Genomic DNA, 144179 nt, shown 5'->3' on the forward strand with positions numbered 1-144179 from the left:
ACGAAATACCTATAAACTTACACAATGGAAGATGTGCTGGAACTCTGGATTGATAAACAGGTCATATTTACAGCATCAGCACTATTGACATATGCAACGGCCACTGGAGGTCTAAGTTGAATAAAATAGCTTAATAAACACAACGCACTATGAAACAAAAGTGTACACCAAAAAAGATAGCACAGCATTTAAATGAATTGTATGCAAAAAAATTTCTTTTAAGGCATTCCACCCATTTGCCCCACATCATGCGCCCAATTACTCTCTGGGGTAATTGGGAGGTACAAATTTTAACAAAATTTTAATTGCCTCACATTGAGGCCTCAAGATTGCTGCTCTTTACGGCACCATCCTTATGATGTTTTTAAGCAGCTGTAAAAAATCAGGATCAAAATATTAACAGATGCGATTTAATGTGACTCAAACCAAAATACACATAAACTTGAAACTCGGTTTGAAATATGTCATTTTTCAACCAAATCAGTTTTTGTTTTTATCAAAATTTATCTATTATTTTTTCTGATCAACATCTACCCACCCAAAAGTTTAGTGTAATTAAATTCCATAAAAATGTACTGAAATGCAAAATATACATTTTTAAAAAGTTTTCTGCCCAATTACCTCCTCTACCCAATTCCCCCTTCTTCACTATTCTTTTTTTTTAAATTTGAGCCCCCCTTTCGATAGAGCATCAAAAAATATCTGAGAAAATTATGGAATTTTTCATGCCACTCTTACCGTTCCCGAGATATTGGCCAAAAAATAGTTCCAATTTCCGAAGATTTAAAGAGCCATATCTCGGGAACCGTAAGTCATAGAGAGATGATATTTTGCGAATTTTTGCGAGAAATAAAAGGTGCGGATAAAAAGATTTACATTTACGTGTAGGAACAATCACAGTTACCTCTACCGCTCTATCTCTCCATTCTTTTTAAGTTCGTTCTGGCAATGCTCTTGGAGCATTCTCAACTGGTAATTTATAAATTCTACTTTCATTACCCTTTCTTTCAGTCTCTTATCCAGGACTATCCACTCACGATTAAGTCCAATTTCATTAGCTAAGAGAATGTTCTGTTTCCTGCTTCATACTTTTTCACCATCTTACAGTATAATGTTACATATTCCCACCAAATCTAAATTATTTTTCTTCATATTTCGTTCCTAATTTCTAAATGAACTCTCTCTAGCTGAAACTTACATTAATACTTTACACTTATTTGATCTTTTCTTTTTTATTTATTGTACCTTTATTTATATTGTAGTTTTTACCAATAACCCTTGCCGGAAATCCTGAAGCTCAAGATTCACATGAATATGGGCATTACCATCACCATCATTGTATTTTCATCACCATCATTATAATAAGTGTATTCTGCTACCACTGGGAGATTGCTTGCTGTGAATTTAGAAGTTTCTATGTATTGAGTTCTCCTTTATTAATTTCGTTTTGGAGAGGAACCGTCTTTTTTAAAATTGCATATCAGTTGGAATTTTCTCCTTCTGCTACATCTATATTACCCCATATAATACCTTCAATCACATCACTTGTAAGACAATTTCTTTTGTAATATTGTGCTAACAAATCTCTGTTTTTCATTTCAACAGTCTCTACCATTATTCCCTTCCCCCAACTTTGCTAACGCATCTTTATTGTTTTTTCCACCCAGCTGATTCCACCTCAACCATCTTATTGCTTTCCTCTCCACTCCTCTATACATATGCGTTTAAAACTCTTTCTTGTTTTATAATTTTCTTCAGTTTCTTTTATTTCCAAATTCCCATTTCTACAGTACCACAGGAAATCACACACGAAACTTTAATGAGTCATTTCTGTAACTCTTTTATCAAATAACCAACAAAGTACGATTTTGTTTCCTAAACAGGTTTTATTATTATTATTATTATTATTATTATTATTATTATTATTATTATTATTATTATTATTATTACTTCTATTATTATTATTATTATTATTATTATTATTAGTAGTAGTAGTAGTAGTAGTAGTGTTATTAGTATTATTATTGAAAAATACCTCACTTGTTTTCTTATACTTCTTGTAGACAATCCAAGAAAGCTTGAACAAGAGTCTTGTTCAAGACAATTCAAGATTATTGGGTGAAAAAGACGTCAGCACTGACGTCATTTTTGTCTTGAATTCAATAGTTTCATTCAAGAAATTTCGTTTCGGTCCTGTTCTAAACAATCCAATTCAAGAGCATTCAATAGCCAATCAGCGCTTGAGATAAGTGAAGGAAAATACAAAACAAGTATGATAGAATGGTGAGACAGCGGCAGGTATTGAACAAATATATTTTCATTACTCTTTTCCATAATTATCTGATTTTTCCAAGTGTGCATTAATAATAAACAAAAGCTAACATCTTGTTGAAAGATACTGTTAGTATTTTTTGTTGATAATATACACGATTTATTCAGTTATAGTGCTTGCATGCCCACAACTATTGTTAAATTTTGAGGCGATGAAAAATACAAGTATTAATTTGAGAATTTAATATACAAGAATATCGGGTGTAGATTAAGAAAAAAAAAGTCCATCAAATAACAAATATATAATTGACTTTTCTTGATTTAATAAAACGTTTTGTACTGTTATTAATCTGGGATAATATCAAGTAATTGCGTACAGATTGATAATATGCTCGCAAACTGAAGTACCTTGGAAATGATTACATGTTATCTTATTGTAATGTAATTATTTTATAATGAAATCCACGCGTACATGTAGAGGTTGCTTTCATGCGTGCAGATTAATTTTACGAGGGCTTTCCCGTAAGGTACAAATGCGCATCCTGACATATGCCATATATAAGAAAGTGCAAAATAATAATAATAATAATAATAATAATAATAATAATAATAATAATAATAATAATAATAATAATAATAATAATAATAATAATAATAATAGTAATAATAATAATAATAATCGAGAATGCTATTTAACAGTGTGAGGGCAGGAGCGTAGAAGGGGTCTCACGCAAAAAATACATCTGTAGAGAGCAGGCGCGTCATTGACGGAGGTTATAGTGCAAGAAACATAAGAATAATAAATTAGAATAGTGCAACAAACCCTTGACATCGTATTCACCCATTTGAACTCAACTATAGCCCTTGTAATGATTTGATACTGGTAACATTAAACTTCTAAACATAAAATACTGATTTCCTACATTATACAATCATGTTCCGACAGTGGAAATTATTATCTCAGACAATCCTCTTTCATACGCACTCACACATTTTAACAGTAAAATTAGCTACTATTTGTTTGAACGACTATTCTTAACCAGTACCAAATATGGGATAGGTTTGTGAAGAAGGACTGATGCAGAAATTGGTCAGAAAATCCAGTAGCTGAAAAAATTATTATTATTGCTTCGTTTGTTCCTGTGTTTTCAGCCTTTTTTAAAAAAACTATCTTCGATGTCATAGCATAAATAACATAAAAAGACAATCATTGCCTCCTGATACACACAACTTTGGGAAACAGTTCTCTACATTTCTTAGGTGTGATTCTGTTATCAGTACGCCATGTGAAGAGTCAGATTTTTAAAAAAAAGCTTAGTACAGAAAATGATTTTATACTTAGCACTTTACTCTTTTAACGTAAGCTAACCTAACCCGCATTTAATGTAAAAGGGACTAAATCTATAGTGAAAATTCGATTTCGTTGCTACAAAATTAATTGACCTATTTTCTGAACGATTTAATATAATCTATGAAATTCCAAGTACCTGCAGAAAGAAATGCTAATATTATAGCTATTCATGCGCTGGTCTGAAGTAAATCAGTACGCAGTTTCGCTTCCATTTGTTTTCATAGTTTTGGTAACTTGTTTCGGGCTGCCACCTATCAACAAGTACATAAAACATGATTCAATACCTCTATGATCGTGTAAAAGTTTGTTTAAATTTCTTTCGAGACTCTTGTTCAAGTGTCTTGAACAATATTCCTTTGAACGTGTAAATTTGAGATATTGAATAGTCTTGTTCAAGCTTTCTTTGACGGTGTACAAACAACATTATAGATTTTTTTTTTCTATTTTCATCAACAAAATACGAATTTATTTTTGCTAAAGAGATTTTTTCGCTATTTTTATCCTTGTAGTAGTTTCCCCTTTATATTTTAGATCTTTATTAATAGTACTGCTTAAGCATTAAAAATTAGTCCTTTGTTCTTTTTAGTCGGCTTAGGCGTTCGTTTGTCCGGCTACTGCTCCGAGATGCCTGAACCGTTATTAACCAAATTTGAAATGGTGATTCGAGGGCGGGCACTGAGTTTCCTAAGGAGTTGCATGTCCCGATTGGACATAGCGTCATGGAATAATCACTGAAAAGCGGTATACCTATAGATTTAACATTGGAAAAACATTGGACGTGCTAATTTGTATTGTAAAAAATGGAAAAATAGAATTTTCAACATTAAAAATAGGGAAAAGCTCTTTTCATTTTGTTCTGCGAATACAATTTTTCAAACCTGTTATGCTTTTTGCTGATATGCCAAATTCAACTATTTGCATATCATGTTCGTTCACGAAAACAATTGATGCACTAAAAAAAATTCTATGAATAATTAATTAAGATTGATCGATTTGTTCCAAATTTGTAATTAATCATACCTAGTATAACCTAAAGTTGCTGTACGTAGAGAGTTTTGTACTTGGTAGATATCAGTAGCTGGAAAATTGTGGGGTTAAGAAAGATGTGTGTATTGTAACGTTGTAGAATAAACATACAACTAAAAGTGTATCTTAAATGCACGAGATAACAAGAAAAGAGGAAAAGGAAGATAATTACGGAAATATTGCATACACGGCCTGTTTGATCTGAAAAGGCACTTTGCCAAAAGATTACATATATCGAAAGGATCAAATGAATTAAATGACTAAGCGACACAATAGGGCTTCACATTACTAGGTCAGGAAGACTAGTATCATTGAAAAAAAAAGAATGAAGACTTATTCTTCCATCAAAATAAAAAAAAATAAACTTCTCATCTCAAGTAGTTACCTAATTGACTAAAGATTCTGAGTAAACATAATATTGTAATACTGTACCCGCGTCAAGAATCAAAACTCTGGACTGTAAACACCAAAACTAGGCGAGTTACTATCCTTAGAGTTGTTATCTACAGAGTTTCTACCTGTAGGATTATGTGGCAATACGAGTATAACTTTCGATATTGTCTCATTTGACTAAATACATTATTATAAATTGAAATTCTTTAATCGTCTGATTTGAGACAGTTGAACTGTCTGTTACATTATCCTACTGACATAATTATTTTCATTTTACTAGATTTATGATCACCTAATATGAAATAGTTGTGCAACAACCTTGAAACGAATCGATTGAAAAGAAGTAAAATTCAGGTACATAAATTAGTTTTGTTAGTTAAAGTTTCATAATCAAAAGAGAAAAAAAGAAAAAAAAGAGAGAGGTGAACTTGAATAATCAAAATGTAAATGATCTTAACGAGAATAATTTCACTTAGAACTAAATTAATTGTGGAGAATGTGATTTCTATTGTATTACAGAAACATGATCCAAAGAAACAAAGAACATATTGTACAGGAAGGACAGAAACCTGTCACTAATAAACGAAACTAAGGGTGGTGGGTGTATGATTGTAGTAAAAAAAGAAATACTGATACACATTTACGAATGTTCCTGACAGTAGGCTAGGCGTAATAATAATAATAATAATAATAATAATAATAATAATAATAAAATCCCGGACAATAAACTACTTTATTATACTTACATTATTTTTCTCATACACTATCCTTACAGAATTTTATAGATTATTGTGTCTGCCTAAATTCTTACTTATTAAAAGCAAATGTAATTTCATAATATTATGTGATTTAAAGGTGGATGAATAGGTTGGGGAAAAGGACTGTAACCTCTAACAGTTTTTACGGTAGGAGAAAACGGAAAATGTCTTAGAAATAAACATGTTCTTCAGTCGAATGAGATGAAAGAGACCAGGAATCAGAATAAAGTATGAGTGTATAATCAAACTGCTTCAGCTAATTCGGTCTTCATCAAAATCCCCGCCACGAAAGAAGTGAAGCCATTAGCTCCACAACATTCCTCATAGTTTCTTGCAATTGAAAGAACGTTCTTTCTTGTCTCTGTAGTCACTTGAATATACTCTTTCTTGAATAGAATTAAATCCAATTTCTTTCCCAACGTCACTAATGAAATTCAATCTGAAAAGTAATTCGTCTAGAATAAGTTTGCAGCCCTGTGAAATGAGATTGAATAGACCTTCGGCACGATTAACAGAGCCCAAGCTAAATTTTGTTCTTTCACTAAAACTCTATCATTGACTGTCCTGTTTTCGTAAGCTGTGCTGATGGTAGTAATTCAGACAGAACTTGTTCAAAATTCTGGATTTTGCAACACATTTTGTCTATATGGAATCTAAACGACTCGAACAATTTATTGAATCCACTAAAACGATTCAAAAATGCTACTACTTTTTTAACAAGGATTTAGAACGAAACGTCATTAAAAAAAAATCGTGAGTTCCAAAGTCAATGATATTTTGTAGCTCATAGCGAGAGTTTAAAGCGCAACTTTATTGACTAATAAGCTTTGAAATGAGTGTAAATGGTTTCTCTATTTTATATTTCTAGGCAACTTAAGTAATATCGATTTTTATCTTTTTCAGATTTGTGTAAATAATGCGTGTTTTATTTTGGCTTTGTTTTCAGCTGCTTGGTTTATGCTCTAATAACTTTGCTTTATTACTTTTAATTCTCGGTTATACTTGTCTCTCTTTACAAACGAACGAGTTGGAACAAAGTAAGTGAAGATTAGGAAGACAATACAAATGCACGATAATATGATATTTTTCCTTCACTGACTTGAACGTTCCTCTCATGTTGCAACATTGCCCCCAACAAGGGCGCCGATTTCTCTGTAAATTTGGGGGGCCCATTAAGATGCAGACGGCATATATATGAGGATTTTGAGACAAATAGCATTCAAATTATGCCAAATATTCACAAATACAATGAGGGGGCCCACATGAGCTTTGGGGGGGCCCGGGCCCCCAGGATCGGCGCCCTTGGTCCCCAATAATAATAATAATAATAATAATAATAATAATAATAATAATAATAATAATAATAATAATAATCCTTTTCTGGATCAAATTTTCCCCAAACTTTCACCGTAGCTTCGGCGAGATAATTCGCATTATGTTTCTTCTCTTTCGATGTAAGAAATCAACAAAGACAAATTCAAAATTTGAAAAAAACAAAATTGTTAAATTGACTTGTTTTAAAATTACTTCAACCATCTTATCATAAATAGGAGATTTCTTTTATTCCCATAGCATCCTGAACTTTGCTTTGCATTTCACTACACTGGGTATGCAAAGAAACGTATAATATAGTCAGGCGATATCTGGAGACACAGCATAGAACGGTCACATTTTCTTGAAAAAGTAACCCACAGAGAATGGTCGAAACGAGATAGGGCGAAACGACTGTCGGATAAAGCTTTCAATATAAGCATTTTCTAAATAGAATATATCAACAAATGTAGACTATGTATTTTCTGTTATTTAGAAACGTCGATAGGTATATTTTATGCGAAACATACGAAAAAATAACAAAATAAACCAGAAAGACCTTTTTACTTTCCCTCTGTGATAGAGTATGTGAATAAATCTTTTGGTATGTAGCATGTAGCTATTAGCATCTCCTAAAATATCCACATTTTTAGGTTAAGTACTAGGGCAAAATCCTATTTTTTATTTACATATCTATTAAGTATTTAGCCGACGCACATAAGTAGTCATGATAGATGGTTTTAAAGCGGCAATTATGAGCGGTCATATCCTTGAGGAATGGGGTCAGGAAACCTTCCCAGACCTTATTAACAGATTGAATGCATTTTATAATTCCTTTTAACAAATTAGTCCGATACTATTTGTTATGGTGAACAGGGGTTGATTTACTATTCAATAAAATAACCTTGAGCTTAGGGCATCAAGGGAAAGGGACACCACAGAGTTTTTTCAATAGCTGACTTTGCCATGGACCATGGACCGTATGGTGCAATACTGTTAATGGTACAGATCAACCAGAATCGGCAAAAGGGTTTCTTACATTTTATGAAATATATATATATATATATATATATATATATATATATATATATATATATATATATATATATATATATGTGTGTGTGTGTGTGTGTGTGTGTGTGTGTGCAATAGTAACAAAAAAAACCATCAGAGTACAGTCATCGGCCAAGGGTTAAAAAAAATCCTCCATATAAATAGAAGGAAGGAAATTTTGTATACAGTCTCTGAAATTTATATGTTCTTTGTAGAACGTCAGTGAAAAAAACACACACTCCGATAAAAGAAACCTCCTTGACGAAACTAAAATTAATAATAACAGTATTTTTGTATTTTTGAAATTTAACGTTCCACCATTATGTAATGAGACTAAGAGACGATAATGGTGAGATAATTGATAATGGGGAATGATGAAAGTGAGAGAAAACTGGAGAACCCCGAGAAAACCCACGCACATGATGTTTGCTCGCTACAAAACTCACTTGGCAGGAGATGGGATCGAATCTGCGTCAGAAGTGAGCACCTCACCACTGAGCAACCGCGGCCTCCAATAATAATAGAGTTAATGGGGACACGGTGGCTTAGTGGCAGAGCGCTTACCTTTGGTGGATGAAGTCCCTGATTCGATCCCCAGCCAAGTCAGTTTGTGGTAAACAACATCGTATCGTGAGTTTTTATTAGCCTAACAGGCATAAACGTGGGACTTTAAACTACAAAATTTCATTTTGATAGAGGTTAATGATATACATTAACCTTGGGATTACAACAAAATAAAAATCTTCGGCTATCCCATTCAATCGTACACTGAAAATGAAACTGTACAGGGCTGCTGGTGGTCCATTTAGCATATAGCGTGTCAACAGGCAACAACATACGTGCTAACATTCTAAATTTGTAAGTAAGGTGATTGCTGAAAACGAAAGTTTGGTTAAATCGGATCTCAGAGGCACATCGTTCTTCTTTTCTTCATACCTGTCAAGTAAGTGTTTCTTCAAGCTCGAGTCAGCTCCACCCGCCATTCCCGAGCAGCATCTCTCATGTTATTTGATATTGCCCCAGGCAGTAAGACTTTACGTTTCGATCTCAGGGGAACACCACGAAAACTGATATTTTTTGAGAAGCCTTATCGAGCCTTCTTATTCAGCCACTGCAGTGGCGCAACTGCTTGTGAAGTATTGCTTTAAATTGCTGTGTTCGTGCGAGGTATAACTGCAGTTGCTGCCACTAAAACGGTTGCCGTCACCGACCGCTCTCGCGCAACTGTCTCGAGCAACTCTCAGTGTCCGCCACTCGAGGAAAAGCATTGCTTTAAATTGTAGCCTTCGTACGGGGTCTTATGCTTCGTATCTGCTCCTGGAAATATTGCAAATTTATTTCGCAGTTCTTCGCCACCCTACGAATCTTCAGTTTACCTTATTAACAGTAGCCAGTACCTTTTGGGAAGGATTCTTTACAGGCATAGACCTACCTTCTGAAGTTCTGGCGCCTTTCTCTCGACACATGACGGCTCTCGGTTTGCCGCAGTCGGAAAGGTAAATCCATGCTTTGTCGAGCGTTACGACGTACATCCACCTTTGTTTTGCCAGATTCCGTTCGTACAGCTTCTGAGCGTTACACTTTCGTTCATTTTGTTGGGCATACGTGAGAAGATGGCCGCGAGCTTTCATGACTTTTTCCAGCTTGAGTTGATGGTGTAACGTCCGGCTCACAGTCCCCAAAGACACGTCAAGACGATTAGCCATACACCTTTGTGTTGTCGGATTTTCTTGCATTGCCATTTTGCGAAGTTTCGTCTGCATGGTGAAGGTGGCCTTGTTGCATTCCCTCTTTCTATGCAACTTCGTTGGTGATCCAAATGGTGAAGCTTCGTTGCCCTTGTACTTTTTAATAAAATTTTTATTTCACTTAAACTGATGTTGCAACCATTCTTCTTGCACTGTTTTCTAATGACAGAAACACTAAAGTGGGCGTCATAAAGAGCCGCAACATAGCCTTCCCAAAACCGGCTTTGTTTGGGCGGTATTTTGGTCACAGAACGGAAATCCACACAACACTTGGAAACAAATTTAACACAACACTCACAATAATGGTCCTGGTTTGTGCGTTATTGTCGTCCGCGCGGAAAAACAACTCCGTTCCCCGGAATCCACTGCACAATACTGCAGGACGCCACGAGCCATGTAATATGAGTCTATTCTGCCCGGGAGGGGGAAGGAACGAAATAGGCCAAACGTAGGCTGAATAACCTCTGTACATATAAAGTAATATGACAGGGAGGCTCAAAAGTGCTCCACAAATTTTAAACACGCCAATGTAGAAATAATTACTACATTGTCAGTCCTAAGCCTGAATAAAGTGTGAAGGAAAGCTGCGAAAAGTTTTTTTTAATGCGTTTACTTTCTCAATATTGTTTAAAAGTTTCATATTATCATCTTCTGAATTTCGTATGTTGATTATGATGTCCTCCTGAAGTCGGAACGTGTTAGTCTTACCGCCTGGGGCCAGATTAGATAACACCACAGATGCTGCTCGGGAATGGGGGGCGGAGCTGATTCGAGCTTGAAGAAACGCTTGACAGGTATAAGAAAAAGAAGAACGATGTCCCTCTGTGATCCGATTTAACCTAAATCTCTCTGCAAAAGATAAAGTAAATCACAATGTAGCAGAGATGATCCAGATTTATGGCTTGATTTCTCTACTGAAGATGTACCTTACGGAATTGCTTATGGAGTCAGTGGTTTGTTTGTAAAGTTCTCCTAAAATATTCTCGAATTTTGTTATAAGAAAAGGGTTCTGATTTGCGAAATACTATTGTGATTAGTAATCATGAAAAAACGCACTACTCACTGAAGGTATGCTAACATGCTTAACTCGCAGACAAAGGGTAAGGTAGGGCACTAGCAGGTCCCTAGTGGTAAACCAGTAAGGAGTTTTTGCTATCTTAAAAATGTTTGGACAAAAGGCAATGATGAGAATTACAAGAGACAATTACCGTGTTCACCATCAACAGAATTAGTTTATTGCTGTTTGTGAAATGCTCCTAAAAATTCCTCGAATTTTGTTATAGGACAAAGGTTCTGACTTGCGAAATACTATCGTAATTGGTAATCATGAAACAATTCTCTACTCATTGAGGTTGTGCTAACATACTTAAGAGATGAAGTGCAGGGTTAGAGGGCAATAGTAGGAGAAACAAATTCATGAAGAATGTGATTATAGGGAACAGTGATGGAATGAGTCACAAATTTCGTGAGCCATTACCCGGAAGTTCCAAAGACTGTCAGACTCATAATCCACCAGAACAGGTGACCCAAAGAGACTATCGTACATTAAAGAACAAAAGAAAAATTTGGATCATTGCAAAATGTGAGCTCATAATTCAGTTCGGTCCATTTTTAGCAGATCATATTTCGAAATATGGAAATTCTAACAAGGAAATCCTTCTTACCTGTTCAAATTCATCTGTGAAGAAGTAATTCATCAATTGACACTAAAGGTTTATACGTTCAGTGTTGACGAAGTAAAATCTTCTGGTTATTTTCGTTTGTCAGTTGAGTCAACACCATATCTACTACAGTACCTATCGATCAGTTAAGTATTCAACCTAGGTACTTACAAGATAGACAACCTATTGAACGCCTTTTAACTTTTCTGGAAATGAAAAGCCATATCGGTGAGAAAATAGCAAATTAAGAGGGAGAAGGAGTGCGCCACAGCGGCCGGAATATTGGTATTCAATTTAACATGGGATCTCAACTATTTTCTAGGCAAATCACGGTTTCATTTCGTTCTTTCGCAAAAATGTCTCAGTAGCGCACTAAATATGATGCATCTCATTTTAAAGGTGCAATTTGAACGCTGTGCGTGATATTTTCTTCTTATAAATACAGATAATTATAATCCAAATTCCCATAAGAAAATGATCAAAATCAGACGGAAAAGTCTTCTGTTTTTTTACAGTAAGAGCTAAAAACTCCGGACTTGGAGAATGGAGTACAATCTTTGTATTTGTGCGCTACTGTACTATTTTTTCGCTGTTTCCAAAGACATCCATTTCACAATCGATGAGAAATTATATCCTTCATAATTGAATCTACAGAAATCAAAAATCAGATTTTTTCGTGTTCACGTACTTGGCCGTATAACTGCTAGATGGCACTATAGTCATTCCTTATCCCACTTTCCTTCTCAGCGGGAGCCAGTCCTTTTGAAAATCTACTTTGAACTTCTTAACAGGGGCGGCAGGAAGGAAATCATTGTGAAGAACGGGAACTTCAAACACGAGGAATGGCAAAATTTATGACCTCTTTGGTTGATGGTTTCTGTTTCAGCAGTACAGTGTGTTTGTAGATGGTTTCTGTGAGAAGAAGTAATTTGTGTTTGTAGCGATAAGGTCACCTTTCGACAAAAATTTGTGAAGGAGAAGCCGAACCAAAGTCTTCGTTTATCTATTCCAAGAAAGAAATGAAAACTTCCTGCAGGACTAAGAATATACATGCAAGAGAAAAAATAAGATACATTATTATAATCTTTAGGATAGATTAATTCCACAAATATTCTTTGTTTATCTGTCAAAAAATGAAGAATAATATGGTATAAAGCTCTTTCATCAGCTTCCATCGTACAACATACTAGACACACACATTTATATACATACATACATGTACATATATATATAGTGGCGGATCCAGGATATGATCAAGGGAGGAGCTAAATCATAGTTTGCCTCTTTATCCAGAGTAAACAGGATTGAAGTCCATTTTATCCAGTGTATACCTGAGCGTCAAGGGGGGAGGGGGCTATAGCCTCTATAGCCACCCTTGGATCCGCGCCGGTATATGTATACTATTTACAGTGCCGGAGTTACGTGTAAGCTAAACAAGCTATAGCTTAGGGCCCCGCTCTCTTGGGGGCCCCAAAATCTAAAGAAAAACTGGATTTCTAAAATATAAGAAAATTTTAAAAAAATAAAATAAAATTTATATATACGTAGCAACAGTGCTTCCTGCTGTGTAGCCTACGTTCGTGTAATTAATAGGGCTCCTTCTACCAGTCTGCTTCCTAAATTATCTCTAGTTTCTTCATTGCTGTATGTAGGGTGCCTATGTTCATCTGGACACATAAAGGACCTCATTACCTTCAACAGCTTGGGGCCCCACTAAACCTAAATCCGACTCTGACTATTTATGCATGTTTGCTCCCTCTTTTTTCGAAGCAGTGTTTCTTTGATATTGCTTCCAATTCCGGCAGGTTTTACCAAGGGGGAAAGAGTCCTTACTCATTCCAGGCATTCAAACTAGGGACTAGACTACTTGCTTTCAACATTCTGTCCCCCATGTTTCCCGGTCTGAATCAATTGTCTAAAGCCCATAAAACATTCAAATTCATATGTAGGTGTTGCTCATCAGTGTCGACACCTAAATATTTCTCAATCAACGGTAGGGGTGTTTGGTATCCTCAATCTGTCGCCCTCTTATTAGCGGAGCGGTAGTAATATTCGGTAGTAATTCTTTAAAAGAAATGCTTTTTAATGTATGTAGTAACGCATAGGAAACTAAATTTTAATATACCCTAGTAGTATAGAAGCGTATCATACGGTACCTTACCAAAATAAACACCCTATGCCAAGGACGCAAACATTAACAATAATAAAAAAAGATAATAATAAACATTTTAAAGACATTCTTTCATTAATCAAGTCGCACTTAAAAGTTAAAAAAAATGTTTATGCGTGACTAAAAAAAAGGGATGCGCTCTCATATAGGCTTACAGTTACTTTATAAATTCTTAAAATGACGCGCTCCATTCTTTTTATTTAGTCTTGCATAAATAAAATTATTTTTAACGTTTTAGTGGGAATTTATTAACAAAAGAATGTCTTTAAAAGGTGTCTTATCATTTTTTTTAATTCGTTGGACACCTTTTCCAAATCCTAAAGTGATATGCAACCAGGGATACCAGGGCTGGTTAAAGGTTAGTATTTATTTTAGGATAAGGAAGTTGAAAATAAAAACACATTAAAATTTGCTTTTAAAATAAATAGATATATTGCAAAGTATGAAAGTAAGAATGGAATTTTGTATTGTCACCGGACTTACATCGCTCTGCAACAGTTCTTAGTTCTATGACGTCAGGAAATAAGTTCAATTTATACGAACACTTATTTAATGTTTGAAACAAACACCTGTTACATCCTTGTACACTCATGTCCAAAATGATTGTCGCATATCTATAACTGTCTTCTTGTAAAAATATCATGTAATAATGATTTTGCAGGAGACTTTTAATACTGATACTATGTGTACAATCGGGAAATATATGTGGTAAATTTCATAGGAAAATACAGTAATTATAAATACGAAGATTAGAATGAGTAAAATAAAATGTTGCTAAATGGACACGAAAGTTTTGTTTTCGTTTTATTGTTCTTATTTACTGCTCTTTTGACATGAAATTTTCCACATACATGTCTTTGCCGATTGTACGCATACTAACATTATAAGAAATACCGAGTGAATTCGTTATCAAATTATATTCCTACAATAACATATTTATAGACATGCGACAATAATTTTGGACATGAGTGACACATCTTTTAATTCTATTGTTAATGAAGTGGTCTATTTCCCCCAATAAAAACCAACATCAAGCAGGGCATGTGCTCCCTCCTGTCCTTCTAAGCCGGCCCCCAAGGCTGAATGTAACATTGCGGCTTTTTCCTGTTATAATAGAAAAAATTCAGGATGGTCAGCAACTGGTATCGAACCCAGGACCATTCGAATGTGAAGGCGAGAGAGAGGGTAAATCTGGTGGTCATATTTTGAAAAGAAAATAAGGAAATGGATTCCACTAAAAAAATGATTCACATTGTCAATACATTTCAAATCTTTGTCTGGGTTTTCTGCCTTTCAATTCCAAGTTGTTGTTTTTTTTAAACCACGAAGACCCTAAATAAATTAGAATATCGACTCTCCCGTATGTGTGTGTTTTTTTAATATTGGCATGGTTCTTCATTTTATATCAGATTCTTCCCGCACTATTCTGTTATTTACCATAGGTAGAATCCTTTGAGAAAGAGACAGGCGACAAGTGTTTTAGTTCTCTATGGTATGTTTGTGACCGTTGTAGATATTTGAGTGGCTCTCTGACACGGAGCTGACGGCTGATATCATGTTGGTCCCTCGTATTTATTTGTTTCTTCAGTTCTGTTTCTCTTTTAGCCAAAAGAAAAGAATTTCACTCTTCTGTCCCATTTACAGCCGTAACCATACCCCTCCTACGCTGTCCAACTTTGACCACATGCAGGGGAAAACGAAGGAAAAGGACGGTGCATTTGCTTTGACGGCATTTCAGCGACAATCCCATCTGTTGCCAAAATAAGGAAACACTTTGAACTGCAAGAAGAAACTCTATCTTCGATTTGTCAAGGTCACTTGAGTCCCGCCGGCTCTTAAGTGTTACAGTACTTGCGTCAAGCTTTGAGGTTAAATGTTTAAAATGTAGGACTTAATTTTATGAAAACGCTGCTAACATGTATGGCATTATAAGAGAATTCACAAACATTTTTTTTAGAAACAAACGAGTTTGCTATATATTTGCATTGTACACTAAATCTGGTAGGCCGAAGCGCTGTTCACTGCTCTTAAAAGGCAGTTAATTTCTTCTCTAAAGTACAGATGCTCTTTTTTCTTAAAGCCTGAAAGAGGCGGTGAAAAGTTCTTAAAGGTTGTATTGGAGTGTAAACGTCTTAAAATCACTCTCTCACACCAGAGGGCTATTCCATCATTAACTTTCCAACTTTTTACTTTTCACTTTTCACTTTGCAAACCGCCATTATTTTTGAAGTTACAAAGTCATTGCAAAGCTTTTTACTCATGAACAGAAAAAGAGTTTCGAGATATGAATGTAATTGAAAGGTGAGGAACAGAGTATATAAAATTCCCAAGTTACAGTGTATAGTGGGAATTTTATTTAAGCGTATGATTAGACATTTTATAAATGACAAACATGATATAGATGCTTACGCTAAAATATGTGTGTAATGAATAACTAACGTTTCTGTTGCGAAGTAGCAATTATTCACTGAGTTATTGATGTGTTTCAGTAAAGTAAATGTGTTACTATTATTTCATTTAGACTGAGTCTTTTACGTCCAGTATTTAACAAATTAGTGGTAATTGTAACTACGAAGCGCTGTGGCACCGGTGTCATAAATGTTATTTACTTTGAATCGTGTTTGTTCTTAAGCAAATATGCCTGCAAGTAGGTTATTTCGCTTTCGCTTTCATGACGCACATGTTAGTTTATTATGAACAAGTACAGAATAACTTAAAAAGGGTATGTTTACTGAATGCATTTTGTACAAGAATTTATTTATTTACACTTCCGTAGTTGGTATCGTGTCTTGCAACATTATGAGTTTAGTTGAGTCTCAGCAACAATTATTGTTGTATAATAAAATATATACAAATCAGTTAATTAAAAATAGGAATATAAAGTTACCTTAGTCTAGGTTTTGATTCATCTGCCCTATGCTATGGCCTTGGAGAGTGTTTCCCCTTGTGTATTTGCCAAGTGTGCATCAGAATAATTATACAAAATGGCCCAAAAGTAGGTATACAATCCCGTACTGATCAACTCACTGTATTTTATATAATTTCTTATTGGTAGACCTAGTTTCTTTATTATTTGTTCTTAACGTCTTTATATTTTAACTTAAGCCTGGAACAGTCAAAACAAATAAATCCATAAACTAGAAATTTATAATTCATCAATGCAGGAGTGTACGAGGGACACTACGAAAGTTTTGAGATGTGAAATAACCTACATACTTAAACTCAATTTAACACTTACATTTACTAAAAGTATTCACCATTACACTGTACACACTTTTGCATTTTCGAAAACCAGTTTTGGAAGCAGAGTGTTGCCAGTCTTTTTCTTCCAGTGTTGAAAGTTCATTCTCGTAAGCCACTACAGCTTCTTCAGGGCTGCAAAATCTTTTCCCACGCATGCGATCTTTGATCCTGGGGAACAGAAAAAATCACACGGGGCCAGGTCAGGGCTATACGGCGGATGAGTCATAGGTTTGACCTACGTAGATTCTAAAAACTGAATTGTGATTTTGGCAGTTTATGCGGACACATTGTCATGAAGCAGGATCCCACGCAATCCAGTTCTTGGACGCCGTTCCCGAAGCTTCTGAAACACTTTTGTTAGGCAAACATTGGTGTATGTTTGTTCTTCAAGTGGAACAGTTGCAACATGGCCAGATTTGGAGAAGAAAGTTGCGACCATCTTCTTCCCCCCACTTCGCGGTCGCTTCACTTTCGTGGGTGGATTTTCGTCTGGAAAGATCCGAACTCTAGACTGGCGGTTATTTTCAGGGTCAAATTGATAGATCCAAGTCTCATCACCAGTAACAATAAAAGAGATGCGTCACGAATTGCCTCCATCAAATCTTGCACGCATTTCCTCACACCATTCCACACGCATGTGCTTCTGCTGTTCAGTCAAAGTGTGAGGGACCCAACGAGATGAAACCTTCCTGAGCCGAAGATGATCATGAAGAATTTTTGTTACTGCTGGCGATCCAATGTTCACCGTAGATTAAATGTCTTTGACAGTTGTTCGAGGATTTTTTCGGATCATTTGTTCCACAGCGGCAATGTTTTCCTCTGACACAGCTGTTGTCGGACTTCCAGCTCTCTCTTCATCTTTAAGCGATGTCCGGCCTCTTCCGAATTCCAAACCACCGAAAAATTGTAGCACGGGAAAGAGCAAGGTCCCCAAATGCCCCCTGCAAACGGTCAAGGCTTTGTGTCTCGTTCAAACCACTTTTGAAATCGTAAAAGATCATTACCCGAAAATGTTCCCTTTCGAGCTCCATTCTAGACAACCGAATACTGCTCACATCAACAAACAAGTGAATGCGATACGGCCACGCCGATAAGCGAGGCAAGTTGAAACTTGCTTCGCTTCTTCGCTCTGGACACCACTACCGAACGCAATTGTTGGAATTCAAAAACTGTGCCACAACAATGTGTATTTCAAAACTTTCGTAGTGACCCTCGGACACCTACCTTTGGGTCACCCTGTTCCCTTTCGAGCTCCATTCTAGACAACCGAATACTGCTCACATCAACAAACAAGTGAAGGCGATACGGCCACGCCGATAAGCGAGGCAAGTTGAAACTTGCTTCGCTTCTTCGCTCTGGACACCACTACCGAACGCAATTGTTGGAATTCAAAAACTGTGCCACAACAATATGTATTTCAAAACTTTCGTAGTGACCCTCGGACACCTACCTTTGGGTCACCCTGTATTGTTATCTTGTTAATGTTCTCCAGTGTGCTCCAATACGAATTCTACTTGCTCACTTGTCAAACGAAAGCATTCCATAACTAACTAACTAACTAACTAACTCTATGGCCTATGGAACCCGGAGGTTCAGTGCCGCGTTCACAAAAGCTCTCCACTGACTTCTATCCTTAGCTAACTGCATCCAGTTTCTACTTTGTATTCCTATCTCTGCGAGATCCATCTTAATATTATCCTCCCATCTGCGCCTAGGTCTTCCTAATGGTCGTTTTCCTATGGGTCTTCCAGTCAAGACTTTGAAAGCGTTTCTACTTTCTTCCATTCTAGCTACATGGCCTGCCCACCTAAGCCTCCTTGACTTGACGACCCTAACAATGTTGGGTAAACCGTATAAACTATGTAGTTCCTCGTTATGAAGTTTCCGCCATTCCCCATTCTCGTTCCTCTTGGGTCCGAATATTCTTCTCAGGATCTTGTTCTCAAATACTTTCAGTCTATGTTCTTCCCTCAGAGTAAGTGACCATGTTTCGCAACCATATAGAACAACAGGCATGATTATCGTTTTATATATTTTAAGCTTCAAATTCTTCGACAGAATTCGCGACGACAAGAGATTTTGAACCGAATAGTAACACGAATTCCCTGCCTTTAGTCGACATTTAATTTCTTCGTGAAAGCATTCCATAAGCTGAAATAAATTCATTCCGTGGAAGTTGATTCTGCTTTTATACACTTTCTTAGAAATCTCATCCTCACTTCACTAATCACTTCATGAATATAATAACCACTGAATCATTTTCAAACGATGTCAATCCTTCAGGCAAAGCGAAACTTCTCTTTGCAAAATACGACACAACTTTGTAAACTCTTGCTTTGCACTTTTCATTTTTAAGATGATGATGAAACAAAAGTCAGAAATGTCTGCAAAGAATTTGCAAGTTTTCGCTTTGTACTTTGCACTTTGCACTTTTCACTTTGCAGAAATATTTTTTCGTGAAACATAAGCGTTGCTACAAATTGCAAAGCGCAAAGTGAAAAATTGTAAAGTTCATTGGTGGAATAGACCCCAGGAGGGAAGCACATTCTGTGGCATCAGCCGATCAGCGGCAATTTTGAATTATTTCCTTATTAGAAGCATTAGAATATGTAGCCGAAGATCAATCACAAAAGAGAGACGACAGATGAGAAGCTAATATAAAGGTAACCAAGAGAGTTCTGCCGCCACTTTTTCACCCATCACCTTCGAACATCGATACGCCACCTAAGACATACCTGGAAGATCAAAAATAGTCCCCATCAGCATCGACGACTTTCTGCAAACGTTCTGGAAGGCCACGGATTAAACAGCGGTAGAACTTGGTGGGCCTTAGAGCGAAGAAGGTATCAGGTGATTTTGCACCTATATTAGGGTTTTGAACTGGTGTCCTTTAAAGTGGTTGTCAAAGGAATGGAGCAGGCAATAATCGGACGGCGCAATGTCCAAGGAGTATGACGGATGCAATAGTGTTTCCCATCTAAGGCGTAGAATGGTGTCCTGAGTCATCCTAGCCACTTGGGGCTTAGCGTTGTCTTATAACAGGAGAACCCCTTTGCGATTCACCAGTGCTGGCTAAAGAGTTTTGAGTTTTTCTTGAACACGGCTCAATTGCTGACAGTATACAGTTGCATTGATGCTCTGACCAGCTAATATCAGTTTCCAATGCACGATGCCACGAGCAGTCCACCAAACACAAAGGAGGACCTTCTGGTGCATTACTGGTTTCGGCTGTTTTTGAACTGGTTCATGGAATGCTAACCAATGATGACGGCGCCGTGAAGCTTTGTAAAGAACCCACTTCTCATAACATGTCAACACCTTGTCCAGAAATGGCTTCTTCTTCGAAACACACGAGACAGCAAAGAAACACACCTGTCTGCTTGTGTTGCCTTCTGGCCTGGAGTCAAATCATATGGGACCCATCGACCCAAATTGTAGTGCTTCCCAAGTTGATGGAGGTGCTGCCGAATGGTTTCTCCACTCACACTGAATTATAGTCCTAGTTCGTCATATGTTCGGTCATTGTTCACCTTCATTGCTGCCTGAAGATCTTCATTTTGAACATGTGTTTGTTTTCCGGCACGTGGTTCGTGTTGCAGTCTTTCGCCACAGTCTTTAAACTTATTAAACCACCGCTGCACTGCCTGCGTAGTCACGACACACTCATATCTTCCGCCCCGTTGCACCGGCGTTTGATCCCAGTTTGAACTCGTACAGCATAGAGGCCCTTATGACGCTCTGTGGAGGTCCCATGTTCACTGTGTCCTTACGTAAGTCACGGTGTAACTGAACTGCCATAACTAGGTAGTATGTTGGATATACCCACACCAGCAGCTGGCTTTCTCCTTATCTCCATTCGCATTCAACTCACGGTGTGAGAGTCAGTTGAACACAAATCTCCACAAAAAGCGACATAACTTTCTTGGTTACCTTTATAATTTTGCGGATAAGATGCAGAGCTAGAATTAGCTTTTGTGTTGAATTCTGAAACGAGATTCTACAGAATTTCATTAGAGTAAGCCAAGTTCTATAAAATGAGGATGCGAAATTAAAAATATATATTGATCTGCATGTAGCATAAGTACTTACTTTATGAAATGAAATTGAAAAATATGAAACAGCCATGAATTAAATGCTACCAGATGTTGACTACAAGGCAGTTACAACTCGTAAACCTATCAGAAAGAAGGAATCCAGTGATGCACTAGGAATATGTCTGAGTGTCAGAGCTAAATTTCGTAATACCAACTTTAACATAATTATTGTCAAACTTGAAACTGATATGAAAAGAAGAGGAAGGATATAAGAAGAAATAGCACAACAATTTTATTTTCTAAATGATACGCCTATAATGTCACTTCGTCAGCTACTACCATTGAAAGGTATTCTGAGTGTTGTCAAAAGCTGATTGATGTCTACCCAGAGGATTTCAACAGTACGTAATCCCTCACCTGAGTTCATATATGTGTTATACATGTGTCATGAGTTCAGTGTTACAAAATATAAAAAAACATGTTTCTGTCATCCTGAACTTGATAAAATAATTGTAGAAGCAATATTGAGTGTCTTTTCGAATATTAGCTTTAGTTTATTTTTTTTAACATTAATTGTTATAAATTGCTCAATTAGTCTTCATTTTCTCAGTCGAAGTATACTTAAAAATTCCACCATAACAATTATGCAACAAGGCAGGCTGGATGTCTTATCTCTCTTAAATATAGGAGCAGACATGTTGCGTAAGATTATTTTCGAAGATCTGATCCTCTTTGCAATTAGAAAAAGTAAGAGAAAACTTTTTAAATATAAATAATGTGGAAATATACACAAATAAACATCTATCTATTAAAATGCTACAATAGCAATTAAAAGCGCTTTTTTTTAAGTATGTTATACCGCAGACGATAACGTCGTCTCTTCGGGAGTGATTCAGATAGACATTGGTTATGATTTAGCACATATATGGGCTATGAGGTTTAACAACAATAATAAAGTAAGTCACTTTATTCATACAAAGGTGAATTATTATTGTTGTTGTAAAACATAGATGGTACAAACTAGAAACACAGATATGAATGTGGAATATTAACATGTAGTATGGAGGACAGACAGATAGCAGATAACAGTGATCAGATGTAAGGATTGTGAATTTTAGAAAGAGATGTTTATTTAATGAGCGGAGCGAATGATGAGATGAAGTGCTTAGACGCCACAGTACACAGGGAAGAGTTAGTATTCACATATGAGCTTATCTTCTGTGTTGGGGCTACTCAACACTGATGATAGACACGGGGAAGCCCTTGTTAGGTGGAGTCACTGTGCAGACGATGGGTAGATGTGCGGATTGAATTCTGATGGATGATAAATGTCGAAGAAATGATGGTCAGGGTGCTCTGGATGCGTCCGGCTATAGATGGAGAGGAGATGTCGCAGTGGAGGATAGTAATAAGTAGGTGAGGCGAAAAGTCGACTATCAATGTGTATGGTGTCCATAAGTGTATGGTGCTGTGTTCTCCATTTCTTGTCTATGTAGCGAGAGCGAAGGTCTTCCAGATGTCGAGTGATGTGCGGGAATGTTAGTCGTTCGTATAAAAGACGTGTCGGGCTAGGTAATCTGATTTGAAATGCGAGACGCAAAGCATGGCGTTCTATAATACGTAGGCGCTCGTAGAAATCATCACTCGCACTAACCCAGGCAGTGTGACCGTGAGTGAGACATGGGCGAAGAAATGCCTTGTACGTGTTTAGAACAGTATCGGCATGCAAACCCCAGGTAGTACCGACGAGCCGCTTCAGGAGATTTAAACGATTTTGCGCTTTCTCCTTGATGGAAAGAAGGTGAGGTTTCCAAGATAACTTGGCGTCGAAGGTTACCCCCAGATATTTAGCAGTAGTGCTAGGGTGGATGGGTACACCGTCTACATTAATGTTAAGTAATGATGGATTGCGGCGTACTCGACTGCGTCTCTTGTGTTGAATGATGACGAGAGCCTGGGTCTTAGTACAATTTAATTTCAACTTCCATCTACTGCACCAGTTGGTAAAAGCATCTATGGCTTTTTGCAGAGAGATGTTGATTTGGTGCATAGTTTTGCCACAAGCCAGCAGTGCGGTATCGTCTGCAAATGTGAAGGTATAAATAGGCTCAGGCATTACAGACAAGTCACTGACGTACAAGATATATAATAGTGGCGATAAGGCTGAACCTTGCGGGACACCGGTGTAAGGAAAAATAGGGAAAGATAAACTGTCTTTGATGGAGATGTATGCAAGACGATTCGTAAGAAAGTGGTACACCATACGTATATATGCGGCAGGAAGATTGAAGAAGTGTAACTTATACACAAGACCATTATGCCACACGCGATCAAAGGCCTTTTCAAGATCGAATAAAAGTAGGCATGAGGGTGCAGTTCTATTATAATGGTTCGTAAGAATAGTGCTAAGTCGTAAGAGGTTATCAAGGAGACTATGCTCAGGACGGAAACCAGCTTGATGTTTGGGTAACAGATCATATATTAGCAAATGCCTATGAAGTCTGCGGACTACGATGCGCTCAAAGATTTTGCCGAGTGTGGACGTGAGCTGAATTGGCCTATAAGAAACTGGATCCGTTTTATCTTTGTGGGGTTTCAGAAACATTAGCACTTTAGAGACTTTCCAAGTAGGTGGATAGTAACCGGTTCTGAGGACAAAATTGTAAAACGTTGCCAAAATATGTAGCAAAATAGCAGGACCTTCTTTAATATGGCGGTAGGTTATACCATCAAACCCAGGCGCAGTGTTTTTCTTGTGACGTATCACGTCTGTAATATCCAATGGCGTTATTGGCGCCGTTAAAGGATGCTGGTCATCCATAGTATGGTCTACGTTAATTTGAAGATATTCATTATGAGGATTGGTATATCTGTCAATGCGTCTGTAAAGTGTCGACCTATCTCGAAAAGAAGTTTCTGGTGTAAAGGTGGTCTGAAGAACATGGGCAAAGGCATCCGCTTTCGTAGAGTCCGTTGTAAGGGCAGTATTCTTGTCTAGTAGAGGATACTGAGAGGTGCTGGTTTTCCCTATTAGCAAATTGAAATGTTTCCAATACTTAGTTGGATGACTTTCCTCTGCTAAAGCGTTAACTGTCTTTATCCAGTTGCGTTTTTTGTATGCTCGGATGTAATTTTGAACCATACGAAGGTACTGACGATGAAGTCGCAGTGTGACATCGTTACGGCTGTGTAGGTATTCCTTATAAGCTTTCCGAGCTAGAGATATGAGCGAGAGATATTGAGGTGGTAGTTTAGGGCGGTAAAGATTACCTGTGGTTACAGGAATGTGGTTTGCCCCGCTGTTTTGAATGCTTTGCGTCAGGCGATCTAAAGTAGTGTCAAACGAAGGAATGTTAGATAGAAGTTCAATATCTGCTAGTGTGTCATGTATATCCTGCCGGTAGTCTAGCCAATTAGCACGGTCAAAATTTGGCCGGGAACGGAGAAATTCCTGAGGTGGTTTTGATCGATTAGGAAAAATTATGTCTACCTTTATAGGATCATGGTCGCTACCAATAGAATCGAGGACACTGATATCAAGGTATGGTAATATACTAGAGGAGGCAATCACCACATCAGGAGTTGTATTAGAGGATGGACGAGTCGCTCTAGGCAGTGGACAAATTTCGCCGTTCGTGTGAGTGTTAATGAAATCGGAGAAAGAGCGTTTTTCGGGAGCACTTCTGCTATGATAGTTAATGTCAGCCATGACGATATAGGAGCGGAAATTATTATCCAGGTAAGTGAAGAACGAAGTGGGTATGCGAACATGTGGTCGGATATATATGGTTGCTACAGTGATAGGTCTGGAGTTGAAATAAATGGTGACAATATTGTGCTCCAGTAAAGATTCAGCGAATCTATGATTAATAGTTTTGCTGGGTAACTTATGTTGAGTGCCGATAGCTGTTCCGCCATTAGCTCGCTGACCCGGGGGTCCATCGTGGCGTATGAATTGATAGCCAGGAAAATAAACAGATTGTTTGGGAGTCAGGAAGGTTTCGTTCAGGAGAAAACTATGAACCTTGTGCTCATTTAATAAAGCAGTAAGTAGGTCTTTCCTGGTACAGAGTGACTGTATATTGAGGTAAAGAAACGTAATAATGAAACCCGTATCCATGATATATGACAGTTAAACTTCGGTTGTGAGAGGATAGATTCGAAAATGTACTGTCTGTCCGGAATAGGTTGCTTTGACATCTAGGTTGTAGAGTAGTTTAGTTGCATAGACAACTTGGTGGATTATGTGAGTCCGTAAGAAAGAATGTATATTCTGGAGAGCTAGACTAAAGAAGCGGATCATGTCTTCCACTGTAACTGGTTCTCTGAGAGAATTATGCGGAGGCACTGGTGTATCTGGTGTACGTAAAGGCACCACCAGTTCGGGTTTAGTGGGCTCAGGTTGAGGTTTGGCCTTACATTTATAGCTGTAAGTAGGATGCGCATCATGGCAGGTGTTGCAATTTGGTGGCGCTGCTCCATTAGGACAGTCTTTAGTCAAATGATTTTGGCCGCAGTTACCACATTTAGAAGTGTTCGGACAGTTAGGTGTCTGATGCTGGCTGTAAACCTGGCACTTTTCACAGCGAATCGGAAGAGGTGGAGGTGTGCGAGATGGTTCTACTTTATGCCGGCGTTTAAATATGTAGGGCCCATATTGTAATAAATGGTCAATAGCTTGCTGTTCGTTTGTCAGAACTCTAACTAGATAGGTCGGACCAGTATTGTTGCGTATATGAATACATTTGTGGATCTTGACGCCTTCAGCAGTAAGCTCTTCTTCCACTTCCGAGTCAGTTATCTCGGGATCGACACCCTTGATGACGACAGATAACAGCGGTGGTTTTCTTGGTGGTGGAGCTTGCATCTGACGTTTCGGTTGCAAGATAGTAATATTTGCATTCTTGCCAAAGATCTCAAAGGAAGCCTTGTTACGAACGTGGCGATGAAAATCTGGGTTCTTGGACTTGAGAATGACACCATTGTTAGTAAAACGAATCTCGGCTATCTCCAATCGTGGCACGTATTTAACAAGCTGTTGAAAAATATGCTTTGAATTTTTGAACTTTGTATCAAAGTTTGTCAGAAGGAAATTATAAATTTGATCCCGAGATGGAGTTGGTAGAGGGTCAGAGCTAGTTGAAGGTTGGAAATCCATACGCAAGTCCTGGTCATCAGCAGTGTTAACATTGGCCACTTCAGGAGCAGACCCCGAACGGGGACGCTTATCAACCGACTTATCCGAAGTATCCGATTCCCGCCTAGTGCGCCTACGTTGATCCCTAGGCTGGGGGACCACAGGTGGTAGTTTGTGCATCGGGCCAGCGGCCCTACAAAAGTGATGAATATGAGTGTAAATGTACAGATGATGCTCAGAACCAGCTAACAAGAAATGAAGTGAGATGAGATGAAAACAAAAATACAGGTTTGAACCCTCCAAAAGGCGCAGAATCCTTTTGTCCACCCTGTAAAAAGCGTATTTGCACCGATCTCAGAAATACGTATTACAATACTTCGTCATCGGTAGGTGCAATAACTACTTTAAGACAGGTTAGGCTAACCCAGAGAAGATGTTAAAAGCGCCTGAGCTCCAACCTATAACTTTGGCTTTCAAATCTTTCATTTACGGTTATGTGTGATTTCACGTTTAACAGAGACAAACGTTTTGAGTATTTGTACTTTAAATTGTCTAAATTAGTTAACTATATCTTTTTCATAAAGTTTATGATATAAAATTAATGTTCAAAGCCTTTGTATTTTAATAAGCCTTCTCTAAAATCAATGCATGTGAATTGTGCTTCCATCTTCCGAGTTCTTTTAAACTATGTTTATATGTTTGTGGTCAATCCTTTTGACAATGAGATCTCGGAAACTACAGGCTCTAGAAAGATGACGTTTTTGCTGATCGATTGGAAATTTCTCGTAGATCGTCCAGTTCTAATTGAATATTTGAAAAAGCATGGCCATTATTTCTTTATTACATTTTTTAGTTTTCACTGGAAGCGTTGAAATTAAAAAAAAACAACTAAAGCATCATATCCTATGCGTTAAACATTCCAACAACACATTGTTGTATATTGGGGTTGTATATGTCTTAGGGTTTGTTTCATGACCAAATAACAATGGAAAAGGAAGGATAACCATTTCTCGAGTCTTGAGATAAATCTTTATTTATTTATTTTTAGTATTTTGCCCAATGAACACCATATATAACTGACAATATATATAAATAATTGTATATGTAATGTATTTGCTTATTACATATTGCATGTAAGAAGAAAGAAAATACTGGTCATACATGAATTAGAAACTCCAACCGGAAGTAGGCTCAAATCTTGCAAACCTTGCGAGATATTGAGAAAAAATAATCGATAAAATCCCTTTATGATACCCCTTGCCGATTTTTTTGAAATCAAGACGTCTTTCACTTGTGTCTATAAAGGAACATGTATAGATGTAGTGAGGAATGAGAAGGAGATTTATGCTCATATGCGAATGATGCGCTGAATAGGGAGCGCAGGTTCAGCTAGTTATATATTAAAATGCTAGGTTTATATGTTTGTCTCCAAAGAAAAGTTTATACGTTTGTCTCTAATCCTTTCGACAATGAAATCTCGAAAACCACAAGTGCAAGAAACGTGCCGTTTTCACTGGTCGATTCCAAATTTTGTGTAGATTGTCCACTTCTCATTAAAATTTTCAATAACCGTGTCGTTATTATTCTAGAGGCCGTTTTGAGCCCATAAGATTGCAGGCCGATTCTACGGTGTTAGACAACCAGTAGAGAAGTTACGTATGGCCGGTTGACGGACATTGCGGGCGTGTTGCTTAAATCTGAATGGCAAAACCTATTGGATGCTAGCAACTTCAAAGGCCTCAAGAGACACAATGAGGTGTACTCGGACGGATATGGATTTATTAGAAAAAATATTTCCACTTGATATCGTGTTACTTCTACACATTTGATACAAACTCACTCCAACATCTATACATATCAGTTTGCTTCCTTTGTATCTCCTATCCATTACTTGTGTGAGTAAGGAGACATGCATAGTGGGAAGGAGATTCATGGTCATTATAGAATGATGCGCTGAGTAGACAGCGTAGGTTCAGCTAGTCTATACGTATATTAAAATGTCTATATATTAGTTCAGCTAGTATATGTTTTCTCCAGTCTTTTCGACAATGAGACCTCAAAAACAACAAGTGCTAGAAACATGCCGTTTTCACTGGTCGATTCCAAATTTTGTTTAGATTGTCCAGTTCCCATTAAAATTTTCGAAAACTGTGTCGTTATTGTTCTATTCAACATTTTATAGGCCGTTTTGAGCCCATAAGATTAACATTGTTGCAGACCGAAACCACGGTATTAGGCAACCAGTAGAGAAGTTACGTATGGCGAGGTGACGGACATTGCAGGCGCTTTACTGAAGTCTGAATGGCAACAGCTATTGCATGCTGGCAACTTCAAAGGTCTCAAGCGACGTAACGAGGCGTACTTGGACGCATATGGATATATTAGAAAAAATATTTCCACTTGATATCGTGATACTTCTATAAAATTTGCTACAAACTCACTCCAACATCTATACATAGCAATTCGCTTCCTTTGTGAGTTTATATCCTTGTGTGAGTAAGGAGACTTGCACAGTGGGAGGAGATCCATGGTCATAACAGAAGTATGCACTGAGTAGACAGCGCAAGTTCAGCTAGTACTTATTGTTATTATTATTATTATTATTATTATTATTATTATTATTATTATTATTATTATTATTATTATTATTATTATTATTATTATTATTATTATTATTATTATTATTATTTGTATTTTGAATTACATATACGCTAGACACTAGAAAGTTTTAAGTGCTCAGGGCCTCTAAAGGTCTTAGTCAGGCCCTGACGGTGATAATGATTGTGAACTATAGGCCTATAGTTTTGAAGTAAAATGGTTATAATGATAAAGTCCATGACGGAAAGTGGTCGAAAAGCTGTCTCATATCATATTTCGCATTATCAATTGAATACATTTCCATTCTTTACTGATCGAACTGGACAGGACTGTTAAAGTTACATTGAGTAAACCTCTTACAGTAGTAGTAGTAGTAGGCCCTAGTAGTAAGCAAAGTTTGTTCCCTTAACTCAATTTTGCATCCGGAATACTTTTATCTCTTGTCATAATAATAATGAAACAAGCAAAGACTATGTCATTAAAACATGTACTATATAAATATAAACTAAAATTTAAAAATAATAGGAATGTAAAAATTTTTCTTACGAGATCGAAAGAATACGACAAATCTACGAAAACTGTTCAAAGAATCTTAGTTCCTTTACTACTGAGAGAGTGTAACTTGTTCAGAACACAATAAATTTATTTCCTCTTTGTACTGCCTCTAAGATGCCACTTAACTTATAAGCATTCTTTATTTATTCATTGTGTAAAGAAAAGAAAGATATAAAATAAATCATATGATGCACGGAGAAAACCTCCTCCTGTAGATGGCATCCCTACACGTACAAAAATGAAGTTTAAAATATACAGAATTATTTGTTCGTCGTAGTGAAAATGAAGATTCAGTTTTCAACTTTCTTGGGTCAAGTATTTACGACGCGTCTGTGTTGGAAACAAAGAGGGCGGGGAATATACATCTCCTCTCCCCCTTCCTCCATGGTAAACATGAATTCCAAGTGATAATTATAAGGCCGGATAAGCCTCTGTCACGCTGAGAAATGGATATTGGGTCTTTGATGTTGGCCGCCGATTAACAGCGGTCGCGAAAAAGTAAGTGATACAAGGCCAAAGGTGATTCCCAATCCCTTCACGCTGTGATTATTGTTTATTCGACTATTCCTCCCTTCTTTCCCACCTCCTGATAATACATAATAAGTAAATATATAAGTAAAAAAGTAAATAAATAATTATAATTAAAACGTTTGATTCCACAAAATGATAATTCCTTAAGTACACTTATATAATGTACCTCCATAATTGTAAATACGACATAAGCATGCATGTGGGAAATTACAATTGTTTATATGTGATACTTTGTGCAAAATGTTAAGAATATAAGTGTAAAGAACGCATTTTTCATGCTGCTCAAGGAGTACGCAAAATTTTAAATTTTAAGACATATTGTGAATAATGTATATTTTAAGTTTCTTATTAGTTTCTAGATTTCTTAGTTTTATTTATGAAAACCTGTTTGATTACAAAAGGGAAAATTGTAAAAGTCGTTGGTTAATTGAGTAATTGAAGTTTCACTTATTCAAATAAATAAAACTATTTCAAAGCACTAATTGTGTTACCGTTTATTAATATATTTCTTCAAATATACACTCTTTGTTCTGAGTTCTATTTACCTGATTAGAACTCATGCAAAACTGTGTAAAATACTGTATGAATTTTAAAGTGTAATTTAATGAAGGTGATCATATTTTTTGCAGGGCGCAGAGGGACGTTTTCAATAATCACCAATTTCAGGCATTTAAATTTCTGTCACTTACCGACTCTGCGTAAAGGTATTTAGGCCTGTATATCTTTCCACATTAAAGTCTATATCATTGACTATAGATAATTGAAGCAATATCTTAACACTTTCGATCGTAAGCCTGAGTCAGACTCGGGTTGTATATTTATTCCAAAACGCCGGAGCCCGAGTCTAACTCGTTTTTTTTACGTAATAGCTTCACAATAAAGGAACTCAGCGATCAGTTCCCACAGATTTCCCGCTCTTTATTGCACACCATTGTTACTGCTCTTACTTCACACGCGACGGAAGTATTATTTTACTATTGTAAAAATTTTTCGATTGTTCAACAAGTACATATTTCAAACAGCAGTGTAGTAAACTACCCCTTCTTACATCACCAAATCATATATTTGTAATAAAATCAAAAATCCAAAAAATTCTTTGCAGTGCTTTTGGTGCGTCTATTATTATTTAGCAATGAGGTATAATTCTTTAAAAATGCCTAAAATACCCAGGATACTGGAATAAACAAGGTCAGATTAGCCGAGGATCGAAAGTGTTAACCACTCTTGGCAAATCTGATCTGAATTAAGTATTACCTTTGGATTTTAGAACTGCTGCGTAGCAGATTGTAATGTGCTGGGAATTGCCTCCTCTGCAACCAAAGTTAACCACCAATAATTCTGAGACTTTATTTTCCTCAGTAGGTCTGGGCACTATTTGAGAGTGTTGTAGAGCTTCTCATATGCGTGGACTCTAGGACTCTAGGACTCTAGAAGTTATACTTCACAATAAGCATTGCTTTCAATGTAGATCTATGAATGCTAAGCTCTGATTTCTCGCTTGTTCTTGTAGTGTTTAAGTGTAAGGTTCTTTCAGTCTGTAGGGAATAAATTCTACAACATTTTGTATTTCAATGCATCAAACAAAGTTCATTTGGAAATGGGAAAGCATTTCCATCTATCTAATATCAGAAATTTGGTTTCTTGAAGTTGAAATCTGAAACTTTGCCTGTATATGCAAACCAAAATAAGTTGTTTTCTTATCGAACAGAGCATTGTGATTTATTTTCAGGTTTCGGAGCTTTGATCCAAAAGGACTGATGCTCTTCTCAATGATTTCCCAACACAATGGTTGTTTCAGCGTCACTCGGCTCAGCCATTTAGATCTTGAGATTGAGCCACTTTTTCCTGTAGACATTAGACATAATTGTCTTAGATATTAGTGATAATATTAATCATGTCTGTAATGTTGACGAGATTCTCATGTTCTAGGTCAGAGGGTATCTAAATTATGGCCCACTGGCCAACAGCGGTATTTTCCTTCGGTATATTTCACGTTTTTCACCTATAAGCGTGAAACAAAACATCGAAGTACGCGTTATTGCGAACAAGAGAGACTGTGATGTGGTGGGCACTAATACTTCCGACTTCCACCAAAGCATAATGTGTTCACTATTGTCAAGGCTTATCATTTACCTACTTTGGATTCACCTTAAAATCAGAGCGTATATGAAAATTTTGTTGAGAGCATGACTGGGAATTATACCCTGTAAGGAATCCCCTGCACAACTATTACACATTGATGAAATATGAGTTTTTGGTTTGCGTATATATAACTTGTTTTATGCTCATACGGACGGACATTCTACAGTTTCTCGAATTCGAAGTAGTATCGGTTGAAATTTAGCTTTTCCACTATTTTGGACACCACTAGCTCTGTAACTATGCACTTTTCCCCACAGATCTATATGAATTTCTCTTAGTTTGATGTGAGGAATAACCTCTTTACAGTTTGTTGGTATAGTTCATTAACATCTTGTAAATATACTGTATATGAGGAGTTCATTAACATTTTGTTTTACTTTAGTGCTTTTTTGTGGCTGCGTCATCCATTTATCTTGATACGTTCTTGGAACTATTTAACTAATGAACAAAGAACGCTGAAATTTTTTCCATGCAAATATCAGCAGGGGGACATTGTTCGGCATACTCTGTCATACAACAAGATTAAGAGTGTTGCCAATAAAACGTAAAGTTATATATTTTTTTAAATAGCCTTATGTCAGATTATTATGTATTTCAAATCTACTTGCAAAACGAAAACAAAAAGCCTCACCCTTGTTACGCAGTGTTGTAAACTACACTATCACAAACATCCAAACCTTGGTGGCCTCTACAGCAGTAATAACCCAAATGAGACAAACGGAACAACGCACATCGAAAGTACTTTAGTGTATAAAACTATAATAATGAAATGGCAGATTTTGAATCAATACGAACGAAGTTACAAGGAATCAAAAATTTGATTTTTCTCAAAAGTTTTCGTTTCAAAAACTGCTTACATAAGTAGGGCTACCTCAATCAATTACATGGGTAGTTTTCAATAGACGTGAATATCGCAATGTCATTTACAGCAATTTCATATCTCAAACTGCTTTGGAGATATGGTATAAACTGTTGAAGTTTGCAAAACTGCTTAAAATGATGTAATTTCCAGAACTTATTGCAATTACATATACCGAAAAATATTATTATACTCTTATTGAACCAAGGTAAATAAAAAAATGTTTTTAAAAGTTCCAACAAATACGCCATTTTAAGCAATCGAGGAGGGGCCGAAAAATAACCAGAATTTATTAATAAAAAGCATGGTCTTTATTTATTTATTTCAATACAACTTTGTTTTTCAAATACTACTTTAATTACCCTCAAAGTACTCTCCATTAGTACTAATGCACTTGTCCAAACGTTCACTCCATTGTTCTACATTGTCCTACATTGTACATTGCAAATTCGGCCTTGATACCTGCTAGCGCTGTCGTGACATTGCGTTTTACTTAATCGACATCGGCAAAAGGCTTGCTTTGCATGCCCCTTTTCATCTAACGGAACAGAAGAAAGTTAGTGGGAGCGAAATCTAGCTAATAGGGCGCGTGGGTAAAGGCAGTCGCCTGCGTTAAGGCCAAAAACAGGCGAACGCTGAGAGCTATGTGTGCGTAGAAGCATTGTCATAATGCAGGAACCACTCGCCGAACTTCCATAACCTTTTGATACTACAAAAAGATCAAGATCGTCCACAAATTCGATTTAACTTGAAGAGCTTCTTTGGGACAATGCGAGCCAGGTGACTTCTATTGAGATGACTGTTGTTTATTTTAGGGATCGTACTCATGACTCGTCGCCTGTGATGATTTTGTTGAAAAACTCTGTATCGTCTATGGCTGCGTCCTTCATTGCACGACAAGTTCCATGCGACGATACCTTTGCTCTTCAGTGAGAAGTGTGGGCACAAACTTAGCAGCCACTCATCTCATTCCCAAAACGTCGTTCAAAATGTGATGAATGGAGCTCCAGGATAACTAGGATCTCTTCGAGTTGGTCGATTTTCTGCTTCGATCTTCCCTGATGGCATCACGGATTTTGACGATGTTGTCCTCGGTTCATACACTTGAAGGACGATCGGAACGGGGCTGATCTTCAATAGTCATTTGCCTACTTTTAAACCGAGCACTCCATCCTACACTTGCGTTTTATTGAGAGGATGTTCTTCTTGAGCTATTTGCATTTTCCACAACAGTTTTTGCTGCGTTCATGCCGAGTAAAAACAAAACATCACTGCCGGTTGTTCGTGAAAATCTACCATTTCTTCATGTAATGAGTGCACTACATAAACACACACAGAACTGCCAAGGAAACCATATGCATCATTGTCGATTGACGCCACTTGGCATACTGACTCAAAAGAGGTATTCCCACTGCGCCTTAAAGGTGTGAGCTCGTATTACAAGGACACGATGCTCAGGACTACGATTCCTGAACATTTTTTCATATCTTACGAATGGTTTGAGATACCAAATTGCTGTAAACGACATTGTGATCTTTATGTCTATTTAAAACTATCTCTGTAATTCTAAGTGATACTTATTTAAGCACTTTTTGAAATATAGTCCTTTGAAAAAGTCAATTTTCAATACCCATTAACTTTTGTTTCTGCTTGTTCGAAATACTTATATGGCGACCGTAGTATTCGATATTAAGCTACTTTGGATGTCTTTTCCCTCTTGTCTTACTTGCTTAATTATGGTCGAGTATGGACTTTTGGGTTTCGGGTAAAAGACCGATGAATTTCTAAAAAGTATCTATTGAAGCTTAACAACAACTCAAAATGTATTAGAAAAATACTACGCAAAAGTAGCTGGATACGCCAATAGGATTCGGAAGTACAAACAGTTAACTAATTTCTGCATTTTAAAATATTTTGAAATAGAGTAGTCGTGTGTAATTTTTTTTTTTTTTTTTTTTTTTTGCGGGTAAACAAAAAAGTTTTGCATTTATTCACGTCCAACTTAGTCCTGTTATCATACCAGTCCTTAATACTGCATAAGTCAATTTGAAGTTTTGCAGTCTTCAATCAATTAACTTTGGAAAAGATTTTAAGATCGTCCAAAAACAGAAAAATATTCGAATAGTGAATGTAAGACGGTAGATCAAGAAATAAGAAGAGACCAAGATTTGAAACTCCAGATAAGGTTGTGACTTTTCAAGAAACATATCTTTTGTATACGACGATTGTCTACTTACGATTGTACAAATAAGACATGAAAATAATTTTTGCTTGTATTGAGAAATTAAAAGACGTTAGTTTTTGTACTAATATATCAAGATCTACCGAATCAATGGTCTTTGAGAAATCGGTATAAATCACATTCATTTGACTCTCATCTGTCCAACCCATTTGCAATGAAGTCTGTCATGATGGCTAAGTTGGTGAATGTTAATTGGCAACATACGTAACATAAGTCACTGTATTTGATGTTATCCTGTGTTTACGTTTACTGACTTGGCTCTTTCTAGCTTAAGCCTATTGTTACAGAAGAGTATGAACAAACGGGATAGGCAAAAACGTGTTTTTAATATATAAAAACTAGAAACCGGTTTCTAATAAACCCAAAATCGATTTTTCGATTTCCTCCAAAACTGGTTCGGTTTTTCACCAAAACCAGTTTTTGACAAAAAACCAAACTTTTTTTTAAAAAATTTAACAACTGGTTTGGGTTTCTCTTAAAACCCAAATTGAGAAACTGGTTGTTGAGTTCACCATTACTTTAAACGCTTGCCCTTACGTACAATGTCATAACAACGTTACTGAAAGAAAAATCCGTTCTCTACCTACTTGTAGTGGGCAGGAGAGGAAGAAATAGGCTAGTCTCTAAGGTATATGCCTGTGATGCACGCTGTACATAAGGAAGGTGGAAGGGGTTTGTTCTTCTCTCCGGAGAAAGATTGTGTCATGTTTCAAGAGCGAGAGAAGTCCGTTGTAGCTTTACGAAGCATTATGTTTGCTTTGCAACGCTCATATAGAAAATGATTATATAGGAGAAATAATAAAATACTATACTTTCCTAATGCATTTTACAATTTCGGAATTTAATTACGCCTGATATACGTTATTTAGTCTTTTTTCCTTTGTTTCTTTTCTTCTTCTATTTTTAAAGACTTGAGAAACCAATGAATATTCTTCGACTATATTTTAAATTGATCTAAAATCTCTTGGTGAAAGTATGCATGCGAAGCTACAGCAGAATATGTAAGTATTACACTTGTAATTCAAACAATACTTATAAAATAGCGATAATAAATTTGGTTTATAAGGGTTTAGCCTCCATTTCAGCAGCGAGGTTTTTCTGAATCAGAACGTGGAATTCGAACAATATGAACTCCCCCAGGATCGAACTTCGGTTTCCGGTGGCAACGATGTGTACTTTAAGCTTATGGCTACGAGAGAGTTCAGCTATATGTAGAGAAAAATAAAATATCTTAAAAACAAAAATATCAAATTTTAGATAGAACTTCAGAAACATGAATTTCTATTGTTCTTACTGCTCTAAACATCAGAATTATCGTGGATTTGAATCAAGTTATATAGGTCCAATGTAGAGAAATTTAATTGGAGATTAGTAAATTCGATTCCCGTTAGATTTGCGAAACTTCATGTATATTTTGGAGCTTTACTTCTGGATATATGGTTAACAAACACGTCTTCGGCATGAGATACCCGATAGCGGAAGTTGTGATTCAGATACTACCTTGAACACTACATCTACGTCTTGATGATGAAAATAAGTAACCTAATGAATTACTCGTTAGCTTTAGAAGTTATCGAAATCGAACACATACTTGCATTTTAATGTACCATGAAAGTATTATCATGCCCCTATTTTACAAGTAACTAAATATTATAAATGTAAGAGAAATAAGGCTAAGCTTTTCGTGTATGTCGATTGATAGGTAGCAAATTGTTTTTACAGAATCGATTTAGAAATTCAAATAGAAGAAATAATTTGAGTAGTGTTGGCATATCAATTGTTTTTCACTCCTTGAGTAGCTTGATTTTTTCTATATGCTGAGTAAAGTATTTAAATTTTAGTTTAATAATTATATATGTAAGACGTATACTGGATATAGGCCTATGATTATGCAATGTCTTTAATATACTGAAGTACTATTCCATTAGGGAGAGACAACATTGTTCATACATGGTGGGATTGCTGTCTCATTTTTGAGCGTGTGCTGACACTGCCACAGAATATATTTTGGGTGCTTGTGAGAAGGGTATTAAGTTTAAAAATTCGTTTTGGGGAAAATTGAATTCAAAGCTTAAGCATATTGATAAGTTTTCAGATACCTCAGCATATAAGTTCATAACTTTCGTACAAGTTTGAATTTCATTCATTCCCTACACACATGTGTAGAGATTTTTTTCTCTTTGTAGTAATACTCAATTGGAAGTGACTGGAAACTTGAGTATTGTGACTTAACTCTGCACAAGCACCTAAAATATGTAGCTGGAAGTGCAGCCCTCTTAAAGCAATTTGTAAACCGGATAGACTGTATAAAACGTGCGATTTTCATGCCTTTGAACAAGGATCAACAATAGGTGTTCGACGCATGTGGAATTCAATTTCAGAAATCGTGCAGGAAATGGAGAAAGGGGTCGTTTCACAGTATGAAGATTGGAACAAGAGTATGCGAATAGCAGTAAAGGAGTAATCGGGCAAAGTGCAAGGGACAATCAACCTTGAATAATATTAATCTTCAAAAATTTAGCTGTATCGTATGTAGCCAGTAAACTTTAGCCCAGACGACCATCCAATTGAAAAAGGGTCCAGTCAATAGACAGATTTTGCAGCATCGCTCCACTGTATGGGCTTTAGAACCCGACGATCCACGACAGTATTTTTTTCACCTCGCCCAGCGTCTTGTATGGGTCACAGAACACCGTGACTGTCATCGACGATTGAAAGCGAGTATCATGGAAATAATAATCTGGATTCCGTCTACATGACGCTGATGATAGGCCATGAAAATGGCGCTTCTCCGTAAAATCATGGATTCAGCGTAATAGCTCGGGACCGTACTCATGGCTGTTACATCATAATCAAGGGTATTTTCTCTTGACAATGTTTGGGTCGCTGTATCGAAGTACGTAGATCTAAAGGCTATCACTTGTATCCTTTCATTCTCTTTTCTCTTTCTTTTCTTTCTTTCTTTCTTTCTTTCTTTAACTTTTACATGAGGATGAAAATGGAGTGTACCAATAGAACAACTGTTCCTGCCATAGATCCCGGTTGGTTACCATCTGATCCGAGAAGCATTTCACTGTTTCATTCCTGCTGAAATGATCCCAGAGAAGGCCAAAATTAAAACCAATTCCTTATTAAACACCGCTGGAGTGCTGTGAAAAAATGTATGCAAGACGAGATCCACCACTTTAGTATTTACATGATTATTGGGGCTTTCTGGAAGAACTTTGACAGACAAGACATCGGAAGTACCTACCTTAGCAGACTAGTTGAATTCATGTCATGAATATGACAGCTGTTTTCAATGTCAAAGGAGCAATAACTCTTTACAATCAGATATATCTAATTTAGTGGCATTTCAGTGTATTTGCAGTTTACCTTAGAATTTAAAGAATGCCTTAAAAGAGAAAAAACACCGGCCAAAACGTTGGAGGGACGGGAAAGGTTTCTAAGATGGCTTCGTCTACACTTCCAATTTAACTTTTTTCGAAGAACTCTCGAGGTGCTACTGTGTTGAGAGCATCAATTATAGATGCACCATTCAAGGAAAACAAATGTTAATATCTTTATGTAGATATTTCATAAGATCTCAAAGCATTGTTAAACAGTGAATTTAAAAAGATGCCATGTTCTTTTAACGTGTAGTAGAAAAGAAACAGCACTAACCGTTTTTTTCTGTTTGAAAACTGTATTTTGGAACTATTATCTCTGTGTTGATCTAACATGTTTGATTGCCCCAGCTATAACGCTCAAATTTCAAGTTCAATATTTCAACGCTCCTGAAAAGTTCAATGGTTTGTCAGGAGTTCCCCAGTGCTCAAATCTCGGACCACTTTTGTTTCTCTTAGCAGTAAATGATTTGCCGACTAGAATTAAACATGCTAACTGTCTTCTATTTGCAGACGACCTCAAAATATATATTACGGTAGATTCAATTGATGATTGCGAGAAAGTACAACAAGACTTAACTAACATTATGGAATGGTGTAATAAAAATAAATTTAAAATGAATGTAAATAAGTGTAACTTCCTACGTTTTACACGTAAGAGTAGTTATGTAGACTATACTTATTCGATTGATGGGACAAAATTAAGCTCTCCCAAGTATATCAAAGATCTTGGAATTTTCTTTGATCAAAATTTAACATTTAAGCATCATATGGAAACAGTAACGAGCGAGGCTTATAGAAACCTTGGTTTTATCATGAGTCTAGGTAAAGAGTTTCGTAATGATTTAACTTTAATGAAATTGTACTTCACTTACGTTCGGTCAAAATTAGAATATGCTACTGTTGTGTGGACACCAAATATGCAAAAATACTGTGATATGATTGAGGGAATACAGAAAAAATTCCTAAGACTTCTAATGTACAGGAAAACTGGGCTTTACCCGAAATATGAATCTCACAGAGAGTTACTGGAAAATTATCAACTACCCACTTTATACGAAAGAAGAAGATATAATGATCTAATATTTTTTATATAAATTAATACATAATAAGATTGACTCTATTGAGCGACGTTCGTTGCTTTGTTTCCAAGTCCCATCAACCAGAACAAGGATAGGAAACACATCTACGTTTTATCAAAGAAAGGCAAGAACAAATATCCTTTGGAAATCTCCTATATGGAGGATAAGCACTTTCCACAATGAGGTCGAAAAAGACTTCAATATTGATATATTTAGCATGTCGGTAAGTGTGTACAAAGAACAATTAAACAGGCATGTTTTGGAAACGGCATATAAAGAGCACATATGTTAAAGACAATATGAATGTGTATTTTTAAATTGTCTATTTTGTAATGTGTATTTCTTTTAATTATTTGTATATCTCATTGTTCTGTACTAATATGTATTTCGCTGTCAGAGACAACACAACAATTGGGCCTAGAGCCTGTTGTGTTGCGCTTGAACTAAAATAAAATAAAATAAAATTCAGAAACAACAGGCATCTACTGGCTGTATGAACGTGTACAAAGTTCATGACCTTTTAGAGAAGTCTAGGCACTAGAACAAACAGGAGTAAAAATTATCAAAAGTTAAAAAATTCTCTTTTGTAACATTTTCGTACAAATTAATGCACTGAACAAGTGTTACTACTACGTTGGTGTTCAGCAAAGTATTTTAAACGAAAAATACTCATTAAAAATAATTATTGTGTTATCGTGTAGTTTCATCATTAGGCTGCAAAGGAGTAAAGGAACGTTAAAAGAATACAGTAAAGATCTTTAGAAAACGAATTGAAGTCTTTAGAGCAATGTCCCGCGTTTATGTACCTTAGGCAAAAGGAGACTGATGGATACCATTATGGAGTGACTGATACTTTTATTCCATAATGTGAATAATTATGGAAGAATGTGAAATGAGAATGTAAAAAAAGAAACAAAAAAATCCATGAACTCACATAGCTTTAGATCGAACCAAGAATTCATACATTAGCCTAATCAAGTTGCGTAAATACCTAGGTATATAAATTCATTAACAAAGTGAAGTCTTTCCATAAAATGGTAAGAAAATGTGTTTGATACTTTGTCTATTATGTCTATTATGTGATACTTTGTCTATGTCGTTACTCTACTCCTTTTCGCTTGTAATGAAACAATTTAAGTGTATAATTTTCTTATTTTGCGCCAATCAACGCTTTTATAGTTGGCAGTGTGTAGTTGATATTGATATACCATATATTTTACAGTGTATCAATTAATAAATGTTTATTTACAAACAGGGGCGTCATTTCAGGCTTCGCTTGAGGGGGGCAAGAACACCACCGACATAAAACTTTCAGATTTTGTACTAGTATATTAGTAGACAATCGATTAAATCTTATGCATTCCTCATACTCTTGGGGGGATTTCCCCCTCCTGCCCCTCCTAAATGACGCCCCTGTTTACAAAACCAAGTTCCTGATAGGTATATTCGGTATACTTTTCAGAAATTGTTACTTGCTTTGATAAGAAGGAGAAGGATGGTATTGAGGAACTATCTTTCTTATCTGGTTCAAAACATTCTCAAATACTCATAGCGTCTTCGAAGTATATATAAAGAAGTGTTCATGCAATTGTTCGTTACATATTTAGTCTGTCCCTTGAAGATACTTCTATCCTAGAAAGATTAAAAACTACGATAAAAAGGAAGCATTATAAAGCGTAGTTGCAAAGCGAAAGAAAGCAATGTTAGTGTTCACCAGCACTCCAGGGCGTAGGCAGTAGATAATTCATTGAAGATGGGGGCCATTCCACTTAATGTCTTCATTCCACAAGACAGGATGTCGGCCATAATGACCATGGACTCCGCCCATTTCGGGGATTCATAATGAGAAGAAAATTGTCTGATTTCTATTAAGAATACAGAGCCGTTGGGCAACAATTCTTGGGCATTATCTCTCGAGAAGAGAGGAGGAGAGTTTTCTATACTTAAAAGAAGAGAAAAAACGAACAAAATGACGAAGAAAGCCATTGAGGTTAAAAAAGAAATTAAGAAGAAAAACAAAGAAAGAATATAAGCGCTAATTTATAACAAGAGACGATAGCGCATACTTTATGAAATAAACAGTAAATAGTATCTCATTTGTTTTTCATGAAGATCAATTTTATTCTCCTTATTAGCAAGATCACTTATACAGTGGGTTGGTTGATAACACTTTCAAGAACATATATAAATGGATGTATAGTCCTATATTTAGTGACTGAATATTTATACATATTCAAAATGCTATGTTAGAGTTTGGATGAACTGAACAAGATAATATTTTACAAGAGTACATTCTAGAGAATTAGAATATATCTTGCAGCATCAAAATTAAATTTTTAAAAACGTCCTTTAGGAATATTTTTCTTATTAATAGAATTGTAATAATATATTTTTACAATAATTAAAAAAAAAGTTTTTCGATATCTTGTTTCATTAGTACATACTGTGACCATAAAATCCTTCAGCATATACTAATTTACAACATAGCTATGATTAAATGTGCAATGCATTTATATCGTCACATATTTCATGAATTAACCGCGGTGTTTTTAAAGATCACGCAGCGTAACACGTGAATCGCTCATCTTCTGTATATGTCTCTCTTGCCTCGAATCTTGACACATTACGCCCGCTTTAAGCTATTTCCGGAAAGTAAGAGACCTTATTATTTTAACTCACATTCCAGTTTAAGGTGACTCTGTCGTACAACCAAATATTATTATAAATAGTAGTCAGCCATCAAATGCGTAGTATTTTGGTACAGAGATGGACATACCACTTGCATGGACCACCCAACCTTATCGCTGGAAGTAATACACCAGTGTCTCATCTGTGGTGCGAGTGGTCCCAGATTGGATTCCCGGTGAGGTCACTCGGTCGAAAAAGTGTAAAAGCTTTTTCAAGGCAATCATCCTGAGTGAGATTATCCTGAGTTTTCCTCATTCACACCATTCAAATGCCGGGATGGTACCTAACATATAGGTGTCAGGCCACTTCCTTCCTTCCCTTTCCTCGGATAGTGTGATTGCCGAGGGATACCATCTTTCATACGTGACGGGCTAACATGGTCATAGATGCCAAAAGCTCAGCAATCTAATTCCTAATCCTAATATACCATTGATTCAATGATACAAGAACTAATACACTTTGGTAATATAGTAAATAGTTAATTTTAATGAAGATAACTAGGATGTAAACAAATTGTTTCTTTTACCTGATAAAATATTCAGTGATATATCAAATAAAGCTTATGGGTAGATTTTGACCAAGAAAATTATGAAATCTTATGTCGGGATTGAAATTACCCATATCATCATAATTAATGCTATGATGAAAACACGTTCAAATTCTAACAGTAAAGAGACCTCATAGTCTTTATCTCTATAATGAATGATTTATGAAGTAACATCTAAGGAATCTTCTACAGGGACCACATTTCGACTGTAAAATGATAAGATAGAAATTGTATAAGAAATGCTAGCGTCATTACCACGTAATCCACAATGAACAAAAACAATTATACGCAATGTAGAAACTCTACGGTGGAGACTGATGAGCTGTTGGCACAATGAAACTACAACAAATATACGATTTGTCTACAAGGAAAAATCACTGTCTACTTTGAAAATAATCTTAATTATATTGGCACATTCAGATTTCTTACACCCACGCTTTAAAATATGAGTGCATAGTTACAGTGGCTACAAAATAAAGAAGCAAACAATCAAAAATAAATAAATAAATAATTAAAATAAAGGACACTAGGCTTGTAGCAATATGCGTGCTGAGAATTTTCAGTCTGGGCCGATTTTTGATCGGTTTAGTTTTAAACACTAATTCTGTAGCTCTACACATATGCAATGTAATGTGTGATACTGATGGTACTAAATAAAGATTTTCCAGAATTATTTAAGTTTAATATCCGATAATAAACAAGTTAAGTATTTTGACACTTAATGTAACCTTCAAATGTATAGATAAATACACAAAATTACGGGAAGAAAGGAAACATTTCACTTTCAACGCTTGTCATATTTTAACATATTATTTACCAAACTGCTTGCTTTTCCTATCTTTTCGTAGTTTCACTCATTGGAAATCCTTTTTACATACAGACGTATTCCTTTTAATCTAATGTTTGCAATCCAAAAGTTAATACGTCACTGTTTTCTCTTTGTACTTAGGTTCTTAGGGGGGGCCGCGGTGGCTCAGTGGTAGAGCGTTCACCTCTGGTGCTTGGGGTCCTGGGTTCAAACCCTGCTCCCGCCAAGTGAACTTTGTGGTGGACAAACACCATGTGCGTGGGTTTTCTCGGGGTTCTCCCGTTTCCTCCCACTTTCTTCATTCCACCATTTCATTCATTTCTCATCATCACCGTCTCCTTTAGCCTAACCGGCATAAACGTGGGACGTAAAACTCAAGAATTTCATTTCATTTTTTTTAGGTTCTTAGGCCATGTTGTTTAGAAAATAAAACTGCGATCACCATGGCAACGAGTAGGATGTGACGTCACACTATTTCAGTTTATATACACACCTCATAACTTGCAAATTGCTTTAGCCTACAACTTCCTCTAGGATTGACAAATAATATCATTACTAATAGTATTGCCTATGCTCAGATCAATGATACAATTTCGCTTTTTTTTTAATTGTTGTTTATGCAGTCTTCTTACCCTGGCTCTGCTTTTTACAGTAGATTTTCCACAATTATGAGATCGTATCTATTTGTTATTACTTTCAGATGATACTTACGTTCTAACATTTCATAAAACTATTGAAAATGATAGTTTTCTTGCAGAATACAAAAAAAAAAAAAAAAAAAAAAAAAACATGTGAATAATGGAGCAAGCGTCGGTGTCTATCAGCCCTAAGCAAACCCAATCTTTTATTTTTCCTCCACCAAGCCAAACAAGCAAAATTTATCGCGATCTCAAATTAAAAGACAGTTAAAATACGTTTTGTTGAATCAACCAAATATATCTGAATTACATTTGCCAATTATCTGATTTAGAATCCACATCTTCATATAATCAACTTAGACCCCTAAACATGATACAAAGATAAACTAAAACAACCCAGGGACATAATGCAAATATAATTTTACATCATACAAAGTATTTTCATGCCCGATTGTTTTATATGAACACAATCTGGGTTTCCTGCTGTTACAAATTTTACCAATGATTACTATTGCTACAGCACCTTACTCTCCGAATGGCCTATCGTGTTCATTTACTTTTTTTTTTACACGATGGAATAAACTTTCCACATATCCTATCTATATCATCCGTAACAAATTCACAAGAAAGACATGAACTTTCGAATTTTAGCTGAGCATCTAGTACTGAATAGTGAATACACTGCCATCTCGATGCAATTCCTGATAGTCTATGTTGGAGTACGCAGAGACCCAGGTTAGATTCCTGCTGGAAGCTCGTAAGATTCGGATTTCATGTAAATCTGTGTCTCATGTAGCCTCATTGCTGAACAGGACACTAAACTCCAAATCAACAAATCAAACAATTAACCCTGCCAACGTCGCTTATATTCATTTCCGTACATTTCATTCTGACTTTTCGCCATGTACTTATTCATCTTTGCGAGATTATAATCAGTTAAATAGAACATAAGCATGTTCTATACACTTCCTATACGATAGAATGAGAGATCAAATAGCGGTCAATTGTTAACTTCAAGGGTGTCCCGAAGCAGAAGATAAAATTGTATTTCAACCCTATTTATTGTTTACTTGCACTTTACCAATAACAATGATTTTAAAAAATATATATATTTTTTAAAAAACTACAAATTTACTGGTTTAAATTCATTAAATATATGGATGGAGATAAAACTCGCTTCTTTACACAATTTTACTGCATTTTCTATACAACTTCAAAGACGCATTGTATAGTTTGGCCTATTTGTGTAGTTTCATCATATATTTCTTTAATTTATCTACAGTACATACCATCCCTAAATAGTTTTTATTGCCTTGATGTATAATATACCTAATGTTTACATGAATTCACATTACTGTTTACATTACACCTTCCATGTTCATATGTATGTTAAATCGAATAATTTATTATAGCAGCTGTGCCAAATAAAGGGCCGTGATTGGATAATATTATATGAAAAATTCAAATTAGATCATAAATCAAAATACCAGGCAAATCCATGTTCCTAAAATAATAATACAGAATAATGTACTTCGTATGGTAAACAAAGAAGCATACAGTATAATCTAGAATGTTATTAAACACAGTGATATCTGAGTTTGTAATGATGACCAATAGTTTATGTACTGTACCTAGGTATATACAAGCATTGAGAATAGCTTATCTTGTTCATTATAATCTTGAAACTTAAAGATGATATGAATATAAAGATAAGTTGTTGAAATTTGAAAAAATATCTTATTCGAACATTGCATTTTTCAAACTGGAATAGGCCTAATTGTCTGAACAATTTATTCCAGTAACCCATATCAATTCAAATATTACGTAAATAATGAATATTAAAATAATTGTTCCAGTAATTTAGGCAACATTAGTTCCTACTAGCCATCTTTCAGTTCCTTCGCCTTTTGCAGATTAACTTTATCCTGAAAGGGGAAGTACTTATTGCAACTACTTAATACTCAAAATAGATTAGAGAAAACAGAAGAATGATGTCGTAACGAATGTGCTTTTCTTGCATCTGTTACTGAAAATAATCACTGTTACTGGATATTATTATTAAGAAGAAAAGGAAATTTTGTTATTCGAATGTAAATAAAACTTGCACCCCACAACTTTTCTGTGGCGTTCATAGTAAATATTGCTAGATATTAGTTAAAATTTTTCAAAAAGCCGCAAAGAGAATTTATCACGTTGATCCCACTTTGCGTAACCCTAACATGAATCCCTAAGACTTTTATATTCAAAGTTACTACAAGTCGAGTTTCGAACCCATCGTTTTGAGAACATTTTTTCCCTGTGCGGGATATGAACGCACACACACACCTGAATCAACAATTTCACGGTCTAGAAGAGCTTCTGAGCGTTTGCCTTGAACACAATCTGTCAGAGGTCTATGTTTAATAAATAGCTACTATTTGTTCTTTCTGCACTTTTTGAGTTTTGTAACCCTCATACTGTTTTATTTAATTGAGTGTTACTTACATTGTTAGTCCTATATGTCGATAAAAAGGAAAATGTTATTTTTCATTTTGTATTCTTCATTACAGAAAAACACTTTAAAAAGTAAAAAAAAAAATACATACAATAAGTTTTCATGTTTCTGTGGCTAGAGCAGATTAATTTACATCAATTTTAGGAACACCGTTACAGAGCGGATCAATTTTGAAACCCTAGGGCCCTGTAGTTGAATATACGTATTAAGAGGAAGTTGCTATGAATTCCATTTGTTTATTTTTACACAGTAAATAACAATAAAGAAAGCCAATATCAAAATTTATCCTTTTTTTTTTTTTAGCGCTTCACCTATAGCAGAGATAATAAGGTATCCAGCTAATTTGTCAAGAACTATTTCTTTGTTTTGTTAGTGATATTTCAATTTCACTATTTTTACGAAATACATATACACTAAACAGAAGATTTTTTAACACTGGTCACGTACTGAAGAAAGAACTTACTCCTTGAACAGTTGCATCCCCTCTGGTATAATACGTAGAGTTCCTCGTTATATTCTTGCTCGGACCAAGTACGCTTTGTGGTGGACAAAAACCATGTGTGTGGATTTCCCCAATGTTCTTTCGTTTCTTTCTACGTTCTTCAATCCACCATTTCGCTCATCATCATCATTACTGTTTTCCCTTAGCCTAGGAACATAACTATGGGACGTTAAACTCATACTACTACTACTACTACTACTACTACTACTACTACTACTACTACTACTAATAATAATAATAATAATAATAATAATAATAATAATAATAATAAGTATAATGAACAATTGCAGATTCTAATCTCTTTCTAATACCATAGTTTCCATTTTTTAATTATATATTTGAACAGAAATGGCGAAACGTCGGAGATTATTCTTTATGTGCCCTTCCCAATGTATGAAGTTAAAATAGAAAATTTAGAATTTCAGTTTTTAATTGACTTGTCCTTGTGATGTTTGTGATTTGATACTTTAGACCTGATAACTTAAAACATTGAAGAAAATGTTTTAGTTTTGTCACAAAGGCCGGGAAATTACTTTCCTTGCTAAGAATCAAGATATTTTTATTTTCTTTAAAATACGAAATTAATCAATATGTTATTCATCTTATTTAATATCTAAAGTGCTGACAATACTAACGTATTAATCTATAATGTCGCTCAAAAAAGAGTAATTTTCATAACAATTTTCACAAGGAAAAATCCTTTAAATAGTCAGGAGATCAACGCTAGACTTTTGACCTTTTTGATTATCCGTATCCGTTTTGATCTCAATGTCTTTCCATTTTGTGATAACGCATCATCATTTACATTATATGATGCAAGAGTTTATGAAAATTTAATTTAAATTACTCTGTAATTTAAAGAAGCGAAATACTTCAATGAATTCGATTTGATCTTATGACAATTATTGTGTCACCGTTCATTTTAACTTTTTTTTAAGAAAGGATTTTGATTCACTTCCTTCATAAGTTCAAACGTCTCAGTGCGTCATGGTAGCTAATAGCTGTCACTATCTATACTATCGTTTGCCTGCTTAATGCTAATAGACATCGCCAGCGTTCAGGCAATTGCTAATTTGAAATTATTGAGACTTTTAATTGCAACTTAAAAATTGTGTTATTTCAATTTAATTATTTCAAAATAACTTAAATAGTGATTATACTGAACTTGAATGTGCTTTGCTCTTTATTATTGGATAAGGATCGTAACCGTATTTACGTTCGAGGATTAAAATTTGTGTAACTGCTTATTGGTTGCTGGGAAAGGTCAGAATATCTTTTAATAAATAAGTTAATTGATAGATGTAAAAAAAAAAATAGAGCTTTTAATTAAACAGAATTATATACCTCTATAATCGGAAACACACTTAATTGTTTGCATACTTCCACAAAACATACAAACACCAAATTTTGCATACTTGTTCGTCATGGGATGTGAGTAATGGGAAAATTCCGATATCACGAAAAAGGCGACATTTTCCATGTAAATGAAGTGTCGAAATTTTTCGTCGTTTCGAAATGCTGGTTTTTAGAGTAGTTCCGCACGCCATAGAAACGTCATATTTTGTCAGGCAGTGAAGCTAGGAACATAGTTTATAATAGAAAAAAGAGCATTAAAATTCGTTTTCGTTTCACGGCGCAAATCGAAAAACTGTGAAATTTGTAATGGCTGTATCTAGGACTTTGAAATTTCGAGGTGATGTTTATTCTGATGCGTAGTTTGCGAATCCGCCCTTAAACTTGAAAGAACTAGTCATGTTCGGTGTAAGAAAGTGCTAGGAATGTTATAAGGGGGCGTCTAATTCTACACAACTTGTAGATATGGTGGAATGACGAAATTGCGTTCAAGTGTGTAGATTACTGCGCATGTGAGGGGAAAAATCCGACATGTTGGAAAAGTCGCCATCTTCGATTCAAAATGTCGGCTCAAAAATTTGTAACCATGAAAATTGTAAGTTGTGCTCTTGGTAGGTAAGCCAGGTTTCGCTATGTTATTAAGGACGTAGTTCAGTTTAAGTGAAGAAACAAATCATTGGAGAAGTCGCCATCTTGAATGCAAAATTGCCATATTTTTGAATTGCCTTCATTTGGACTCTTATGTGGTATATTGAGGAGAATAAAACAAACAAAACTCAACGTAGTAAGTTAGCTCCGCGGTAAAGTGTCTGCTTTCTGAGTAGCAGGTCTGGGTTCGATTCCCCGCCAAACCTTGTTTTATCTTACGTTTTTTTTCTTATCACGTTGCTTCGTTTTATCAAAATAGTTTCTGTTTTCATTGCGTGAACAAAATATTTTCGTTATTACAGACATAGAGGAAAAGAATATATTTATACACTAACTGTTGATATCGTCTCGAAACTAGGCAGTATGTTCGTGTGAAGCTTCGAGACGATACTCAACTATTTAGAAAGAAACATATGTAGCTTTAGAGATGGGGCAACACCAGTGTTTCTTTCAGAAACAATGTTCCTGAGGATCACAGTTAGTATTCCCAGGGGCACTGCTCATAGTATTCTATTTATTATTCTATTATACACGTATTATTTGGTCTCCTGCGGGGGCACTCTAAGAGCCCCAAGGAGGCAGTGTACCCCCCAAAAACATTTTGGAAAAAAACATTGAGCATCATTTGCACGATATAGTATGATAGCGGTTCAAAAGTTTGTAACCATGAAAATTGTAAGTTGTTCTGACGATAGGACAGTCATGTTTTGGTATACTCTTAAGGATGAAGGACAGTTTCAATGGAGAAACAAATCATTGGAGAAGTCGCCATCTTGAATGCAAAGTTGCCATGTTGTTGAATTGGCTTGATCTGCCTTGTTATGAGCTATGTTAAGCATAATAGAAAAAACATAAATCAACATACGAGCATGGCTCAGAGGTAACGTGTAAGGTTTCTAATTAGCAGGTCCGGGTTCTATTCCCGACTAAACGGTTTTTGTATTTTTTTTCTTATCTCTATTTCTTTGTATTAGCAAAGTACTTTCTGTTCGTATTGCGGGAACAAAATATTTTCATTATTACATACGTAGAGGCAACTTTTGAGATGGTCCCGAAACGAGGCAGTATGTTCGTGTAAATTTTTGGTGACGATACTCAAGCATTCAAAATCAAACATATGTAGCTTTGGAAATGGAACATCACCAGTGTCCCTTTCGGAAGCAATGTTCGGGGGGGAGTATTAGCCCGGGGGCACTGCTAATAACATTCTATTTGTTATTGTATTATAAACGTATTATTTTGATCTTGTCACGGGCGCTCTGAGGAGGCAGTGTCCCCCAAAAAGAGTCTGAAAGAAACATTGGCATTTTCACGATATAGTGTCCATACAAGACAGCAATACATTTTGTCTCGCAACAACAGTTTCTGCTTCAAACCGAAATGATTGCAAAATATCTCTCTCCCCTTTTATGTCCCTCGTTAAGATAGATGCGTATACCAAATCTGAAGTGAATACCACAAGTGAAAAGTATAAAATATTAATTTTAAGAAAATACACAAACACACAGGGACGTACGGAGGGGGTGAGTCCTGGGGGTCCAGACCACCCCCGAAATTCCAACTTTTGTGTAAATTTAGCCTAATTTTAGGGACAAGTTTAGGAATTTAAATACAAAATACCCTGATATTCAGTTTGGACCCCCCCGAAATAAGTTCCAGCGTATGCTACTGCACACACACACACAAAAATGGGTACCTCTTGAAAATTTTCTCGTCGGCAGCATACATAGTTATAATATATAAGATATGTGTAAACGTGCCCCTTTCGATTTAATAGTTTTAGTTGCGGGTCCGGTTGGAATGAAATGCCGTGTATAATAAAGTCGAGCTTATTTTCAATCACCTATGCTATAAAAATAAACTTTCAAAGAAAGAAAAAAGTAAGAGAAAAACTTGTTGCTAATCGAACCCAGGTCTCCTGCGCAGTAGGTTCACGTCGTTCCCCTTCACTACTCAATTTCTTACATTTTTGACTTCCTACTTACTGCTCACACAGTACTGGTACGTAGCGGACCGGCTTCTGTGGAATTATATACCTCTATAATCGGAAACACACTTAATTGTTTGCATACTTCCACAAAACATACAAACACCAAATTTTGCATACTTGTTCGTCATGGGATGTGAGTAATGGGAAAATTCCGATATCACGAAAAAGGCGACATTTTCCATGTAAATGAAGTGTCGAAATTTTTCGTCGTTTCGAAATGCTGGTTTTTAGAGTAGTTCCGCACGCCATAGAAACGTCATATTTTGTCAGGCAGTGAAGCTAGGAACATAGTTTATAATAGAAAAAAGAGCATTAAAATTCGTTTTCGTTTCACGGCGCAAATCGAAAAAATGTGAAATTTGTAATGGCTGTATCTAGGACTTTGAAATTTCGAGGTGATGTTTATTCTGATGCGTAGTTTGCGAATCCGCCCTTAAACTTGAAAGAACTAGTCATGTTCGGTGTAAGAAAGTGCTAGGAATGTTATAAGGGGGCGTCTAATTCTACACAACTTGTAGATATGGTGGAATGACGAAATTGCGTTCAAGTGTGTAGATTACTGCGCATGTGAGGGGAAAAATCCGACATGTTGGAAAAGTCGCCATCTTCGATTCAAAATGTCGGCTCAAAAATTTGTAACCATGAAAATTGTAAGTTGTGCTCTTGGTAGGTAAGCCAGGTTTCGCTATGTTATTAAGGACGTAGTTCAGTTTAAGTGAAGAAACAAATCATTGGAGAAGTCGCCATCTTGAATGCAAAATTGCCATATTTTTGAATTGCCTTCATTTGGACTCTTATGTGGTATATTGAGGAGAATAAAACAAACAAAACTCAACGTAGTAAGTTAGCTCCGCGGTAAAGTGTCTGCTTTCTGAGTAGCAGGTCTGGGTTCGATTCCCCGCCAAACCTTGTTTTATCTTACGTTTTTTTTCTTATCACGTTGCTTCGTTTTATCAAAATAGTTTCTGTTTTCATTGCGTGAACAAAATATTTTCGTTATTACAGACATAGAGGAAAAGAATATATTTATACACTAACTGTTGATATCGTCTCGAAACTAGGCAGTATGTTCGTGTGAAGCTTCGAGACGATACTCAACTATTTAGAAAGAAACATATGTAGCTTTAGAGATGGGGCAACACCAGTGTTTCTTTCAGAAACAATGTTCCTGAGGATCACAGTTAGTATTCCCAGGGGCACTGCTCATAGTATTCTATTTATTATTCTATTATACACGTATTATTTGGTCTCCTGCGGGGGCACTCTAAGAGCCCCAAGGAGGCAGTGTACCCCCCAAAAACATTTTGGAAAAAAACATTGAGCATCATTTGCACGATATAGTATGATAGCGGTTCAAAAGTTTGTAACCATGAAAATTGTAAGTTGTTCTGACTATAGGACAGTCATGTTTTGGTATACTCTTAAGGATGAAGGACAGTTTCAATGGAGAAACAAATCATTGGAGAAGTCGCCATCTTGAATGCAAAGTTGCCATGTTGTTGAATTGGCTTGATCTGCCTTGTTATGAGCTATGTTAAGCATAATAGAAAAAACATAAATCAACATACGAGCATGGCTCAGAGGTAACGTGTAAGGTTTCTAATTAGCAGGTCCGGGTTCTATTCCCGACTAAACGGTTTTTGTATTTTTTTTCTTATCTCTATTTCTTTGTATTAGCAAAGTACTTTCTGTTCGTATTGCGGGAACAAAATATTTTCATTATTACATACGTAGAGGCAACTTTTGAGATGGTCCCGAAACGAGGCAGTATGTTCGTGTAAATTTTTGGTGACGATACTCAAGCATTCAAAATCAAACACATGTAGCTTTGGAAATGGAACATCACCAGTGTCCCTTTCGGAAGCAATGTTCGGGGGGGAGTATTAGCCCGGGGGCACTGCTAATAACATTCTATTTGTTATTGTATTATAAACGTATTATTTTGATCTTGTCACGGGCGCTCTGAGGAGGCAGTGTCCCCCAAAAAGAGTCTGAAAGAAACATTGGCATTTTCACGATATAGTGTCCATACAAGACAGCAATACATTTTGTCTCGCGACAACAGTTTCTGCTTCAAACCGAAATGATTGCAAAATATCTCTCTCCCCTTTTATGTCCCTCGTTAAGATAGATGCGTATACCAAATCTGAAGTGAATACCACAAGTGAAAAGTATAAAATATTAATTTTAAGAAAATACACAAACCCACAGGGACGTACGGAGGGGGTGAGTCCTGGGGGTCCAGACCACCCCCGAAATTCCAACTTTTGTGTAAATTTAGCCTAATTTTTGGGGACAAGTTTAGGAATTTAAATATATAATACCCTGATATTCAGTTTGGACCCCCCCCCCGAAATAAGTTCCAGCGTATGCTACTGCACACACACACACAAAAATGGGTACCTCTTGAAAATTTTCTCGTCGGCAGCATACATAGTTATAATATATAAGATATGTGTAAACGTGCCCCTTTCGATTTAATAGTTTTAGTTGCGGGTCCGGTTGGAATGAAATGCCGTGTATAATAAAGTCGAGCTTATTTTCAATCACCTATGCTATAAAAATAAACTTTCAAAGAAAGAAAAAAGTAAGAGAAAAACTTGTTGCGAATCGAACCCAGGTCTCCTACGCAGTAGGTTCACGTCGTTCACCTTCACTACTCAATTTCTTACATTTTTGACTTTCTACTTACTGCTCACACAGTACTGGTACGTAGCGGACCGCCTTCTGTGGAATTATATACCTCTATAATCGGAAACACACTTAATTGTTTGCATACTTCCACAAAACATACAAACACCAAATTTTGCATACTTGTTCGTCATGGGATGTGAGTAATGGGAAAATTCCGATATCACGAAAAAGGCGACATTTTCCATGTAAATGAAGTGTCGAAATTTTTCGTCGTTTCGAAATGCTGGTTTTTAGAGTAGTTCCGCACGCCATAGAAACGTCATATTTTGTCAGGCAGTGAAGCTAGGAACATAGTTTATAATAGAAAAAAGAGCATTAAAATTCGTTTTCGTTTCACGGCGCAAATCGAAAAAATGTGAAATTTGTAATGGCTGTATCTAGGACTTTGAAATTTCGAGGTGATGTTTATTCTGATGCGTAGTTTGCGAATCCGCCCTTAAACTTGAAAGAACTAGTCATGTTCGGTGTAAGAAAGTGCTAGGAATGTTATAAGGGGGAGTCTAATTCTACACAACTTGTAGATATGGTGGAATGACGAAATTGCGTTCAAGTGTGTAGATTACTGCGCATGTGAGGGGAAAAATCCGACATGTTGGAAAAGTCGCCATCTTCGATTCAAAATGTCGGCTCAAAAATTTGTAACCATGAAAATTGTAAGTTGTGCTCTTGGTAGGTAAGCCAGGTTTCGCTATGTTATTAAGGACGTAGTTCAGTTTAAGTGAAGAAACAAATCATTGGAGAAGTCGCCATCTTGAATGCAAAATTGCCATATTTTTGAATTGCCTTCATTTGGACTCTTATGTGGTATATTGAGGAGAATAAAACAAACAAAACTCAACGTAGTAAGTTAGCTCCGCGGTAAAGTGTCTGCTTTCTGAGTAGCAGGTCTGGGTTCGATTCCCCGCCAAACCTTGTTTTATCTTACGTTTTTTTTTCTTATCACGTTGCTTCGTTTTATCAAAATAGTTTCTGTTTTCATTGCGTGAACAAAATATTTTCGTTATTACAGACATAGAGGAAAAGAATATATTTATACACTAACTGTTGATATCGTCTCGAAACTAGGCAGTATGTTCGTGTGAAGCTTCGAGACGATACTCAACTATTTAGAAAGAAACATATGTAGCTTTAGAGATGGGGCAACACCAGTGTTTCTTTCAGAAACAATGTTCCTGAGGATCACAGTTAGTATTCCCAGGGGCACTGCTCATAGTATTCTATTTATTATTCTATTATACACGTATTATTTGGTCTCCTGCGGGGGCACTCTAAGAGCCCCAAGGAGGCAGTGTACCCCCCAAAAAATTTTGGAAAAAAACATTGAGCATCATTTGCACGATATAGTATGATAGCGGTTCAAAAGTTTGTAACCATGAAAATTGTAAGTTGTTCTGACGATAGGACAGTCATGTTTTGGTATACTCTTAAGGATGAAGGACAGTTTCAATGGAGAAACAAATCATTGGAGAAGTCGCCATCTTGAATGCAAAGTTGCCATGTTGTTGAATTGGCTTGATCTGCCTTGTTATGAGCTATGTTAAGCATAATAGAAAAAACATAAATCAACATACGAGCATGGCTCAGAGGTAACGTGTAAGGTTTCTAATTAGCAGGTCCGGGTTCTATTCCCGACTAAACGGTTTTTGTATTTTTTTTCTTATCTCTATTTCTTTGTATTAGCAAAGTACTTTCTGTTCGTATTGCGGGAACAAAATATTTTCATTATTACATACGTAGAGGCAACTTTTGAGATGGTCCCGAAACGAGGCAGTATGTTCGTGTAAATTTTTGGTGACGATACTCAAGCATTCAAAATCAAACATATGTAGCTTTGGAAATGGAACATCACCAGTGTCCCTTTCGGAAGCAATGTTCGGGGGGGAGTATTAGCCCGGGGGCACTGCTAATAACATTCTATTTGTTATTGTATTATAAACGTATTATTTTGATCTTGTCACGGGCGCTCTGAGGAGGCAGTGTCCCCCAAAAAGAGTCTGAAAGAAACATTGGCATTTTCACGATATAGTGTCCATACAAGACAGCAATACATTTTGTCTCGCAACAACAGTTTCTGCTTCAAACCGAAATGATTGCAAAATATCTCTCTCCCCTTTTATGTCCCTCGTTAAGATAGATGCGTATACCAAATCTGAAGTGAATACCACAAGTGAAAAGTATAAAATATTAATTTTAAGAAAATACACAAACACACAGGGACGTACGGAGGGGGTGAGTCCTGGGGGTCCAGACCACCCCCGAAATTCCAACTTTTGTGTAAATTTAGCCTAATTTTAGGGACAAGTTTAGGAATTTAAATACAAAATACCCTGATATTCAGTTTGGACCCCCCCGAAATAAGTTCCAGCGTATGCTACTGCACACACACACACAAAAATGGGTACCTCTTGAAAATTTTCTCGTCGGCAGCATACATAGTTATAATATATAAGATATGTGTAAACGTGCCCCTTTCGATTTAATAGTTTTAGTTGCGGGTCCGGTTGGAATGAAATGCCGTGTATAATAAAGTCGAGCTTATTTTCAATCACCTATGCTATAAAAATAAACTTTCAAAGAAAGAAAAAAGTAAGAGAAAAACTTGTTGCTAATCGAACCCAGGTCTCCTGCGCAGTAGGTTCACGTCGTTCCCCTTCACTACTCAATTCCTTACATTTTTGACTTCCTACTTACTGCTCACACAGTACTGGTACGTAGCGGACCGGCTTCTGTGGAATTATATACCTCTATAATCGGAAACACACTTAATTGTTTGCATACTTCCACAAAACATACAAACACCAAATTTTGCATACTTGTTCGTCATGGGATGTGAGTAATGGGAAAATTCCGATATCACGAAAAAGGCGACATTTTCCATGTAAATGAAGTGTCGAAATTTTTCGTCGTTTCGAAATGCTGGTTTTTAGAGTAGTTCCGCACGCCATAGAAACGTCATATTTTGTCAGGCAGTGAAGCTAGGAACATAGTTTATAATAGAAAAAAGAGCATTAAAATTCGTTTTCGTTTCACGGCGCAAATCGAAAAAATGTGAAATTTGTAATGGCTGTATCTAGGACTTTGAAATTTCGAGGTGATGTTTATTCTGATGCGTAGTTTGCGAATCCGCCCTTAAACTTGAAAGAACTAGTCATGTTCGGTGTAAGAAAGTGCTAGGAATGTTATAAGGGGGCGTCTAATTCTACACAACTTGTAGATATGGTGGAATGACGAAATTGCGTTCAAGTGTGTAGATTACTGCGCATGTGAGGGGAAAAATCCGACATGTTGGAAAAGTCGCCATCTTCGATTCAAAATGTCGGCTCAAAAATTTGTAACCATGAAAATTGTAAGTTGTGCTCTTGGTAGGTAAGCCAGGTTTCGCTATGTTATTAAGGACGTAGTTCAGTTTAAGTGAAGAAACAAATCATTGGAGAAGTCGCCATCTTGAATGCAAAATTGCCATATTTTTGAATTGCCTTCATTTGGACTCTTATGTGGTATATTGAGGAGAATAAAACAAACAAAACTCAACGTAATAAGTTAGCTCCGCGGTAAAGTGTCTGCTTTCTGAGTAGCAGGTCTGGGTTCGATTCCCCGCCAAACCTTGTTTTATCTTACGTTTTTTTTTCTTATCACGTTGCTTCGTTTTATCAAAATAGTTTCTGTTTTCATTGCGTGAACAAAATATTTTCGTTATTACAGACATAGAGGAAAAGAATATATTTATACACTAACTGTCGATATCGTCTCGAAACTAGGCAGTATGTTCGTGTGAAGCTTCGAGACGATACTCAACTATTTAGAAAGAAACATATGTAGCTTTAGAGATGGGGCAACACCAGTGTTTCTTTCAGAAACAATGTTCCTGAGGATCACAGTTAGTATTCCCAGGGGCACTGCTCATAGTATTCTATTTATTATTCTATTATACACGTATTATTTGGTCTCCTGCGGGGGCACTCTAAGAGCCCCAAGGAGGCAGTGTACCCCCCAAAAACATTTTGGAAAAAAACATTGAGCATCATTTGCACGATATAGTATGATAGCGGTTCAAAAGTTTGTAACCATGAAAATTGTAAGTTGTTCTGACGATAGGACAGTCATGTTTTGGTATACTCTTAAGGATGAAGGACAGTTTCAATGGAGAAACAAATCATCGGAGAAGTCGCCATCTTGAATGCAAAGTTGCCATGTTGTTGAATTGGCTTGATCTGCCTTGTTATGAGTTATGTTAAGCATAATAGAAAAAACATAAATCAACATACGAGCATGGCTCAGAGGTAACGTGTAAGGTTTCTAATTAGCAGGTCCGGGTTCTATTCCCGACTAAACGGTTTTTGTATTTTTTTTCTTATCTCTATTTCTTTGTATTAGCAAAGTACTTTCTGTTCGTATTGCGGGAACAAAATATTTTCATTATTACATACGTAGAGGCAACTTTTGAGATGGTCCCGAAACGAGGCAGTATGTTCGTGTAAATTTTTGGTGACGATACTCAAGCATTCAAAATCAAACATATGTAGCTTTGGAAATGGAACATCACCAGTGTCCCTTTCGGAAGCAATGTTCGGGGGGGAGTATTAGCCCGGGGGCACTGCTAATAACATTCTATTTGTTATTGTATTATAAACGTATTATTTTGATCTTGTCACGGGCGCTCTGAGGAGGCAGTGTCCCCCAAAAAGAGTCTGAAAGAAACATTGGCATTTTCACGATATAGTGTCCATACAAGACAGCAATACATTTTGTCTCGCGACAACAGTTTCTGCTTCAAACCGAAATGATTGCAAAATATCTCTCTCCCCTTTTATGTCCCTCGTTAAGATAGATGCGTATACCAAATCTGAAGTGAATACCACAAGTGAAAAGTATAAAATATTAATTTTAAGAAAATACACAAACACACAGGGACGTACGGAGGGGGTGAGTCCTGGGGGTCCAGACCACCCCCGAAATTCCAACTTTTGTGTAAATTTAGCCTAATTTTAGGGACAAGTTTAGGAATTTAAATATAAAATACCCTGATATTGAGTTTGGACCCCCCCCCCCCGAAATAAGTTCCAGCGTATGCTACTGCACACACACACACAAAAATGGGCACCTCTTGAAAATTTTCTCGTCGGCAGCATACATAGTTATAATATATAAGATATGTGTAAACGTGCCCCTTTCGATTTAATAGTTTTAGTTGCGGGTCCGGTTGGAATGAAATGCCGTGTATAATAAAGTCGAGCTTATTTTCAATCACCTATGCTATAAAAATAAACTTTCAAAGAAAGAAAAAAGTAAGAGAAAAACTTGTTGCGAATCGAACCCAGGTCTCCTGCGCAGTAGGTTCACGTCGTTCCCCTTCACTACTCAATTCCTTACATTTTTGACTTCCTACTTACTGCTCACACAGTACTGGTACGTAGCGGACCGGCTTCTGTGGAATTATATACCTCTATAATCGGAAACACACTTAATTGTTTGCATACTTCCACAAAACATACAAACACCAAATTTTGCATACTTGTTCGTCATGGGATGTGAGTAATGGGAAAATTCCGATATCACGAAAAAGGCGACATTTTCCATGTAAATGAAGTGTCGAAATTTTTCGTCGTTTCGAAATGCTGGTTTTTAGAGTAGTTCCGCACGCCATAGAAACGTCATATTTTGTCAGGCAGTGAAGCTAGGAACATAGTTTATAATAGAAAAAAGAGCATTAAAATTCGTTTTCGTTTCACGGCGCAAATCGAAAAAATGTGAAATTTGTAATGGCTGTATCTAGGACTTTGAAATTTCGAGGTGATGTTTATTCTGATGCGTAGTTTGCGAATCCGCCCTTAAACATGAAAGAACTAGTCATGTTCGGTGTAAGAAAGTGCTAGGAATGTTATAAGGGGGCGTCTAATTCTACACAACTTGTAGATATGGTGGAATGACGAAATTGCGTTCAAGTGTGTAGATTACTGCGCATGTGAGGGGAAAAATCCGACATGTTGGAAAAGTCGCCATCTTCGATTCAAAATGTCGGCTCAAAAATTTGTAACCATGAAAATTGTAAGTTGTGCTCTTGGTAGGTAAGCCAGGTTTCGCTATGTTATTAAGGACGTAGTTCAGTTTAAGTGAAGAAACAAATCATTGGAGAAGTCGCCATCTTGAATGCAAAATTGCCATATTTTTGAATTGCCTTCATTTGGACTCTTATGTGGTATATTGAGGAGAATAAAACAAACAAAACCCAACGTAGTAAGTTAGCTCCGCGGTAAAGTGTCTGCTTTCTGAGTAGCAGGTCTGGGTTCGATTCCCCGCCAAACCTTGTTTTATCTTACGTTTTTTTTCTTATCACGTTGCTTCGTTTTATCAAAATAGTTTCTGTTTTCATTGCGTGAACAAAATATTTTCGTTATTACAGACATAGAGGAAAAGAATATATTTATACACTAACTGTTGATATCGTCTCGAAACTAGGCAGTATGTTCGTGTGAAGCTTCGAGACGATACTCAACTATTTAGAAAGAAACATATGTAGCTTTAGAGATGGGGCAACACCAGTGTTTCTTTCAGAAACAATGTTCCTGAGGATCACAGTTAGTATTCCCAGGGGCACTGCTCATAGTATTCTATTTATTATTCTATTATACACGTATTATTTGGTCTCCTGCGGGGGCACTCTAAGAGCCCCAAGGAGGCAGTGTACCCCCCAAAAACATTTTGGAAAAAAACATTGAGCATCATTTGCACGATATAGTATGATAGCGGTTCAAAAGTTTGTAACCATGAAAATTGTAAGTTGTTCTGACGATAGGACAGTCATGTTTTGGTATACTCTTAAGGATGAAGGACAGTTTCAATGGAGAAACAAATCATTGGAGAAGTCGCCATCTTGAATGCAAAGTTGCCATGTTGTTGAATTGGCTTGATCTGCCTTGTTATGAGCTATGTTAAGCATAATAGAAAAAACATAAATCAACATACGAGCATGGCTCAGAGGTTTCTAATTAGCAGGTCCGGGTTCTATTCCCGACTAAACGGTTTTTGTATTTTTTTTCTTATCTCTATTTCTTTGTATTAGCAAAGTACTTTCTGTTCGTATTGCGGGAACAAAATATTTTCATTATTACATACGTAGAGGCAACTTTTGAGATGGTCCCGAAACGTGGCAGTATGTTCGTGTAAATTTTTGGTGACGATACTCAAGCATTCAAAATCAAACATATGTAGCTTTGGAAATGGAACATCACCAGTGTCCCTTTCGGAAGCAATGTTCGGGGGGGAGTATTAGCCCGGGGGCACTGCTAATAACATTCTATTTGTTATTGTATTATAAACGTATTATTTTGATCTTGTCACGGGCGCTCTGAGGAGGCAGTGTCCCCCAAAAAGAGTCTGAAAGAAACATTGGCATTTTCACGATATAGTGTCCATACAAGACAGCAATACATTTTGTCTCGCGACAACAGTTTCTGCTTCAAACCGAAATGATTGCAAAATATCTCTCTCCCCTTTTATGTCCCTCGTTAAGATAGATGCGTATACCAAATCTGAAGTGAATACCACAAGTGAAAAGTATAAAATATTAATTTTAAGAAAATACACAAACACACAGGGACGTACGGAGGGGGTGAGTCCTGGGGGTCCAGACCACCCCCGAAATTCCAACTTTTGTGTAAATTTAGCCTAATTTTAGGGACAAGTTTAGGAATTTAAATATAAAATACCCTGATATTGAGTTTGGACCCCCCCCCCGAAATAAGTTCCAGCGTATGCTACTGCACACACACACACAAAAATGGGTACCTCTTGAAAATTTTCTCGTCGGCAGCATACATAGTTATAATATATAAGATATGTGTAAACGTGCCCCTTTCGATTTAATAGTTTTAGTTGCGGGTCCGGTTGGAATGAAATGCCGTGTATAATAAAGTCGAGCTTATTTTCAATCACCTATGCTATAAAAATAAACTTTCAAAGAAAGAAAAAAGTAAGAGAAAAACTTGTTGCGAATCGAACCCAGGTCTCCTGCGCAGTAGGTTCACGTCGTTCCCCTTCACTACTCAATTCCTTACATTTTTGACTTCCTACTTACTGCTCACACAGTACTGGTACGTAGCGGACCGGCTTCTGTGGAATTATATACCTCTATAATCGGAAACACACTTAATTGTTTGCATACTTCCACAAAACATACAAACACCAAATTTTGCATACTTGTTCGTCATGGGATGTGAGTAATGGGAAAATTCCGATATCACGAAAAAGGCGACATTTTCCATGTAAATGAAGTGTCGAAATTTTTCGTCGTTTCGAAATGCTGGTTTTTAGAGTAGTTCCGCACACCATAGAAACGTCATATTTTGTCAGGCAGTGAAGCTAGGAACATAGTTTATGATAGAAAAAAGAGCATTAAAATTCGTTTTCGTTTCGCGGCGCAAATCGAAAAAATGTGAAATTTGTAATGGCTGTATGTAGGACGTTGAAATTTCGAGGTGATGTTTATTCTGATGCGTAGTTTGCGAATCCGCCCTTAAACTTGAAAAAGTAGTCATGTTGGGTGTAAGAAAGTGCTAGGAATGTTATAAGGGGGCGTCTAATTCTACACAACTTGTAGATATGGTAGAATCACGAAATTGCGTTCAAGTGTGTAGAGTACAACGCATGTGTGGGGAAAAATCCGACATGTTGGAAAAGTCGTCATCTTCGATTCAAAATGGCAGCTCAAAAATTTGTAACCATGAAAATTGTAAGTTGTGCTCTTGGTAGGTAAGCCAGGTTTCGCTATGTTATTAAGGACGTAGTTCAGTTTAAGTGAAGAAACAAATCATTGGAGAAGTCGCCATCTTGAATGCAAAATTGCCATATTTTTGAATTGCCTTCATTTGGACTCTTATGTGCTATATTGAGGAGAATAAAACAAACAAAATTCAACGTAGTAAGTTAGCTCCGCGGTAAAGTGTCTGCTTTCTGAGTAGCAGGTCTGGGTTCGATTCCCCGCCGAACCTTCTTTTTTCTTATGTTTTTTTTCTTATCACGTTGGTTCGTTTTATCAAAAAAGTTTCTGTTGGCATTGCGTGAATAAAATATTTTCGTTATTACAGACACAGACGAAAAGAATATATTTATACACTAACTGTTGATATCGTCTCGAAACTAGGCAGTATGTTCGTGTGAAGCTTCGAGACGATACTCAACTATTTAGAAAGAAACATATGTAGCTTTAGAGATGGGGCAACACCAGTGTTTCTTTCAGAAACAATGTTCCTGAGGATCACAGTTAGTATTCCCAGGGGCACTGCTCATAATATTCTATTTATTATTCTATTATACACGTATTATTTGGTCTCCTGCGGGGGCACTCTAAGAGCCCCAACGAGGCAGTGTACCCCCCAAAAACATTTTGGAAATAAACATTGAGCATCATTTCCACGATATAATATACAGACGAGACAAAAGTACATTTTGTCTCGCGAGAATAGTGTGTGCTTCGAACCGGAAATATTTGCAAACACTCTCCCTTTTTATACTGGTCGTTTAGATAGATGCGTATACCAAGTTTGAAGTCTACACCACAACTGAAAAAGTATAAGATTATAACTTTTAAGGAAATACACACACACACAGACACACACACACACATACACACACACATATATATATATATATATATATATATATATATATATATATATATATAGATAGATAGATAGATAGATAGATAGATAGATACGCACCTTTTGGCAATTTTCTCGTTGGCAGCGTATATACTTATAATATACGGGATATGTGGAAAAGTGCCTTTTTCGGTTCAGTATTTTGTTTACAGAACCGGTTGGAGTGAAATGCGTTTTATAATAGACTCAACCTTATAGGCAAACAATATATGCTATGAAAATAAACTTTCAAAGAAAGAAAAAGTGAGAAAAAGATTGTTAGGAATTGAACCAAGGTCTCCTGTCCAGTAGGCTCACGTCTATCCCCTACACTACCGACTTCCTTAGATTTTCGACTTCGTTCTTAATGCTCACATAATACTGGTACGTTGCGCCCGGCATCTGTGGGGAATTATATACCTCTATAATCGGAAACACACTTAATTGTTTGCATACTTCCACAAAACATACAAACACCAAATTTTGCATACTTGTTCGTCATGGGATGTGAGTAATGGGAAAATTCCGATATCACGAAAAAGGCGACATTTTCCATGTAAATGAAGTGTCGAAATTTTTCGTCGTTTCGAAATGCTGGTTTTTAGAGTAGTTCCGCACACCATAGAAACGTCATATTTTGTCAGGCAGTGAAGCTAGGAACATAGTTTATGATAAAAAAAAGAACATTAAAATTCGTTTTCGTTTCGCGGCGCAAATCGAAAAAATGTGAAATTTGTAATGGCTGTATGTAGGACGTTGAAATTTCGAGGTGATGTTTATTCTGATGCGTAGTTTGCGAATCCGCCCTTAAACTTGAAAAAGTAGTCATGTTGGGTGTAAGAAAGTGCTAGGAATGTTATAAGGGGGCGTCTAATTCTACACAACTTGTAGATATGGTAGAATCACGAAATTGCGTTCAAGTGTGTAGAGTACAACGCATGTGTGGGGGAAAATCCGACATGTTGGAAAAGTCGTCATCTTCGATTCAAAATGGCAGCTCAAAAATTTGTAACCATGAAAATTGTAAGTTGTGCTCTTGGTAGGTAAGCCAGGTTTCGCTATGTTATTAAGGACGTAGTTCAGTTTGAGTGAAGAAACAAATCATTGGAGAAGTCGCCATCTTGAATGCAAAATTGCCATATTTTCGAATTGCCTTCATTTGGACTCTTATGTGGTATATTGAGGAGAATAAAACAAACAGAATTCAACGTAGTAAGTTAGCTCCGCGGTAAAGTGTCTGCTTTCTGAGTAGCAGGTCTGGGTTCGATTCCCCGCCGAACCTTCTTTTTTCTTATGTTTTTTTTTTCTTATCACGTTGGTTCGTTTTATCAAAAAAGTTTCTGTTGGCATTGCGTGAATAAAATATTTTCATTATTACAGACACAGACGAAAAGAATATATTTATACACTAACTGTTGATATCGTCTCGAAACTAGGCAGTATGTTCGTGTGAAGCTTCGAGACGATACTGAACTATTTAGAAACAAACATATGTAGCTTTAGAGATGGGGCAACACCAGTGTTTCTTTCAGAAACAATGTTCCTGAGGATCACAGTTAGTATTCCCAGGGGCACTGCTCATAGTATTCTATTTATTATTCTATTATACACGTATTATTTGGTCTCCTGCTGGGGCACTCTAAGAGCCCCAAGGAGGCAGTGTACCCCCCAAAAACATTTTGGAAATAAACATTGAGCATCATTTCCACGATATAATATACAGACGAGACAAAAATACATTTTGTCTCGCGAGAATAGTGTGTGCTTCGAACCGGAAATATTTGCAAACCCTCTCCATTTTTATACTGGTCGTTTAGATAGATGCGTATACCAAGTTTGAAGTCTATACCACAACTGAAAAAGTATAAGATTATAACTTTTAAGGAAATACACCCACAGACACACACACACACACACATATATATATATATATATATATATATATATATATATATATATATTATATTTATATATATTTATATATATATATATATATATATATATACGCACCCTTTGACAATTTTCTCGTTGGCAGCGTATATACTTATAATATACGGGATACGTGGAAAAGTGCCTTTTTCGGTTCAGTATTTTGTTTACAGGACCGGTTGGAGTGAAATGCGTTTTATAATAGACTCAACCTTATAGGCAAACAATATATGCTATGAAAATAAACTTTCAAAGAAAGAAAAAGTGAGAAAAAGATTGTTAGGAATTGAACCCAGGTCTCCTGTCCAGTAGCCTCACGTCTATCCCCTACACTACCGACTTCCTTAGATTTTCGACTTCGTTCTTACTGCTCACATAATACTTGTACGTTGCGGCCGGCATCTGTGGGGATATATATATCTCTATAATCGGAAACACACTTAATTGTTTGCATACTTCCACAAAACATACAAACACCAAATTTTGCATACTTGTTCGTCATGGGATATGAGTAATGGGAAAATTCCGATATCATGAAAAAGGCGACATTTTCCATGTAAATGAAGTGTCGAAATTTTTCGTCGTTTCGAAATGCTGGTTTTTAGAGTAGTTCCGCACACCATAGAAACGTCATATTTTGTCAGGCAGTGAAGCTAGGAACATAGTTTATGATAGAAAAAAGAGCATTAAAATTCGTTTTCGTTTCGCGGCGCAAATCGAAAAAATGTGAAATTTGTAATGGCTGTATGTAGGACGTTGAAATTTCGAGGTGATGTTTATTCTGATGCGTAGTTTGCGAATCCGCCCTTAAACTTGAAAAAGTAGTCATGTTGGGTGTAAGAAAGTGCTAGGAATGTTATAAGGGGGCGTCTAACTCTACACAACTTGTAGATATGGTAGAATCACGAAATTGCGTTGAAGTGTGTAGAGTACAACGCATGTGTGGGGGAAAATCCGACATGTTGGAAAAGTCGTCATCTTCGATTCAAAATGGCAGCTCAAAAATTTGTAACCATGAAAATTGTAAGTTGTGCTCTTGGTAGGTAAGCCAGGTTTCGCTATGTTATTAAGGACGTAGTTCAGTTTAAGTGAAGAAACAAATCATTGGAGAAGTCGCCATCTTGAATGCAAAATTGCCATATTTTTGAATTGCCTTCATTTGGACTCTTATGTGGTATATTGAGGAGAATAAAACAAACAGAATTCAACGTAGTAAGTTAGCTCCGCGGTAAAGTGTCTGCTTTCTGAGTAGCAGGTCTGGGTTCGATTCCCCGCCGAACCTTCTTTTTTATGTTTTTTTTCTTATCACGTTGGTTCGTTTTATCAAAAAAGTTTCTGTTGGCATTGCGTGAATAAAATATTTTCGTTATTACAGACACAGACGAAAAGAATATATTTATACACTAACTGTTGATATCGTCTCGAAACTAGGCAGTATGTTCGTGTGAAGCTTGGAGACGATACTCAACTATTTAGAAAGAAACATATGTAGCTTTAGAGATGGGGCAACACCAGTGTTTCTTTCAGAAACAATGTTCCTGAGGATCACAGTTAGTATTCCCAGGGGCACTGCTCATAGTATTCTATTTATTATTCTATTATACACGTATTATTTGGTCTCCTGCGGGGGCACTCTAAGAGCCCCAAGGAGGCAGTGTACCCCCCAAAACCATTTTGGAAATAAACATTGAGCATCATTTCCACGATATAGTATACAGACGAGACAAAAATACATTTTGTCTCGCGAGAATAGTGTGTGCTTCGAACCGGAAATATTTGCAAACACTCTCCATTTTTATACTGGTCGTTTAGATAGATGCGTATACCAAGTTTGAAGTCTATACCACAACTGAAAAAGTATAAGGTTATAACTTTTAAGGAAATACACACACACACACAGACACACACACACACACACACACACACACATATATATATATATATATATATATATATATATATATATATATATATATATATATATATATATATATATATATATATATATATATATATATATATATATATATATATATATATATATATATATATATATATATACGCACCTTTTGACAATTTTCTCGTTGGCAGCGTATATACTTATAATATACGGGATACGTTGAAAAGTGCCTTTTTCGGTTCAGTATTTTGTTTACAGGACCGGTTGGAGTGAAATGCTTTTTATAATAGACTCAACCTTATAGGCAAACAATATATGCTATGAAAATAAACTTTCAAAGAAAGAAAAAGTGAGAAAAAGATTGTTAGGAATTGAACCCAGGTCTCCTGTCCAGTAGGCTCACGTCTATCCCCTACACTACCGACTTCCTTAGATTTTCGACTTCGTTCTTACTGCTCACATAATACTGGTACGTTGCGGCCGGCATCTGTGGGGAATTACACCTCTAAAATCGGAATAGTAATCGGGTTATATATGCGTTTTTTAGTATCATTAAGGAAATGTTGTCTTGTTATTTAATTGTATTAAGAAATGAGAAAGACACCATTCTAATACACTGTTATACTACTATGCAAAAAGTGGTTTGTTTAAAATGCTATAAACAAATTTTCAAAAGCCTCCAATAATATTCATATTCTAAATTACTTACTTAATAATCGTCTTCATTGAAAATATGAGAGTAAAGATACACGAAGACTCTATGTAATTGCCCAGTGTATATAAACAATTCAAGAAGTCTTGCTGCCCAGTAAGTACATTTTTTACCAAAGGACACTATTATAATAAGATGTACTACGTTACACTGCAAAAACTAGTGTTGAATCAAATGTTATGAACTAATGTTTAAAAAGCCTTAACAAAATTCATTTGTATAAATTACCTACAAATTGTAGTCTTTATTGAAAATACAAGACGAGAGATACAGGTTGACTGCAAGAAATTGTCCAGTAATATGAAATATTTGAAAAAGTCTTGCTGCAGGTAATATGTACAACTACGCCCAAGGTTTCCATTATAGTCCACTGTACTACATTACAGTACAAAAGTAGTGTTCACTCAAATGCTACGAAAAAAATTTAAATAATTTCCGACAATATTCATATTTGTAAATTACCTAGTAAATTGTAGTCTTCATTGTAAATACAAGAATAAATATGCAGGGAGCCTGAAATATTTTCGCACTCTTATATCACAGATGTGAATTACTTTTAGTGCAGGTAATATGTACAATTAACAACAGGGACACTATTATAATACATTGTACGTACTAAATTACACTGCAAGACATAATATTTAAAAGGGTGGAAAAATTCACATTTTTAAACAGTGAGTGTTTTCGGAAAATGAAAGGTTTAATTGGTAGGCTATTGCAAGACAGTTTCCGCTGTTTATGTTTCAGAAAATAAATTCTGTTATTGTCTTTAACATATATAGATGTGCGCAAAGTGTATATAATTAGCCATGTACATGATTGCCAGAATAGAAGTAGTAATAGAGTTCTTCTTATAAATTGTGTGTTTGCTGTCCAAAGTTAAATGGAAGAAATAATACCGGTTCAATTCAAGTATGTGTTGGTAACAGGTGTGTGCTGTAAAGGGAAGTGAATTACTCAAGGAATAGTTTACTAGAACTTGACACCTTATGGCAAAGCCACGACCGGGGGTCTGGGGGCGGAGCCCCCAGCGAGCTTTAGCGAGTTACACCTCTATAAGCGGAATTGTAATCGGGCTATATATGCGTTTTTTAGTATGATTGAGGATATGATGTGTTGTTATTTAATTGTAATAAGAAATGGCAAAGACAAATTCTATTACACTGTTCTACTACAATGCAGAAAGTGGTGTTGTTTAAAATGCTATAAACAAATTTTTTGAAAGCCTCCAATAATATTCAAATTCTAAATTACCTAGTAAATAATCGTCTTCATTGAAAATGCAAGAGTAAAAACACAGGAAAACTGTATGCAATTGCCCAGTATATATAAATATTTCAAGAAGTCGTGCTGCCCAATAAGTACATTTGTTCCAAAGGACACCATTGTAATACAGTGTACTACGTTACAGCGCAAAAACTTGTGTTCAATCAAATGTTATGAACTAATGTTTAAAAGGCCTTAACAAAATTCATATTTGTAAACTACCTACAAATTGTAGTCTTCATTGAAAAAAGAAGACGAGAGATACAGGTAGACTGCAAGAAATTGTCCAGTAAACATGAAATATTTCAAAAAGTGTTGCTGCAGGTAATATGTACTACTATGCCGAACGATTCCATTATAAGGGACTTTTCTACATTACAGTGCAAAAGTAGTGTTCTCTCAAATGTTACCAACAAATGTTTAAAAAGCCTCCACCAATATTCATATTTGTAAATCACCTACAAATTGCAGTCTTCATTGAAAATACAAGAATAAATATACAGGGAGACTACAAGAATTTGTGCAGTATATGTGAAACTTTTCAAGAAGTCTTGCTGAGGTAATATGTACAACTATGGCCAAGGTTTCCATTATAACTCACTGTACTACATTATAGTATAAAAGTAGTGTTCACTCAAATGCTATGAAAAAAAATTAAACACTCTCCAACAATATTCATATTTGTAAATTACCCAGTAAATTGTAGTCTTCATTGTAAATACAAGAATAAATGTGCAGGAAGCCTCAAATATTTTCTCACTCTTATATCTCAGATATGAACTACTTTTCCTGCAGGTAATATGTACAATTAACAACAACGATACTATTATAACACACTGTACTAAATTACACTGCAAAACATAGTATTAAAAAAATGCTACGAATAAATATTTAAAACGCTGCAAAAATTCACATTTGTAAACAGTGGGTGTTATCAGAAAATGCAAGGTTTAATAGGAAGGCTATTGGAAGACAGTGTACGCTGTTTATGTTTCAGAAAATAAATTCTGTAATTGTCTCTAACATGTATAGATGTGTGCAAAGTGCACATAATAAGCCATGTACATGATTGCCAGAGTAGAAGTAGTAATAGAGTTCTTTCTAATAAATTTTGTGTTTGCTTTTCAAAGTTGCATGGAAGGAATAATACTGGCTGAATTGATGTATGTGTTGGTAACAGTTGTCTGCTGTAAAGGGAAGTGAATTCCTCAAGGAATAGTTTTCTAGAACTTGACACCTCATTGAAAAGACATGACCGGGGGTCTGGGGGCGGAGCCCCCAGCGAGCTTTAGCGAGTTTTAATCTAAGGGCTGAAAATCGGAATAACAATTAGTTGTTATTAGGATCCAGAAATACTTTAAGAAAATTACACTCTTTAAAACAATATCTGAATTTTTACGGTTAAATAACTGATAATTAGGAACGTCAGATTTTCACCGTAAATTTTCTAGACACTTGAAATTCCTAACAAGACACTAAAAATTACAGATTTTTTTCTAACAATTTTAAACAAATATACTAATAACCAAATATGGTTGCTGACTCACGAAATTCTAGTATTTTTACCTAACATTGTAAAGCCTTTAGATCACTGTGAGACATTGCTCCTATTTTTATCCTCCAGTATGTCATCATTTTTATATTGAACTTTTTATATTATATTGAACAGGAGCCATTTCTGGACAGGGTGTTGACATGTGATGAGAAGTGGATCCTGTACGAAGCTCCACGGCGCCGTTATCATTGGTTAGCATCCGATGAACCGTTTCCAAAACAGCCGAAACCAGCACTGCACCAGAAGAAGGTCCTCCTGTGTGTTTAGTGCACTGCTTGAGGCATCGTGCATCGGGAACTGCTACCAGCTGGTCAGAGCATCAATGCAACTGTGTAGTGTCAGCAGTTAAGCCGTGTTCAAAAACAACTCCAAACTCTGGAGGCAGCACTTCTGAATCGCGAACAGGTCCTCCTGTTACAGGACAATGCTAAGTCCCATGTGGCTAGGATGACCTGGGATACCATTCTACGTCTTGGATGGAAAACTCTATTGCATCCGCCATATCCCCAGGACATTACATCGTCCGATTATCACCTGTTCCATTCCTTGGATAATCACCTTAGAGGACGCCAGTTCAAATCCCTAGTAGAGGTGCAAAATGCACTTGATACCTTCTTCGCTTCACGGTCCACCAAGTTCTCCCGCTATGGAATCCATGGTCTTCGAGAACGTTGGCAGAAGGTCATCGATGCTGATGGGGAATCCATGGTACGTCTTAGGTGACATATCGATCTTCGAAGATGGTGGGTGAAAAGGCGACAGAACTTTCTTGGTTACCTTTATAGAAATGAACAAGCAAGAGGAATGCATCGGTGTCATGTGATATTACAGTCACTTGCCAGCCAGGGTTACTTTCATTGCTTGTTGCACTATGGTGTTAGCATCATAATGAATACAGACTTGATGAGAACATCAACTCTCAGCTTTGCTGTTTTACACTCTTTGGATAAGTTCTCCAGTACATCCAGTACTTCGTTGCCACTTTGTAAGCATTTCGACTCAAATATTACTCTCAAAATTTCTTCAGCAATTATCCTGATTGCGCGTACATACTGATGAATTTTCTTTCCAAATAGCATTTTACTAACACCCGCAAATACATTCTGGATTATTTCAGTTAACCCACTGTCCACTATGAGAGTACCAATGCAACCAACAAAATTCATCAAAAGGTGCATGCCTCCAAGTCTCAGCACAACGTTCTGAAATTGTACAGGATATGTTCACTGTATGTGTAGTGCCACTGTATAATTGCTGGTCACATGTGAATACAGTAATATGTTGCCCAATTTGTTTTGTTATTTTCTGAGTTTTCGTCATTGCTGTCATAATAGTGTTCGGATGAGAAGAGGTCATACCAATCAGAGGTAGATACACCGCCAAAGTGGATTGTTGTAAAGATGAACTACCTTCTCTACAACTTAAAAGTGTTGTAACCATGAAACTACGTATATCCATCAAAATTATGTAGTGGCAAATTACATACACTTAAATATATAAGTTTTTCATTCGAAATGTTCTTTAATGAATACAGTATGGCTTTATCTGTCCTAAATTGCCCTACAATTCTAAAAATGGAATAAAATTAACTCGAAATTAAATATTTTATATATTTTCAAGTTGGTTGGCGCTCTCATTTATAATGCCAGGGATCATAGGCTCGATTCCCACTCGAGCTCCTTCGTGGCTAAGCGGTTAGCATAAGCGTCTTTGGCGTGGGAGACCCGGGTTCGATTCCCGGCGGGAGCTCATGTGGTTCGGATTCCATGTTAATCAGTAGGTCTACGTCTCATATCAGTACGTCCTCGCTGCTAAACGGGACGTTAAACTCAAAATCGCTCACTCACTCGATTCCCATTCGAATAATGTAGTTTGCTTTATACTGCTGACCTCGTGATTTGGAATTAGGTTACATTAAAAACTTCTAGCTTAATTGAGAGCTTCTAAATAGATGTTGATTTAAATGAATTTCATATATGCAAATTTTCGTCAAAATTACAGACCATTTTTACATTTTAAAGTATTGTTTAACTGTAATGAAAATAAATACATAATTAGTGGATACAATTAGCGAAAGGTGAATACATTATCTATCAGGAGAAAGTTACAAGATACAAATCGGATAAAAATTGTAGGAACTGTGGTCAAGTATTTGAAACATATCGTACGGTATTCAATGATTCTTGCAATGACACAATTGATTATGTCACCACCCGAGTTCCCAAAGGGTCCAAGGTGGCATCACTCGAATTTGAAAAGCACATATGTCCGTCGTTTAGAATAAGCAAACAGAAAAACTTAATACGCTAACTTCGGGCTTAGATCTCGGCTGCCGGACTAATTCTTTCACCCTGTTATTTGTATCTCCTGGATCTTTCTATTATTGATGTGGCGTGTCTCACCAATTGCCATCCCTACCTTGTTTATGTGATTTTTGTAGACCCCCCTATTAATTTGATCTTACATTGTTAGATTAAATTCTCTCACGATGAAGAATTCTAGAGAAGAACACGACAAAAAGTAGTCAATTTTTAATATGGAGTTTAATTATTCTTTCATCGATAACAATAAAACAAACAATTTTCTACAAAATCTTACTAGAGGAGTAGTCAACATGTCTATTAGATGATGACGTAACAATTCTATAAACACATATTGGTTTCTCCAAATTTTCTAGCTTGTGAGTAATTTTTTCAAGTGTCTTATATTTTATTTTTCAAAATTTAATTAAAACAATGTGAAGTAATGGATTTATTACGTCATTATCTTATAGACATGCTGGACATGTATGCACGTATATTGGAAATGTAATATTTTGTGCAAAATGTTTACTGTTATATTAATAACTCGCTAAAGCTCGCTGGGGGCTCCGCCCCCAGACCCCCGGTCGTGGCTTTGCCATAAGGTGTCAAGTTCTAGTAAACTATTCCTTGAGTAATTCACTTCCCTTTACAGCACACACCTGTTACCAACACATACTTGAATTGAACCGGTATTATTTCTTCCATTTAACTTTGGACAGCAAACACACAATTTATAAGAAGAACTCTATTACTACTTCTATTCTGGCAATCATGTATGATCTGTCAGGAAAGTAAATGTACACCTATTTTTCGAGTCTGGCATTCCTGCGCTCCATCCGTGGAGAGTATGAGAATTAAATCAATCAAATGTTTACTGAGGGGCAAAAAGAAAAGCTTAATCTGAATAAGACATTGCAGTGGGGCACATGCTGTGAATACGAATAGTGCATTGTGTAAATAAAGGACGACACCGAAAGAGAAAGCCAGAAACGGCTGTTAAACTTACAAAAAAAGAGTAAAAATTGTCGAAGTGGGAACATAAAACACAAATACAACAAATACGCCGACAACTAAACGATCACCATGCCATGATCTTGGTGTAGTGGTTAAGGTGCTGGCTTACAAATGCAAAGGACGCAAGTTCGAATCTTAAGCGAGGATATTTTAAAAATTTTTGTTAATAATACATACAACTCATGAGAGATGGTAAAAGAGGTCGTATTTAGTTTTTCGTAGCAATTATTATTGGTAATGTTTAGTACTGATAATACTTTTTGTCTTTGCGTATTGCTTTTATTCTTTTCTTCATTTCGAAAGAGAAGAATATCCGAACAAATGCCACCAAAATTCCTCATATTTTGAATGTAAACGCCATTTGCAATTAGTGAAGAATAAAAATTGAACGTTCCGATGTAGCTGCAAAAAGTAAAAAGAAAAACATGGAAGTCGACCATACTCATGGTTATTAAAAATACAATTTCTACATACCTTACACCTCCCGACCACGTTTCTACGTTAGCAAGTAAGAGGCTTGTGTTTAGGTTAGGCTCGTCAATACGTTTTGCAAAGGGGCCCGGTTTAGCTCTGACGCACCACAGGTGCGAGAAGGGAGAAAAACACTTTTTCTCTCTCCCTCTGTGTGTCTATTTATCTATTTGTATATATATAACGCTATTTGTGAATGCCATAACCACCCTAATTTTCAGCGGATTGAGACGAAACTTGGCACAAACATTAATTGTTGAAATATCTTGATGAGTTCGTTAACCAGAATAATCAGATGAAAAGGTTCAAAATGGCGGCCCTTCAAACTCTTAAAAAGTTCCAAGGGAACCAAATTTCGTCCATAAATAGGTATTCAGAAAGTTTGAATAAATTTTCCTCTTTTACTGAAATATTTGTGTGCAGAAACTTATTGAAATATTGGACCCGATTAATCGCCTAAAGAAGGTTCACTCCCTTTCGCTATGGCCAGGCTTTTTTTTTTTTTTTTTTTGCAGGAGGGGGTTATTTTTCTATCGGAACAAGATGGTTGTTACTGATGATATGAAATTACACATTGAAAGTGAAGTAACTTGTGAAACGTGTTATTTGAAAGAATAATATAATAAATGTGCTTTCCTCTAACACAGAGAACTGTAAATCATGTATTTCGAGTTCGGGAGCCTGAATGGCGAGGAGTGTTATTTGATTTGCTTTTTAGTAACACATTGCATTGCAAATAAAGGTAGGCAACATTAGTGGTAAGTAAAATAATAATAATAATAATAATAATAATAATAATAATAATAATAATAATAATAACTAAAATAATAATAATAATAGTTGTTGTTTGTGGCAAGGTAATATCTTAATTAATTCTTCTTCAAACGTAATGATTGTAACGCCTTATCTCGCTTACAAACAAAATATTAGCACTTTATATCGAGAGAACGAGAAACTGTAGAGCGATGGGAGCAACGTTGGACAGTATGCACTCATAGTACTCAGAAAAGTAAGCGATTTCGTTGCAAAAGGAACGAAGAGTCATTGTCATGGGTAATCATGGGGCCACGGCAGAGCCCTCTGTAGGCAAAGTGTCAATAACTTATATCGAGAGGTGATACTGGGATGGGACCAACTTTGGACACCGTGGACCCATAAAGCGCATCGAAAAAAATAGGGGGGGGGGGCGCCAGCCAGCCTTACTTATTTCCACATAATAATATAAAATTATATTGCCGAAACACACGCACGAGTTAGCTACTAATATTTCATATTATTATTATTATTGTTATCGACAGCGTCTTTTCATTACGTGTGCGTGTTTGACATGAAGCCAAAGAGAAGATCCATCATTCGTAGAAAGAATAATAGTCAGTTACTTTAACTGTGAACGACAGCGAAAAATACGAAGAGTGGACTACCTGTAGCGTAAAGAAGAAATATTTTCTCTCAAATGGATAAAAAACCAAGCCGAGATTGATTCGAACTCGCATGGACGGCGCGAAAAGCCAGTGCTTTGTCCACTTTTTTTTTTTTTTTTTTTTTTTACTGACTCACCGAACGTGTTTAAGTAACTTACTTATTGCTAATTTTACTTGCTTCACTCGTTTAACTTGCTTTTTCTAATAACTTATAACGACAGGGACACGAACACGGAAACATCGAGAACAGTTAAAAATGAAAGATGCTCTCCCGCCGGGAATCGAACCCGGGACTCCATACACCAAAGGCGCACGTGCTAGCGACTAGACCAGCGGGAAGGGCACCGCTCTTTCCCTGTGTCGTTAGGGATTACGACCACTGTATTGCCAGCTATTACTTCTGTGGGTTGTATACTATGATCACATGTTTCTTCTTTGCTGGAAGAGTAAAACCTACATTATATGTAAGACATGAGGTATTTAGACCTACATGCTCTTCATATAATGTAATAAAAGGGTCATGCTGGGAATAAGAAAAAGAACATTCCTTGGACAAAACGGAAACTATTGGCATCAGAAATATTTATCTACGAGGCATGCGCAGTAGTATATTTAAGAATAGTTTCTGTTTTGTTCAGTAAACGAAGAAAGGGGTATTAAAAAGCAAATATGTCGCGTCAACAAGATCGACCAGATTTGACAGGGTCGAAAGCAGATGTATAGTAATACAACAACTTCGCTCAGTTGATACGAGCCGAGCCGGTTGATATCACTACCCGAGTTGGTCTTCTGCTTGGGCTCAAGAATTCGACCGTGCAGGTCTCAGCCTTAATTTTAAGAACTACAGTATAATTTTAAGTACTACAAGAAAAATACCTTTGACTCGACTCGACTCGAGTTCAATCCGAGTCGAGTCGAATTTTGGCTCGACTCCTGCTCATCCCTATTCGTATTTGTATTTTGTTTCCACTTCAACAATTTCTACTCTTTCTTTTTCTTCGTTTACCTATTGTTTCTGGATTTCTCTGTCGGTGTCGTTTTTTATTAACACTATGCACTATTCTTATTCCCAGCTTGTGACCCGCTTCAATGTCTTATTCAGTTTAGGCTTTTCTCCTTACATTGACTTGACATGTGATTGATTTAATTCTCACTTTCCGCGCACGACCGATGAAATTGTTTTATTATTATTATTATTATTATTATTATTATTATTATTATTATTATACTATTGAACTTGCACGGCGAAATTACTGTATAATACGATATCATTTCAGTAATTTTATTCCATTGTATGTTATTTAATTTATTAATGGGCACTAAATTGTCTCCAGATCAACGAATAAATTAACTACGGCATGCACTTTGGTGGAAATATCATTACATGAACATGTTTGGAACGAACCAATAATCTTATTGCAACGATATTTCCACCAAAGTGCATGCCGTAGTTAATTTATTCGTTGATCTGGAGACAATTTAGTGCCCATTAATAAACTAAATAACATACAATGGAGTAAAATTACAGAAATGATATCGTATTATACAGTAATTTCGCCGTGCAAGTTCAATAGTATAATAATAATAATAATAATAATAATAATAATAATAATAATAATAATAATAATAATAATAATAATAATAATAATAATAATAAAACATTTTCATCGGTCGTGCGCGGAAAGTGAGAATTAAATCAATCACATGTGAAGTCAATGTAAGGAGAAAAGCCTAAACTGAATAAGACATTGAAGCGGGTCACAAGCTGGGAATAAGAATAGTGCACGGTGTAAATAAAGGACGACACCGAAAGAGAAATCCAGAAACAGCAGGTAAAAGGAGAAGAAAAGAGTAGACATTGTTTAAGTGGAAACATAAAATACAAACACGAATAGGGATGAGCACAAGTCGAGCCAAAATTCAATTCAACTCGAGTACAATTTGAGTCGAGTCAAAGGTAATTTTCTTGAATTGAGTTCCGAGCCAAGTCGCTGTTTTCGAGGTCTAGTTTCGAGTTGAGTTGAGTTTGATAATGGCTCTCTCGCTCGTTCAGCTCGTTTTAACTCGTTTTGAAATATTGGCCTGATCAGACTGGAAAGCAAAAGCCATGAGAAATGTAAGCAGTAATGTGGAATATTTTTAGTGTTGCTCACGACAGAGGTGCGTCTCATCTCGTAATTTTAGTGCATCTCATGGGGCAATTTTAGTGTATCTCGTCTCGTCTAGATAACGAGAAGACAAGAGTTTATTATTATTATTATTATTATTATTATTATTATTATTATTATTATTATTATTATTATTATTATTATTATTATTATTATTATTATTATTATTACGAGACAGCCTGAAATGTCGTTATCACCAATATAAGTATATACTGTAGTTCTTAAAATCAAGGCTGAGATCTGCACGGTCCAATTCTTGAGCCCAAGCAGAAGACCAACTCGGGTAGTGATATCAACCGGCTCGGCTCGTATCAACTGAGCGAACAGCTCGAGTCGGCTCGGTTGGAATGAGCCGATGACCCGAGCCGGCTTAGTTGGAACAAGCCATCGACTCAGCTCAATTGAGCCGATGGCTCGAGCTTTCTCGGTTGGGATGGGTCACCTACTCGGCTCATGTGAACCGGCTAAGTTGAAACTAGTTCATCAGCACGTTTCGACTCAGCTCAACTAAGCCGATGGCTCAAATCGGCTCGGTGTGGTGAGCTGTTGGCTCGGCTCACTTCTCGATTCGGTTCGATATTGAATGAGCTGTAAGCCGAGCCGCTCGAGCCGTTGAGAAGCCCAAACCCGGTCCCAGCTGTTTTGAATATGTTTGGATGAAGCCTATAACTTTTAACAATTTTTTGCTCGAGCCCGAATACTTGCCCCTTCGGAACTCAAACCCAGAACGTGACCGATGTCCTTGCCTCCTGAAGACTTCCAGACGACCGAGATCGACAGTCAATTAGCTTTTACTATTCAGATACAAACTGTATATCTTTTAAAGATTATACATGGAGTTGATATAATAATAATAATAATAATAATAATAATAATAATAATAATAATAATAATAATAATAATAATAATAATAATAATAATAATAATAATAGTTTTAAACTTGACCTGAAATTTGGCAAAACTTACTTAAAAGTAGAGATTTCGGGGAAAGGGTTCCGTACCTTCAAGAAGCACCTCTGCAACTACCAACATTTTAAACTAGAACCTTTTATTGAAGTTTCATGTAGAAAGTATGTTTTGAGGAAAATAACTGTAATAAATATAACTGAATATCACGCGACAGTAAGGCATATAATAAACTAATTTTTAGAATATGCAGAGGTAAATATAAAAGCTTTGCTACAAAAATACCTACACAGAGCATAATTCAATGAGCTCTGAAATACAATGTAACGAAATAGCCTATGAGATTCAGTCTACAGAGCAATTGTTACTTAAAGAATGGACATACACTATTTCGAGAATCGAGACAAGACGGGAAATGTTTACGATACTTTTCGTCTCGTCTCGATTCTTATCTCCAAAGAGAGACGAAAATTTTGATTTAGCCCTGACCCGTCTCGAATGTAAAATGTTAATTCTCATGTTATTTTATTTGTTTTAGAAACGAGATGAGAAACTTCTCTTCTCGTGAGCAACATTAAACCAAACAGAAATATTCTTTCCAAATGTCACGTTTCTCCTTGTAATGGTATGACCTGAGCGATAATTTAGCTTCTAGCTTTTAATCTTCTACGAGATAATAATAATTATTATTATTACTATTATTATTCCTGAAGATTTGATAGTTCAAGTATTGAAACATCCGAGTATTCAAATATCTGAATATAGTGCAGTCGCTTGGCACAAAAATATTTCTATTCTGGATACCAGTATGAAACTAGGCACATTTATTAATTATAACATGTTGAATGAAAATCCGCCGGGACACAAAACCGATGATTACCCCGTCGGACAGAATTCAAGATGGCGTTCAAAATGGCGGCACAAACTGAAAATACTCCAATTTTGCCGTTCTTCGGGCCAGTTTATATGTTCATTGGCATGCTAAATTCAAATAACGCGTTTTTACAAATATTAAGGTAATAGATTTACAAATATAAAGAATTATGGCATATTTACATCCATTTTAATGGAAAATTAAACATGCTATTTACTGTAATAACAACGAAAAAATCGTTTTTAAAATTTTGAATGACGTGTTCAGACCTTATAAGTAAATCCAAAGGTATTATTGTAGTTAGGTGTTAACTATGTGTTTTTAAATAATTTCATGTTGTAGAACACTTATATTATCTTGCAGTTCTTGCAGATTAAACTGAAATACCAAGATGTCTAAAAAGAGAAAACTGGAATTAATTGAGTTTGATTCAGCAGTTCCACCCAATCCGGAGGTTAAATGGGAACAATGTATAATCTGTCAAGAAGAAAATGAATCCCCTCTCGTAAATGCAACGGATAGTGGACTGAAATCACTTGGTGAAGACTTAATAGAATTCTCTATCCTTGGAGCGTTGCCGAAATCTGTTCAAATTGTTCAATTACGAGATAGTGGTGGTATTGTTCAAAACCTAGTGTCAAATTCAGCAAAGTTTGATAAGTCATGTCGTACAAAATTTGACAAACAGAAACTTGAGCGTCTGAGGAAAAAGAGGCAGCAAACAATAGTCGAGTTACCTCCTGGGACATCTCAGGAAGTTAAAACAAGATTAAGTACACCAACTGTGGACATTAAAAATACGTGTTTATTTTGTGATGGAGCGGAAGAAAAGACAAGTTAGTATCTGCGCAAACACTAGAAATTGGTTCAACAATCATGTTTTCAGCAAAGGAGGTTCAAGACGACAAAATACTAATGAAATTATCTTCAATTGATTTAGTGGCACAGGAAGCGAAATATCATAAGCTTTGCTACGTGCGATTTAGGAACAAAGTTAAAAGTGAACTACGAAAAACGGGACCTAAAAGTGAAAGTGATATTAACAGATTTGTTTATGGTTCTGCGTTAGCTCAAATGGTAGAATATATTGAAGACATTTATTTGCCCAGTGATACTTCACCTGTATTTAAGTTAGCAACACATACGAGTCAGATGGAATGGAAAATGCGCAATCTAGGAATTCCAAATGCATAAGTGAATCGGTCAAAACTAAAAGAGCAGCTAATATCTTTAATTCCAGGTTTGACTGCCACTAAGTCTGGAAGAGAAGTACTGTTGTACTTTGAGGATGTAACTGGAAAGGCTATACGTGATGCCATTGCATATAATGCCATGAGTAATGGAATGTGTTTAGCGCATGCTGCTCAAATAGTTCGTAGAGATTTGTTCAATGAATATCCAAAATTTGAGGGTTTGTTTGCAAAAGATTTTACTGCCAAAGAGTCAGTGAATGAAGCTCTATTATTGTTGTTACAAATGATCCTAGAAGGACCTGCACAAGATAAACAAGGAGATACTAATAGAAAACCCCTACTATCTATTGCACAGTTAATACGTTTTAATGCTACCAAATCGAAACGAAGGCACGAAACTTGTAATACTAAACATCTTATAGAACGAGAAACATCACTACCCCTCTATATTGGTCTCAAATTGTATTCAAGTATAAGAACCAGAAATTTTATTGATCAACTCCATGCTCTTGGCTTATGTGTTTCTTATGACAGAGTTCAGTTTTGTCAACAACAAATGTTACATGTGAAAAGTGTAACAATTTAGGAGGAGTAATTCCTGAATGCTTACTTGAAAAAAATTTTTACAACAGCAGTAATTTATAATACCGATCATAATCCTTCTTCTGTGACAGTTAGGGACTCATTTCATGGCATTATCATTACCTTGATACAGCATCCAGATCGCACGGTAGCACAGAAAAGATATTTGCATATTGTAACTTCACAATGGACCAGCGAGGTAAAGAATGCGTTACCTTCTTCCTACACAACCGTATCCCCAATACGTTTTAATACAAAGTATTGTGAAATGCCCCTCTCAAGTGTTATTACACCACAAGAAATAGAAGGTTCTAATTCCACAGATATAATAACTTGGTTAGAATCAGTCAAAGGAAGCATCGAGAGCGATTTTACTTGTGACAATGACTCTCAGATGTACGTATTTCTTGGTCAGCGTTTGTATCAGAACATAGACAATCACCTACACTTCCAAAATCTAATAATGTTTTACTTCCATTGTTAAGTGAAAAGGTGCAATCCCCAACTGTGGTAGCACACTGCATGGAAGTACTTTTCAATATTTTTGATAAACTCTGTTTGAATGATGGAGTTCCGATCCTCACTGGAGACTAACCAATATATGCCCTGGCAAAACAGATTCAATGGAAATATTCTAGTAAGTATGGTGAAGACAAATTTGTAGTAATGATGGGAGGTTTGCACATTAATATGGCTGTAATGAATATGATAGGAAGTTGGCTTACAGGATCTGCGTGGACTTATTGATGATAGAGTAACATCAACTGGACGAACTGAATCGCTTCTATCGTGCTCTCACATCAAGCGCGCTCGCTATGCTCACCAAGTAACAATGGCTGCACTATATATTTTGAAAACAGGAGCATACGAAGCATATAAATATATCAATGTCTCTGAAGGAATGTCATATTTAGATTTTAACGAATGGTGTAATCTACGCAATGAAGAATCTCTGCAATTTATTTTCTGGTAATAACTATGAAACTACAGATTCTATTGCTCTCTTTCTTACAAAGTGTGAGTGAAGGAAATTTTGTACAATTAAAAAACATTTTGGAAGATATATATCGCTGGATATTTGTTTTAGATCACACAAACTATGCCCGCTGGTTGCCAGTTTTCATCAAAACACTGAAAGAACTGGAGATCCGCCATCCGTTTATATATAAAGAATTCATGAAAGGTAAATTCGTAAGTCAGAAGAGCAATCGACCATTTTCAGCAATGGCGGATGACCATTTACATGAGCAAAATAACAAACAAGTTAAAGGAATTGGTGGAGCAATAGGACTTTTTGACAAACCTGCTGCACTTTTGAAATGGATGGTTGCAGGACAGATGTTGTAAAAATGATATCTGTCTTTGAAGAACAGTTTTCAGTTTTCGATGGTGAAGAAGATGCAGGTGATGAAAATGACGTAAAGCATAAGGAAAGCAGCAAAGCTTTTGAAAAGAGATATAAGGAACAGGTCTTAGATGTTGTAGCTTCTTCTAGAAACTATGGTAACCCATTTGAAGAAAATATATTAACAACAGCAGTTAGCAAAATATGTGCAACAAAAGATGCAGGGAAGTCGGTCATGCAGGAATTTATTTTTAATATTCTACTTGATGATGATGATGATGGGTGTTCTGTCCGAGGGCAGGTAGTTGGCCCGAAGGTCCCTGGGCAAGGTGAACCCATGGTGGTCTTGCCATTGCCTTCCATGGGATGATGATGATGTTCTAAGGACGGCTCCTACAGTTTAACGAAGGATCCGAATTACTTGTGTCCCCACCGGGAATCGCACTCGGAACCCCTTGATTGCAAGGCGACGAGTGGAGCCACTCATCCACCAGGGACACTATATTCTATCTTAACACGCAATAATTCAACGCAATAATTTAGTAAATGCTCCCATATTATTTAATTTTACTCCCTTTACTTTCTATTTATCACCCTACTGCCAAAGAACTTAATTGCAATAATTATCCCCCTCCCCTCCTTTTATAGAAGCTCATATGACTTGTGTCCCGGTGGTTTTTTATTGTGTATTACCATCTAAATAACTATGCCAAATTTTATTCTGGTATCCAGAAAAGAAATATTCTTATTGAAATTTGTACCAAGCGACTGCACTAATATAATAAAACGTATGTTATCGCTGATCAATCGCCATCAAAAATTCTAAAGTAAGAAAAAAAAATTGCAACGTGCATTCGCAGAAGCACCTTGACCACTGAACCGCGATCGCTACGCGGTAAACGATCCGTCTTTAGTCTGGTTACGTTAGGTTTCTTTGTCTCCGCTTTGCAAACTTGTATGTTATATTTTTCGATTCAAAATGTCTTTCGTATTTCTTTTATGAAGTCGGCAAAGTTTATATTAATAACTTGAGTTTTTCTTAAACCACTGGTTCACAAGTTCGTTCTTTCTCCACACGAAACTACAAATATGACAGATTGAATTCTCATACTCCCCATTTCTTTCAAAGCAGTCGCCATTACCTGGTCAAAGACTTATTTCCGCCACGATTCATATTAACCAAAATAAATTCATTTTTCGGAAGCGGAACTTTCACTTTCCGGATTTCGCAAAATTATGGAATTCAGTTATACTCCGGAATTCAGAATAATTTCGGAACTCGGAAAGAATCCAGAATTTAGAAAATTCCGGAATTGAGAAAAACTCCGACTTTCGAAAAAATCCGAATTTTCCGAATTCCGGAATGTTAACGAAATCAGAAATTTCTAAATTCCGGATTCTTCCGAATTCCGAAATTATTACAAAATTGGAATTTTCCGAATTCCGGAATTTGTCCGGCTTTACTTTCGGGAGTCCGAAAACTAATAATTCCGGAACGGGCTATCCCTAGTTTATACACAACCTTTCAGAACACTAAGCTAGTAGCAGTCTACAAACAAACAAGTAATGCAAAGCATGTTGTATACTGCAATACGTCATGTATTAAAATCCGACACCATGACCCTTTTATTACATTATATGAAGAGCATGTAGGTCTAAATACCTCATGTATTACATATAATGTAGGTTTTACTCTTCCAGCAAAGAAGAAACATGTGATCATAGTATACAATCCACAGAAGTGATAGCTGGCAATACAGTGGTCGTAATCCCTAACGACACAGGAAGTGAGCGTTGCCATCGCCGCTGGTCTAGAGGCTAGCACGTGAGCCTTGTGTGTATGGAGTCTCGGGTTCGATTCTCGGCGGGAGAGCATCTATCATTTTTAACTGTTCTCGATGTTTCTGTGTTCGTGTCCCTGTCGTTATAAGTTATTAGAAAAAGCAAGTTAAACGAGTGAAGCAAGTAAAATTAGCAATAAGTAAGTTACTGAAACGCGTTCGGTGAGTCAGTTAAAAAAATAGTGGACAAAGCACTGGCTTTTCGCGCCGTCCATGCGAGTTCGAATCAATCTCGGCTTGATATTTTATCCATTTGAGAGAAAGTATTGTTTCTTTTCGCTACAGGATGGATTTTCTCTTTGGTTTCATGTCAAACATGCTCACGTAATGAAAAGACGCTGTAGATGATGATGATGATAATAATAATAATAATAATAATAATAATAATAATAATAATAATAATAATAATAATAATAATAATAATATGAAATATTAGTAGCTAACTCGTGTGTGTATTTCGATAATATAATTTTATATTATTATGTGGAAATAAGTCAGGCTGGCTGGCGCCCGCCTCCCTAATTTTTTCGATGCGCCTTATGGGTCCACGGTGTCCAACGTTGGTCCCATCCCAGTATCACCTCCTGTTTTCTCGATATAAGCTATCGACATTTTGCCTAAAGAGGGCTCTGCCGTGGCCCCATGAGTACCCATGACAATGACTCTTCGTTCATTTTGCATTGAAATCGCTTACTTTTCTGAGTACTATGAGTGCATACTGTCCAACGTTGGTCCCATTGCTCTACAGTTTCCCGTTCTCTCGATATAAATTGCTAATATTTTGTTTGTAAGGGAGATATGGCGTTACAATCATTACGTTTGAAGAAGAACTGAGGAAGATATTGCCTTGCCACAAACAACACCTATTATTATTATTATTATTATTATTATTATTATTATTATTATTATTATTATTATTATTATTATTATTATTGTTGTTGTTGTTGTTGTTGTTGTTGTTGTTGTTGTTGTTTTACTTACCACTAATGTTGCCTACCTTTATTTGCAATGCAATGTGTTACTAAAAAGCAAATCAAATAACACTCCTCGCCATTCAGGCTCCCGAACTCGAAATACATGAGTTCTCTGTGTTAGAGGAATGCACATTTATTATATTATTCTTTCAAATAACACGTTACACAAGTTACTTCAGTTTCAATGTGTAATTTCATATCATCAGTAACAATCATCTTGTTCCAATACGAAGATAACCCCCTCCTAAAAAAAAAAAAAAAAAACTGACCGTAGCGAAAGGGCGTGAACCTTCTTTAGGCGATTAATCGGGTTCAATATTTCAATAAGTTTCTGCACACAAATATTTCAGTAAAAGAGGAAAATTTATTCAAACTTTCTGAATACCTATTTATGGGCGAAATTTGGTTCCCTTCGAACTTTTTAAGAGTTTGAAGGGCCACCATTTTGAACATTTTCATCTGATTATTCTGGTTAACGAACTCACCAAGATATTTCAACAATTAATGTTTGTGCCAAGTTTCGTCTCAATCCGCTGAAAATTAGGGTGGTTATGGCATTCACAAATAGCGTTATATATATACAAATAGATAAATAGACACACAGAGGGAGAGAGAAAAAGTGTTTTTCACCCTTCTCGCACCTGTGGTGCGTCAGAGCTAAACCGGGCCCCTTTGCAAAACGTATTGACGAGCCTAACCTAAACACAAGCCTCTTACTTGCTAACGTAGAAACGTGGTCGGGAGGTGTAAGGCATGTAGAAATTGTATTTTTAGTAACCATGAGTATGGTCGACTTCCATGTTTTTCTTTTTCCTTTTTGCAGCTACTTCGGAACGTTCAATTTTTATTCTTTACTAATTGCAAATGGCGTTTACATTCAAAATATGAGGAATTTTGGTGGCATTTGTTCGGATATTCTTCTCTTTCGAAATGAAGACAAGAACAAAAGCAATACGCAAAGACAAAAAGTATTATCAGTACTAAACATTACCAATAATAATTGCTACGAAAAACTAAATACGACCTCTTTTACCTTCTCTCATGAGTTGTATGTATTATTAAGAAAAATTTTTAAAAATGTCCTTACCGAGGATTCGAACTTGTGTCCTTTGCATTTGTAAGCCAGCACCTTAACCACTACACCAAGATCATGGCATGGTGATCGTTTAGTTGTCGGCGTATTTGTTGTATTTGTGTTTTATGTTCCCACTTCGACAATTTTTACTCTTTTTTTGTAAGTTTAACAGCCGCTTCTGGCTTTCTCTTTCGGTGTCGTCCTTTATTTATACAATGCACTATTCGTATTCACAGCTTTTGCCCCTCTGCAATGTCTTATTCAGATTAAGCTTTTCTTTTTGCCCCTCAGTAAACATTTGATTGATTTAATTCTCATACTCTCCACGGATGGAGCGCAGGAATGCCAGACTCGAAAAATAGGTGTACATTTACTTTCCTGACAGATCATACATGGCTAATTATATACACTTTGCGCACATCTATATATGTTAAAGACAATAACAGAATTTATTTTCTGAAACATAAACAGCGGAAACTGTCTTGCAATAGCCTACCAATTAAACCTTTCATTTTCCGAAAACACTCACTGTTTAAAAATGTGAATTTTTCCACCCTTTTAAATATTATGTCTTGCAGTGTAATTTAGTACGTACAATGTATTATAATAGTGTCCCTGTTGTTAATTGTACATATTACCTGCACTAAAAGTAATTCACATCTGTGATATAAGAGTGCGAAAATATTTCAGGCTCCCTGCATATTTATTCTTGTATTTACAATGAAGACTACAATTTACTAGGTAATTTACAAATATGAATATTGTCGGAAATTATTTAAATTTTTTTCGTAGCATTTGAGTGAACACTACTTTTGTACTGTAATGTAGTACAGTGGACTATAATGGAAACCTTGGGCGTAGTTGTACATATTACCTGCAGCAAGACTTTTTCAAATATTTCATATTACTGGACAATTTCTTGCAGTCAACCTGTATCTCTCGTCTTGTATTTTCAATAAAGACTACAATTTGTAGGTAATTTATACAAATGAATTTTGTTAAGGCTTTTTAAACATTAGTTCATAACATTTGATTCAACACTAGTTTTTGCAGTGTAACGTAGTACATCTTATTATAATAGTGTCCTTTGGTAAAAAATGTACTTACTGGGCAGCAAGACTTCTTGAATTGTTTATATACACTGGGCAATTACATAGAGTCTTCGTGTATCTTTACTCTCATATTTTCAATGAAGACGATTATTAAGTAAGTAATTTAGAATATGAATATTATTGGAGGCTTTTGAAAATTTGTTTATAGCATTTTAAACAAACCACTTTTTGCATAGTAGTATAACAGTGTATTAGAATGGTGTCTTTCTCATTTCTTAATACAATTAAATAACAAGACAACATTTCCTTAATGATACTAAAAAACGCATATATAACCCGATTACTATTCCGATTTTAGAGGTGTAATTCCCCACAGATGCCGGCCGCAACGTACCAGTATTATGTGAGCAGTAAGAACGAAGTCGAAAATCTAAGGAAGTCGGTAGTGTAGGGGATAGACGTGAGCCTACTGGACAGGAGACCTGGGTTCAATTCCTAACAATCTTTTTCTCACTTTTTCTTTCTTTGAAAGTTTATTTTCATAGCATATATTGTTTGCCTATAAGGTTGAGTCTATTATAAAAAGCATTTCACTCCAACCGGTCCTGTAAACAAAATACTGAACCGAAAAAGGCACTTTTCAACGTATCCCGTATATTATAAGTATATACGCTGCCAACGAGAAAATTGTCAAAAGGTGCGTATATATATATATATATATATATATATATATATATATATATATATATATATATATATATATATATATATATATATATATATATATATATATATATATATATATATATATATGTGTGTGTGTGTGTGTGTGTGTGTGTGTGTCTGTGTGTGTGTGTGTATTTCCTTAAAAGTTATAATCTTATACTTTTTCAGTTGTGGTATAGACTTCAAACTTGGTATACGCATCTATCTAAACGACCAGTATAAAAATGGAGAGTGTTTGCAAATATTTCCGGTTCGAAGCACACACTATTCTCGCGAGACAAAATGTATTTTTGTCTCGTCTGTATACTATATCGTGGAAATGATGCTCAATGTTTATTTCCAAAATGGTTTTGGGGGGTACACTGCCTCCTTGGGGCTCTTAGAGTGCCCCCGCAGGAGACCAAATAATACGTGTATAATAGAATAATAAATAGAATACTATGAGCAGTGCCCCTGGGAATACTAACTGTGATCCTCAGGAACATTGTTTCTGAAAGAAACACTGGTGTTGCCCCATCTCTAAAGCTACATATGTTTCTTTCTAAATAGTTGAGTATCGTCTCCAAGCTTCACACGAACATACTGCCTAGTTTCGAGACGATATCAACAGTTAGTGTATAAATATATTCTTTTCGTCTGTGTCTGTAATAACGAAAATATTTTATTCACGCAATGCCAACAGAAACTTTTTTGATAAAACGAACCAACGTGATAAGAAAAAAAACATAAGAAAAAAGAAGGTTCGGCGGGGAATCGAACCCAGACCTGCTACTCAGAAAGCAGACACTTTACCGCGGAGCTAACTTACTACGTTGAATTCTGTTTGTTTTATTCTCCTCAATATACCACATAAGAGTCCAAATGAAGGCAATTCAAAAATATGGCAATTTTGCATTCAAGATGGCGACTTCTCCAATGATTTGTTTCTTCACTTAAACTGAACTACGTCCTTAATAACATAGCGAAACCTGGCTTACCTACCAAGAGCACAACTTACAATTTTCATGGTTACAAATTTTTGAGCTGCCATTTTGAATCGAAGATGACGACTTTTCCAACATGTCGGATTTTCCCCCACACATGCGTTGTACTCTACACACTTCAACGCAATTTCGTGATTCTACCATATCTACAAGTTGTGTAGAGTTAGACGCCCCCTTATAACATTCCTAGCACTTTCTTACACCCAACATGACTACTTTTTCAAGTTTAAGGGCGGATTCGCAAACTACGCATCAGAATAAACATCACCTCGAAATTTCAACGTCCTACATACAGCCATTACAAATTTCACATTTTTTCGATTTGCGCCGCGAAACGAAAACGAATTTTAATGCTCTTTTTTCTATCATAAACTATGTTCCTAGCTTCACTGCCTGACAAAATATGACGTTTCTATGGTGTGCGGAACTACTCTAAAAACCAGCATTTCGAAACGACGAAAAATTTCGACACTTCATTTACATGGAAAATGTCGCCTTTTTCGTGATATCGGAATTTTCCCATTACTCATATCCCATGACGAACAAGTATGCAAAATTTGGTGTTTGTATGTTTTGTGGAAGTATGCAAACAATTAAGTGTGTTTCCGATTATAGAGATATATATATCCCCACAGATGCCGGCCGCAACGTACAAGTATTATGTGAGCAGTAAGAACGAAGTCGAAAATCTAAGGAAGTCGGTAGTGTAGGGGATAGACGTGAGGCTACTGGACAGGAGACCTGGGTTCAATTCCTAACAATCTTTTTCTCACTTTTTCTTTCTTTGAAAGTTTATTTTCATAGCATATATTGTTTGCCTATAAGGTTGAGTCTATTATAAAACGCATTTCACTCCAACCGGTCCTGTAAACAAAATACTGAACCGAAAAAGGCACTTTTCCACGTATCCCGTATATTATAAGTATATACGCTGCCAACGAGAAAATTGTCAAAGGGTGCGTATATATATATATATATATATATATATATATATATATAAATATATATAAATATAAATATAAATATATATATATATATATATATATATATATATATATATATATATATATATATATATATATATATATATATATGTGTGTGTGTGTCTGTGGGTGTATTTCCTTAAAAGTTATAATCTTATACTTTTTCAGTTGTGGTATAGACTTCAAACTTGGTATACGCATCTATCTAAACGACCAGTATAAAAATGGAGAGGGTTTGCAAATATTTCCGGTTCGAAGCACACACTATTCTCGCGAGACAAAATGTATTTTTGTCTCGTCTGTATATTATATCGTGGAAATGATGCTCAATGTTTATTTCCAAAATGTTTTTGGGGGGTACACTGCCTCCTTGGGGCTCTTAGAGTGCCCCAGCAGGAGACCAAATAATACGTGTATAATAGAATAATAAATAGAATACTATGAGCAGTGCCCCTGGGAATACTAACTGTGATCCTCAGGAACATTGTTTCTGAAAGAAACACTGGTGTTGCCCCATCTCTAAAGCTACATATGTTTCTTTCTAAATAGTTCAGTATCGTCTCGAAGCTTCACACGAACATACTGCCTAGTTTCGAGACGATATCAACAGTTAGTGTATAAATATATTCTTTTCGTCTGTGTCTGTAATAACGAAAATATTTTATTCACGCAATGCCAACAGAAACTTTTTTGATAAAACGAACCAACGTGATAAGAAAAAAAACATAAGAAAAAAGAAGGTTCGGCGGGGAATCGAACCCAGACCTGCTACTCAGAAAGCAGACACTTTACCGCGGAGCTAACTTACTACGTTGAATTCTGTTTGTTTTATTCTCCTCAATATACCACATAAGAGTCCAAATGAAGGCAATTCAAAAATATGGCAATTTTGCATTCAAGATGGCGACTTCTCCAATGATTTGTTTCTTCACTCAAACTGAACTACGTCCTTAATAACATAGCGAAACCTGGCTTACCTACCAAGAGCACAACTTACAATTTTCATGGTTACAAATTTTTGAGCTGCCATTTTGAATCGAAGATGACGACTTTTCCAACATGTCGGATTTTCCCCCACACATGCGTTGTACTCTACACACTTGAACGCAATTTCGTGATTCTACCATATCTACAAGTTGTGTAGAATTAGACGCCCCCTTATAACATTCCAAGCACTTTCTTACACCCAACATGACTACTTTTTCAAGTTTAAGGGCGGATTCGCAAACTACGCATCAGAATAAACATCACCTCGAAATTTCAACGTCCTACATACAGCCATTACAAATTTCACATTTTTTCGATTTGCGCCGCGAAACGAAAACGAATTTTAATGTTCTTTTTTTATCATAAACTATGTTCCTAGCTTCACTGCCTGACAAAATATGACGTTTCTATGGTGTGCGGAACTACTCTAAAAACCAGCATTTCGAAACGACGAAAAATTTCGACACTTCATTTACATGGAAAATGTCGCCTTTTTCGTGATATCGGAATTTTCCCATTACTCACATCCCATGACGAACAAGTATGCAAAATTTGGTGTTTGTATGTTTTGTGGAAGTATGCAAACAATTAAGTGTGTTTCCGATTATAGAGGTATATAATTCCCCACAGATGCCGGCCGCAACGTACCAGTATTATGTGAGCATTAAGAACGAAGTCGAAAATCTAAGGAAGTCGGTAGTGTAGGGGATAGACGTGAGCCTACTGGACAGGAGACCTTGGTTCAATTCCTAACAATCTTTTTCTCACTTTTTCTTTCTTTGAAAGTTTATTTTCATAGCATATATTGTTTGCCTATAAGGTTGAGTCTATTATAAAACGCATTTCACTCCAACCGGTTCTGTAAACAAAATACTGAACCGAAAAAGGCACTTTTCCACATATCCCGTATATTATAAGTATATACGCTGCCAACGAGAAAATTGCCAAAAGGTGCGTATCTATCTATCTATCTATCTATCTATCTATATATATATATATATATATATATATATATATATATATATATATATATATATATATATATGTGTGTGTATGTGTGTGTGTGTGTCTGTGTGTGTGTGTATTTCCTTAAAAGTTATAATCTTATACTTTTTCAGTTGTGGTGTAGACTTCAAACTTGGTATACGCATCTATCTAAACGACCAGTATAAAAAGGGAGAGTGTTTGCAAATATTTCCGGTTCGAAGCACACACTATTCTCGCGAGACAAAATGTACTTTTGTCTCGTCTGTATATTATATCGTGGAAATGATGCTCAATGTTTATTTCCAAAATGTTTTTGGGGGGTACACTGCCTCGTTGGGGCTCTTAGAGTGCCCCCGCAGGAGACCAAATAATACGTGTATAATAGAATAATAAATAGAATATTATGAGCAGTGCCCCTGGGAATACTAACTGTGATCCTCAGGAACATTGTTTCTGAAAGAAACACTGGTGTTGCCCCATCTCTAAAGCTACATATGTTTCTTTCTAAATAGTTGAGTATCGTCTCGAAGCTTCACACGAACATACTGCCTAGTTTCGAGACGATATCAACAGTTAGTGTATAAATATATTCTTTTCGTCTGTGTCTGTAATAACGAAAATATTTTATTCACGCAATGCCAACAGAAACTTTTTTGATAAAACGAACCAACGTGATAAGAAAAAAAACATAAGAAAAAAGAAGGTTCGGCGGGGAATCGAACCCAGACCTGCTACTCAGAAAGCAGACACTTTACCGCGGAGCTAACTTACTACGTTGAATTTTGTTTCTTTTATTCTCCTCAATATAGCACATAAGAGTCCAAATGAAGGCAATTCAAAAATATGGCAATTTTGCATTCAAGATGGCGACTTCTCCAATGATTTGTTTCTTCACTTAAACTGAACTACGTCCTTAATAACATAGCGAAACCTGGCTTACCTACCAAGAGCACAACTTACAATTTTCATGGTTACAAATTTTTGAGCTGCCATTTTGAATCGAAGATGACGACTTTTCCAACATGTCGGATTTTTCCCCACACATGCGTTGTACTCTACACACTTGAACGCAATTTCGTGATTCTACCATATCTACAAGTTGTGTAGAATTAGACGCCCCCTTATAACATTCCTAGCACTTTCTTACACCCAACATGACTACTTTTTCAAGTTTAAGGGCGGATTCGCAAACTACGCATCAGAATAAACATCACCTCGAAATTTCAACGTCCTACATACAGCCATTACAAATTTCACATTTTTTCGATTTGCGCCGCGAAACGAAAACGAATTTTAATGCTCTTTTTTCTATCATAAACTATGTTCCTAGCTTCACTGCCTGACAAAATATGACGTTTCTATGGTGTGCGGAACTACTCTAAAAACCAGCATTTCGAAACGACGAAAAATTTCGACACTTCATTTACATGGAAAATGTCGCCTTTTTCGTGATATCGGAATTTTCCCATTACTCACATCCCATGACGAACAAGTATGCAAAATTTGGTGTTTGTATGTTTTGTGGAAGTATGCAAACAATTAAGTGTGTTTCCGATTATAGAGGTATATAATTCCACAGAAGCCGGTCCGCTACGTACCAGTACTGTGTGAGCAGTAAGTAGGAAGTCAAAAATGTAAGGAATTGAGTAGTGAAGGGGAACGACGTGAACCTACTGCGCAGGAGACCTGGGTTCGATTCGCAACAAGTTTTTCTCTTACTTTTTTCTTTCTTTGAAAGTTTATTTTTATAGCATAGGTGATTGAAAATAAGCTCGACTTTATTATACACGGCATTTCATTCCAACCGGACCCGCAACTAAAACTATTAAATCGAAAGGGGCACGTTTACACATATCTTATATATTATAACTATGTATGCTGCCGAAGAGAAAATTTTCAAGAGGTACCCATTTTTGTGTGTGTGTGTGCAGTAGCATACGCTGGAACTTATTTCGGGGGGGGGGGTCCAAACTCAATATCAGGGTATTTTATATTTAAATTCCTAAACTTGTCCCTAAAATTAGGCTAAATTTACACAAAAGTTGGAATTTCGGGGGTGGTCTGGACCCCCAGGACTCACCCCCTCCGTACGTCCCTGTGTGTTTGTGTATTTTCTTAAAATTAATATTTTATACTTTTCACTTGTGGTATTCACTTCAGATTTGGTATACGCATCTATCTTAACGAGGGACATAAAAGGGGAGAGAGATATTTTGCAATCATTTCGGTTTGAAGCAGAAACTGTTGTCGCGAGACAAAATGTATTGCTGTCTTGTATGGACACTATATCGTGAAAATGCCAATGTTTCTTTCAGACTCTTTTTGGGGGACACTGCCTCCTCAGAGCGCCCGTGACAAGATCAAAATAATACGTTTATAATACAATAACAAATAGAATGTTATTAGCAGTGCCCCCGGGCTAATACTCCCCCCCGAACATTGCTTCCGAAAGGGACACTGGTGATGTTCCATTTCCAAAGCTACATATGTTTGATTTTGAATGCTTGAGTATCGTCACCAAAAATTTACACGAACATACTGCCACGTTTCGGGACCATCTCAAAAGTTGCCTCTACGTATGTAATAATGAAAATATTTTGTTCCCGCAATACGAACAGAAAGTACTTTGCTAATACAAAGAAATAGAGATAAGAAAAAAAATACAAAAACCGTTTAGTCGGGAATAGAACCCGGACCTGCTAATTAGAAACCTTACACGTTACCTCTGAGCCATGCTCGTATGTTGATTTATGTTTTTTCTATTATGCTTAACATAGCTCATAACAAGGCAGATCAAGCCAATTCAACAACATGGCAACTTTGCATTCAAGATGGCGACTTCTCCAATGATTTGTTTCTCCATTGAAACTGTCCTTCATCCTTAAGAGTATACCAAAACATGACTGTCCTATCGTCAGAACAACTTACAATTTTCATGGTTACAAACTTTTGAACCGCTATCATACTATATCGTGCAAATGATGCTCAATGTTTTTTTCCAAAATGTTTTTGGGGGGTACACTGCCTCCTTGGGGCTCTTAGAGTGCCCCCGCAGGAGACCAAATAATACGTGTATAATAGAATAATAAATAGAATACTATGAGCAGTGCCCCTGGGAATACTAACTGTGATCCTCAGGAACATTGTTTCTGAAAGAAACACTGGTGTTGCCCCATCTCTAAAGCTACATATGTTTCTTTCTAAATAGTTGAGTATCGTCTCGAAGCTTCACACGAACATACTGCCTAGTTTCGAGACGATATCAACAGTTAGTGTATAAATATATTCTTTTCCTCTATGTCTGTAATAACGAAAATATTTTGTTCACGCAATGAAAACAGAAACTATTTTGATAAAACGAAGCAACGTGATAAGAAAAAAAACGTAAGATAAAACAAGGTTTGGCGGGGAATCGAACCCAGACCTGCTACTCAGAAAGCAGACACTTTACCGCGGAGCTAACTTACTACGTTGGGTTTTGTTTGTTTTATTCTCCTCAATATACCACATAAGAGTCCAAATGAAGGCAATTCAAAAATATGGCAATTTTGCATTCAAGATGGCGACTTCTCCAATGATTTGTTTCTTCACTTAAACTGAACTACGTCCTTAATAACATAGCGAAACCTGGCTTACCTACCAAGAGCACAACTTACAATTTTCATGGTTACAAATTTTTGAGCCGACATTTTGAATCGAAGATGGCGACTTTTCCAACATGTCGGATTTTTCCCCTCACATGCGCAGTAATCTACACACTTGAACGCAATTTCGTCATTCCACCATATCTACAAGTTGTGTAGAATTAGACGCCCCCTTATAACATTCCTAGCACTTTCTTACACCGAACATGACTAGTTCTTTCAAGTTTAAGGGCGGATTCGCAAACTACGCATCAGAATAAACATCACCTCGAAATTTCAAAGTCCTAGATACAGCCATTACAAATTTCACATTTTTTCGATTTGCGCCGTGAAACGAAAACGAATTTTAATGCTCTTTTTTCTATTATAAACTATGTTCCTAGCTTCACTGCCTGACAAAATATGACGTTTCTATGGCGTGCGGAACTACTCTAAAAACCAGCATTTCGAAACGACGAAAAATTTCGACACTTCATTTACATGGAAAATGTCGCCTTTTTCGTGATATCGGAATTTTCCCATTACTCACATCCCATGACGAACAAGTATGCAAAATTTGGTGTTTGTATGTTTTGTGGAAGTATGCAAACAATTAAGTGTGTTTCCGATTATAGAGGTATATAATTAATAAAACAGCTCAACCACATGTTAAGAGTGTCCAGAAATTTACAATAAATATTTGACATTTTTAATTCCCATTTGCTTCATTGTAACAATTGTGAGTTGAAATGCATCCTAAAATACCGAAAACTTTACATCTCCTTTAATTACAAATAATGAAAAGAAGTAAAAGTTTTTCACTGTACATTTCCCAGAAGTCTAACACCTACCTCGATACTAATAGCTGAGGTTGATTTTGAAAGAGTTGAGATGTCAAAACTGTTTTCAAGCTGATGTTGAGTGTCAATATAATTGAATGAAGTAGAAATATATTTGTTTGGAATCTTTTAAAGAAAGTAGCAGAGACAGATTTTCTGGCCCAAACCCTCTTCCAAAACCTTTCTTGCCTCAAATCTAACTAGATATTGTTAACATGTTCATACGGAAGCAACTTAGAACGATTAAAGCCTGATACCCGTTATTAATTAGGTTCAGAGGTCAAGGTATGATGTGAGTTTGAGGGGATTGGGGGATGATGATATAAGTTGAAGTTTAACTTGGGTAACGTTAAGAGAACCACAACTGATTCGAGAGAGGTCAACAAATAGCATGAGGTTAATGTTGAATGAGGTTTGGAGAACATACTCATTCCATTTGTCAAATCTGATTCTTATGTATTTACATTTCATTTTGTGAAAATTTGTGGGAAATACTATGTACACGGAAATTTATATAAATAGAATTCTTGCATTTAAGAATCATGTTGTATACTTTTTTCTGCTTTATCAAATACTACACTTTTCATATTCTCTATATAAAATGATCTTGAAAGAAAATTTGGCTTTATTCCCTGCTGGAACAAAACTTTGGTTCCAGTAGCTTCTTCCACGAGTGGACTGATTCCATGAAAAGGGCGGTGGTCCGGACATTAGGAGGACATCATACCAACTGAAGGTATTATATAATTTATAGATGTCGGTTGCTATATACATTTTATATTATATCTATAACTACATAATTTTAACTATAACATAAGACATAATCTTGAAATAAAGATACTTTAAAACAAAAGTGGTTTTATTGATGTTTGATTACAGAAGACGGACGAATTGCCCCGGCAACAAGTATGAACTTCAGCTTAGGCAACGTTACAAGAGCCTTGTAAAGTTATTAATAACAAAGATTCGTCAGCTACGCGAATTATTTGGTATATTATTCCGGAAAAATACCTAAGCACTTCAGGAAAATTTATTCACTTTATTTCATTAATAAATAAACTCTTTTAGAAGACAAGATAAAGGGAAGGGCGCATCGGGAATTTGCCCGGTTGCCTGACTGGCCAGTTCATCTCTGACTCTTTCGTATTTTACTGATGTCTCAGTAGTGTAAGACAAAATCATTCTGAATAAATTCTCTTTACCACTTCTATCTTCTAAATGCAATCATTACTGCCTGTGGGTAGGGAGCGATAATTTTCAGCATGAACGTATTTTATTTTAATTATTTCTGAGAAATTTTCAGACCTAATCATTTGGAAATTATTACCTCTTGGAATTGTCCTTTAATATACAAGTAATTATTGTTGAACTGCAAAAATATTTTTGAGAATATTCAATCTTTTCTGCAATATATGTCTTTAAAAACATTCATACTTCACCAATCTTAACTCAATTAGTATTTTTGAACATAAATATTTCTCGTTGTATAGAAGTTGTATAGAAGTAAAGCATAAGGATATATTTTATATTTTTATACAAGTAAAAATGAAATGAAAACTTTCAGTTTTACATCTGACGTTATGCCATGTAGACTAAAGGAGAAAGCAATGATGAGAACCAATGAAAAGGTGGAATGATGAAAGTGGGAAGAATCGGGAGAACCGAGGGAAAACCCATGTATATGCTTGAACCACCATAAAGCTCACTTAACGCAAGGTGGGACGGAACCGTGGACCCCATGCACCAAAGATGAACGATCTACCACTGAGCCACTGCGGCCCTTCTTATACAAGTAATACTAGACAATTATGATATTATAATATTAAATATTTCTTACATTTGTAGCAATTTTTATTTCATATTTATGTACATAACGGTTAATGGCACATAAAAATTTAAGTTCTAGCAAATAACTAATCTACGGTTTTTCATGTTTCAACCCAGATTGTTTTCATTTCTCATTTTCAAGGGTGATTTAATATAGTGTGATATCTTGACTGTAAGTATTTATAATACAACGACTAATATTGTCAATTGTCGTATAGGGGTCTTGTCACGAGTATCATACTTACGTAAAAAAAAAGTATAGACGCCCCTAATAAATATAGTCCTGTATTTATTACATTCATAACGAAACAATCAAGTAATAGTTTAGTAGACTGCTTAATTTATATTACTCCGTAAGATTCACATCTTATTAGATTATAACCACTTCCTTGCCAATCGGATACCAATCCAAATCTATATACTAACTCCATCTGTTGAGTAAGTTGAGAACTATCTCCTTGTTCAGACTTTTCCGTTTATAATGTTGCCAGTACCTGAAAACTAATCATACATCTCGAATAACATAATGTATTTTGAGACTTTTTTCTTTCAACGCATACTCAAATCAAAATAAGAAAAAAGAAAAGAAAGAAAAGGAGAAGAAACTCAATCTAAATTGTCTTTTAGAAGATCTATACTTCTATTCATGTCCTAGACTACAGAAAGAAAAAAATCGAGGTTTGAAAAATTTCCTGCCAGCTTAGGTATGGAAGTATCACCGAGAGCAAAGGAAACATGGACCTTCATGTCTTTTAAACATGATTGTATATTAAAGCAGAGTCTTCACAGTTCTATTCATTAGATATTAATCTGTTCAAAATTCAATTTATTATCCTATTCTTCATTAAACATAAACATTGATTGAATAGGTTGGTTTTTAGATTAATTTCTTTTTCAGTGTTGAGGCTATAAGAAGCGTGGATCTACATTTAATGTTGGATCAAAACCTCCAACCACTCAGAACAGGTTGATGGAACGGATTTTATTCAGAGATTGTCAGACGTATCATCCACCAAGGCCCGGTAACCCGGGCAGACCCATAACTCGGAGCGACCGCGTGTGACCCGAAGGGACTCAGTGTGACCTGAACAGAGTCATGACCCTGACAGACTCGGTATGACCTGAACACGTTGAAACGTCATCATATGCATGGGGAATGTATATGATGACGTGCGTCTGTGTATGTCAAAACATTGCACTAAAAGATAACTTCAAGGTTTTTAAGAGTGCAAACAAGTGAGAATCACAGAAAATGTAAACTACATGATTTTCTTATGACAGATCTCAAAGTTTAATTGAGCGAACATGTAAAACTTGTTGTTTAGAACATAAAACATGACATTGAACACAAAAATGTGTTGTTAAATCTTTTTGTATAGTCTATGTTCAAAAATCACTGTATTAATTTTTCAGTATGGGAAGACGAATAAGCATAGAATTATATTTGAAATATTCAGCACACGATACCCTGACTAAGAAATGTCACACCAGAAAACAAACAAATGAAGTTTCGAGCTCGAGTATAGTGAACATTATTAATCAATTATAAAATTCTGCAGTAATACCGCAGAGCTGATATTTTGGCCGCTTCCGAATTACCGGATGTGTATGGGCCACAGGGTCAGTCTAGGTCTTTAGATTTGTCCGGATCAGACTGGGTCTGAGAAACGAGACCTAGACCTGAATGACTTTGAGAAAAGTTATGACCCTGGTGACTCAGTGACCTATGATCCCTGACTCATTCCATCACTGGTAACCGTGTCTCTTTCTACCAAAGGTATGTATGCTAACCAACTAGACACGAGGGAATCCTCTAAACGCAAATAGACCTGTCGTCATTTTGATTTAGGTACTGATTATCATCTTTGAAACAGAAGAGTGCGCATTCTATCATTTTCCTATTTCTACTAAAACCAGTAGAATATTTGCTTTATGAACTCACTCTGGTTCATTTCTCTGTCTTATTAATTTTGTTTACTACTGTGCATTGTTAGTCAGATCAGATTGCATTTTTTCGTAGATTATACAGCATTTTATGAAGAGCAGTCTGTGCATAAACTCATGTACAAACCTTTAAGTCCATATGAAATTATTACGTGATTGTAAACAAAGATATTATGAAATCATTTTACCATACTTCTCATTAGTAGAGGATTTCTATTCAGAAAAGCTAAGCATGCTTTCGAAAAGAAGTTTCTTCTTCTTCTTTCTCTCTTGAAAAAATAGGAGAAAATACAAATTGATACTATATTTGTGTTTGACGTTTAGAGTTTATTGTTTTTTCTTTAAAATCGAAACATCAATTGAAATGATTCCATACTGAAAGGATTGTAATAAAACTGTGTGTTTGAATTTTTGCATCTAGCTTCGGAATTGAAAAACATTAATCCTGGAGTAGAAACTCTTGACATCACACTCTAGAACAACGAAAACTACTGTTTCTTTCAAGAGTGTACACTGATGAAACCTTAATAAAGTTAATAATTAACTAGTCTTAGATAAATGTATTTGTACAGAATTACAGGAAAATATGTTCAGGTTTTTAAAAGCAATTTAACACTTCTTAAATTACAATCTTAAAAGAGGTTTGTAAGGGTCTAAGTTTTTAATTTTTTTTTTAAATACCACCGGTGCAATCGTAGAACTATACACTGATAGAAGAAAACTTGTTATGAGTGATGTCCATGAGACATGCCTGAACCTAACCAGACAGGAACAATGCATCACAAAGGTGAGAGCAACGAATAAATAAATTTAAAACAGGGGCCTCCTTCAAAGAATTGTGAATGTGTGTGTGTAAGAGAAATGACAGCTATCTCCCCTTCCTTTCCTTCATCTCCTTTTAACCGCATCACTGTCAAAACAGTAATTTCCATAGCAATGACTATGTTATTTCTTTTACGCCGAGGGCTCATTGGCTTTATGCTATACAGCGGATTAACTTAGAGGTTTTTTTTTTTTTTTTTTAACTACTTACTGATTTAATGGTGTGAAACATAGCAACCTTTGACACTGAATCCGTCTGTTTGTTACCCTGCTATTTCTTTTTGTCTTTGTCTTTGTCTTTTTTATGTTACATTGTATCCAGGATTAGTTTCTGTTGTGCCTCCCCCTTCAAGCAAATGCAAAGTAAATCAAGTCTTCTTTTTCTATCGTGGGTTTCGCAGTTGGAATTGGATGGATGAATATGAAAGGTTCTTACAAGCTGATATAAATCTGACAAGAAATTTTCAAACCTAATTTTCAAAGTTATACCACACTCAGTCCATTCCTTCCTTCCAATATTGAATACGAAATTTATACAGTATTTTTTTTTTAAAAAAAAGAAAAGAATAAAGAAACATTGTAACATTCGACAGGTAATCAGGGTCGAATTAATTTAATCAGTCATTTGAGGTAATTCATACAACTAACAACGAATTCAGTGGTTTAGATCAGGCTTCGATTCTTAACGTAAGCTCATGTGGTTGGGATTCCACGTTACGCTCATGTATCAATCGTTTTGGAATTGGAAAAAAGATGTTAAATGACAATGAATACATACAAACCTACATCAGATCGAACGGTATCTGAAATTTGAATTTAATATTTCCCATTATTTCCTTCTTTGTGATAATGATACGAATTTAATGTCGAACTCGATCAATAAAAATAATCGTTTAATGTATTAACAAACAGATTTTAGAAAAAATATAGTGAAATTATTTTTGATTTCTATCCACAATTTGTTTACTGAATTCTTGGCATTCAAAAGTAACTATCTGCTTTTATTCTTAGAGCTTCACCAATATAAGCATTGTATTGTAGGTTAAGCATAATTACATTATTATTTGAAAACTAACTGGAATTAAATATTAGAAATATTGTCTCAATTCGAAGAACACTTCTTAAAATAGGACCAGGCTTAAACTTGATTGAATCGATTGCCCCAATAATATTCTATGTAATCTTTCGTTAGAATGTGTTTACTGATTACATTTCTTTTAGCATTCGTTTGAAAAGTTATTATCTGTATTCACTAGAAGATTGTAAACATAATAAACAGTGTATAATGTTGAATTGCTAGAATCGTATGAGAAATTTTTAAATTGAATTCTTTTGTGTAGATAGATATCTTAAGTTCTTAATTCTAAATACGACAGTACATTTCCAATAACTATGCTTATTGAAAACTGTATTAAACTACATTTTAAATGAACCAAAGGTTACTACGAGTACCTGTTGCATAACATTTAATAGAAAAGTTTTTCTTTTTTAATTTTATGGTACCTTTGACTTCAAATATTTTCAAATGGCATTGTATCATGGTGATATATACACCTTCCCTATAAAAAATAGAAATAGAACAAGATAACCTGCATTTATATATTTCCAAAGAATCAATATAATATTTAGTATCTGGATATACCGAAACCTATAAAAAGTTTAGGTATGTTTTGCTTTTTCAATGACATACTTAGTAAAAATGGTACAAAGGCCAAACTGGCATCACAAAGTGACATTCTCAAATTATGTACAATGCATTGCCTGTTTCTTTACAAAAGGGACATTTAGAATTTTGTATTTTTTCCCATTTATATGGTCTTTCTGGAGTTACTAGGCGTTCATGGAAAAATCTGCAAAAAATTTCTGCATCATGTTCTGTTGATAAATATTTGTTCATTCACTTTATGGAATATGGTGTGTAGTCCGATGACATTGATTTGGACACGATAAAGAAAACAGAGAATGAGCCTAAACCTCTCCATTTATTACTACCGATGCTGTATGATGCCTTAGGTTCACAGCGCATATATTCGAATCGAATAGTATTAGCAACAATGTTGTCAACTAAATTGATTTTTTTTTTAATTTTTCTGAAACTTTCTTAAAGCTTCAAAATTAATAAAATCAAAAATGATCTCCTGAATACCATTCTTCTTTCTCAGATATTAAATTAAAACACCGTCTACGTTATGCGATACTCTCTTCTATTCGAAGATAATGAAACCACTTCTGACTGAAAAAGTAAACAATTATGAACAGGTAAGGAACAAAGAAAATCCAATGCAAATTGGCTACATATTGGTCTAAAATGAGATGCTTCCATGCATTCACAACAGATAAGTAGAAATCATTTAATTCTGTGAAATTAACCGTGTTGAAATAGAATGAAATACATAGGGCTAGTTCGATTTTAACCAGTGGTTTTGGTTCCAAATAAAATTCAGAAGTGACTTTTCAATACCTTTTATGAAATACAAAGGAAGTTGAAAAATAGTAATAATGTGAGTGAATTTAGACCCAACAAATATATTAATCAGCAACCTTGTATTATAATAAGAATTATAGGATTTTTTTTTAACCATTCGATGAAAGTTATTTCGGGTAATAATTTCTAAGTTACTACAGACATTGATACCATGTAGCTTGAAGTGGTTTATCTGTTCGAATTTCTCAATATTCCATCCTAAAGTTCACATGATTTATGCAAATTGACCTTAGCATCAGAAACAGCACTACATTCATTAAATACGATTTGTATATCATTAAAAGCTACATTATTTGTTACTAATAAAAGAACATTATCCACATAACTTAATATAATTATCAATCTTCTTGATCTTCAATGGAAGACTCAGAAAAAATTTTCGGAACAGAAAAGTCATATTAATATAAACGGCTCCTACATGAATGAAGAAATAGTTCAATACTTAAAAGTGAACAAAGAACCAAATAATAGATCACTTTCACGTATAGCACATAAGTGATTCTATATCACACCTATATCAGACCTATATCACACTGCAGTTAATGTGTGCTCATACAGCATTTAAGTACAAGAAATAAATTCAGGACCAATGTCTCTAATATCTCATACGAATTTAATAACTCGAATAGATAAACTAGATGACTGATCAAGATTTAATAACACAAGTGGAATTTTTTAATATCGCATAACGTATAACGTCACGGAGCAACACAATAAATTTGATCCATATGAAGTACCGAATGAAAATCTCGGTCAAGTTAACTAGAACATGTAACAAAATTTTGTGTGACGTACTTAATGTAGAAAATATAATCGGACTCCAATTGGAAAGTTCAAGTGGATCACCTTCTTTTACGTACAAGAATAAGAACATATATGTTCATAGGAAGTGGTAGACGACACTCAATGAAGCAGCTATGAAGTACTTCTATTGTAGACAAAACTTCATAAAAAGACTTCTCCTGTCAACCCATCCCATGACGGTGTTTTACATTTTTTAAGCTGGAAAACATTTGTCCTTATTTTAGACTCTACAATATGTTCATCTCAACTGTTACGTTCCTATTCAGAAAGTTACAGTAGGTCAGACAAAATATTACCACACAATCTAAAATCTTGATCTGTTATAGACTGAAAATTGTGTCTATAGTAGTTTCGTTCCTGGTTTGAAACATTTTTTAAATTCAGATATGATAGATAGATAGAGAAGAAATTAAAATGAGACTAACATGGTTTCTGTCTCCTAATGTTGGAAACCCAGGTTCGATTCCCGGTTGAAGCTCATATGATTCGGATCCCACGTTAAGCTGTAGGTCTACGCCTCATATAGCTCCTTGACTTTGAAAGGGACGCTATATTCTATTCCACTTAATTCTAAGTGTCAGTAATCATGCATACTGATTATGTGATGTTAAGTATTGCTTAAACCACTTTAAGGAAAGACGTCTAATTATGGATTCGTACTCTATTAAAATACTATCATCATGTTAAATATTTTTCGGAAGTCATGTAGCTAGGTAAAATAATGTTAGTTAGAGTCTCTTGCACTCGCATAATTTGATCCTCTAAAATTTCCTTTTCAAACAATAAAACTCAGAACATCATGTATCAAACATGAGCGCTGAGAGAATATGGAACAAACTTACAAAGATAAATTAATTTGATTAGAAAATAATGAGAGATATGTAAAAGCGAAACATATATACGAATTCGTAATACGCTAAACTAGAAACAATATAATGAGAATGACATAATTGTAAATTCATATTTTAAGTTCGTTAAACTGAAAATCGAAATTAAATTCTGTGCAATAAAAGGATCAATACATATTGTTAAGAAAGCAGAGACTACAAACTTGCGTAGAGTAGAATTTTATGCGTCAGCTTTTAAGTGCAACTGGAAATCTCAGATTATGTACAGCTATAGGTTACATAGGTCACATGATTGGAATACTTTTGTTTAATTTCCTTTTGGTCATTTAAATATTATTTGGACATTTTGTTTCAGAAGTTTAAATGAGTAACATTTGCACTTATATATTGCACATTATTATTATTATTATTATTATTATTATTATTATTATTATTATTATTATTATTATTATTATTATTATTTGTATTTTATTCGCTCTCAAGGATTAAGTACGAGAAAACACATTATTTGAGAAGAATAACACAAGAAAGAAAGTTCAAATTACAAAACTAGTGTATTTTGTGAGAAAAAGCTGGAAGAAGAAGAACGACAAGGAGAGGGAGAGAGATGAAGTAAAAAGCGAGAAACATCATAATGTTTGTAGCGAAGCAAATTGCGTTAAAGTGACTCAAGTTAGAATCCAGCGGAACCGAGCGACGACATCGTTACTCTCATTACGAACTGTCAGACACAAATGAAGACAAGTGAGCATCTAGCGGCGCGCACGGGTCCTTTTTTATTTTTCTATCTTCTTCCCTTCCTCTCCTCGTGCACACAAACACATACACACATATACTTTTCTCTCCCACTTTTTCTCCCTCGCCTACACAATCTTCGTGATACCACTCCTAACAAATACCGCATCGCAGCCGTCACCTGTAATGGAGCCTACCCTTCCCAAATTCTACAAATTCCCCATTCCTTCCTAGTTTCCCTCAAATTTCCCACTTTCAGTTGCACACACACACAAACACACACACACACGCATTATATATATACGAATCCTTTATCTCAACCGCCTAAATTGGGAAGTCTAGTGTAAAGGGTGAGAGACAAAGAGAGAAGTGTCAGCAACGACCATTAGTTCTAGTTAAAATCAGGGCATCAATTTGGCGAAGTTGATCTGTGTTCTCGTTCACTGGTAATTGGATTCTTGCTTGGATAGTATTAGTAGTAGCAATAGCAATGTGGTTCCTGGTGATGGTTGAAAAATAAAACGTTGGTATGGTGTGAGTGGGTGCACTGGTATGAGGAAGGGGAGGGGAAACCGAAATTATAGACAAAAAGGCAAGAGAGAAAAAATACTAAAACGATTCTTTTCACTGAGATGTCTCTTCGTCTCTTACTATGCTCTATTTTCCTATGGTTTTGATTGCTCCAAAATCACTCCTGTTCCCTTTACCCCATCTTTTGTCTGAACACATTCATGAATTCTATTCCAGAAAGAAAATTGTGGGAATGTAAATGATTCCGGAATTTGTCCTTTAGGCACAGTTCAAGTTCCAATAGAAGCGATTCACTTCAAGTTAGATCTGTGGATAGATACGGCAAAATACCTAGTGAACAAAAAAAGAATATCAACCTTTGGGCCTAACATATATAGCAAATATAGCGCCAAGAGCTGCCAATATTTCTTAAATAGACTTTTTCAAAGAAAAATAACTATTTTCAACTTGATTACCTTTTAGCACATGAAATTGAGTGTTTATTTATTTTTCTTAGAGACTTCATTCATTTATAATTTATAACAATATCCAACTTACTCATACGATTATATTTTACTTTCGTTCAATTTAAAGTATATATTTCTTCTGAGTGATGTTTGTCACGTAATTTCCGTATCTACGTCGCATTTTTCCTGGATACATATACTTCGGTATATAAAGTATTAATATAGTCTGGGTGGTTGAATTAAAACAATTTTGTTAATGTCTTATTTAAAAGAGTAAAGTACAGATAAGATTCATTGAATCTACTTGATATTCATCTAGTAATGAACAAAAGATTTGAATAACCAATAAAGTGAAAAGAAAACATGGAGTATAATATTCAGGAGTTTCATTTAGAGAGGGAAGGGTAGATTTTATCAATAGAATAGTTGTAAATCAGTGAAAAACGCAAAATTTTACTTACATCGAGGACCTTGCCCTTCCCCCCCCCCCCCAAGCAAAATCTGAAATGACGCTCCTCATAATATTACAATAGTGCAAAACTTGGTTTTTGTTAACTTAATTTATTTATTTTAACTTCCTTTGCTTAAGTTCAACCCTTATAAACAACAAAGTCACATGATACGTGAATTTATAGTCTAATCTGGAATCTGAATCATATACATTTAGCAAGAACATATTCCTGGCCTTTTGCAACAAAAGAAGGAAACACTAAACACAAAGTGCGTATAGTATTCATCAGTATTAGTATTTACAGATTTTTTTTTTTTTTTTTTTTTTTTTACATACGTCTATGCACTATATTCGACTATTCCATTTTATTTAACAAAACTGAAATTTTGATACAATTTTTAGAAATTCAGTATTCAATACACTTCACTTGACTAGCAAATCTTGATTGTAGATTTAAATTACTAAGTGACTAGGTAAGTGATAATGTCCTTCTGTTTTAGTTCATACTGTGTATACCTGCTTCAAACGATCCGATGCTTCTGTTTTAATTTGGCCAATGTCATCATCATCATAGGTGTTCTGCCATTATTGGTAGATCACTTGCTGCAACTGAGAAGCTTTCATGCTCCACGGTCTTCCGTTAACTGATTCGTCTTTACGTATGATTTCTCTGTTTTGATACCGTCCATTAATTGTAGTCTCCTTCGCCCCCTCCCTCTCTTTCCTGCCTCTATACCCTCTAGCACGTCCCTCATGATGCAGTTCCTTCTTACCCAATGTCCCAACCAGTTTCTTTTCCTTTTTTTTAATGATATCTAAAATAGTTCTCTTCTCTCCCACTATTTCTAACACCCTCTCATTCCTTCTCCTCTCGGACCAGCTAATTTTTTCCATTCTTCTCCACGCCCATATTTCGAAAGCTTCCAGTCGTTTTTCATTGGTCAATGTAGACGTTGATAATACTGTATACAAATGTTGAAGTACTATTTTTATTTTAAAAATCTTTTAAGGAGACGAAAAAAGGAAGTCGTTTAAGGAGACGATTCAAATATGAATAGGTAACAATAACCCTAAGAACATGTACTGGACATTCTTTTAATTTTGAAATAATTATCCTCTGACACCTTAGATAATTTACACGATTAAGATTATATCCACTTGCAAATAAGTTTTTCGTCTTTACTATACATATTGCAAAACTATTAGGTACACCAACTTTTTTCTATTGACGGCAAACTTTACTGAGCGACAGACTCATTATTATTAGTAATATAAATCGTAGTAGTGTAAGGCTATAAGATTCTATAAAGTACAGAATATGTAGAAGTGAGTATTATTGCCGCAACTAGAGAAATTGACTGGCATAGTCTGTCTCAAAATGATTTTAACTAATTATTATTAAATGTTTATGTTTTAAATGTCACGACGCACCATGCGGGACTGCACGACACATCAGGGTATTGCGACACAACAGTTGGGAACCACTGAGCTACACAATTTCTTTCATACCTTGGTCACAATTAAAGTGAAACATTTGTCACGAGAATCGAAATAGTCACTGTCACTGTTTCAATTGTGACCCATGGAGTTATATATATATATATATATATATATATATATATATATATATATATATAACACAAGATTTCTCTTTATATATATATCAAGAGGAACTTGTGATAACCGAAGCGATATCAGAGAGAGAAACATAGAGAAATAAGAGGAGGGAAAGCGAAGATAAAAGAGGAAAACAGAAAAAGAGATTGGAACGAAATCGTTCCGCTGTGCTCTTTTCCAACCAAAGTCTAAAAAAAAAAGTAACCTTTTTGCTACAGAAAATTTTCCAATTTACGTTATAGAGTTCTTTTCTCGTAAAATCTCATTCAATTTCGTCATCTCTTATCCATCTCTTTTTTTCTTTCTCTTTGTCTCTTTTCTGAAAGCAAGTGATGATTTTCCCCCACCACAACCACTTTCTCTATTTCTCTACTCATCTACGGGCCCCAAACCCTACCACAGAACCACGCTCCCCATGCTTTACCTACTGCTCACACCAACAACACAATTTCTCATTTTTACGTACTTTAGAAAAAAAGGGCCAAAAGGGAAGAGGTATAGAAAAAAAATGTGATGCACAGCGCACCCGATCTTAATTCTATTCCATTTTAGTAACAAGCTGTCAGAAAATATCAAAATATTACCCTCTCTCCCTCTCTCTGTACACAAACACACACATGCAGCCAGCACTACCTCTACTTTTTTTTTTTTTTTTTTTGGTTAAAAAGAAAATATTTCTCGATCCCTGTTTTCTATCTACTACCTCCCTTTGATCGTTTCCTGTGTTATAATTCTGCAATCACAAACAAAATTACTTCAATCCCAAAGGACTCGGAGTTTACCAGAAAAAATATAGAGGACAGCACTTGTTTTTCACTCCTATTTTTTAAAAGTGTTTATTTTTCTTTTTTCTTTTCTTTATTCATACAAAAAGATGATTGGATGGGCAATAAAAAAATATATTGTCCACTGAAAGCTGAAAAATATCGCTAGTGCGTTATTAAGTAGCTAATATGCTTCCATCACAAAATTATAATTTAGAGCTCGTATTGATCACCAAACATCTGGTGAGAAATAACTTTATCACTTCAATTACAACCTTGCCTTAAAAATTTGAAATATGTTATTTTGGTAATAATATCATTTTGATGATCCCAGAAGTCATAATTAATCTTGTTTCTATTACATCGTGGAAGATGAAATAGTATTCAAGCGTTTTCTTGGTATTATAACATATTCGTAACCAAAAAATCTATAGCTCAAGAAGCCCAGAAGTTCATCGCCGTAAAAGGAAAAGGGCTACATTGGATGCTATCCTGTGGAGAGCCAATCCAGTTATGCTCATAGCCTTACCAATGTCTAACTTGTTAGTTTCAATGTTTCACTTTCATTTCTTGTTTCCAATTAAATGTAATACTGTACTTCTCCTCAAATACGTATTAAAAGTTCACAATGAAGAACAGATTGTGTAGCATTCTCTACTTTTAACGTAATATAGACTACATCTAAGGGGTCTCATGAATCTACTGATATTTATTTCCAAGTAACAATAGTAGAGAAGAAGATATTGTGATCATGATAAATGTCGAATTCGAGATTTCAATGTATTCGCACGCTTCGTGGCCCCAACATACAAGTATTAAACATGTATAGTTTGGATGTCCGTCCGTTCGTCCATCACTATGTATGCTTTTGTAGTTTTTAGGCTTTTATGAGATTTTTTGAAGAGATTTTCGAATTTTCTCGTTCAGCCATCTTCTTTGAACCAACGACGACAAGATAAACCTATAATGAACACTTCTTGAGCAACGTTTTGCGTGATTCTGCTGAAATACCACCCATCCTGCGACACGCCCTCTGCTGGCCCTCCCTCAAATGTCGGTAACTGCATAAACTAAGCTCACATATCTTTCCAAATATGTCTCCAACACTTACTCTAAAATGGACACACATTAAGTGGTAGAAACAATTTACCTCTTCTTTGACAAAATCTTGAGCCAGTAATTGGATCTGCGTCCCAGTATTACTTGAGTCGTGACTTTTTAGGGGTAACCAGAATCTGGGTCTCTTTTCTTTGATCCGGACAAACGCGTTGAGTCGAAAACTTCCAAAATATCAGCTCTACAGAATTAGGATTTTATAGTTGATTAATGGTGTTCACCACTTGAGATCGAAATTTCATACTTTCCTTTTCCAATGTGAGGCATTTCTTAATCAAAATGTTTTAATGTTTTAATGTTTTAATTACAATTTTATGTTTGTTCATCTTCCCATACTGAAAAATAACATATTAACTTTGAAAACAAACTACACCGAAAAAAAATCGTATGTAGTGTACGCAAAAACGTAGGCTAAATATGTAAATCCTATAGTTTTTGGAGTTAACGTACCGGTACATTAAACGTATAACTGAAAGACGTATAATTTCATACGTAATTTCCGTATAAGTGTTCTATATAAACATACTTTCCGTACTAAGGATAGAACTGTATATAGACGGTCAAGATCTCACATACAGATGGACGTACGTAACATATAGCTGACGTATGTAACATTCGTATATGTATGTAATATTCGAAAGACTGTTAGGTGTCAGGCATCCTGCAACGGAACGATATAACATTTAAGCGGGAAAGATATGTAGCATATGGATAACGTATGCTCTGTACTGATTTTCATAGTAAACGTAAGGATTCTGTATGTTTGTACAATATACCGCTGTCTGGATGACGAATTTTTCTCAGTGTACGTATGCAGAATTAACAAACCACAGTTCGTGTCCACCGGCATCTCTTGTATTCCGATTTCACACGACAAGTTTTACAGGTTCGCTCGATTAATGAGCCCTCATAAGAAAAACACAGTCTTATGTTTCTGTGATTCTCACGCATTTGTACTCTGATATACCTTGTAGTTATCTTTCAGTGCAATGCTTTAGCACACAGATGCACAAAACAAGAGAAAAAGGAAATTTTCGATTTAATGATAAGAGAGAGAGAGAGAAATGTGAGAGAATTGAGGTCATTCGAATCACATTAACTGCCTGTAGCTTCAAATATATCCTTCATGCGATAATGTTTCGTCGTTTTCAAGTCAAACAGGTTCTGAACAGACTACTCCAGGTCACAGGTTTGGCAGAACCACTGGGTCTGGTGGATCACGGATCTGACTGATCACGGGTTGTACATGTCACAGGTTATAAATTTCGAGATTTATTCTATCATTGTGTGCGTACCTCTCTACCAATAACACACATAAGTACAGTATTTTCCGCAAGTGAATTTTAGTTAACAGAATTACAGTGGTAAAGTCGGTAAGGTGTCTACTTATCAACTGGGTGATCTGCGTTCGGTCCGGGTGGGTGGAAATTTTGTTCTCGTTCTATCTCGTTTCGGTGCGACGTGGGGGTTCAGCGAGCCTCTATTGGACGGAAACCGGAATGTAAGGACGACAGGATGAGATTACATTTTTCCTTCTGAATGTGCCAAAGTCGAGAAGTTGGAAGCCTTACTTCCATCCAGTCCGGGGAAGGAAGGATTCGCCTTATCTTACAAATATTAATTAATATTACTAAATTTAATATCCTCCAAATTACCACTCAGCAAACATAGTTCGGTAATTTTCATCTCCCTTCAAAAAGTTACACTTTTCGTAAACAAAGATGCCTCGTGACTATATGCTTAGAGCACGCGTCTTCGGCGCGGGAGACCCGGGTTTGTTCCCTTGTGGGAGCTCACGTAATTCGGATTCTATGATAAGCTGTAAGTGCACTCTCATATAGCCTCGGTACTTAAAATCGCGCTAAACTCTGATCCATTCATGCACGAAGACGTAACTAATTGCAAATGAAATATATATACATTCGGCCCAATTAGCTACACTCAAAACCACAGAACCAAAGTCAGTTTCCACACAGACTTCGTTAGAAGAAGGACGGGAGACATGTCCCATCATATTAATTTCTGTATTATGTCTAGGGTTGCCAACTGGCAGATATTATACCGTTAGGTCTGGATATATTGCTGTTAGTTTGATTAAGGTAGACCTATATCAGATATATTGATAGTAATTGTAAGTTCAATAAAGTATTTATCTAGCAAGTTTAAGTTTCGGGAAATTTGATGGAACTGTTGCAAATAAGAACAGAAGATACGTCTTAATTAATGAACAGTTACAGAAAGATCGTGGAAGGACGTGTCATCCTGAAATTCAAAATAGGGATGCGCACGAGTCGAGATTTAGGCCTGTCTCGACTCGTCTCGAGAAAATGTTGTCTCGACTCGTGTCTCCACTCGAAAATATGTTTCTGTCTCGACTCGACTCGAATTCGAGTCGAGACAAAATATACGAGATAAAATATACCCACACATCAGCTAGGCCATTATGATTACCTAGCTAATTGTCAGTATGTCGACCTTTGGCACGGATAACAATGGCGAGGCGTCTTGGTATGCACGCAATGATCCTTGGTAGGTCGCTGGAGAGAGTTGACACCACATATGCACACACAGGTCACCTAATTCCCGTAAATTTCGGGAAGGGGGCGATGCGCCCTGATGTCACGTTCAATCACATCCCAGATGTGTTCGATTGGGTTCAGATCCGGCGAGTTGGGGGAACAGCACATCACTTTGAACTCGCTCCTGCATTCCTCGAACCACTCCATCACACTTCTGGCCTTGCGACATGGTGCATTATCTTGTCGAAAAATGCCACTACCGTTAGAAAACATGGTCGTCATGAAGGGGTGTACGTATTCTGCAAGCAGTGTGCGATACGCCTCGGCCGTTATTGTGCCTTGCTCGAGCCCCACTAAACACATGGATGCTTACGTGAATGTTCCCCAGATAATAATTAAGCCGCAGCCAGGTTGTCTCCGTCCCGCAGTACAGGTGTCAAGGAGCTGTTCCGTTGGAATACGAGGGATTCGCACCCTCCCGTCGTCATGATGAAGAAGGTATTGGGATTCATCAGACAATGCAAGGCTCTGTCAGTGTGCCAAGGTCCAGTGGCGATGGTCAGGTGTTCATTTCAGTCTTAGTTGCCGATGTCATGGTGTTAACATTCGAACATGAATGGGACGCCGGCTGCAGAGGCCCATTGTTACGAGTGTTGGGTGCACTGTGTGTTGAGATTAGTGTTGTGAAGGCCTGGGAGAAAACGGAAATTTTGGAGTAAAAAAAAAAAAACATTTCTTTACGGTCTCCCGAGCTTGGAAAAAACGGAAAATTTGGGTAAAATTGAAATTTTCGAATATTCTATTACATTATGCTTTCAAATTAAAACTATTTTGTATTTACTACTTTAGAGTTAAGATAATTGATTACTTATGTTTCTTGTATTAGAATAAGGAAATTTTGTGCACAACTCAATCAGACCACTCGAAGTTAGCACCGTGATAGAATGGAGTTATGGCTACAAAAGAAACTAAAATATAATCCTAGTTATCTATAAATTATCTTGAGCAATCTTATGAAGTTCCCCCTTGATGGCAGGGAAGAGTTAAAATAACGGGGCCAGAATCATTTTAGTTAATATGTTAATTCAAACATGTATTTTATAGAGATATCTTTCTTGTTCTATGTAAAATTTCCGGAAATTTTGAATCCATTAGAAAAATAATTTGTTCGGAAATATTGGCAAAAACAAGAAAATATAGTTTAAAAACTATTTCTTGGCCTCATGCTAGTAATCTTACTTGCTGTAACATGTCTGCAGCATATACAGTAGGAGGTAAAAAATCCGAACTAATTAGGACCACAGTAGTTCGAATTTTCAAATAGTTCGGATTTTCGAAAATTACCAAGAAAATGCCATTTAGGCTTACATATACTGTACGGTATGTTCTTCTATCGATACAGTGGTTATTCAGTACATACAGTAACTACAATACCGTACGTAAGACTACTTACATTTAATGTTTCTGAAGAACCTGCTCGTACACTAAATTACACTGATCTTGTACGTCACACATAAAACTTATAGGCCTAAGAGAAAATAAAAATAAAAATATGTATGACAAACAATTACATATGAATATACTTTTGTAAAAACACTGACTTCACACAACGTCGGCGCACATACTATTGTTTATTTATCGCTAGCGTTAAGAAAGCTTCTAGCGACCGCGTTCGGATTATCGACGTCCTACTGTATATACTAGGGATGGCCAATTCCGGAATTTTTACTTTCCGGAATCCGGAAAGTAAAATTGGAAAATTCCGGATTTCGGAAAAATTCCGGATTTCGGAAAAATTCCGGAATTCAGAAAAATTCCGGATTTCAGAAAAATTCCGGAATTCGGAAAAATTCCGGAATTCAGAAAAATTCCGGATTTCGGAAAAATTCCGGAATTCAGAAAAATTCCGGATTTCAGAAAAATTCCGGAATTCGGAAAAAATCGGGATTTCGGAAAAATTCCGGAATTCAGAAAAATTCCGGAATTCGGAAAAATTATTTTTTCTTTTTGTAATTCTAAGAATTTTGTTCAAATGCAAACGAACAAATTTCCTTTTTGTAATCCTAAGAATGTATGATGCAAGTTAAGCTGAAATTTACATCCTAAAGTATACACTACTCAATCTTCCCATGGTTAATGAGATGTAGTCCAAAAGTACGATGCACTCCTAATATTTAATTTTTGTTTTACTGTGATATTGTCCAGAGGTAATACATATATCACACTGAGATAAACAACTTGACAGAATGAAGATATCATACGTAGTTTTCCAGAAAATCGTGAGAAACGATTTTTTATGTTTAACGAGAAACGAATTAAAATATGCGTCGCTTGTTGCCAGTGTGATGCAATTAATAACTTTTATGCTGGAATAGTCTTATTATTATTATTATTATTATTATTATTATTATTATTATTATTATTATTATTATTATTATTATTATTATTATTATTAATCGTTTATGTACTGTAAAAGAAAAATATGAACCGTTAAGTAGTAGATTTTATCTGTTGTTTTTTGATATCTTCTAACAGTAATAACAAACTGCTTGTAAATACGCAATGATTATCAAAGACAATGGCATATTAATGTAAGGACTACTCTGCAGACTAGCAATAAACAATAAACAATAACAGATAAACAATAGTTGCAAAAAAAAAGTAACTAACTTGGGCATGTCAGAATGTTCGCGAGAATATAGGGACGCATTGAGACTAGCAAAGAGCGTTGTGTTATTATTACTGAAAGGGCCGTACGATGGAAGCATCAACGCTAATGTTAATGGCACTAATGAGCACTTACTTGCTCTAACGGTTAACCTCATTTTTGAGATGATTCTTAGAAGTGGGCGTGTTGGCATGCAGTTAGAGGACATATCCATTATTTAAAAAGCACACGTTATCTGTGGAGTACTAACGATTTGCGTCACTATCGAACACTAACATAGCACTAGCGACGTTTAAAGTCGAAATTGGGGTCTGACGTAAGTGGCTTGTCAACTTCACGGACATTATATTTTCCTTGAATGCGAGAATTTTGCGCCCGGGAAATTTGCGCCCTACCACAAAAATAGGAAAAAATGCGCTCGCAATATATTTGCACTGGGATGTTTGCGCCCTACCGCAAAAAAAGGGGAAAATGCGCCGACTATATATTTGCACTGGGATGTTAGCGCCCTACAATTCAACTTATTTTTGTATTGTGTAAAGTAACTTCCACTCACACTTGCACTAGGCTTGCCTCTCTTCGTCTCAGTGAGTTACTCCATCCGTTACAATATTCCGAACAAATGAAAAAAATACAATTTTAGTTCACTAAAGGGCAATCCATACAAATACAATTTTTCATTATACTACAAAATTTACAATAAAAGTGTAAATGACTTATATATAATTATTTATTAATATAATCAAAGAGTATAATTTAATCTACAAAAGGCTGTTTGGCTCTACCCACATATCTCTGTTCACAATCCTTGCGAGTTGTTTGGCTTTTTAGGACACAAAATATAGAAAAGAAAATGTAAAGTGAATGTAAAATCAGTTCATTAATATTATCAAGAAAACTATGTACAGTGTGTTTACTTGCTGGAATTACACTTCAAACACACAATTGCGTTCAGTCGTTCTTTCAGGAAAAATGTTCCGGGGGGCACACTTAGTATTCCGGAGGGGGTCACTGCTGGTACTATTCTATTTATTATTATATTATATACGTATTATTTTGGTCTCCTCCGAGGGGGCACTTTGAGAGCTCTGGGGAGGCCAGTGTTCCCCCAAAATCATCTCTGGAAGAAGCAGTGATTGCGTTGATCCGTTGTGTTCTTTTGGCTTATATTGAAGTTTATTCTCCCCTTATATAGCCACAATGAAAATAAATCACAAATGGCATGGTTGTGGGGGGAGGATTGTTTATGCTGTAATGTCAGCCCCTCCGAGCAAATGAGTAAGCTCCAATAGGTTCTTTTATTTCGCAGGGCTCAAACTTCCCGGTGGAGGTACAGCGGGGGACACTTCTAAATGGTACAGCCATATGGAGATTTACGGCTAAGGTGTACCATTTAGAAGTGTCCCCCGCTGTACATTGCAGGCGCAATTTTCCCTGTTCTTGAGGTAGGGCGCAAATTTCCCAGACGCAAAATTTTCGACACTGTTCGAATGACCTCGGAAGACTATATCTTTTTCAATACTTTTTTATATTTTTTTACTCGAGATTTCTTCATAGCTTCTTCATAGCCATTGTCCTAACCAATCAATATGGGTATGTTGTCAGTAAAATATTTAGATTGATCGAGCCTCTGTGTGTAACCACAGTATTTCATATCATCCCTCCATTAGAAATCTTGGCTAAACGAACCAATATATGTTGCCAATAAAATAGTTTAGAATGATTGAGCCCCTGGTAAATAACCACAGTATTTCGTGACAGACCCCCCCCTTCCTATTACCATATTCTAGCTACGTGCCTGACTCAGCTAATTCTCTACATTCTTTACCAAGCACACATTTTCTAAAGCGGAAAATGCTCTCTAAATACCTAAGCTCATTATTTTCAGCAGATGCACACATTGGGTAACATTCTATCTACATGAATGTTATATATGTCGATTACTGGAAACCGTTTCTCGCTATCTATTACCATATTTACTATATAATGATTAACGTTAAAACCGGAAATGGTTGATTTGTACCGCTTCCGGTTTGAATATTACATTCATCAGGGAACTCGATTCTTAACTATTGACTCTGTACATCGTGGCCAAAATTGATGGTAATCCATCAGATAGTTCTTGAGACTGTTTGTTTCACTGACGGACAGAATGAATATATGGCTATAGAGTTTTGATAAACTAAATTCGTTAATGAGTGATGATGGAACAAATATAAGAAAGGGAACCAAGAGTAGGCCTACCACCGGAAAAATTTTCGAACACAAAATTAGCCATCGAAAATCCACATGTCCTGGGTTAGAATGCCATAGATGAAAACTCTACCACTGAGTCATCAATCACCCGCTTATTAGCAGAGCCCGGATGTTATTGACCTAAAATTTTCTAAAAAGTGACCTATAAAATGACACTAAAATTCCTGTAAAATGACCCTAAAAATCACAAAAATTGACCTTAAAAGTTGCGTTTTCTTAAACGTTTATTTCGTTAAACATTGACATTTTTTAAATATCCATTGGATTTTTAGTTCACTCATATTCAAAAAGTATTGTTTCACTTAGTTGCAGTCCATTGATCATTTATTTCTATTGATCAGTCCATTGTACGGCATTGTAAGTATTGAAAGCGTCAATTCACTCCCGAGTTAAAGCTAGGGAGCACTCTTAAACAATAAAAGTTCGCAAGTGTAGACTACATGAAAATAATAGATAGAAACCTGTTTAAAATCCTTGTACGCCTTCTAATCCATTTTTAGTTATTCACGTGATCACATCCTTTGTGGTCAACAACCCAAAACTATCTGTTTGGCCACCTACCAACCTTTCGTTAACCAGCTACAACTTAGTTTTCATTAGCTTGTTAAGAATACAGTTTTTCCACCCCAATAGACAGGAAGCAAAAAAAGAGATTATTCAACTTCGTCTTTTCCACATTCGTAAACCGTGTTCATTTAAAGATTTCCTTATGTAGAAGAAAAAGAATAAAAAAGACCATAAGTGACCTAAAAGTTACCTTAAAATATTAAAAAAAAAACTAAAATTTCAAAATGGCAAAAAGTGACCAAAAGTTGACCCTAAAAAGCTATATTTTTAGAACCTAGAGTTGATGGATAACGTTTTTATTTGAACTTGCCTTGTACTATGCGTAACAGAAAAAAGTTGACTTGTCAACAAAATCCGGGCCCTGCTTATTAGTTTTATTAATTATTATATTAATATAAATTAATGAATGCCTGCTTATGTTAGTTATTGAACAATTACATTGTATACTTCGTAAAGTCAAAAATTATAAATTTGTATTTACTGTACATACAGTGAGCGCAGAAAGTGTTCGTACACCTATGCTATTGAAACGAGAATGCCTGCGAAAAAGAAACAGAAAATTTAAGAAGTGTAATAACACACACAATATGAATAATGAAAACTAAGCTTTATGAATATATCAATAAAGAACCACGAAGACAAGTTTAATGGTCAGAAAGTAAATAAATTCCGTAGAAAGTGTATAGAGTAGACGCAAAAAGAGATCGTACACCTGACATACGAATACGAAACAAAGATACCACAACTGGGGTTCACTAGTATTCACCTGATTATACACCTCTGTATAGCATGACGAATAACAGAATGAGTTTAGTTGTGAATAGGAGTGAAAAAACTGCACGGTGGGCTGTCAAAATGGGAAGCAACCGAACAGAAACAAATGAGGAGACAAGAAAAGTAATTATTAAATTGCATAAGAAAGGTAAATCTTTGAGAAAGATAGCAAACCTTGCAGACAGACCTCGTTCAACAGTACAAACAATAATTGCGATGTATAATGTTTTTATCACTGTGCGAAAAAAAAAAAACAAAAAAACTGGAAGACCAAGAGTGTTGAGTGAACAAGATAAACGTTACATTATTAAGGAAAGAAAAAAGGTTCCAAAAAGTAGTGCTGTGCAATTGGCAACGGATCTTGGAAACACGCGGTGTTAAAGTATCAGCCAGTACAGTGCGGAATATTTGCAGGGTATCATGGTCGGATAGCCAGGAAAATGTTATGGGTGAACAAGACAAATCGTATAAAGAGACTAAAGTTTGAAAAAGAGTATAAAGATAAGAGATCAGGCTTCTTTCTGGAATAGGGTCATATTTTCGGACGAAAGTAAATTTAATCTTATCGAATCCAATGGGAGGCGTATGGTATGACGCAAGGTGAATACAGAGATGAATCCTCAAAATCTCGTCCCTAAAGTAAGACACGGAGGAGGGTCCGTGCTCGTCTGGGGTTGTATGAGTGCCTCAAGAGTGGGTCGTCTCCACTTTATCGATGGAGTGATGATCCACAAAGTGTATATTAACATATTAAAGGAAAATCTCCATACTAGTGCGCAGAAAACAATTTATTGTTCAGCAAGGCAACAACTCCAAACATACAGCGGAAAATACTCGATTGTGGCTACTCTATAATACCTTGAAACAGCTTCGCACACCTCCCCAATCCCCAGACATGAACCCCATAGAACATCTATGGTCTGTTCTGGAGACAAGAATCAGAAGGCACAGCTTCTCTACTAAAGAAGGCCTGAGAAAAGCTATTCAAGAAGAATGGGACATAATCAGTCCCGAAGCTACTAACTAGCTAACTAACTCTATGAACTATGGAACCCGGAGGTTCAATGCCGCGTTCACAAAAGCTCTCCACTGACTTCTATAGTCCCGAAGCTACAGAACTACGAACTACTACAGGTGAAATCAATGCCACGAAGACTACAGACAATCATTAACGCACAGGGTAATCCCACAAAATATTAAATAACGTAATATACTTTATAAGCATTAATTCAATCATAAGTGTACGGTGACTTTTTGCGTTTACAAAAAAGGAATTCTCTCTTTCCTTCTGAACAAAACAGTGATTGTCTTTGTTTGGCCTTTCTCTTGTATATAGAAATAAAATGTATGAATGTGTAGTCTTAATTCTGGTTATATATATATTTTGCACCTCCCGTTCTCATGCTAGATGTTTTCAATATAAAGTATGCATGGTGTACGAGCACTTTCTGCGCTCACTGTAGGTATGTTGACAATAAGCGAATGTTATTAGAATATTTGTTGAGATTTCTTTACCTTCACTGCCTTTCGCCTGGTTAAAAAGTAGTTTGCAGTGCTTTGGAGCAGCTGCAGGTGGGAACGCGATAATGTTTGAGACATACCGGCGACTTTTTTGTGTGTGAAAATAAGACCTTCCTCATAAAGCAGTAAATAACTGCAGTAGCAATTGTCTACGTAAGTGATAAAGACATATCCAACTACAAGAAACTAATACAGTATATATATTCATTATTGTGTTTCTCTTTTAACAGCTACTAGCTAGGATGGCCAATTCCAGAATTTTTAATTTCCGGAATCCGGAAAGTAAAATCGGAAAAATTCCGAATTTTTTCTAAATTCCGGATTTTTTCCGAATGTCGGAATTTATCTGAATTCCGGAATTTTTCCGAAATCCGGAATTTTTCCGAATTCCGGAATTTTTCTGAAATCCGGATTTTTTCCGAATTCCGGAATTTTTCTGAATTCCGGAATTTTCCCGAATTCCGGATTTTTTCTGAATTCCGGATTTTTTCTGAATTCCGGAATTTTTCCGAATTCCGGATTTTTTCCGAAATCCGGAATTTTTCCGAATTCCAGAAAGTAAATTTTCCGATTCCGGAAAACAAAATTTCCGGAATCCGGATTCCGGAAAATTTTGGCCATCCCTAGTATATACAATGTATTTCGCTAACGGAGAAATACTTAAAGCAACAGGTTTCAATTCTACTTATTAGTTTTCTGATTTCTGGTAAAATCCCTCTTTATTCTTTGTATATTTTTCGAATAACTCAAAAAGAGAGAGGATCTTATTTACACATACACACATGTACCGCACACGTAAGAAATTTGAGCAGCGAGAAATATATTAAAGGGTTGAGTATATGAAACTTCCGTTCGTTATTATTACAGAGTAGCAGAATACCCGTTCTTCGCATGGGGAGAATAGGTTTCATTTTGAACACAAAGGACACCAAAACTGTCACCAACGGACTTATGGAGCCCCAAAACTATGAATTCGGCATTAAAATCGGTTATTTTCAATTATCTTTACATGTCATCATCCCCCCTTAGAGCACTAATGGATCTGAATTTGGATTTAAACGGCCGAAAGTGTCACGGTTCATTTCAGCGACACAGAAAACCATGGATTCGACACTAATATCTGTCATTTTCTCCTCTCCCCTTCCCTCAAGTTGCACTTTAATGTGAAATGATAAAATCCATTCCGAACCTCATCTATGTTGAAAATGTTATCGAGGTCGGTAAAATTTTCAAAAATTTTGAACCCATTAATAAAAAAAAATGTTCGGAAATATTAGCAAAAATCGGAAAATATAATTTAAACACTATTTCTTCGTCTGATGCTAGTAATTTTACTTGCTGTAACCTGTTTGCAACATTAAACAATGTATTTTGCTAACAGGAAAAATACTTAAAGCCACAGATTTTAATTTCACTTTTTTAGTTTCCTGATTTCTGGTAAAAATCCTCCCTTTTTATTTGTTTGTTCCTCGAATAACTCAAAGAGAGAGATGATCTTATTTACACATATACACATATACCGCACAAGTGAGTAAATTTTAGCAGCGGGAAATATACTAAAGGGTTGAGTATGTGAAACTTCTGTTCTTTATTATTACAGACTAGAAGAATAGCTTGCACGGGGAGAATACGTTTCATTTTGAACACAAAGGGCACCAAAACTGTCACCAACGGACTTATGGAGCCCCATAATTATGAATTCGACATTAATATCGGTAATTTTCAATTATCTTTACATGTCACCGTCCCCCCTTAGAGTACTAATGGGACTGAATTTGGATTTAAACGGCCGAAAATGTCACTGTTCATCTCAGCGACACCGAAAACTATCGATTCGACACTAATATCGCTCATTTTCAATAATTTTTATATATCTCCTCCCTCCTCCAAGTTGTGGGACTGAATTTTGGTTTAAACGGCATCGGAAATGTCATTGTTCATTTCATAGACCCCGAAAATTATGGATTCGACACTAATATCTGTCATTTTCCCCTCTCCCCTTCCCTCAAGTTGCACCTTGAAAGTGAAATGATAAAATCAACCATCCCGAACTTCATCTATGTTTAAAATTTTATCGAGGTCGGTCTGATGATTCAGGAGTTATTAAGTTAGAAACATAGTCACTTTCATTGTTGTTGTAATAGATAATCTGTCGCACTAGAAAACATGTATTTGTTTACATACAGGATTTTGTACCTAAAGTTTATATAAGCGTCTATATTAAATAATAGTAATTATAGGAGTATGTTTTAGTGCACGAGTATTTATGACATTTGCCTACTGCTCTTTCTCTTAAGAAGTAATTTGGTTAAAATTCACAAAACTTCACCAGATCAAAGAGCATATTAAGAACTCAGTTTTATTCAAGACACCTATTTGATGCAATAGAAACACTTCATGTTGGCAGGCTTGTATGTAACTGTAAAAGTTCTGTAATTAATGCACGTCCACGAATAAACGACATAAGAGAAATAAGCGCAGACTATTAATTTTCAACTAGCTGAACCTGCGCTCTCTACACAGCTCATCATTCATATATGAGCATGAATCTCCTTGTCATTCCTCATATCTGTACATGTCCCTTTACAGATACAAGTGAAGGACGTCTTCATAAAAATAGGCAAGGGGTATCATAAAGGGGACTTTTTTTCGATTTTTTTCAATATCTCGCACCGTTTGCAAGATTTGAGCCCACTTGTTGTTAGAATTTCTAAGTCATATATGCCCAGTGTTTTCTTTCTTTTTGTATCCATTATGTAATATGTAAATAAGTTAGAGACACAATTAATTTTGTCAGTGATACACGGAGTTCATTAGGCAAAAAATAAAATAAAATAAAAAATAAACTCTCCAAACAATGAAGATTCTTTTAGACTGGAGAAATGGTTATCCTTCGTTTTCTTATCATTTGGCCATGAAATAAACACCTGAGAGATATACAACCCCTATATACAACTATGTGATGTTGGAATATATAACTCGTAGAGTATGATGCTTTACTTTTTCAATAATTTCAGTGCTTCCAGTGTACCACTAAAAATGTAATAAAGAACTAATGGCCATGCTGTTTTTTTTTTTAATATTAATTAGAACTGGACAATTTACACAAAATTTGGAATCGACCAACGAAAACGGCAGGTTTCTAGCACTTGTGGGTTCAAGATCTCATTGCCGAAAGAACTGGAGACAAACATATAAATTTTTCTATGGGGACAACCATATACGCATAAATCTAGTATTTTAATATATAGATATTAACTGGAATAGTTTGATTTTCGAGTCCTATTTTTTAATATTCGCAATATTGAAATTTTGAACTTATATTTTTCACGCGTTTGAAAAAAATATATCATTACTAGTAAAATTAACCTAATACAAACATTTTTTATTTTTTCAATTTTTCCAATTTTTCCGGAAAGAAATCGAAAAAAAAACGGTTTTTCCCCAACAGGTTCAAAATTTCCGGAAATTTTACAACACTAGTTCAGACACACTTGTACTTTGCCCAGCATTAAACTTTGATGTTAGTTCCGACGCAGTTCGCTGCTGTCCTGCTTTACCAGTCTGCCCAGCCTACGACGTCCGACATATGTAATGAGGTGGGAGGCGCCCAACACCTCGACGTTTGTACGTCGTTTCCCCTTGGTTTCGATACTTGTTAAAGGCACTCACCACAGTAGTCCTCGAACACCTGACAAGTCCTGCAGTTACCGAAATTCTCGTGCCGAGTGTTTCTGAGTGAGTACTTTCTTCAAAATAATATTAAAAATTATAGAAAGATTTTCGAGACATTCGAGTCGAGTCGAGATTTTTACGAGCTGTCTCGACTCAACTCGTGTCTCGACTCGAAAATTCGAGTCGAGAAATACGTTTGTCTCGACTCGTCTCGAATTTTACAGTGTGTCTCGACTCAAATCTCGACTCGAATTCGAGTCGAGTCGAGTCGAGATTCGAGACATGTCTCGACTCGTGCGCATCTCTAATTCAAAATAAAATTTTAGAAATATTTGGTCAAGAAATAGTTAATATGATATGTGATGAAATTGAGTGTAGTAATTCTATAATATTTTCAGTAGTTTATGATGACACTATAGATATTACAGAGATAAACAAGAAGCAATAGGATCCATTATTCAATGAATATATGAAAGGTTTGGATTCTATTTTCCATAAATCTATTCTCTCCGAAGGTGAGAACAAGGGGGTCAAATTTATATGAAAAATTAAATAATTTACGATAATATCGACTTAAGAGATGATACTTGGTATATAAATTCTTCATTTAAAAATAAGCGAACCCAAACCCCTAGAGTTTTTGAAAATACGTGTTTTAAAAGGAGACAAGGGGGATATCTATCTATGTATAAAAAGAATGTAAGGATGTTTGTTCACGAAGTCATCCTAAACCGCTGTACCGATTTTGATGATTTTTGGTACATGAGTGGACCATGGTCTTACTTAAGTTTTGCCATGTTAATTTGATAAAAATGTGTATCGTAATGGAGGGGAGTTGAGTTATGTATGTGTTACAGCATAACGTAGAAATCTGGATCAATTCAACCACACTTGGTACACATATAACTTATAATCTGGAAAAATTACTTTGGGGATAATACACACCTAGCAGAATGGGAAGAGTTGAAGTGTAAAAATGATCGAAAACGACCAATATTTGTGTTAAATTGATGGTCTTTTCGAGTGCTGACATGGATAGTGTCACTCCTGATGCCGCTTAATTCCAAGATCAGCCTCTATTATAACCTCTAATGGGTGGTAAGAGGTGACATGTAAATATGATCGAAAACTGCCAATATTAGTGTAGACTAGATATTTTTGGGAGTCGCTAAGCTGATGTTGACAGTCCCCATATAATTTAAGCATAAGTTTAAGGCGTGTCATTTTGCCTGGGAATCTTCGTTATTTATTTATTTACTTATTTATTTCACTTATTTTAACAGCGGCAATGCCAAAGCCGTTTTTCTTCGTTATTTATTTATTTCACTCTTTCTTTACTTTCAAATATTTGCATAAATAATGAACTTCATATACTATTTTGTTATCTTTCCATTACTCAGCAAGCATGTTGTCAACATATTCAAAAACTTAGTTTTGTAAAACAAACACAAGAGGTTTCAACCTTTTAACATTATTTTTTCTACAAGTTCAGAAAAATCGAAGGAAAAGTATTTTAAATGCCCTTGTGGTTTTACTACAACCGTTCTTATATCGACTTTTTTTTTATTTAACAGAGGATAAAATCTTCAGATTAAAGGCGAGTAGAAGCAGAAATATCGGAATAGGACAGGGTAAGATCATGAAGGAGAAAAAGCACCAAGTTAAGCCAGAGTATCTTACATTAATATATATGAAATGTTAATGAATATTTCTAAAAAATATTCTTACTAAGCCATAAAACTACCATAAATATTCTCTTTTTCTCTGTTTCTTTATCTCTATGCGAACTGTAGTTTGAGATACAATCCAGATATTTGTAATGAAATTACAGATTCTCTTAGACGTCATATAACTCTTTTCAATACTTTTCACATACGACTACTTGCCCAACCATAATCTCAAGCTAGTAGTTAGGAGAACTTGAGGCTTTATACACATTTGTTTTTCTTAGTTTCTCTAGATTTTCAATACAAATTTAAAATGCTATATACAAACAAAAGACGAAGGAGTCTCTTTTTCCTAGCAGACCTGCTTCATAAAAGTTTTCAAGTTGGATGCAAATTTTCCATGTAATTCAAATTTATTTTCATGATTGTAGAGCTTCAAAGAGAAACTTCTTTCAAACGAAATATTTTTTAAATCTGTATTACTTCATTATTAAACAGACTTTTTTTAATCCATAAAATAAGAAAAAGAGTATTATTGATGTTTACTTTATAATATCTTTACTATCAAGCTTGAATTTAGTAGAGGTAGTTGAGAAAAGATACACGATTAAGAACATTACTTCTATGAAAGTACGCCCTCGATTCGGTTCAGGCCCAAGGACAGTACGGCTTAATACTTTTTTGATTTCGGTATCGACAGGAACTGATGTGGTAAACATCACATTTTGGCTGATTCTACCATCAGATTTCTTCTGCTATCCATTTCACAGAGATTGGATGTACTCCTAAGACACATTTCGGCTAGGGTAAGACGGAAGAATAAATCCCCGCCCATCGATGATCGACAGCGGACTATCCTGTTAGTATGTAGGTACGCGCCTTACCGACTAAACCATCGTAGTTCTGATTTTATCAAGAAAGTACGTTTACACTGGTGTACAAAACTCAAGGACAAAACTAAGTTTAGTGGACCGTGGCACTCGCAAGTGGCAGAGACCGATAAAACTTTAACTAGACATCGAAAGTTGGGCTACTATATGATACATGAAACATCAGGAAGAAATAATTGATTATCAAAAATTGCATTTTTATATAGAAATAATAACTTGCACTCCGTCATGATGTCCCCCTTATGGTATTACAGGAGTGAAATGGTTCTTAGAAGCGTGAGTGATGCATGTTCTTCAACTTTTTTCGATGTTTCTGATAAGGTTGGTGGTGAGTTGTTGTGGTATCGATTTCCATTTCTCCACAAGCGTTGTTGACAATTGCTAGATGGTCTTTGATGCACTTGTACGTGCTGCAAGACGTCTCATTATAGCGTTCCAGACGTGCTCGATCAAATTCAGATCTGGGAAACGGGTAGGACAGTCCTCTCGTACCAAGTGCTCCTTCACCTGAGTTGTTTTATGCTGTCGCGCACTAAATTCCATAAAGATGAAGCCGGATCGATTGGTTTTCTAAAACGACGCACGCGGAGAAGGAGTACAGTGTCACATTAACGTTGACCAGTGATTGTACCGCGTTAAAAAAAAATGCAGATTGGTGTGCCCAGGCGATATTGTGTCTTCCCAATTAAGAACACCTGGACCATCACAACTATCATGTTCGACAATTTTCACACTTCTCGCCAGATTAATGTAGGTTCAAAGTCACTATTCAGACTGAATCTGTTCTCATCTGAGACAAGAACGCCACCCTACTCCTTCTGGACCCAGACTTGATATTCTTGACACAACAGCAAACTGAGTCCTGATTTACGGGTGCCAATGAAACATAATGTAATGGTTGTCGGGCAAGGAGGCATCCCATGCACTCGACGTGCCACTATAAAGCATGAGGTTGGGTGACTTACAGACTGGTTAAATGTGTGAGGTTCGAAACACTCCTCATGCACGTCAAACAATGCTGTAAGTAATACCAAACTTCTGGATGACACTCGTTACACTTCTCTCTTCTTCCAGTTTCTCAATGATTCTTCCCAGTACGAAGTCATCCAAATGTCTTCACCACAATGCATCCTAACAGCTCTCCGACTGACGCACACAGTCTCATCCCTTTCATTCAACTGTTTTGTGTTGGGGATGCAAACCCATTCGGCAGTACGGTCACTCTGACGTTACGCCGTGAAACGTTTTGCTGCGAGCGCACGTGCAAGAGACCTAAGTAACATACTGGAGGGCTGACTACCAACATTATTTGTTACCTTATCTATTTCGTCCTTAACATTTGCATACCAATGTACTAGTTTCATAAAAAATGAATATTTCACCGGATTGCATAGACTAGTTACATATTGTGCGTTACACAATCAATCCATTATGTTAATATATTTCGTTTGACCAAACAGTCCCATATTACAAAATGTATAAAATAACATATTTTGTTACAAGAAATAAGGAAATTTTCTTGTTAAAACAGTTTTGATGTGAACAAAATAGATTATTTCAGGGACTTTAAAAAAATCTGGATTATTAATAATAATAAAGTAAGTTCTTTACACTTCAATTAAATGACAGATTGTTTTGTACATGAAGTTGAATAGTATGAGTCCCTTTGGACTGCGTGATCCCCGTCAGCCCTTCTCGGTGAGCGCGGGATTAGTGTACACGTCTAAGGTCCGAAAGACCTGGTTAGAGCTCACATGGTTCGGATCCCAGTTCTCCAGATTCATTTCTCAGTTCACGTTTTATCTAGCTATGATGCTCAGAAAGAACGTTAAACTTTGAATCAACTAAGAAGAATATTTGAATGGCTGCATATGCCAGTAATATTAAGATTAAAATAAAAAAGTAAAGCTCACATTGTTAAAGTTGAGGTGACTCATTTGCTATATCGAGTCAAATCATAATTACAAAAAGACAATATTTCTTGCAACAAATTTTAAAATAATCGGAAATGTAGCGTATTTTGAGAGATATTTCCACCGATTAGATAAGAACGAGTTCTACTTTATGTATATGACAATGCAAAACGAATTAATGTCTGAAGGAAAAGCAAGATAAGGATATTAGTAAGAGATATAAACTGAAACTGCTTACTCAATCATAGTAGACGTATTCTAAATTTGAAATTAATTTTCTTTTTCCATTTTCCATAATCTATTATGTTTTTTTTTTCGTGATTATATCTAAAATTATAGCAGTTTCATTTCTCTCCACTGCAAACACTAAAGTATACGACTTGGAATTGTTCATAATGTTAGGCGCAAGAAGAAATTACTTAAAGTGAGATCCGCACTACATAATGCATCGGAGTTTGAACCTAACTCGTTTGGGGATCCCACCCGAGACCATCCATAGTAAAGATGAGTGCTATAGTAATATACTTTGGAGAACAAGTTTATCACAAAGTTCAGGAAAATCATGTTATAAAATGTCAATTAAACTCGGAGATGGAAATGGTAACGAAGCATTTCACTCATTTGAAACAAAACATATTGTAGTAGTAAGTTACCATGTATGTGTTAATATATACCTCGTGTATAGAATGGATCGATGCATAAGTTGGTGCGGTTCTTATATTTTATATTTTATTTTTATTCTGCTGTTCTGTTCAAACTCAAATACAAATACAACATAGACATAACATTAACATATTCTACGAGTGTAACAATACATTGCATACACTTTCAAAAACTTGCGCCATTTCCCGCCTTGTTTGACGAGGGTTCTCATGAAGCAACACATTAAAGCGATTTTCGTCAAAATCTGAAAATCTTCCAGAACATAGATCATCAGACAAATCAAACGGTCCTGCTCGAAAGCGGGAAAACCATTTTTGTGCTGTTCTTTCAGCAGTTGCTTCATTCCCGTACACTGCACAAATTGTTCTCAGAGCTTCTACTCTACTGGATCCTCGGTTAAACTCGAAGAGTAAAATGTGACGGAAATGATCACTTTTTTGAACTTGACATTCCATATTAGTGCGCATGAAATATATATATAATAATACGTTCACGATCTAGAAAACAAGTTTCACAACACATAAACTTCAAACTATGGTAAAACAACGGAATAATGATAAAGAATCGCTTCACGCCGCATTGTTGCCAACTCAAAGGAAAACTGCACGAACTTATTCATCGACCCAATATTAACATAATGAACCTGATTTTCTGTGGTGAACATACAGTAGCAGTCATAAAAGAATGTAACGGATAATACTCTAGAAATCGTAAAGTTTGAATTTCAGGTCGGTTAAATACACTCTTGTCGTTACTTCCTCATCTGGAATGTAGAATTGTGTAACACTGATTCAATAGGAAGAAAACAAGCATAATATTGGTGTTGATTGATTATAGTTTACTTGCATAGCCAATATTGAGGATATATGAGCCAAAAGTCAATTGCTTAAAGTGGCATGTGGATTCCTATTCGGGTTTTATCCAAGGTTTGATACATCCAATGAAGATTGAACCCGAGAACAAATATACACTTACCCACTTACCCACTTAGCTATGAAGTGGTGCGCGGCCTGCAATGATTCCCCAATCAAGAATCAAGTGAAAAATTAAGAAAAGCAAAGTTAGGCTATGAGATGATACTACACTGAGAAAAAAAAGGACTAGGATTTCAGTGTGGGTACATCGTATTTACGCAGGGGCGCTCCTTAAGTAATGTAATTTCATGTATAAAAGTACAGCAGGTGGGAACACCATGCCAAGTCTGGAGTTCGGCGTCGAACTAGGCTCGCTGTGATTGGATAATTTTATTCACATGATTGATTTCGTGTTTAAAACTATTACTCTCGTAAGGTAGGGAGTCACAGATTTAGAAATAACCAAGAGGGACAGTCGTAGGAAGGTGGTAACAGCATTATATACGTAAGTTACCACCGTCGGAATGGGTATGGCGTTAATTCTAGATTTAAAATGGTAGTCCCACAATACAAAATTTTCGCTGAACGGTGATGTAGATCGTACTACGGGTGAAACAACACTACTTAATGTGGTGACGCGCGTAACCTGGTAAAAACAGTATTTACATGCCGACTGGATTATGCATTTTTCTCCGTGTAGTTACTTACTTAATTTAACCTAATTTATTCAAGACTAACGAACCAAACTAGATGAGATCAAGTCTTGGCCCTCGAGACCGAAAACGAGATCGGGCCAAGGATCTGGTGATCAAGAGAAGACTGAGATTGAGACCACTGTTCGTATAGTCTCGTCAATCATTACTATCCCTTTTTGAAATCTCGAGAGTTGTATGATTTTGTGATATGGTACCATAAACCGGTGCTACTTGGACCCACGACCCACTCTGACCTATGACCCACAATGACCCGTCCCTCATCATGACCCACTTTGACCAACCACCCGTCATGAACCACTTCGCCTCACTACACATCATGTCATACTCTGACCACCACCACTATCAGCAACTTAGACTCATGAATCAGCCCTCCCGACACTGATTTAACCCGTAAGTACTACGCGGAGTACTCCGCTGAAAATGCCTTTTCGGAATAACTTCCCGTTCTATCGCCTCTCCCGATTGTCGCTTCCTCTACCTTCTTGGTTATTTTTAGTGTATATGCGCGTCTTGCAAAAATTAACGTCGCGTCGTTAGTTTGTCCGCAATCTATTGTTCGGAGTCTGACAGACTCCGCGTAATACTAATGTGAAAAAAAATCATACTTGTGATAAAACAAGCAAGTTAATTTATTTCTGCATCATTTTTTACGTGTACATCGTGAAAGAAAGAAAAGAACTTGAGCTTGTTCATCGGACTTTGAATCTCTACGGCCAATTGTTTAAATACTTCTCTGTTATAATACTAATATGTCTAATCTTCATGACATAAACATTATGAAGTGTTAGCCGTTGTTCGTATTACAACGAATTTGAATTAGAGTATCATGTATAAATTATAAATTATCCGCTCTTTGCGGATGACCTCAAAATATACGCCAGGGTAGAGACCATCCATGACTGTCTCAACTTACAACATGACTTGTTAGAAACTATCGCAAACTGGTGTTCTCTTACTAGACTTAGTGTAAACATAAATAAATGTAGTATTTTATCGTTTACTAGAAACAAAAATAGAGTTTAATTATTCATTTAATCAGATCGTATTAAACAGATTAAATTCAGTGAAAGATCTCGAGGTTACGTTTAATACGAAACTAACATTTAATGAACATATAGTGAACATACTTAATGAATCTTTTAAAATGTTAGGATTCATAATTAGAACGGGAAGGAGTTTAACAATATCACAACACTAACAAAAATGTATTACTCTTATGTCCGATCAACTGGAATATGCTGCTGTGATCTGGAACCCATCGTAACAACAATACCGAAACCAATTAGAAAAGGTCCAATCCAAATTTATCAAATACACAAGAGTATTGGAATCTATCCATCTTACGAAACTATCTTACATTAATAGACAATTTCTGTATCCCTACACTAGAACAAAGGCGAAATATGGTAGATCTGATCTTTCTTCATAAAATAGTACAAAATGAGTTTAATTGTACAGATCTGATATCGACACCAAATTTTCATGTCCCGACAATTAAAGCTCGTGTTGAAAACGCTGGCCTGTTCTATTGCAAAAAGGCAAGGACCAACGTATTATTGAAGTCACCAATCTGGAGAATATACTCTTCTTATAACAAATTATGTATCGAACACAACGAAATTGATATATATAATATGAACTATAATATGTTCAAGAAAATTATTGTAAGTTTATTTTGTAATGCACCAACACTATAATTGGGCTTTGCCCAATATATAGTTGTAGTGTTGTTGTTCACAAATAAATAAATAAATAAATAAATAAATATTTCCTTTAAAGGGCATGGAAATTTCATTATACAATATCTGACAAGGACGGAAAATGCGAAAGAAGAGATGGCAACACTGCAACCAAACCGCCGGTGTCCAAACTGACTTGACACCCTACACTACCCTCATCAACAGTAATGGTGCGACTACTAAGCCTGTGAAATTTGCTCTGATGACCGAATTACGAAAGATATTTAAGCAGATTGAGACACGTCAAGTACTTTCTTCATGTATTTCCACTGCTATTATGATAGATGTTATGTGTGAGATACCACGAACGCAAACATCATCTCTTCAGACATTTGCAGACATGTTTGCAGCTTTCATAAATCGTGTAAGAAATGTCTATACACACGAACGTAAAGATCATATATTTGACAACTACTTAGCTCATTCCGTAAAAAATGCAGAGAGGGAAAGAAGAGCTGTAGATCCGCTACCACTTACTGCGCTTACCTCAGAAATTAAACTGCCAGTGCAGATTTCGAGGTTTTGGGCATCATCAGATAATAAAGTTATGCTACAAAATGCACTAATGGAATGCCTTAATATTCACACGTCACATCACCCCATAATGTAATACTCAGTGGCTTAGTTGGCGAGGATGGTCCAACTCCTGCGCTGGTACTTCCAAGTGCTACTACACTACAGACTTCAATTGAAGACTTGACAAACCCTACCGAAGAGGCAGATTTACGAATAATCCCACATATAGTACACATTTTGAGAACTGGTATGCAACGCATTAAGTAATGTCAAACGATATGGATGTTCTTGTTGTACTGCTTCATTTCCATCGAATGTTCCGAGAATATGGCTTGTCCGAGTTGTGGTTCCGTAAGTCAGAAATGGATATTATTCCCATCCATACCCTGGTGACTTTATGTGGCGAATTATGTGATGTCATCCTTGCAACACACGTACTAACAGGTTGTGATATGGTTAGTAACGTATTAACAAAAGCAGCAGCTCTAAGGGCACATCCTGAGAGATTTTTGAAGCATTTTGGTTCCCGTATACCACTAACAGAAAAGTATTAGAAGCTCGCGGAGGAGTACTTGGTCCAAGTAATGAAACCAGGTACAGTGTGCAAATTCTGTGATGAATTACGTGTCTACACATATCAAACCAGTAAGACTGTTAATCTGTTGACACTACCACCTACTTCATCTGCATTGCATGGCCACATCAAGCGTTCGTTTTACCAGGTGTATACGTGTGCATCCGCTATATGGTCATCTGTACGATTGAATCCGGAAGATTTCGGGTGGAATTCTGTAGATGAAAAAGAACTCTTCATCTGTAGATGAAAAAGAACCCGATTCAAACCTAAACATCATACCTGATGATTTGACAATAACATGTGGTTATAAACAGTGCAATACAAGAAGGCCAGATCTTCGATGCCAGATCGTCAACATCCTGTGTATCCTACTGCAAGTGTGACTCCTCCTGAAAAAAAAAAGTAGCGTTTCATATTTGCGTCTATCGTTTCAAATGGAATATTAATAGTAATTTTCCCAGCATTGTGTAGATTTTGTAATATGCAGTAATACTTGTAGATTTTCTAAGCTGATGTAAGTGTTATACAAAGTATAAAAGTAAAATAAAAATACATTTTACGTCTCTACAATTTCATTAGTGTTATAAAGTTAAGATAGCGTACAGATTAGTATTACATTTGTCATTATTATTATTAGCTTCATTTGTTAAGTCATTTAAATTACATGCAAATGTTAGAATTGTTACATTTATTTCCCAGTTTTGAATAACATGTAAAATGCCACAAAGTGCCAAATTTTCCGACTATACAGTTCAAACTGTAATGTGGACACACACAATAAACGAAAGATTTAAATGAGCATAAACAATTATTTACATCTTTATAGTAATTTTATCCTAGTACAGCAATACTTTTTAACCACTCAATCTACTAAGGACATGTTAGAAAGGCGTTTCTCAACAGAATAATACTTTCACAGAGAAATCACGCTTCTTAACGGCAGCAATGCATAAAATGAGGGAAAATTTTCGTGCAACATCCGACAAAGAAAAAAATGTGAGATGAGAGATGGCAACCCTGCAAACAAACCATCTGTTTCCCAAATGTTTTCTCAGAACTTTGTCATTAGTTTTGAAGCATTCATTTCAATTCAGAAGAGAACGGTCAGGTACAAAACAGGGATTAATAAAGAAATATTCTCCAGGTAGCGTCTGATGAGTAAAAAAAGTTATATGAGAGATGGCAATACTGAAAACAAACTAACTGCTTTGTCAAATTCTTTACCAATAATTATTTTATTGGTTTTGAAGCACGAATTCCAGATCAGAAGAGAGTATTCATACTCACAGCACGGAAATTTCATTCTACAATATCTGACAAGGACGGAAAATGCGAGAGAAGAGTTGGCAATACTGCAACCGAACCGCCGGTTTCCAAAATGTCTACCCATGATTTTTTAAATTTGTTTTTATGCATAAACTTCAAATTAGAACAGAACAGCCGTCAGACATGCAGTTCCTGCGGGTCTTATGGCTGGAGCCTGTATTAATAGGACTATATACAGTACATACAGGGATATTCTGAACATTCTACACGCATAAAAAAAAATCACGATGGAGATATTTCGTCCCGCGAGATTTAGGCCGTGCGAGATTTTTGTCACGAGAGAATGTTGTCCGTGAGTTTCTGGTTGCGAGATTTTGTACCCAAACCTCACTTCAACTGTTACTAAAAATTTGTATCGGAACTTGTTCTATATATATTTACTAATTTCTTTTATATGCCGCCTGACACCGTCGTCCTACGCACAGTCGTTCTAAACGTAATCTAGATCAAAGTATGCTTTCCATTTTCACACACTTCTCTTTAATTTGGAGTGAAAGCATTCACTTATCATTTATCATCCGTCACCATTATCCTGTTATTCGTTAAAGAATTCATTTCATTTCAATCCTTCCTCTGAGAGTTTATTCTGTACTGAGACAAAGCAGATGAATCACACATGTGTATCTCTTTTTCGAATTCTAAGTGTTCTTCTAACTTGAACGATGAACTATTACTTTTGATTGTTGAAATCTTGTACTTGATCGTTGTTTCCTCATTTAACTTTCGATAAATTATTTGAACGAGTACTCCAGTTTCTTTGAGGATTACCTTGCACCGCCCCTGAGCTACATCTAATTGTACATTAATGGAATCAAGGACTAAAATGATTGATTTTCCCAGGGGCGGACTGGCCCACCCTGCTACCCTGCAAATGCAGGGTGGTCCCCCCAAACAGGTGGGCCCCCTCTACCAATTTTAAAACGATGTGCTCAATTATACCTACCAGCATCAAAAATATGGCAGGGTAACTCCCGCAAACTTGTGTTTTGCATAAAAAAGACGTAAAGTTAAACTTTCATGAACAGACCTTATTCTTCTTCACGTTTATCGGTGAAGATATGGGTTCCTGTGAAACTGAAAGTATCCTTTGAAGTATAAAAATGTATTACCTATCCATTTTTTTTCACGCCAGAAACACCACATTTCCTAAATTTTACGGGATTATGAGCCTAGGAAATATCAAATTGTTGAGTACAAGGACATATTATGACAGTAAAATACTAGTTTCGTTGAAATATTATCAAAAAAGAAAACATTAGTAGGAGGTAAAAAACAATACAATCAATAACTTCAAGAAGAGAAAAAAAACACAGAAATGAAGCACCTGAGAACGAACCTACGACCCCTAATATAGCTTTCTCACACGTTGAAACTGCGAAAGGTGGTATTAAAACCTAACTTTAGAGAAATAAACACCTGCTGGCAGATGGCAGCACAAGTAGGTATGTGGATTTTCGGGCGTGAAAAGAAAATATGCATCCAGTCCATATTGAATAGTGCTTTAGTCAGGTCTGTGCAGGCGCAACTGCCCAGACCTCAGAATATATATATACACAGAGTGTCTGGAAAATAGCGGACAAAAAGTATACCACCGTGTAGGGGACATCAAAACAAGGAAAAAAGTCCGCTTCAACTTTTGTCAAATCCTACTAGTTTCGGAGATATAAGGCACCGAAGCCGTGGGAAAATGAACTTTGGACCCCATAGCTCCGCCACTATGAGTGATAGAGTGGATGTTCTTTGTCTCTTGTAACAAGTTGAATAAGGTCTATTCAAATTGCTATATTTCATAATTGTGCACTGACGCATAACGGAGATCTTAATGGTGGCGGCATTTGCTCACAAAGGCCTTTGTGGTTACATGCCGCTTCCGTTCGTATCTCCGTTATGTGTCACTGCACAATTATGAAATATAGCATTTTGAATGAGAGCAACTGGATTGCGCACAGTATAGATCCCGAATTGCGCACAAATCTCTGTTGGCCTTTCTGAACACAGATTTTTGTACAACGTTGCCATAATGATAGATTTAAAATCTGTGCGCAAACAAGGTTTTCCTTCAGATTAGGATAGAAACAGAAATTAGAAATAAAATTCATATTATAATGAGGATTAATGAAATACAATTTGATCAGTAAATATAAGAAGTCATGATACCTCCAAATTTACAATCCAAATGTTAAAATTTCTTGTCTCATACTCTGAACATGTATCACCTTTAACGTTTTGGAGTTCTAGTACTTATTTTCAAGTCCTAAAGTAGCATCATTATTCGATTAAAAAAGAACCAATAAAGCTTTTTACTGCTTTTTTTTTTCAAGTCTAGAGTCATTGTAGAACACGTTACGTATGGTTTCACGCCTTCCTGTGTCGAGATATAGGAGGTGATGACATAACTTTTTTGAAAAATATATTTTGGTTAGATCTATGATTATTATTTTTTGACGGGCTTACTTTTGCACCTAGAAGATTGAAGTTTTGCATAAACATTCAGTCCACCGAGTAGTATTTATCAAATTTTCTCAGATCTCTGTGTTAGCACAAGGGAGATCCAGAGGAGCAAAAAGATAGAAAAGGGATTTTTACCGAAAACTCCCTTTTTTCGCGATTTTCCCGCCTCAAATACATGATGAAGACACGCGAATGGTACCGTTTGAAAGGCAGTTCTAGTCTGAAGATAATGATGGGCGAACTATGATCCTAGGATAAATAGGGATGTCTCAGGAAATTTTCTACCTGAGATCAGGGTCTTTTACGGTAATATAAGGCATTGTGGGGATTATGGATATTTTCCCGCCTCTAGTATTCAAGATAGAAGCTTGAAATTTTGTACATACATTTAGTACACCCCTTAGTACTTTTCAGTTCATTTTCAGGTCTCTGCGTTAACATAGTGGGGATCCAGAAGGACTCAAAATTGAAAAAAAATCAGAGAAAAATCCCGATTTCTCTCAAAATTTCCCCTCAGAGACATGATAGGCAGATGTGAATGGTACCATTTAAAAGGTTGCTCTATTGTAAAAAAAAAAGAAAAAGAAAAAAGAAAAAGAAAAAGAAAAGAAAGAAAAAAACAAAAAAGGCATGAACCATAATCCAACGATCAATATGGATGATGCTGTAGCCACTTGGTTGAAAGTCTATAATTCCTGTCACACTGTTTCAATATAAAGTTATGTTTCTTTAAATCTTCCTTTCTTTCTGTATTGGTAACTCCTTTCACAATTGATCTTAACTTCAATTACATCTGATTGTATCTTCAACAAAGATGAGATCACCTGATAAATATCTGGACTCAGTGAATAGAATTATTCATTGTAATGTTTATCAAATACTTCCGCCCTATTTGTCGTTCGAGGAGCTACTGAGGGTTCTGAAGCCCATATTCCAGGTGGAAACCTAAATAAAACGAAGCAAACAATTATGAGGAGTAGAGAGTGGATTTTAAGGGTGCAGCACCTTTTCTAAAAATGTAGTTGTTAATCAACCAAATTTCAAAATATGTATTTTCGGGCATAAAACGAACTGAAGTGAACACACTTTATTGCATCTTTTTTTTTTTTTTTTAGCTAAATTAATAAAATTTCCATGTTTTTCTTCTTTTAGCTTTCAGCACCTTTATTATCCCTTTTTAATATTTTTTTTTTAATTGGACAGAACAATTTGTTTTATTTTCAATCGGGTTTACACATAATATTCCATAAATTTAGACGCGATCTTGACGGATTTGTTAGAGAAAAATTTGAACTGAATTTGCGAAACAATCCAGACATCCAGAGGTACAAACATTTGCAGCGTCAACTGAACTTCTCGTCCATGTGCTTACAAGATATGCACCACTGGTTTCCGTTGATGTCGAGGGAAGTTTCTCCACAAACAAGGATCTCCTGAGCTCCAAGCGACAGAAACTAACATTCAAAAACAGAAATATTGTGCATAATCAAGTATAACCAGTTTCTGTGAAAACCCCGTAGTATATAACAGTTTCTTAAGCCACGATATTGCTAAATTAATGTTTCTTTTAAAACATCAAGTTGCTTTGAACTAGGGATGGCCATTTCTGGAAAAAGAGTTTTCCGGTTTCCGGAAATCACATTTTCCGTCTTCCGATTTTCCGGAAAATTTTCCGTCTTCCGATTTTCCGGAAAATTTTCCATCTTCCGTTTTCCGGAAAATTTTCCGTCTTCCGTTTTTCCGGAAAATTTTCCGTCTTCCGTTTTTCCGAAAAAAATTCCGTTTCCGATTTCCGGAAAATTTTCCTTTTTGGTTTTTCCGGAAAATTTTCCGTTTTCGTTTTGCCGGAAAATTTTCCGTTTCCGTTTTCCCGGAAAATTTTCCGTCTTCCGATTCTCCAGAAAATTTCCGTCTTCCGTTTTTCCGTAAAAATTTCGTTTCCGTTTCTTCGGAAAATTTTCCGCTTTTTCGTAAAATTTTCCGTCCTCCGTTTTCCGGTAAATTTTCCGCTTTCCGGAAAATTTTCCGTCTTTCGTTTTCAATTTTCCGGTTTCCGCTTCCGGTACCAGCTTCAGTCAGAATTAGCAGAAGATCAGTTTGGAGATGAACTATTGGATAGTGATACTGAAGACGTGTTTCGTCAAGGAAAGTCGAATGAAACTGATAGCATGGGAGTTACAGATTTGTCCAAGTTTGTACCCCCCCCTTCCCGACATTCTTCGGTTTTAGGGAAACTCAATTTCCTTAAGCAACATCCAATTCAACCCACGGAAAGTCCTGATGTGATTCTTCCATTCAAGCATATGAAAACATATTATCGTACTACTTCAGATAACACTACTGAAAAGAGAATGAGGTTTTCCTATTGTATGGAAAGAAACTTGTGTTTCTGTTCTATTTGCATGGTTTTCGCAATTGACAGTGAAAGTTCATTTGTAACAGGGCAAAAATCATCAAGAAACATTTCTATAAAGACCTTACAGTTCATGAAAATTCAAAAGTACATATCAGTGCTTATGTAATGGCCACTAGAAGTGCAGATATAAAATCACTTGTAGATAAAGGTCTCATGGACAGAAGAAAAGCTCAAGTTGAACTGTAGAGAAACGTTTTGAAACGTATATTGGATATAGTTCTTTTTCTTGGACGACAAGGACTAGCTTTTCGAGGGAAGCGCGAAGAAGCAGCCGCTGATTTCAACAACAAAAAAGTTAACCATGGAAATTTCTTAGAATTGGTTTTATTGGTATGCAAGTATGATGATATTTTAAAGAACCATGTTTCAGAGGCGATTATGAAGAGTCAAAACAAGATTGCGCCAAGACAAGTGTGGTGAAGGAAGTTCACAAGGAAGAGGCTCATTAGTAACTTTTTTGTCGAAGACATTTGTCAAGAAGTTAGTAACCTATCTTGTTCTTCAGATTCAAACTAATAGTGTTAACGAAATAAAGCAGGCTGGTGCATTTTGTGTTGAAATTGACTGTACCCAGGACATTACTGTTATTGAACAGTTAGCATTGTGTGTTCGGTATGTGCTCCATGGTGAAGTAAGAGTGAAATTTCTGAAATTAATTCCTGTCGACAAAGCTACTGGACTGGGTCTTTACAGACATATTGAGGATGAACTTAGTAAGCTGAAACTGTCAACGTCGCATATTGTAGGCTGTTCTTTTCATGGTGCAGCTAACATGAGTGGCCAGTATAACGGTGTCCAAGCACAGCTCAAAAAACTTAATCCGAATGTTCAGTATGTGCATTGTCTCGCTCATGTTCTAAATTTGGTAATGATAAATGCAACAGAATGTTGCAAAGTCGCAAAAGACTTTCTTGGGTTACTTCAAACGACAGTTACTTTCATCTGCGATTCATATAAAAGGATGCAAGTGTGGATTAAGTACAATGAAGAAAACTCAAGTGGTAGACAGCTACTTCGCCGATTACAAAAAATAAATCTCACAAGGTGGTGGAGTAAAGATCGAGTTCTAAAGAGTATCTTTGATGATTTTTCGACACTTTTGCAAGATCGGAAGAGGTTCATGACGCTGTTTCAATGTCTACTCACAATTGCCAGTATGAGTGATTTTCAAGCAGAAGTCACATTTAAAGCCAAGTGTTTGGTTCAGAACTGGTGTAAATTTGAAAACATTCTTGTGGCTTTTGTTTTCAGCCAACTTTTTCACCTATGTACACCTACTTCGCAGTATTTGCAAAAATCTGGTTTGGATTATCTAACTTCTACAAAATGATTTGTATGTTACAATCAGACTTAAAGCAAAAACGGAACGTGCTTTGTTCTATTGAAACTAAACTATGGAGTTTGCAAAGGACTTGAAAAGACAATTGAAGGATGCAGGATACGATGTTGTAGTTGAACTTTCTCTCCTTGCAAAGAGAATACCAGTAGCAACTCTTCAAGCAAAGGAGCTTTCCCATGATGAGGCAAGAATTTTAGATTCTCCATCAAAAGTGTTTCAGATAAACGTTTTCAATGTTATTTTCGATACTGCAATTGAGCAATTACATTCTCGGTTTATCTGCAATGACAGTCTCATGAAGAACATTGTATGTCTGGATCCTACCCGTTTCCATGAGATAAGTACTTTAGAAGAACTACCTGAATCAGTTCTCAATACTCTACCACATTATTGCAAAGTGGAAAGAGAACACATTCAAGAGGAACTGCTCCAATTTGCTCGTCATTATAGGGACTATAATCCACCAATATGTAAAAAGCAGGATATTTTAAGAAATGAGCATGGCAGCGGGCAATATGCTCATAGTAGTGAAAAAGAGGAAAATGAAGAAGAGGAAGATAATGAAACTGAGAGTGAGGGGCAAGATGAATGGAAATGCAAACCTGCAAGACAGTGTAAAGTGTGTCTAGTTTGTGCACTGCACCTGCTTCACGGATTAAATCTTTATGGTCCATTATATCCATCGTTGTATAAAGCGTATAAGTATGTTCTAACTCTATCGTGTACCCAAGTATCATGTGCAAGAATTTTCTCGATTATGAAAGTGATCAAAAATCGGTTGCGTTCATCGTTTGGACAAGATTTCTTGGAAGACTTTATGCTTTTATACATAGAAAGATCATATACGTTTGATTACGACGAAGTGTTTGACAATCCTGTATCTAGCTCCAAAGAATTAAGTAGATATTTGAAATTGTGAGTGTAACTGGAGCATAATGAAGATATTAATATTAGGATACATTACTGGCATTCATATTAATATTATATTATATTAGGTTACAGTATGCAATTTAATAGAAAATTTCAACCAATTTGATATTAGAACTGATTTATGAGGAAAGAAACTTACATTATTTCTCAGTGCTTTAATTATTTAGGGTTTCAAAGTTGACTTGAGATTAGTTTTTACTTATTGCACATGTATATATTTTGGGTTTTCTAAAACATGACACTCATTTGTTTAAATAAATGGTTTAAATTCATTACATAAAAACAATAGCACTATATAAATAACTGAAAGCACCAATTCCGGTATTGTATGTGTTTACAATAAAAAATTATAATGCCAATTACATACTGTATGAGTTACTATTAAAATGTTCTTACTTCAGATTTTTTGTAATTAATGTTTTGATTTTGTATGAATATATGGGATACTATTTATGGGTTCGAAGATGGACTTTTATATGTAATACATATGAAGAATGCCAAGTACATTTTTTTACACTTTTATACAGTGGGCCCTCATTTCAGTTTAGCAGGGTG

This window comes from Thermobia domestica, chromosome 11, assembly GCF_964235325.1.
Source record: "Thermobia domestica chromosome 11, izTheDome1.hap1.1, whole genome shotgun sequence".
Taxonomy (NCBI): domain Eukaryota; kingdom Metazoa; phylum Arthropoda; class Insecta; order Zygentoma; family Lepismatidae; genus Thermobia; species Thermobia domestica.